Source organism: Leuresthes tenuis, unplaced genomic scaffold (assembly GCF_036924035.1).
Source record: "Leuresthes tenuis unplaced genomic scaffold, fLeuTen1.0.hap1 SCAF_19, whole genome shotgun sequence".
Classification (NCBI taxonomy): domain Eukaryota; kingdom Metazoa; phylum Chordata; class Actinopteri; order Atheriniformes; family Atherinopsidae; genus Leuresthes; species Leuresthes tenuis.
This window is the reverse complement of record NW_027325373.1, coordinates 15,664,899-15,774,127: the sequence shown is the minus strand read 5'-3', so window position 1 is coordinate 15,774,127 and position 109,229 is coordinate 15,664,899. Positions and strand designations below refer to the sequence as shown.

At 38.9% G+C, this 109,229-nt stretch overlaps 6 protein-coding genes across 9 annotated transcripts; 3 read left to right on the top strand and 3 right to left on the bottom strand.

Annotated features, from left to right (window-relative positions):
* Positions 1-3,957: 3,957 nt before the first annotated feature.
* Positions 3,958-6,038, bottom strand: nxnl2 (nucleoredoxin like 2). The gene is made up of 2 exons (XM_072371561.1): positions 5,411-6,038; positions 3,958-4,715 (listed from the first exon to the last, which is right to left on the bottom strand). Exons 1-2 carry the CDS (start codon positions 5,710-5,712, stop codon positions 4,547-4,549), a joined length of 471 nt encoding a protein of 156 aa, XP_072227662.1. The 5' UTR covers positions 5,713-6,038; the 3' UTR covers positions 3,958-4,546.
* An 863-nt stretch (positions 6,039-6,901) lies between these two features.
* Positions 6,902-9,292, top strand: gng10 (guanine nucleotide binding protein (G protein), gamma 10). The gene is made up of 3 exons (XM_072372270.1): positions 6,902-7,105; positions 8,129-8,256; positions 8,361-9,292. Exons 1-2 carry the CDS (start codon positions 7,025-7,027, stop codon positions 8,252-8,254), a joined length of 207 nt encoding a protein of 68 aa, XP_072228371.1. The 5' UTR covers positions 6,902-7,024; the 3' UTR covers positions 8,255-8,256; positions 8,361-9,292.
* A 2,910-nt stretch (positions 9,293-12,202) lies between these two features.
* Positions 12,203-19,678, top strand: btc (betacellulin, epidermal growth factor family member). 2 transcript variants are annotated; one of them, XM_072372323.1, is made up of 5 exons: positions 12,203-12,924; positions 13,533-13,640; positions 16,139-16,241; positions 16,967-17,113; positions 18,031-19,678. In XM_072372323.1, the coding sequence occupies exons 1-5, from the start codon at positions 12,885-12,887 to the stop codon at positions 18,176-18,178; spliced, it is 546 nt and encodes a 181-aa protein (XP_072228424.1). In that variant the 5' UTR covers positions 12,203-12,884; the 3' UTR covers positions 18,179-19,678. The 2 variants fall into 2 exon arrangements, with proteins under 2 accessions (XP_072228424.1, XP_072228423.1); XM_072372322.1 differs by having other exon boundaries at positions 12,204-12,924; positions 16,124-16,241.
* Positions 19,679-30,933: 11,255 nt separating this feature from the next.
* rxfp3 (relaxin family peptide receptor 3) lies at positions 30,934-32,467 on the top strand. Its single transcript, XM_072372032.1, has one exon. The coding sequence runs from the start codon at positions 31,124-31,126 to the stop codon at positions 32,357-32,359; it is 1,236 nt and encodes a 411-aa protein (XP_072228133.1). The 5' UTR covers positions 30,934-31,123; the 3' UTR covers positions 32,360-32,467.
* Positions 32,468-39,196: 6,729 nt separating this feature from the next.
* Positions 39,197-61,074, bottom strand: slc45a2 (solute carrier family 45 member 2). Of its 2 annotated transcripts, none has more exons than XM_072372040.1 (8): positions 60,603-61,074; positions 57,033-57,209; positions 48,242-48,575; positions 48,151-48,211; positions 45,348-45,491; positions 43,323-43,446; positions 42,505-42,710; positions 39,197-39,411 (listed from the first exon to the last, which is right to left on the bottom strand). In XM_072372040.1, the coding sequence occupies exons 1-8, from the start codon at positions 61,072-61,074 to the stop codon at positions 39,199-39,201; spliced, it is 1,731 nt and encodes a 576-aa protein (XP_072228141.1). In that variant the 3' UTR covers positions 39,197-39,198. The 2 variants fall into 2 exon arrangements, with proteins under 2 accessions (XP_072228141.1, XP_072228142.1); XM_072372041.1 differs by having other exon boundaries at positions 48,151-48,217; positions 48,278-48,575.
* Positions 61,075-73,822: 12,748 nt separating this feature from the next.
* On the bottom strand, positions 73,823-90,718 carry amacr (alpha-methylacyl-CoA racemase). Of its 2 annotated transcripts, none has more exons than XM_072371939.1 (6): positions 90,629-90,718; positions 89,555-89,811; positions 88,963-89,106; positions 86,405-86,565; positions 75,838-76,024; positions 73,823-75,338 (listed from the first exon to the last, which is right to left on the bottom strand). In XM_072371939.1, the coding sequence occupies exons 2-6, from the start codon at positions 89,799-89,801 to the stop codon at positions 74,929-74,931; spliced, it is 1,149 nt and encodes a 382-aa protein (XP_072228040.1). In that variant the 5' UTR covers positions 89,802-89,811; positions 90,629-90,718; the 3' UTR covers positions 73,823-74,928. The 2 variants fall into 2 exon arrangements, with proteins under 2 accessions (XP_072228040.1, XP_072228041.1); XM_072371940.1 differs by having other exon boundaries at positions 90,638-90,661.
* Between the last annotated feature and the right edge of the window lie 18,511 nt (positions 90,719-109,229).

The following is a 109,229-nucleotide window of genomic DNA, read 5'->3' as shown; positions in this document are numbered from 1 at the left end:
GTAACCGACTGATGGGGCACCATGAGCTCTGGTTAACTGAAGAGGAGGACGGCATCAGGTAGTTAAGCTCAAACTTTTCCACAGTTAATGAGCTACCTGTGTCCCACAACAGGAGCTGAAACTCTGAGACAAGAATTGGTCATTCTATATAAAAAAAAATGTAAGCAACATAGAATTCATGGTCTGGCTGTTCTCTCTGCCTCGAGCGTCATGGCTCGAATTTATTTGTTACATTGATGATGAAATAAAATTTAAAAAAAATATCATATTGAATGAATGCTTACATTTTTACTAATTTTGCTTTGATTTCATGCTGTAAAAGCCATGGTATGGCTCATACACGATTAGGGACGTATTCGAGTATTATTTTGAAGGCTTTGAGCGGAAGTTCCCTTTTGTAAAAATGCTGAACTTGATGCCGGGACTCTGTCAGTGCAGGTTTGCCGGTCCACCCTGCTCTCCTCGTCCCTCCCTTCTTTCACATAAAGACAGCCTTGTTAGCGGACTAACTAAGACATCGTTGCAGCAGCAGGAAACACTACTGCCTTTCATTTGTAAAAGCCAACAAGAAGTCTAAATGGGAAGGCGACTTCTTAATCTAAAGCGAGCTGCGGGGTTCGCGAGGGGTCCTCGTCAGGCTGCAGGTAGTAGGCAAAACTTCACCTAGATGGAGGAGAGGTGCTCATTTTACTTGTAACCAGGTTCTGCATTCAGAATTTGCAACACACTTTAAGAAGCACGCACATGCAGGCTGGCTTTATTCAGAATACGGTGGAGCCACCCAATCATATCCCAATTGAAGCAGTGGCCACGCCCCTGAGCAATCTCACTTTATTACAGGCTGATCCAACTTCAGTGGAAATTCCTCAAGACAAGTAAAAATGAGGCTCAGTGGTGTGTGTGTGTGTGGGGGGGTGGGTGGGTAGCCTCCACGTGCCTGTATGACCTTCCTACAATACCTGGGCATGCTCCTGATGAGGCGGCGGATGTTCTCCGCCCAGACCTGGATTAAAGCATCAATCAACTCCTGGCAAGTCTGTGGTGCAACATGGCGTTGGTGGATGGAACGAGATATGATGTCCCCGACTGGATTCAAGTCTGGGGAACGGGCAGGCCAGTCCACAGCATCAATGCCTTCATCGTGCAGGAACTGCTGACACTTCAGCCACATGAGGCCTAACATTGTCATGCTTCAGAAGGAACCCAGAGTCCCCTGCACCAGCATATAGTCTCATAGTGGGTCTGAGGATCTCATCCCGGTACCTAATGGCAGTCAGGGTACCTCTGGCTAGCACATGGAGGGCTGTGCGGCCCTCCGAAGAAATGCCTCCCCACACCATTACTGACCCACTGCCAAACCGGTCATCCTTTAGGATGTTGCAGGCAGCTGAACGTTCTCCACAGCATCTCCAGACTCTGTCACATGTGCTCAGTGTGAACCTGCTCTCATCCGTGAAGAGCACAGAGTGCCAATGGCGAATCTCCCAATCTTGGTGTTCTCTGGCAAATGCCAATCGCCCTGCATGGTGTTGGGCTGTAAGCACAAGCCCCATGACGCGGGGCCCTCATACCACCCTCATGGAGGCTGTTGCTGATAGTTGGAGCAGAAACATGCATATTAGTGGCCTGCTGGAGGTCATTTTGCAGGGCAGCGTTTCTCCCGTTCCTCCTTGCACAAAGGCGGAGGTAGAGATCCTGCTGCTGGGTTGTTGCCCTCCTACGGTCCCCCTCCACGTCCCCTGGTATCTCCTCCATGCTCTGGACACTGTGCTGAGAGACACAGCAAACCTTCTTGCCACAGCTCGCAGTGACGTGCCATCCTGGATGAGCTGCACGACCTGAGCAACTTCTGTGGGTTGTAGACACCGCCTCATGCTACCTCTAGGGGGTGAGAGCACTGACAAAATGCAAAAGTGACCAGGTTGATTTCACAGAAGTGCGAGGAGTTACATTGTGTTGTTTAGGTGTCCCCTTTTATTTTTTTGAGCAGTGCATATGTGTGTATGTTCTTTCAAAAGCCTGCTGAACCTGTGGAGTCAGTTAAATGAACACACGCCAATTTGGCTTTGCAGCTAACCGCCACTGCTGGCTCAGAGGCGCATAAACCATTCATCGTTTGTACTTTACAGCGTGAAGAATGGAGAACAATGAAAGCCCAACATTTGAGAAAGGACAGTAAAGGACAGTAAAGCACAGAAATTGGCGGTAAGAGACGGCATGATAGCAAAAGGTGTTGGGGAGAGGACAGTTATAGCTTGCATCATTTTATGTGTTAAAATACTGGCTGACAAGATGACTCCAAGTCTGCAAGTCTGAGGCGTGTCCGTGAAGGAATTACTCCGGCTTGTAAATGATCGAAAGGACACTGCCAAAACCACACAAGAGTTTGAAGAAGTGAAAACTGCATCCGTCAAACACCGAAATTGTCATAGAATATTTAGGTGGACATGCTGACAAAAGAAAGAAAGATTTAAACCACAAAGAATAAAAACATGCTTCTTTTTTTTTTACAATGAGTCCAAACTAAGTTTTTAAGAACAAATACCCACATGTGCCACTTAAAAGTAACTTATTGGAGACTTAATTAGGCAGCAAAACACAGTGGTATGTACTCACTTCTGTTGTGTGATGTATCAAATACCTTTTAAATAATATTTTCACAACATGTTGCAGTGAAGGTACAACATGAGTTGGTGAGCTTGGGGTAGAAGAACAAAGTGCAAGTACTTCAAAACTATATTTTTAGCATAGTATTTGAGCATCACTACCATAAGTTAACACAATATTTGAGCAAATACATCTCATAAATGATTCAGTGTGCATTTTCCTTCTCATCTTATGTCAGAAGTACAACTTGCTCCTACTTTATAACGAGTCAGTGTGCATATTTTGTAAATGAATACACGACTTGCATGTTATGCGTTTGCTGTTATCTCATTGCTCTCTCCCTCACGTGACTATAGCACATCCCAAAGACAATGCAACTGTATCACACTGCTTCCTTTAGTGGTCATCAGCTCTAATAATTCTCTGATGAATCAACTGATGGATACAAGATGCCTTACACTTTATTGAAAAGGTAATGCGCCAGCAGATGCATATGAGAACAAGTGTTTACATACCAGAGTCTGCACAGTGAAAGTAAAATTAGAACACATTTGTGAGGGAAGTTTAGAGCTGATTTACAGCTGATTTCTTTAACTTGACCCTATGAATAGTAAAAAAATTCACACTCTACTCATCTCAAGGGCGATAGTACAAATGAAAGATAATAAACGTTGTTTTCATACATGGCAACACAGTGCCCTCACATGGCAGGCCGCAGAACTGCAACTCCCACAGACTTGCCTCCGAGAAATAATGATGCAAACTGAATAAACTTAATAAGGTTCTACTGGATGCCATAACACCTAACTTCACTTTGAAGTGCAGCAGATGTGTGTGGGTTTGTCTGGTCTCTTTCCAATATGCCAATTTGAGTCTTGCTCTTACTTTACTTCAAGGAGTTTCATCATTTCAGCCAGTAAGATCTGAGAAGGCTGTTTTTACTGCACAGTCCTCAGAGACAGGCACCGTGATGTAGGGCAGCATGAACGCGCTTGGTCCGACTCGTGGATAAGCGCCGTCCTCCTCCAAATATATTTTCCTGAACGAAGCATCAGAGAACTAACGACTGTGAATTCTTTGAAGACTTTCAAAGCGGACAGAGCTGTGCAGAGGCATCATAAAGTCATCACGTCGTTTGGATGTTAATTGTACTAACTGAGAACTGCAGTGTCAGCGCATACAAGGAAAACAGGCAATTAGGGCGATGGATGTGACTGTGCCAGCATGCTGGAAACACATCCTGTGGGATTTCTGCCATTTAATGAGACCAAAAGGGAATCGGTTTGTTTGTTCTTAACATAAAGCTTCTTGACACAAAAACACAAGATAAATCTAGAAGAAATCACAGAAAAATGTTCAGACTTCTTTTTTATTACCAAGTCATAAAAAACAAAAATATAAAAATATACAGGCAGCTTCAAATATAACTACAAGCCTTTTTTTTTTTGGTAATATACAAAAGCAAAAATCTATTTAATATGAGGATGGTGGTGTAGCTGAATGTTCAACTGGTGCACTGGAACAGAAATCAAGGCTCTTTAAAATAACCTGAGAAACTACAGCAGCTGTTGTTCACACTAAACACACACTTTCCCTCATGAATATGCCTGAGTTTTTTTCTTAAATGCATAGGATGTTTAGGAAATGTTTAAAGCAGTTTCTTCGGTGTCTCTTTGCAAGCATGTTGTAGGCCCATGAGTTGTTAGCAGCTGAACCAAAGTTAGACTTTTTTTCCCCCTCATGCTTCATTTGAATGTTTAAGGGGATAAAACATCCAATATCTCAAAAGGAAAAAGAGACAAAATAATGAATTCATGGAAAACAAAGATAAATTATGAATTACTAACTATTCTGCAAGCCTTCAGACTCAAACAGAAGCAAGTATAGAATCATTTTACAGGCTTTGTTCAGCTCTCCTTTGTCGGGTTCATGCTCGTTTTTAGCCCTTGAAGTTCTGAAAGATCTCCGCGGCATCCAGCCAGGATGTGAAGCAGGCCAGGCCTCGGTCTCGGATCTGTTTCCTGCCCTTATCGGTGATCACGTCGCCGTTCTCCTTCACGATCACCAGTTTGGGAACTGCTGTGATTTTGTAGCGCTGTTTCAACTCACTGGAAAAGGAGAAGAGAAGCAGAAATGAGCTTGGCAGGAAAGGGGTCTTCTTATATATTCAAAATATTGAACGACAGAATTAAAATGCTGCATCTGTGTTCAGGTTACAACTTTTTGGATCATCAGCTAATCATTTTAAGCAATCTTCCAAGCGTTTTTAAGCTTTTAGACTGTTGATGATGTTGATTCAAAATTTTTTGACTCAGCATTTTTTTTCGTGGTCATGTTTCTTTAAGAAAACTGTCAACTGAAGAATCTTTCATGACCCATGAAACCCTTGTAATTTGAGTTAAATGAGTACATCATTTCTGAAAAAGCAGGAAAACCTTTCAGAGTCACACTTTAACACGTTTATTTTATTTGCAACAACAATCTGTATGCGATGTCAAACGTTTGCATTCAGTTTTGTCATCAGTAACCAGCAGCACACAAGAGAGAAAAGAGGAAAAGACAACGCGACGTTTAATAAATACTTTGAACTCGGAGGACGGACGTCTGAACCTAATCCCCGACAGGGTGACCCCTTTGGCATCTTACATAAGCTGGAGCCTTCTAAGCTTTGCAGGCTTCAGTGTTTAAACCTAATTGAATGTAAACGCACCTAATTATGCTCCTGTAATGTCGCATTGATTCGAAACTGGTAAAAGTTAAAGAGAAAACTTCGCAAAGCATTTTTTTTCTTCCTGAAACTCACTTTTTATAATCATCCGTCCAGGGCAGAGCGAGCCAGTCTCCGTGCATGTCATGATAATACTCAACCATGTCATCGGCTGATTTATCAGAGGACACAAAAACTATCTCCAACTGAGCGGGAGGGTCGCTCTCCTCGACCAGCTCGGTGTAAAAATCACACAGGATGGGGGTGAAGTCCCGACACGGCGGACACCAGCCTGCAGAAAAGTAGATCCCCACCACTTTGTTCCTCAGCGCCTCCTCGGGGTCGACGAGATCCCCATCTTTATTCAGGAGAGTCCGCCCGGAAAACACTTCCACCATGTCTACTGGTCTCTCACGCACGCCTCAAGATAAGAGGTGTGAACGTTCAAAGTCTAGCTTTAGCTCATAGTTGTTCAGTTTGAATACCTCAACGACGGTCCGAGGAGCTGCTGTGCCTAAAATAAATGATAGTTCTCGCACTGTTTACCTTTCCGCAAAAGCTACTTACAGCCAATCCCGATAATCACCTGCGGACCAATAAGAAGGCCAGAATACCGTGTTGTGTTCGAGTTAATTATCCACGTGCGTTAGACAAAGCCGCATTGCTGTTCCCTAATGCTATCAGCGCCTTCCGCATCAGCGGCAACACCTGCACGACTACTGTTAACGGTTTTCGGCAGCCCAACCAACGCATGCGCAATAAAGGATTTATTTATCTATAAAATATTTTATGTATAAAGACGTTGAATCTATTTAAAACACGCTTGGAGGTTCCTAATGGCGCTAAAATATTGAGAAATTCACTTGTAAAACTAAAGGAACAGTAAATGAGTGAACATATTATAATGCTTGCAAATAACAATGATTAAAAAAAAGCTCAATAGGTAAATCTAATGACACAATTAAAACAGTTTATAGGAAAAACATGTCCATAAAAGACAGTGGTATGGGAATTCCATGGAAAAACCACAGCAAAGAAGAAATGTGGGCATTACTCAAAGCTATTTATTAGCATGTCATGTGTTGTCATGGTGTTGCCATTTATGTGTATGTTTACTGTATTTGAAATCATTAACAAGAACATTAACCTCATCAGAGCAGAGATATCTTGTGCTAGATTTAGCCACGAGCTAATTTCCCTTTGTGATCCCAGATAAACATATCGAGCAGTTTCATACAAATGCAACGTTGATTAAATATACCAACAACACCACTCTCCTACTCTATGTACCCAGCTTTGTAAGACAAAAAATAAATACATATATATTTGATTATATATATAAATATATATGTAAATATATATATATATATAATTATTTTATTATGAAAATACATCAAAAAGTATATCAACAAGCCAATTAAGAATTTTTTTTAATTTCTCATATTAACCTCTAACATGAATTATTTTAGTTATTTTTCTCTTTAATTGATTGTAATGTCTACGGAGTGCATGTGGAGGTCAGTGTGCCTCTATCTCTCCTTGTTTCTTCAGTGGAGTGCACTGAGGTCATATGGAAAGAAACCCGGCCATTCTTCTCTTGCCCAGTCTTTGCTGTCCATTGGTGGAGCCGACTGCTTGTGTCTAGAGACTGAAGAGGTTCTTTATTTTTTCAACAAGGGCTTTTTCTCCACTGAAGCAATTCCTGCCGACATGACTTCTAATTCCAGTTTATCCAACATGCGACGCTTGGTAGAGCAACTGAAGCTTGAGGCCAGTGTGGAAAGAATCAAGGTAAAATAGAATCCTTTAAAGCCCGCAACTTTAAAGAATGTAGGAGTTTATTGGTTGTTTTTCATTTTTTTGGTTGTTATGTGTTTACAAAGTGTGACCAATTAATTTGTGCAGTGTTATATTTTGCTTTTATGTTTTAATAGATATCACTAGTGTTGTGTCAGCATGGCTATTCATGTCTCCAAACCAACATATAATTAATATTTTCAAATAATCCCAAGTGTCTCACTTCCAGCTTCTCTAATGTGAACGTTGGCTAGTTTTCCTTTTTCGATGTTTTGATAGTTTCAAGTCAGGTTTTTTTTTTTTACCCCCAACGATTTTACGTTGGAGGCAATTAACTAAACAATCATTGCAAAGTTGCTCCTTTTGGCCATGGGACCCAGCTGTAATATTACTTGCCATGTATCCATCCATATTTCTTACTTTTTAGTGAATTTCTTTTACAAACAAATCAAATGATTAATTAGGGAACTAAGTAAACATTTGATTTGCAAAACCTAATACTTATCTTCAACTATAAAATGCTGTACACACGTCAGTGTATCACTAATAATTATGCAGATCTATAATTTGCAGATGCCTGATTATTTTAGGTAACATTTTCAATTCAGTATGTTTAACGGAGTATCTTTGCATGATGATATCAAGTAGATGAGCTTAATACTTGAGTTTCTTGCAACAGGCTTAGTTAATGAAACATTTCCTCAGTTCTCCAATCAGCTCTCATCAAAACCTCTTCAACCATGTGAAGTTATAATAGTTAGATAGAATATGATCAGCCAAGTCTACTGTCGACCGTAGATGTTGATAAGCTGTTTATAAACGGCCTTTTTGTTGTCAAAAAGTAAGCATCTATATGCAATTTAAAAAAAAAGATCAAGAATGTATTGTGAGCTTTGCACAATTTGGGAGCTCAGCAGCATCAATTAAAGACATTTCAGTTTCTATAAAGTCTTTTTAGTGTATAAATGTATCCGGAAGTTGTGTCGTATAGACGTTTTTTTCTGACTGCGTTGCCAGGTGTCCCAGGCAGCTGCAGAGCTTCAACAGTATTGTCTGCAGAATGCAGGCAAAGACGCCCTGCTGGTTGGAGTCCCTACAGGCAGCAACCCCTTCAGAGAGCCACGCTCCTGCGCTGTGGTATGAAGGTCAGAGTCCACTCTTTTTCCTTTTTTTTTCCTTTTTGTGAGTCGAGACCTGTTACGACAGCTGAGCTTTATATGAAAACTAAAAAGATTTGCACCTTTTGCAGAGTAAGAAGACATGGACACAGTGGCATCTCACTCAGAGAAGAAGAACTTTATTCTGTTTTTTTTTTTCTTCATCAGATATGGAAGCTTAGAGCGGCCTGCTTGTAGTTATGTATTTTGACGTTGTTTTCTCAAGATCACAAGTTGATTATTCTGTTATCTCCAGATAACAAAGGTCTTTTTTTGCTTGGTAGCAAGTTAATTTATGCAGTTTTCTCATGAAATCTGTCTTTTGTTTTCTTGGGAACTCAACATATAACCTGTTATCATAAGAAAGCCAGCTTTGGTTTATCGAGATCACAACTCCATTATGGTGAGTCTAAAAATAGATTTGTGCGTTGATACCAAATTTAATTTAATTTTCATTATTGCTGTCAGGACAATTTAAGAGGATCTATAACATTAAGTCAAGGCAATAATAATAAGTGTAATTCTGTTCGCTGATGTTCGGCAAATGCTCTTGAGCACAAACAGAGATAGCCGTGGGCATAAATGAGAGCTTAACTGGCACTTGAGCCAGTTAGCTGCCTTTCAGCCAATCTCACTGATCGTAGTGACAGGAAAACTTTACTAGACCAAACTCAAAAATTAACCCTATGACACTACGAAACCATTATCTTATGAGATAACTACGTAAATAAGTCCGTCATCATGACAAAACAATCCTTGTTATCTTGAGATAATGCTTCGTCATTGTAGAATAAGGACAGTTAAGTTGTGGTCTTAGGATTATGATATATTAGAAACAGAATGTTTCACACATGGCTGCACTCGACTTCCATATTCCAAATTTATATTTCATCTTCATATTTTCATAAAAAAATTCACCAAAGTTACATTTTTCATACATGTGATTTGAAATTATTGTTGTGTTTGACTACTTTACAGCCATATAAATGTGTTAAGAAAAGATTAAAGGGCATTGTGTAAACCAGTTTCATCTCAGTTTTTGCTTAAATGTGTTACTTAAAGTGGGATCTCTTGTTGTACAGTGGACACTGGCAGAGCTGTGCTGCTATTATCTCTGAAATGTACAAAGCGGATGTTTTTTGCCCAGCACTAAGCGACACTTTGGAATCTAATGGCGTCTGAGTTTCCTGATGTTCAGTCTAACTTAGGAACACAGCCAGAGAGAGGAAACTGAGTCTTCCTGTTCCAAACTGCAAAGACACAGCGCAATATTTCCCTCAGCCTTTGAGCTTTTTTGGCTTATCCATACGCCTAAAGCTATAATGAAATTAAAATTAAAACATGAATCACTGTGGTGTTTAAAGCAGATCACATGTACTGCACGAATCCTGTGATTCATCGTATGTCAAATTCCATAATCATGTAAAACAGTGTCTGTTTATCCAGTTTATTTCTATACATTCATATGAAATGATAATTCTATTTTAGATTTATGTAATAATTATCCCAGAAAGGGTCCACTTTAGCCCAAAACTGTCTAGCCAGTCATAAGACAGCTATCTCAGCTCTCTTCCTTATCACTTCCTTTTCCTTTCAGTGTGTTTTTCAGGGGCGAGTCTCAATAGTTATCTCACTTTGATGCCTCCTTTATGAACAACCTTTGCTCCTAACATACACAACACTGAGGGGATAAGTTGTTCCTCCTTTTCGATAACTCTTTGTTTTATAATTAGCAAAGAATGTATCTATTTAATTTAAAGTTGAACTGAGTGCTGGAAGTAAATCTCTCAACCATCAAGCCGTTAGAATACATGTGAAACAAGGGAACGAAGTGAAGCTGGGTTATATAAGCATATCAGTTCTTTAACCGAGTATAATTAGCACAATTGATAAAGAGCAATATTCAAATACAACTTTGTGTTAAAAGAGCGAAAAAGTTCATTTTCAAAACCTTTTCTTGATAGAAAGCATATTTGTCACCGTAGGTCCCATTTTATATTCTAACTTAAGATGCATCTCAAATTTTATGATATAGATGAAGTTATTGAAACCAGAAACATACAAACCAGAAACAAAACTAAGAGGATTTTATACCATTCAAATCTGTGCCAAGTGTATTTCTACATGAGCATCATGACTGTCATTCATGTCTCTTACTACTTTAAGAGTTGTTCTGTTCTGGGAAGACCCTACATTTCAATATGATGTCTAAATACTATTATACTTTCCATTATACTCTACCCACTTTCAAGGTCCGTGTGCACTGATCAGATCCTGTCTGTCATAAACCTACCAAGAAGGCCACATTCAGTACAAATGCCATCTAGTGGACCTACTGTCTAGTAGGTATTGGGTGTAGTATTGTTGGGCTTAATTTCTGTTGGATCATATTAGGTGGAGTTATAGTTGAGAGTTTGTAGAACAGGTTTAATAAGATTAGTGTCAGTGACTCACCATTATAAGGCTGTTATTGCCTCTACTTCATTTGTTTTGTTTCAGCACAAATGAAAATCTAACTCCATCTCGATGCTGAGGACAAAATGATTATTATATTTTCCAAGAGTCTCTTATCTACAGAACTTGTGGTTGTTCACGTTGCCTTGACATTTGTGGAGCTTGCTTAATTTGGGGAACGTTTTCTGTGGCAGAAATTTGGAAAACCAGATTAGCCTAATTAGTGTACGTTCAGCTAGCCTTTTATGCCCAAGGGACTGAAAAGCCCATGAAATTAAAAACGGACTTAACACCAGCAGTAAAAAGCCCATATTCACTGACTTATCTCATTGAAGTCTGGAGGTTAGATTGTTAACTTATTCTATGGTGATAAGGGAATTATTATTTCTATCCACATGTGATTTTACTCTGGGATATAATGGGCTACTTCTTAAGGGGGAAGCAGGAGCAGTTGCCAGGCAACAAGTGCAGACCACAGAAAACATCCAAGGGATGCTCTGTAAAAACGTTCTCACAATTATTTTAATAATGTAATTGTATTTCATACATGTCTAATTGATTTCACAGCTATCAAATTTTCTTATTTTCTAAGACTTGGACTGGTTAGCCAATTTATCATACATATTTATGGCCATAAAAAGCGTTCAACCTGGGTCTTAGCCTCTGTAAGAAATGAATGCCCTAAACCTCATACCTAAACCTAACCAAACCATAAAGGCAAGAACTGCAAGTCAGTCAGAGACAGACACTGGTTAGTGTGATGCATGGCAATTTATTACATCGATGATAAATGTGCGTATACTCTTCATCAAACCACCAGATGCAATTGAGTTATCGTTTGACAAAATCACATTTTCTCCTGATTGTACTTTGTCATAACTTTGCCACATCATGCAAAAACTCTGCATAATTGCTGCTTTTGGTATGATTACTGTGGACGTAATCAAAGGAAAGGAACAGGAGAAGCTGGTTGAAGAATGAGCAAAATGATAAAACCAACTATAATGTGAGCAACCATACAGAGATATAGTTTAAAACATAACGAGGTGATGTGAAGTTATCAGATCGTAAACATATTATTTGTGGATACAATTCCTATTGTTTATTAGACAAAAATATTGATTTACAAATGCTTTCCATTGTGAGAAGTGTAAAATTGCACCATCTTCTGGCCAAGTTAACAAAGGCACAAACTATTCAGACCATTGTTGCATAAAGTTTCTCTAGTATAACACAACCCTTCAGAAGGCGGTCATTACAACTAGTATAAACAGTCAATTATAGATAAGACATTTGGTAAAGTATAGGCCTATTTGAATGATACATTTCCAAATATAACGTTTTAACAGCATCATCAATGGTCTCATAATTTACAAGCAACATAAAATTGTTGCAATTTGATAAGGTGGAGCTGTAATCTACCATTGCAAAGTGATCTATGTCATAAAATACATGTAGTGGAGACAGAAGTACAACATTTTCATTTATAGCCAACTGAATTTAAACTTTTCTCCACTTTCTTTAAATTCTAAAGGAATCTCTCAATGCCTAGACGATATGTTGACGTCGCAGCAGAGTGTTTTGTCAGTGCTATGTTAGCCCAGTTAGCCTGCAAAACTCCAGACAATACAACAGAAAGTATAAATAGACTCTGAAGTTCTTGGCTGCTAAACTGGTTGCTCTTTATTCTTAATGAATGCTCCACCTGTCATTACATGCTTAAGAAAAAAATAAGCATCAGGTATAAAGGCACGCTTGTTCTTTGAAGAGGAAAAAAACCTGAATACCTTGAATAGAGTTGTCTTCTCCTTTAAAGGTGTGGGCGGAGAGCTGAGATCAGAGTTGGGTTTCAGTGCCACCCCCCTTTGCTAGTCTCACAAACTGCAATCCATCCCAGTCCCAGTCCAGAGAGCTGCTTTGTGCTGCGTGTGTGTATATGCGAGTGCTTTGACTATAGCCTCAAGCTTTCCAGACTGACTATGAACATAGCCGCCATCAATGAAGACCCACAATACGACACACAACTGGGGAACTTCCACAGCTCTTCCACACCTTTCTGCAAGGTTATTGACCTCTGAAAAGGGACTGATCCAGTTTGACGTCTATTTGTCTATGATAGGGAATTTTCATGAAACGGATAAGCATTATAATCAATTGAGGAGATGGCAAAAGTGTACACACTATATACAGGAATATTAACAGGTAAGATTCACTGTTGTTTTACACATTTGCTTGAATCAGCGGTCACCTTTTCTTCTTACTAACATATTTTAGTTTGGAATTCTCAGGCGATGTGGCAGTTACATGTCTAAGTGATGCTAACAAATAATTCTCAGTTCTACCTTAGGTTGCCAGTAAAAGCTTTCTCATAAAATTATGTATAAAGTGTCCAAAGCTAAGTTAACAGTATATCCCTTTGACCTACTGTCATGCATGGCAGCACGGCAGCAGTGTTTTCCCTTCTAAACACGATATGTATAGCAAGTTTCATTGTTGGTTAATGATTGAATGAAGAGCCCAATATATCCTCTGTGATCACAAACAGTTGTCAAAACAGCGTTCACTTTGTATGACACTTAGAAACTCATAGTGATATCATCCTGTCTATAGGGTAGTAAATAATTGCATATTCTAAGACAGATGGGGTAATAATGCCACCTGTGTTTATAGTAGTAAAAGTCTTGTCGTCTTTCATGCAGATCCAATAATTAGAATGAGGCCAAATTTCTTTGGCTAAAATATTTGTGCTCTGCATGTGTACACATATTTATTGTGTTTTATTGGCTTTTTGTTTGTGGTCCTTGCTTCAGCACTGGCCTTATGCAAATACTGCCTGGCGGAATGGAATTCCACTGATGAGTCTGCCAATCGAACTGTGTCCCCGTGTCATCTCCATGGCAACCAAAACAACTGCACAGGTAGATATGGACAGGACGCCAGGGGGTGAATCTCTCATTGGCGCCATAAATTCTTGGTTGCTTTGAGGTTTAATGGATAAAGGCCAGAGAACAGGTGCAGATATACATATGCTAACACACCGTGGGCATGGACAAGTTTATGAAGGGCAAAATGAAAAGTCGTCATGAGATAATGAGAAAGTACATTTTTTAAGGAGTTATCACAAAAATTTAACTCTAAATGTGGAGAAGCTTGCTACTGGCTGACTTTTGTTCCATTCTCTGTCAAGATGATCCCACACAGCGTCAGTAATGTTGCGGCCCGGGCTCTGGAAAGGATTCATCCCTCCATAAGATCTGTTGTCACTGATTTTCAGTCCAGTTCTGGTGTCATTTGGCATACCTCAGCCTTTTCTCCCTGTTTCTCTTCCTCGAGAATGCCTTACTGATAGCAACCCCTCCATGGACACCATTTTTGATGAGACTCCAGTTGATGGATCGACTGAAGATCCAGATGCATCTCTGCAGTCTTCCCATTTCTTAAGGACATCATATTCAGATACTGGTCATCTGCTGGAGATAGTGTTTTAGGCCTGACACTTCTTCTTTTGTCCTCCACTTGCCCAGTTTCCTCAAAACATTTAAGGGCAAAATGTATACCATGCTGAGATATGCCAGGATCCTTTTTTATGCTTGAATGATTCATTGGTCAGGGTTAAATGGCTCAACAAACAGAAAAACACATTCCTTTGAAAATGGTGTGGTACAGGGACTGGACAACAAACAAGTGAAAAAAAAGAGAACGCTCGAAGAAATTCTTTGAAAAACCTTCAGAAAGCCTGGAGGACTACTACTCCAGAATGCTTTACAGAACAGTCCGGTTCCTTGAAAGCTAAGAAAAGATAAATTAATTCAGATAACTAAATATGAAAATGATGTGCTGGTCAGCTTTAGAGGCACTAAAGACATTATTAGGTATCGGATCAAAGCCAGGCTAGCCTGTTCCCCCAGTTTACCCAACAGTCTTTATTTTAGACTAAGCTGCTATTTGTAGCTTCATTGCCAAATAACATAACGTAGATATTCAATTCCTCTAACTGTAGACAAGACTGCAAGTTCTTGCACCTCTCAAACTATCTCATTAAACCTTGTAACTGGAGATCTTACTTTTCAACACTGAGGTCATAGCAGCAAGCTGGTTCTCATGTTTCAGTTAACAAATGCAGAGCCGTCATTGGTGTCACCTGGACAGCAGTATTGTTTTACAAGCTCATTTTGAAAGATAATTTCATTGGAGTAGGCTGTAAAGACAGCGGCAGCTTTGTAAGAAGCACTACGTGAAACTGGTGATCAGAAGTTCAGCAGCTGTTTATGGTGTGCTTTGCGGGTAAGCCAACATAAAAAAGAGCCGAGGACATAAGGGGGAAGGTGGGAATCCCAACTATCTGCCTTTAATTTAGCAAAGAATTGCACTAATTGAGACACGGGATTATTGGGAACTTGATGACGTCAGGCTTTTTCTGGCACTGATCATCAGGCTTCCTCTCTGGCTCATATTGCAAACACTCTATTTTTAAACCAGGTCATGCCAGAGGGTGAGGGTGTACCTTTAAAGAGACAAGTTGACGAAATGTGACAGAGATACAGAAATAGAGATAAGAAGAAAAGTCATGAGAAAACTTTAGTCATTTAGATGGTGACTCTCATGTTTGTAGAATGACTTGAGATTAGTAACCAAAGAGGAGTACAAAATACTTAGCAAAGACCTTAAGACCTTAGTTAGATGAATCTTATCAACAAGACGGAAATCGTGTGACGGTGTCATATGCTATCATATAAGTTGTGATTCTAACAACTAAATATGATGGTCATATAAAAAGCACTAAACTGTCATCGTTTAATGTCATTGTTCTATTGTTCTACACCAACCTCCCACAAAAGTAAAACAGTCTGCCCAGTGATTTGTACCGTGGATTCCTTTCTTTGACCTGTTTTGGAGGTTGGAGGTTGTTGTGTCGAGCACATGAACGTTGAGTCCTATAGGTTGATGTGGGAGGCAGCTATTTGTTCTATGTAAAAGACTTCCAGTTAGCGTTTGATAAGATGAGAATATGGCTATTTGGAACCCAAGATTACAGCTTGGGATCTTTATCTGGCTCCTTGAGCCATTCCTGGGAGTTTTTTTTCTTTTGTTTTTGGTGCAGTAACAGCAAAGACTGTCGTCTGTTACATTTGAGAAATTGAGAAATTGCCTTTAGACCATGTTCATCCAAAATAAATTGTGTCTCAGGACACAAATCGATGGATTAGGGTTTTTGTGCTGATGTTGGTATGAAACGGAACATTCACATGAACCTGAGGGAGAATGATTTCCCAGCAGAATTTAATTGTTTTTGGTGTTTGAATGTGGAGACTGATCAGTGTATTACACAAGATAATATCTAATAAAATGCTGTTCTTTGCTAAAACTAATTTCCGCTCTTTTTATTTGATTTCTATGGGAGACACAACAGACACAGGACAGTGGACTGGCCACTTCTCAAAATGTCCAAAGGAGCTGACGCATTATTGTATCCATGGAGAGTGTCGTTACGTTAAGGAGCAGAAAGCACCAGCCTGCAGGTGAGAGACGGCTACAAAAAGAGGTTGATTTGAGGAGTATGTACAGAAAGATGAACCTGGAAAATTTAGAAGCCTGACTGCAAATAGTGTATTGGAAACAGAACAGATGGGAGATGATCTGTTGAGGTATATCATGTTCCTGCACTACAATGGATTTCCAATGATCAGACAAGATACACCGATCAGCCACAGCATTAAAAAAAACACTGACATGTAAAGTGAGGTAACAGTGCTCCCTTTGCATCCTGGCATTCATAAAGATGTTACTTTGACATTTACCACCTACGTATGGTGGGTACCACATGGCAACGGCACTCCCCTACAACAGCAGTAGGCCCCCACAGAAATGGCTGAATAAGTGCTCAAAGAACATGACAAAGAGCCTTAGTTGTTCATTCAGCTTCATAACTCCAAAGATACAAGTCTGAAGGAGATTAATGACATATCTGGAAAATAAACAACTCAATAACCCACAGAGCCGAAAGGTTCTATTACTAACCTCTTGGTACCAGACACTCCAGGACATCTTCAGATGTTCTTTGTCCATGCCCTTACTGTCAAAGCCTTTTTGATGGAAAAAAAGGGACCTAAATATCAAGTGAGTGATCATAATGTTATTGCTGTTTGGTGTATATTAAGAGAAGAAGACAAGTCAATGGCTGTAGAGAAAACTCTCAATAATGTGAAAACGGAAACTAGGGACACCTTTGTTTTCTTTGTCTCAGGTGCCAGAGCGGTTACATCGGTTCCAGGTGTGAATATGTGGACCTGGGCTGGCAGATACAAAAGAAACAACAAATCCTAATTGGCTGCATCGTTGCAGGGCTTGTACTCTTCATGGTTGTCATTGTTTTCATCTGCATCTGTCCACAGTAAGATGAAAAGTGTTTTGTCAATTTGTAAAATGCATTTAAAGGAACAGTTTGTTATTCTCATGTAGTTCCTCCTGAAACTGTTCAGTTTAGGCTTTGCTGACTTATTATTTTCAATTTTATGTTGCAATCTAGGCAGTTTGTACAGTTGGGTTCTTTTTTTTTAACTTAAGATAGACACTGTTATAATGTTAGAAAGACTTTCCAAAGGAGAGGACTGAATGCAAACTTCTACATTATGCTGGATGGCTTAGACACATACCCGCAGTTACACCACAAATTTTAGAAATGACACTACTTACAGATGAGGATGAATGAAGAATGACGTTCTTCCCCTAACTTGCTTTGGCCTGATTTACCAACTGGACCAGCTGGAATGGATTAGTTCATCAGACTGCTAAGTTTACCCTTTATGAACAGAAACACATTTAGTCCAAAATGCACACACAGTCATATTTTTGGCTACCTTTATGTATGCATAAAGTGGCATTGGCAATTTGTTTATAAAGTGCATTTCTTTACATATAAACCCAATGTACTGAAGATAGACAAATGATGAAAGTAGAAACATACACATTTCAATAACAAAGAAAACGAGCCCATTTACCCTTATTCGAGCTCTTACAATTATAAGTTCACACATAAACACTCAGAGTTATCAATTGTGAGGAATGTTTTGAGTTTAGTTTGGAATGTGTAATATTGCATTTTCTGTCTTGATTTGCCTTTACTGGATATTTGCATGCAGCAAAGGTCTGTCTGCTCTGCAGCCAAGTCGGAGATTCTAATTTTTTTCCCATCTGGTCGAATGGTTGAAACTATTCCTGGAAGATGAAAGTGTAATTAATGAACAGCTGCGATTTGTGGATCTTTGCCATTCATGGCCTCCATTTGAACTGTGGTTGTTTCTCTTTCAGCCGCAGGTGCAGATCATATTGGCGGAGGGGAAGACAAAGGGAAGAACCAAAGAATGGGACAGAGAAACTTAGTATGATGGACACAGGTGCAGCACACACATCTTTAACAGCAGACTCTACTGAAACAACACTTACCAACTCAGTATGAGAACTTTGTGGGAGGACATGAGCATCACAAGTCTGAGAATTATTCATATATGTGGGGAAGTTGCTGGCTTTTGTCTCACAGTGATGCCAAGGAGCTACAGGATGTCTCTGGGCAGCATTGAGGCCTAAAAGGAAAAACAGTCTCTGGCTGTGCTCGGAAGGCAGGAGTTTGCTCCTCTCCTTTTCAAGAAAGGTTTTGTTTGATACTTCAAAGAGGCTTGTGAAAAAGAAGATGCCCTTGTGGATTTATGTCAAACAAGAGTTGGGCAGGAGAGTTCAGCTGCTTGTGTGCTGGCAAGGCTTTTTTTTTTCAAAATCTGAGGAATAACAGATGTATGTGACCTGCTGCTGAGTGCTGCTGACTGCACAGCACTAAATAAATTGTTGCTATGTTGGAAAAAGCTGTGGCACCAGCTGCTAGACAGTGATAACAGTCAATCAGGTTGACCTGTTATTGGTTTGTGCGGGAGATACATTTTACACTGCCAAATAAGAGGAGAGGGAGTGTGTGAAGATGCTACACTCCATGTTCATTTTAGAGGACTGAAGTTATAGAAATATGCAACTTTACAAGAACAAGCAGCAGCTGTATGGTGTCTGTGTCATTCTGTATTGTTTCTATTTTTGTTTACTTCTGGTTTAGCTTCAGTGTCATCTCACAATATTTCATTATCTGCACCACAAAATCAGCAGTTATCATCACTTACACGTCACTCCAAAGCCACGTCTCCATTCAAACTTACACAGAACATTGTTACTCACATACATTGCCAATGCAAGAGGTGCCCTACATAAAACTCAAAGTTGCAGTTAACTGCAGGGTTGGAGCAGAACAAGGAGGACTTATGCTGGAGGCTTTTTTGATCTGTATATTTGGAACCGAGCAGCCTCGGAGCTACAGATTCAGAACAGCTGAGCTTGTGTGTACAGACTGAAAGTGCTCCTCTGTGTGAGACACTTTCTCGGCAGCCAACCATTTACTGGGGTTTTAATGTGTATCTTCATATGTATTAACTCAGAGTCAGTTAATTCTGCTCCGGCTGTTTATATTACCCATCAATAAATATGACTACTGCATTTGTACTGTGTATTTCCATGACTTTTAATTATTTGTATCTATTTGTGGAGCTAGAACAAATTGTCTTGTTGTCTGTTAACAGGATAATGCAAAAACTTCTAAGTTGATTTTCTTGAAACTTGTCAGAGAGCTGGATCAAGGACAAAAAGTCGGAGTTGCATTTGTTTATGTAACTTTTCAACCATGTCACTGATTTTCATAAATGAGGTTTCGTTGGATTCCTTGGATCAAACAGACTTCAATTTTATTTCTGTCAAAAAATGTCAAACTGCCAACTGCAACTCTTTCATCTATCAGTTCCAAAGATGACACATGGACTTGTGACCCCATTTCAGCGCAAGAAAGTGTCGCAATAAGCACAATTGTGATTTGCCTGATAAATATTGATGTGTTTACACTCTATAAATAATTCTTCTGCCTGGTTATGCCCTCACTTCTTATGCCATCAGTGGATTAAGAGCCTTCTCTGAATGCCCTCCTAATTTACAGCTGAATTTGATTCAGTGTAATCAACAAATGTGCTGTCACTCAGTCAGACCCCTCAAACTGTAATGTCCAGTTTACCTTTTAGTTTTAATTTTCAAGATGCATTGTTGACATTGTGAGAGGTTGTGTTTAAGGGCAAACCTCAAAAGTTCCCACAACAGTTCCTCACGATATAATGACGTTGCATAAATCTGTTGGTATTTTTCTCCCTTGCCAATCAGTGAGTGTTCTCCAAAACAAAACTCATATCTCTGATTCTACAACCACCCCTCTACCTCCTTGTGTAGACTTTGTGGGTAATTGATAAAGAGAAATTTGCTTTCCGATATCAAATCTTACAGTGGCCAATGTGTCATTGCACACACAACAGGGGACAACTTGTGCAAACTGTATTTCATTGAAACCACAGACTTGGTTGAATGGAAACAATAAAAGCTTTTCTTGGAAAAGGGAAAGGTGCCCTCAGATTGCAACCAATTACGATTTCACAACTGAGCTGACTTGCAATCCCAGAGATCAATGTCTCAGATTTCCCTCAATGGTCCAAGTCTTTCTGAGTTCTTTGATCCGAGCAGGCTGAAAATATTACTGTACATACAGACTGTGTTCATGATGAAAACAAACAAGTAAGACATATGAAGAGCAAGGTGATTAGACTTTATAGTTTTATTGTGTTGTTATGTTGCTATGCAACAGTAACATCCGCTCGAGTCTGCACTGTATGCCAACAAATGCCTCTGTGACACTGTGCTCATAACACATTATTGTCTGACATATGGGACTTAATCCTTCCAGCCGTAAAGGCTTATCTAGTGTCTGAATCCTTTATACTAACTTTGCTTCCTATGTTGATTTTAAAATTGCACCATATTGTTTGTCTTTGTTTTCCATATGACTCTTCTCAACTGCTGTATTAATGTATGCCATTATTTTCTCTATTTTGATATCGTAGCTTGCATAACACGTCTACTACTTACTACTAAGAAGGTCCAAAATATACATTTTAGCCTTCATTTGACTACACCTTGTCTGCTGGAAATTATGCAAGTCTACTTAATTAGATAATGGCTAATTTGCATTTAAACAGGAGTCTAGAAATACACAAAATACTTGAAATATGTTCAACCCTCTTAGAATATATTAGTACAGAATTATTTAGTCTCCTGCTTATATTTTGTTTAAGTTCAGGTAATTATCTATTCTCGGTTTACACTGACATAGTTTGGAACATTGGCCTGTTTTCAGTTGGTCTGCGTGCCCGGCTGCTCTCCAAAACGTGACAACTGTGGTATGTAGCAGTTTCGATGTGAGGGGCGTGTCTGTGGGAAATTAGACTGATAAGAAAGACAGATACCAGCCAAACTGCTGTGGATCTGCAGTGGAAAAGCAGAGTATCCTCCGCAGAGCAGTTTTGCAATTTTCAACCATCTTACATAGTATGCTTCGGTCTCCCTCTGGTCAGCCTTAGAGCATGGGTGAAACTCACGCAGATTTCACCCTGACTGCAAACAGTTCCATCTGTTCTCCTCCGGCATGTGTGCGAACCGGTGCCTCCGACAGCTGTGTGGTGACTACCAAACAGTTGGGAGATATTACACCGAATGGAGCGCCACATACCGCAGACCAACACTGGAAAAGGACGTAGAAAGTTCTTCAGGAAAATAAATAAATAAACGTCTAATCCCCATTCCAGTCAACTTGTGTTCAGTTTTTGTAGTTTGTACACATGCCACTGGAGGTCAGTAGAACATAAAAGCCTTTCCAAGTACTCAAAAAAAAAAAAAAAAAAGACAAGAAAAGACAAGAAAAGAAAAGAGATTTACTCTTAATTCATGCTGGAATACAAGTACAATTTTAAAATTCTTGCACTCTACATCTTTACTTCATTTCCATCATACACTGCTTTATAGTTGTTCTGGATCACATTTAAGTCCAAAACACTCCTGTCTCAACTCATCTTTCTTTACACTTTTATTGGAGATCCTTATCAGGGGAATGTGACAGATATTAGAATACATAAAGAACAACACAATGTACATTACTAGACAAAAGTCTTAAGCCACCCCTCGTTTTTTTTTTTATATTTTTCTTCCAAGATGCCAGACTTTCTTGGAATCTTTTAAAATGATTTTGAGCAATTTTCCAGCATTTTGAAGGTCTTTAAAGTTTTCCTTGGTCATTGGCTATTTTTCCCCTCATTGTAAGTCCAGAAATTGCCCAAAACTATTTTCAGGGGAATGGGTTTCATATTTGTTAAGTCACTTAGGGTGATATATCCCTTTAACAGCTATATTTAGCAGTTACTTGACTGATTAAACATCTCATTAGGCTAAACTTTTACTGCACTTTTTATTAAGGAAACATTAGGAATGCAGGATTTCAAGTGGATCAAAATATTCCTTCCATTAGAATTTGATAAGTGATATTCTCACATCCTCTTGTTATAAAAACTCAATTGCATGTCCAGTATATCTCAGAGTTATAACTCTTTCAATATATATATCTGTTTATTTGAGGCATTGCTTTTAGTTTAAATGTTATTTTTCCAGAGATAGCCAAAGGATATGCAAATAATAAGCTTCATGTGACCTAAATCCCTCTCTGGAAAAGGGAAGTTTCACAGAGCTCATAAGAGGTTTGGTCCACATTACGTTGAGAAACAGCAGCTATCACTCTTCCTACTCATATTCATTCAGCTGTCATCTGAGGATAACCTACAAAATCTGGAAGATCAGGCAACTATTAGTGTGATGGCAGGTATCTGTGATTGGAGTCAATAGCTGTGATAGCAGAGATTTTTCCTACTGCATAGCTTTCACAGGATTTTCCCTCAGAACTGTTGGGAATCTGACACAGAGCTGCTTGCAGAAGCTTTTGGTTTAGAAGCTAAGGGCAAATGTTGGTTAAAGAACATGACTTGTGCCTGGGTTTTCTTTTCTATGACTTTGATCCCATACGAACATAAAAATGAGCCTACCCTGCTGACTTTATTAATAATAAATGGGATCAGGTTTCCTTCTCAGTCATATATTACCATTGGTGGTACTTAATTTCACCTGCATGACTGAACCAGTCAAATCAAATTAAACTAGAGCAGGATGGCTATTTGAAGACTGCCTCTTCAAACATTATATGTTGACCCAAACCCAAATTTAGTACTGAAGAACTGACATCTACGTTTTACTGAATTATAACTTTAATTATAGATGATGACATGTAAATGTCATCACAGCTCTACCCAATCCACCCACGTAAAAATTTTGTTTTAGATTTTGTTGAAATTCTTCTGAGGACACCTCTGCAGACCACTTTAATAATAATCTCATGGTCAGAATAAAATAATAAAAACTCATGAAACCATAAAAAGGTGCTGTGACTCACTCACTTCCTCCAGCTGTATGAGTTACCTAATGGCACGGGCACTAAAGCTCAGACATCAGTTCAAGCAACACCTACTGATAAGCTCACCAAGCATGTCAACAACTGGTCAGGCAGAGATGAGGACTAGCAAATTTGTAAAGATTTCAAGCCACAAAGAAACTGGTGTAAAATACATAATATAATATATAATATAATATATCCAGCATCTACGACAGAATGCACCAGATAGTTATTCAAATGTATTTTTCTAAGACTCTGTATCCACATCATAGAACCTTTTCAATTAGCTTTTCTGCAGCCTGAAATTCTAAAGCTATGGAGGATCTCATCTGTCTTTTCTCACTCCTCCTCAGCCCAACCTGCTAAAGCCATTGAGACAGAAAACAATGCATTTCTTTGCTATTCTGAGTACAAGCCTAATTAAGAAAAAATAAATAAATTGGGACACTCTAAAATCTAAAATGGTTGGAAATCTTGAGCCACTAATTAATTCACAAGAGAACATCAATGTTGAAAGTGTGATATTTGGCTGTTTCATGAAAAGTGTTAGCTCATCCTAAACATTTGATAGCAGCAAACCATCTGAAAAGTTAGGACGGGGCAACTAAAGGCTGGAAAAATAAAAAGCAACAGCTGGAGGCGCACGTTACAGCTAATTAAATGAATTGATAACAGGTCAGTCACATGAAACAAGCACCTTAGAGAGACAAGAGTCTTTCAGTAGTAGAGATGGACTGAGGTTCAGCATTTAGCAAAAAACTATGTCTAAAAATTGCCGAGCAATATCAAAATTATAGCCCTGAAATTAAAACTACAAACATGTTGAATGTTCCATCACCTGCACTGCATAATATCACAGAGGCAACTCTGTGTGCAAGGGACACAGCCAAAGAAAAATCCATCTCGAATGCCCATGCTCTTCAGGCCCTCAGGCAGCATTGCATGACAAACATTCATGACAAATACGATTCCAACATGGAAATCATCGCATGGGCTCAGAAATACTTCCCGCAATCCTTGTCTGTGAACACAAACACATTTGATGTGCCATCCACAAATGCAGGTGAAAGCTCTTTCATGCAAAAAAAGAAGCCAGAATGTTATCCAGCACTTTATTTTACACCATGTCCCCAACATTTTTAGAACTGGTGTTGCAATATTACATTTAATCAATTTATTTTAATAATGTAAGCCAGCCATGTAGAGAAGTCCACAGCGGCTGATTGTTGGGACCAATTTCAAAGGGTTAGTGCTCATAAAGCTTTAAAATTGACATCATCTGAAAAAGCCACGGTTTAAGAGTCTTTAGGTGGGTTTACAAAGTTCATTTTCACAGTAAAATTGTATAAAACTAAATAAAATAATGAAAACCAAAAAGAATAATCTTGTTTCAACTGATGCGTCTTTTTGTATCATATCGGTTCATGTTCCTCACACTTGATGTTTCACAGCAACAAAAGTATTGACTGAATATGCCTAAATATTTTCATTCCATTGTGATTTCCACACACAACATAAATCATTTAGCTTTTTTTTCCCTTTTTTCCCCCTAATACTCCAAGATTACGATGACAAGAATATCTTTTTGGAGATATATTTTAGTGTTATGTAACCACTTGTATGATTATATCTCCTCGTATAATTTACTGAAAAAAAACATTATTTGCTTGGTAAATCAAATAATGTGCTCTGCTTTTACAGAAAAGGTGTCTCCTCTGAAATTAAAGCATGCAAATATTTTAGATCACTGCCCCATTTAAATCTACAATATCAGTCAGATTAATTTATAACAAGAATCCTTAAATAAATGGGTACAGTCAAGGTTGCCATGTCCAACTGCTTTATTCAGTCGCTGGTCTGAGCTAGCGCTAAAGATAAATGTTTAAAAAAAACTCACTGTGGTTGGATTGGTTTAAATGTCAGATTGGAGCAGTGTGGAATGTCAGTTTCATTGGTCTGGATCTAGGTTTGGATGGGGTGAAATAACACGTGCTGCCAGTTTAAGTTTTTGTGGATTGTTTTTATGTCATGACAGCGAAATTCTAAAAATCGCAATCTTTGTAGGTAACGGCTTTGCAAGGCTCGGTTTAAATCCAAACAGGAGCTGTGTTTTTAACCCGTCAAATGCATATTTTCATTAACTTAGCGAAGTTGCCAAATTAAGACCAACATTCATCTGTTGCATCAGGGTAGAGTGATACATCTGTTAGAGTTTGTGGATTTTAGGACTTCGAATTTGTTTCTTTCTTGTCTTGGTTAGTCTGTGTTTTGTTCCTATTCTGCATTCTTGTTTGTGTTATATAATCATTGGTTTAAATGAGGAATTATTCTGTTTGTATTTGTCTAGTCTTGATTTATCTTTTTGTCCATAGTTACTCTTTTTGGGTTTGGTGTTTCTGGCCTTACTAATTATGGCTCAATTATGTCTTTGTTCACTCTTCTGTGTTCTTAGTTGGTTGTTTCTTTGAACTCCTTGGTTGCTATTTGTTCTATATTCTTAGTTGGTATTTTGCTTGAACTTATATTGCGTAATGTGTTTTAAATTCTTGTTCTGGTCATTACTCCTAGATATCCTCATTTCCTTTCTTAGCTCCACTGCAACGCCTGTCTTCAACTCAGTCAACCTCAGCTGCAGCCACTTCATCATTAGCCCTCGCCCCCGCCCTCAGTCTATATACTCCTTTGTTCAGCTCAGTCTGTCAGCTCTTTGCTGTAACTACCTTGTAGCATTTCCTTTCTAGTCTGTTTATTCGGTTAGTGTTGCCTATTGTTTGATTGCCTATTTGTTCATGTTTTTCCGGCTTTGCCATGTTTTTGGTTAAATTTTCCTGAATAAACTTCAAAGTTCAGTTTCCTTTCTGCCTCCAGTTAGTTGATCTGCATTTGAGCCCTCATTTCTCCACCATCCACAAATTGTAGCAATATTATAGTTGACAGTTCAGAAAATGTATGCGAATGATTAAGAACTTGATGTAACTTTGGAAGAGCAGACAATGTATAAGCTCTGATTTAAAAATCAAGACATGATAGAAAATGTCCTGTATTATTGTCTTGGCAGGCCTAGTATCTAATACTAACATTGCATGCTAAATTGAACTCTTATGATGATAGTTAGATATCCCTGGCATCTTTAGATTTAATCACAACCTTATGTCTATTTATGGCCCTTATCTACCCCTGAGATAAACTGGTACATACTTTTGAATTATTTCCGGTTACACTTTACTGCTCAGAATCTACAGAGATAACTGGTCCATATTTTATTGTTTCCTTATTCATACAACCAAATTACCTTCTCAACTCATCTGCTCCAGAGAGTTAATTTCCATCTGTGTCATTAAGGCGGACCTGGAAAAATTGATGATCCAGCAAGCAACCAGGTATCAGTCAATCTGAAGTGGAATTTTACTTAAATAAAGGCAGTAAAACACAACTGAACCAATTTTTTTTTTTTTCTAAGAAGTGAAAATGTTTTTTTGTGAAATAAGTGAGCGATATCAGTTTATGAAATTTGGAAATCATTGCCCACTGGGTTTTTATTTATCAATTAGATTTTTTACATTTTACACAGCATCACAACTTTTTGGATTTGGGGTTGTATAGGAAGGGTTTCTTTGGTTATACATAAAAGATAACATGCAGTTAGCTTTAAATTTTCATATCTGATTTCATTCTTTGGGTATATGATTTCCCAAAGAAGTTTGGAAGTTTTTAAAATTCCAATCACAGCATGAATCTCATTTGGTGCAAAGGAACTGGTTTTCAGCATCATCATTGACCAACTCCATTGCACTTTTGGGGTATATCATTAAAAAAATTTACAATTTGATGTCAGTAATGGACTCAAAAAAGTTTGGAGAGAACGATGTTTAATATTGTGTTGTATCAGCCGCATTTTGACTATACGTTTTAATGGTTTGGGATCAAAGTTACTGCTTGTTGCAGTTTTTCAGATGAATCTGTGTCCATTCATGCTGGATACAAGATTTCAGCTGCTCAACAGCCCGAGGTTGTCGTTGACTGATTTTATTACTCATAATGCTCCATGCATTTTCAGTAGGAGATAGATCTAGACTGCAAGCTGGCCAGTCAAACACAAACACACACAGACATACTTTGTGTCTATAAGCCATACTGTTCAATGCGCCCTCATACCACCACAGACCTTTGGACCGTTCACTGATAACAGGTTGGATGGTCTTTCACATTTTTGGAGCATTAAATCTGACTTTTGTTTAAAAGCAGCTGAGATGTGGACTAATGTGTTTACAGAACACATGCTCATTGTCTTTCTGTTCAGTGAGTGAGGAGACGCTTTTCCTTTGTACTCATGTCTTTTGAGTAAATGTCCAAACAAATCCATGCAAATAACAGAAGTACGTTTAGTTGAATTTTAGGAAATTTTTCTGGGAATGCATTGGATAATTTCATCATAATATGGCACGTTTGGATTAATAAAGACAGCAATGTTATAAGAAAATGTTAACCGGTGAACACACATCTGTTGATGTACAGGGTGCAACGGAAATAATGTGTTAACCGCTGGACAAGTAAATTCCCCTGGATGGAGAGACTCCACCCATGCTCGTCCTTGCATTTAAGGAATAGGACATACTAAAACAGCCACATCTGAAAGTGGTAAACACAAAGCTTGGAAGACATTTCTCTTTATACGCTAGTACTATTTGCAAATGCTTAAATATATCTCACATATAACAGAAGGACAGATTTAACTCCACTGACTTGTTTATACTTTGTTACCGAATTCCACCTCAGTTGTCAAAGAAATGCAGCGGAATAAAAAGTACAATGTTTCCTTCTGAAATATATTGACGAAAATATTGAAGTAGAGAATAGCATAAAATTGATATAGGCCTCATTTAAAGTACAATCTCCTTAGGCTGTTTGCAGTAACTGAAATTGTTTGCTTCAAACCACTGGTTCAATCAATAAAAAAACACTTCTAAAGTATGGAGGGTGAAGAGTGCCAATAAATAAATAACTCATGAAATATTTCTTTAAATGTGTCATTAATTTAATAAAACTGGAAATAAACACACAAATAATTGATGAAATATAGAATTAATTATATGTGCCTCAAATAAATAGATTGATTTCATTTTAAAAAGCATATATAATTACAATGTGGAGAAATTGCGTGAAGTTTCTATCAGGTTGAAGAGAGATATTTTGACAGATATTTATTTGATATCTTGGTTGGACAATTAGAAGTGGGAAACACTCATCCGGATTATGTGGCTGGAAAAATGTAAGAAATTATAGATGTTCTTGGAGTTATTTCTGCTTTTTTTTTTACCAAGATGTTGAACAGAGAGTAATTACCATGTTGGAAGAGGCTCTCAAGACATCTCTGGTAACATATTAACCAGCAACACACACGGTCCAGGATGGCTGACTTTTGATATTCCGCCTGTTGTTCTGGAGGATTATTTGCTCTCTGGACTTTGGGCTCCCAAAATAGCAGCGAATTTTGGTGTCTCAACGGGGACCATCAGGCGTCGACTGAGGGAAATCGGGCACGAGGTAATTTTCATTCACTGCTCTTTGTTACAGCTGATGACTTTTGTGATTTATTCTGTAAAGTTAATTTGTAAAGTTAATTTGTAAAGTTAATTTGTAAAGTTAATTTGCAAAGTTAATTTGTAAAGTTAATTTGCAAAGTTAATTTGTAAAGTTAATTTGTAAAGTTAATTTGTAAAGTTTTTTATGTCCACATAGAAGGGTGAAGAAAATGCTGATGTGGCAGAATTCATGATATGAAGCAGAGGTACCAACAGGAACTTGCAAATCACTGGCAGAATTGCCCACAATCAGAGGTAAATAGACTTTCTCTGTGCTCCTAATGTATTGTATGCAACACTGGACGTGTTTCATAAAAACAGGCTAAGTAAAACATGAAAGATATCAAACAATTTTTATGCAGTAACCAGGTTTTGATAAACCTTCACAGTATACATCAATTTCAGCAACTACTAGCATTGTTTGTATTCCTAACTAAAAACTTACAGCATGAATGAGCATCTTGTTATGGAGTAATCTCTGATTTGTTTCAGCTACTGCTGGAAGATCCCACGACAAACAAAGTTCAGAGATGGCATCCTTTTGTTCTTGGGAAAGTTCCTCTTGTTCAAGCTAGGATTGAAACATTTTAAGTTAAAAGTTCCCAAAGGAAAAAAAAACAATGATTTATTTCTGTTGCATACAGTTTTTATAATGATCCTAATGTGGTTTGCTCTAAATTAGTTCTCCTGAGGCTGCTGGAACAAAGTGGTCAGGCTGCTGTCAGAAAAAAAATAGAACATGGAATTAAGTCATGCACTAAATTTAAAAAATACATTCTAGAGAACAATGGCATGAGATTATCAAAGTTTAAGCTAAATCCTTATTGCAGTTTGGAAATTATGGTTGTCAAAAAGTACCGCTTCACTCCCTCTCCAAGTGCAACATCACCTGAAGAGAAATGTACAATAGTACATGAAAAAGGAGCATTAATTGAGGACACAGAAGCAGCAGAAGCATTTTTAGAGTCACGTAGACTATTTATTTTTATTTTTTTTTAAATGGCATTTCATTGCATCAAGATAGTGAATTCCAAGGCTGAAAAATGCTTCATCAAATCATTTGCTAACCAGTGCAGACTACTTTTCTATAAAATTAACATCACATCAAAGTCAAATATTATAGACAAAAATATAGTGAATTAGCAAGTGACATGCTTACCATGCTTAACTTATCTTGGACAGGTGTATGGTGTGCAGAAGAAACAGGCACTTACTGTCTCTGATAAACTGGAGGCTGTGGAGCTTTTCTTAAAGCTTCGTTAATCAAATTTGCAGTGGAGTTGGACATGATTTAGAAAGCTCGCTTATTGTGCCCAGGTGGAGTAATAGTAATTATTTTCTCCTAACACTAACAAGGGTGAGATTTTGTTGGTCCTGTTCCTAATTCGAGGTAAAAATCACCACCTACCAAATTAGAGTGTGTTGGCAGGTTCTGTGTCAACCCATCTTCTGGCATGGATGCCTCTGGACTTGTTGTGCAGACCTTAGGGTGTGTTGAAGAGTCACAGTGACAGTTTAAATAAGTTCATGATGGGCCAGAGAACAGGAAACATGAAATAATTGATCAGATTGTGAAATCAATGTTTTTATTTGAGGCACATATAAGTAATTCTGTATTTAATAAATTATTTGTGTATTCACTTCCTGTTTATTAAATTAATGACACATTTAAATAATTATTTAATGAGTTACTTATTTATTGTAATTTGGCACTCTTCACCCTCCATACTAAGTAGGTCTGAGTTCACAGTAAATTTCTAACAAAAGCTTCGGACTGACACATCGTACACATGTAGAATATAACTCAAAGGTTTACAGCCGTATATATGTGTGCGTAGGTCACCGTGAAAGTGTGTGAGTGTAGGTAACTTAAACCAGAGAGAGAGAAAGAGAGGGAGAGAAAATAGAGCGAGCGAGCAGGTGCGTGTCTGGACATATAGTCCAGTTGATTTTCCCTAAAAAAGAAACAGAATAAAAAAATACGACCAGTGTGAAATTGTGAAATAAATGTGCCACCATGATAGCCTTCGATTTTATCACTTTCGTCCGCATGAAATTAGTTTAAGAGGGGATTTTTGTGCCCTCGCGGGATCTAATCAGAACCAAGGACAGCGCCAGATTGCGCCTGAGCGCTGCGTCAGGACGCTTCTCCTACAGCTGGAGAGCTGAGACGCACTGAGAAATTCTCAGAGCAACACGACAACCTGATGATCAGCTCTGTCACCTACCCAGTAATATTTTTGCCAGTTTGGTCATTTAGATTTGCAAACAACGAACACTGTGCGTTCACATTTTTAGATATCTTACCAACATGGAGTCTGGCGCGTGAACCCAGAGTCAAGGATTTTATTTTTCCAAGACGTGGACCAGTTCGACCAGGGTATGACTTTGCTAAACATCCTCGAGGATAAAAGGTAAAATGTCTGGAGAATTTATCAACACTAATGAAGAGGGCTCAGTTGGGATAGTCCATGATGTATCCCTCAACTCCACCTGTATTTTCAACGCGACTAACTGCTCTCAGAGTGACTTCCACATGTCAGACTTTGGCAAAACTGATTTTGTGGGAGATGGCGCTGCTGTTGTAAGGATAACCATTTCTGTAATTTACTCTCTGGTTTGTGCGCTTGGTCTAGTGGGGAACTTATTGGTCTTGTACCTAATGAAGTCCAAACACGTGTGGAGAAAATCTTCCATCAACCTTTTCGTAACAAGTTTGGCAGTGACTGACTTTCAGTTCGTACTGACTCTGCCGTTCTGGGCGGTTGAAAACGCGCTTGACTTCACTTGGCCTTTCGGGAAAGCAATGTGCAAAATAGTTTCCTATGTGACAGCTATGAACATGTACGCCAGTGTGTTTTTCCTGACGGCGATGAGTGTGGCGAGGTACTGGTCCCTAGCCTCTGCACTCAAAGGCAGGCGGCGGCGGACTCACTGCTGCTCTGCGAGGTGCATCACAGTTTTCATCTGGTTTGCAGCGGTCTTTGCTGCTCTGCCACACGCAGTTTTCTCAACGACTGCCACTGTTTCAGGTGAGGACCTTTGCCTCGTTAAATTCCCAGTAACCAATGCAACCGCGCAGTTTTGGTTGGGACTCTATCACTCACAAAAAGTGCTGCTCGGTTTTGTGGTGCCCCTGGGGATAATCTCAGCCTGTTACCTGCTCCTTTTGCGCTTCATCACCTCCAAAAACATCAACACCTCCAGCGCCAAACGACGTGCCAAGGTCACAAGGTCTGTCACCATTGTGGTATTATCGTTTTTCCTCTGCTGGCTGCCCAACCAGGCGCTGACAGCATGGGGCATCCTCGTCAAACTCAACGTGGTTCATTTCAGTTATGAGTATTACACCATGCAAGTGTATGTGTTTCCCGTGTCCGTGTGCCTCGCGCACTCCAACAGCTGTTTGAATCCGATCCTGTATTGCCTGATGCGGAGGGAGTTCAGGAAAGCGCTGAAAAATCTCTTCTGGCGCATGACTTCTCCGGCCCTGACCACCATAAGACCGATCACAGCCTCTACAAAGCCAGAGATGGACGAGCAAGGGAATGTGCTGATGCCGGGCAACGCATCTGCGGCGCCCGCTGTGGTGTTTTTTCCTCCTGGGACTGTGGTTTACAATGACAGGCGAGACCTGCCGCAAAACAGCACGTAGTTCGATGTTACCAGTCAAGTTTTGATCATATATGATTTCTGTATTCACATTTATGTTCATCGCCGCACTTCTAGACCCGCATGTTGCCAGATTGCTTAAGAAGTTCGAGCTGGATCTGCATTTTTTTCCCCAAAGGCGAGTCAAACTCAAACAGGAATGAACCTGTCTGTCGTCATGACTCATACTTTCTCATAGAAACGTCAACTGTGGTCTCACAGTTGTGGCGATTTTTTAGTCCACTTTGTATCACTTGTAGAAGCATTGAGTGCATTCCAATTGTATATAAGAAAGACGAGGACATGTTTTGAATGTACTATGTTTATTCAAAGCTGTCAGAAATGTTTAATGTGCAAGTAAAGTGCTCCATCAAGCTGTGAAACACTTACTGGTCCTTCTCTTTTTTTCCAATGTATATACAATCAAAGTGCACACAGCAACCTCATGTTCAAGTCTATCGGGCAATTGGGTAAATTATCAAAAGTGCATTTTTCTTTGTATGCCAAGATGAGAGTAATGTCATGCTATCAGTCAGTTAAACCACATACAGAAGAAAAATATTTCAAATGTGGGCCTTTTGATTGCAAGATTTAAACCAATGCTAACTGCTTTAAAACAAAAGCCCTGAGAACTATCACTAATGGTGGGAATCAAAGTATATTAAAGGGAAATTAAGAGCGTTTTTACAAAGATTCACAAAGTTGCAGACGGTAGCAACCGATGCAGCACCTATAGTAAATTCTTTCATGTGCCAGGATGGAGAAAATAAAAAGGTGTAATGATTCAAGAAAACAGTTACAAATATATCTGGTATGTTGATCACCTTTATTCTTCAACACAGTCTGAACCTTCTTACTCAAACTTTAGTTCTCAAGGCTTCTTGAAGGACATTTCAAAGCTCCTCTTTGCATGTAGGCTGACTTTTGTTTCATTTGCTGTCAAGATTATCCAACACTGCCTCAATAATAATGAGGTTGGGGCTCTGGGAAGGATTCATCACTACACAAGACCTGTTGCCACTGATTTTCAGTCCAATTCATTTGTCATACTTCATTCTTTATCCGCCTGTTTCACCTCCTTGAGAAACTCTCTTGAGAGCCACCCTTCCGTGAAGACAATTTCTGTTGCGATTACAAGAAACATTACTTGCTCTTTTGTCCTCCACTGGATTATTTTTTTTTTACACATCATGCTGAAATTTGCCAAGTTTTGGGCAAGTAGCTCTTTGGGAATCACCTCATTGGTGCTAAAATACAATTTTATGTCTATTAAACTGCATTATATGACAAATTCTGAAGGTTCAGCTCGAACAATGGGAACAAATAATGTTTCTTTCCAACAACCTGACAATAAGAAAGGGCCTAAATATACCATTTAAAGATAATCCAACTGTGCTTTTCATTAGTTACCTGGCTTTTTAAATTGCTTGAATGGTTCTCAGGTCAGTGTTAAGTGGCTTAATAAAAGATAAAAAAACAAATTGTCAGGTACAGGGAGTGAAGTGAGACAAAGCAGCCAGTGTGCAAAGAAAAACTTTTAAAGACCTTCAGAAAGCCTGGAGTACTATTGTTCAGAATTATTATGATAGATTGCAGTCTGGCAGCTTTGAAAAGAGTTGTGGATCAAGACTTTTGCAGTGGCTTTTGTACCGTAAAAGTCAGTTGCTTCAAACAAGGCAGAGTCAGCTTAATCATCACTTACTAACACAATTTGAATTAGTAAATTTTCAATTTTCTCAGTCAGTGACAAAGCCACACGGAAACATTTATATATTTGAGTTGAGATTAATGGAAGTCCTGCAAATGTACTATAAATAACAAACCCTCCTATTATCTAATTAAGCAGCTAAAAGCAGGACTATTTTCTTTTTTTTTTTGCACATGGAAAAAACGCTTATCTAATTAGAAATAAATGGCTAATGACCATGGGACCTGGCTATTAAATTAGTAAATCTGAGCGATCGGTCATGTGGGTGTATCTGGCACTGTCAATGTACAGACGCATTGTTGTGTCAGCATTTGATCTGTTGGTAAAATCTCCTTTGAGGTCAGAAAAATGACATGAATTGACCTCAGGTTTGGACATTCAGGTACAACAGTGAGTATTCCTCCAGAGATTAGCTAATATTACAATTTACCATTTGATGTGTTGCAATTATCTTAAAACAGACTTTAGAAAATTTCTAGGTATTCAGAAAATGCTCCTTTTTTATTCTTAATTTCTCTTTTCAATCACATTTATTTGAAAAAAGCAGTTGCAGATTAGTGCTGATAAAGCCCTACAACCTGCCATGTCTTGCCATACATACTGTATGATGATTTCAGATGCTGTACTGTCGACACCGCCATTTTACAAGCTGACATGGGTGAACAAGCTTTGAAATGTGAACAAGCCACTGATTAGTCTCCTTACAAAGCCTAGAGGCAGACACAGAGATGCTGTATAATGAGGGGCAAGGAAAGATAACTTCACTGCGATACAGTAAAAAAACTTAAATGGAGAAAATCTTGGACGAACACACACGGGGCCCCACATTTTTCCTTCTGCCTTGTGTATATCCTTTTCTTTCAATAACTAAATTATCTAGCCGACTTTCCAGTCTGCAGAAGTTACTATAGAAGACTATACTTTTTACAAATAAGAAGAAAACCTCCTGATACATGTCAAGTGGAATACACTGCCTTAATATCTTGCATAATAGAGTTTAATTACCCCGTTAGAAATGTTTAAACATGCATACTGATTGACCCTAATGATAAATCTAGATGCAGTAAATCCAGTTGTTTTGTCATTTGAGAAGTTTAACTGTTGAAGTTTAACAATCTCTGAACAACTCCAAAAAGTGTGTCTGTTCTCAATCTCTATGACCCGTAAGATTCCTTCTCTGTTTGGTTTAGTTTAAATAGCCTAGTTTTAGGAAAGGTTAGGGCTTGGGTTGAACTCCAGGAACTTTGCTAGCATTATTACAATTTTTTTTTTAAATAAAGAAAGAAAGAAAGAAAAAAGCTGAAAGTTGATTATATGGAATAATCCTAGCTAGCTGAAATAACAAACTACCAGCAGCTCCTCATGTTATAGCCAAATGTTTGTCGAACACTCTATCCTCTGTCCCAAATTTCTGCAAGTTGTGTGCATACCTGTATATAACGTGTCAAGGAAATTTCTACTTTGCTCCTTTTCTTATTTCTGCCAACACTAGAGGGCACAGTCATAACTGAATGTAACTGGATCCCAAACCAGCTGATGAATATGATCACATAGGTTGTTTGTTTATAACCCTCACTCATGACTCATAACAGCATTCTATAAAGAACTGCCCCCGCAAGCAGCAGGTGAAACTATGGCTGGTGAGCATTTCCACACCTCAGTTGACATTCTCTTTTGTTCAAGAAGCCACAAAGTCCTCATAAGAAAGACGGAGGCAGTGTGGATGGTGCCAAGTATGTCTGGCTGCGCCATGTGGTTCGATCATCTAACTCGGCCCACATCCAGTCTGACTGGTTTTGTGGGCAGAGAGGACTGATTTGTGTTTTTTTTCTAAATGATCTCTTCCTGCCTTGCAGTAGCTGTCTGTATACACAATCATTCAAAATCAGGTCAAAACCCTAGATGATATATGTATTGTATGTGGATGGTCCAGAAGACCCTGAGTGCATCTTAGTGTCCTGTGTGTGCTGTCTTTGGTGCCTAGATGTCTCAGGGACTCCCAGGTTAGGGTTCAGTGACAGAATTAGGGGTTTATAGGCAGAGCTTCTAAAGTGAAATAATAAAGGACTTAGATGTCCCTTATGACATAATGAAGTTAGATGTCCAGTTCCACTTTTCCCGCAGGTAATCCCTGATCAGTTCCCTGATCAGTTCCTGCAGTATACGGTCATGACTTTTGGCATGTGTAATCTACCTGCCACTTTTCAGCATCTTGTTTCTTGTCTTAATGCATTCTTGGATGACCTTATTGTCCGTACCTCCTCATGGGAAGAATATCAAAGAGGCCTAAAACAAGTGTTCACACAGCTTGCTGTCATGTCTCCTACATTAAACCTAGCCAAGTGAAACAATCGTTACTTCTTAGGTAAACAGGTAGATCAGGGACAAGTGCAGCCCATTGTGGCAAATGTTTCTGGCATGGTTAGTAATTACAAAAGATTTTTACCACAACCTCTACTGTTCACCTTCTAATTTGTCTGGTTAGTTCAAAATTGTATTCATTGTGGACTCCAGAGTGTCGTCATGCATTTGGATATGTGAAATTGTTTTTCTGTCCTGGGCCTGTACACTACGCCTCCAAATGGACTAGATACAGAGCTGATCTTTCCACGTGTAACTGTTGCCCTAAACTTAACCAGCAGCAGTTTAATTATTCCACCACTGAGAAAGAAACTCAGGCTTTGGTGTTTGCTCTCTAGCACTTTGAAGTGTACCGTGGGTGTAGTCCTTCACAAATTTGCCGTTTACATTGACCATAACATGCTTGTTTATCTGTCGCCCATCTACATTTATAAGCAGAGACTCATGCACTGGGCTCTGACAGGACAGGATTACCATCTTGATATTATAAACAAAAGGGGTGGAGCTAACCGCCTAGCAGACACTTTGTAATTGTAATAACAGCTTTATTTTCTCCGTACATAATTTCTTAATCATAAACATCATAGTTTATGTCTTAAGGACGGAGGTTCTATTGCATCAGGCTGCTGTCTTTACACGTAAACTGTGTGTGGGACTGCAAACTGCACAGTGCAGAAAAGTTGTCTTGGCTGTGTGGCTCCCCATCCAGGATTGGCTGAATGGTCCAATTTCTCCTTTTTCCCCGAAACCTGGCGCCAGCAGTTAAACTGTTCTTTGCCATGACCCACAGATCCCATCTTAGCAATGTGATACTCTACTACTACTGCTACTTCTCTGCCTCTTTTTGTGATAATCGTACTTGGTAGTCTTTTGAAGCATCAATAGAGCCTGATTTACTATTTTTACTGTTTTTGTGCCGTCAAGCTCTTTGAGGTAACAACGACAATACTTTAATGTAATCCATCAGCTAATATATAGACCAACTCAGTCTCAACCAGACTGTTCAGTGAGATTTTTCCCTTAACAGTCTCATTAGATTTTATCAGTTAATCTTTGACAGGGTACTACAGTCTTTTAAGGGTGCTGAAATTAAACCTTTACTGAAAAGAAAATGTAACCTTGACCCAGAGCTGTTAGCAAATTACAGACTTATGTTCAATATCCTTTTTCTTGAAAAAATGTTGCAGCACAACTTTATGATAATTTTTACTGAGATAATCACTTTGAAGCGCACACCATAGCACTGTTGAAAGTTACAAAATATCACCATTTGGCCCCCGATATGACACTTGTGTCTGTACTTGTCCTGTTGGATTCTCAGTGTTGCATTTGCAGGGTTATCAATGATCGATGCACATGATGTCAACAACGTGTGGCATGGAGGTGTTGAGAGGACCCAGATGCAGATTATAAAGTAAAACTTGAATAATTATAAAGAAACTGTAACAAAAGGCGCGACAAAAGATGGAATTCAAAAAACCTAACAAAACCTGACAAAAGAAAACCTGATATGAACAAGGACAAACCTGAAAACATGAATGACGGTGAATAGACACGAGTGACGGTGAAGATCTAACAATGAACATAAACAAACCTGGAGACAATATACAGAGGAGGGTGATTAGTGAGTGAAGGCAGCTGAGGGAAGAAATTCAGGTGAAGTGAGTGGAGCTGACGACTGGGAAGAAAAGAGACTGAGGACAGGTAGTAAATGGCAAGACTGGAACACAGACGTGACAAAAACATAAGACATGACCAGAAAATGCAAAACATGACACGTTACTAGAAGTAAAGGACTTATCTGTAAGATTCAAAGCATATCTTGAAGATTTGAAGGTCTGAATGACTCTGAATTTGTGCTTCTCAATTCAAACAAAACTGGCGTTATCATCTTTGGCCCCGAGTGCCTCACGTTATCTTGACTTCCAGTACCACCGTTTTACCACAATCTGTTTTTTGACCATCTTCTTTCCATGATTGTAATATCATATCATCAATGTAATATGATTATGCTTATGAGATGTGATTGAAGAGAGCAAGTAAGATGAACTTCTGTTTCGTCCTTCTTGCAGTTACTCACAGTTTAGTAAGTCTGTGTCCTCATCTATGTTCTGCACAGCTACAAAGTATGATTTTATCTGCTGTTCTGCTCACCCACCAGATTGTGTCACATAGCTGCAGGTCTTTTTTTCTTGGTCTCTTTACAATAATTACATTTTGCTGTTGAAGTTTGTTGTTTTCTTGCCCAATCCCAACAGACACTTTTTTTTGCATGTGTAATGGTAATATCCATCCTTTTCTAACTCTTTATTTCTTCCGTCTTTATTCTCAAACGTACAATAGTTGTACAGTGTCATATGTAACAATTTTGTGTGTTATAGGTTTGAGAAGCAGATGTAAGCATTTGAAGATTTGATGAGACAGGAAGTGTTGAGAGACTGCTTCATATTGCACTGTGGCCCAGCATGGCCATTTGACATTCTGGTGTGAGACTGTGTTGATATCACATTTAATTTGATTCATGAGATTTACATAAATAGTACCTGGAAGGGTTATAAAAGAAAGCTAACATGGTATGGCTGTTTGCATACAAACAGCCATACCACCCCAAAGCAATGTTAATATTGACCTATTGGTCTGTAGCACAACATCACCCCCCACTGCTGTGGAAATATAACAAGTAAAAATAGAGAATCAAGGACAGTTAACGGATATAACAAATAATAATTTTTTATTAAAACAACACCATTAGAATTATCTTTAACGCAGCATCATTATCTGATAAAGAGAGCAATGAAGATGCAGCCGATCAGGGACATAGTCGAAGCTGAGAGAACTACCACTATTACACTTCCAGCCAAGTTGACCAGAGCTCCCAGCCCTGCACCCACAAGGATCTGAGCAAGCTGGACCATGCAGGTGAGCGCAGCACAGTCTATCCCGGTGCCACGGGGACTTTTATTGCTTCCTTGCAACTTCAGTTGTTCCTGGAAGCACAACGGACAGTAAGGTGGGTGGTTAGCGAAGAGGAAAAGGGGGAAAAGGGAAAGCAATACCTCAAGTCATCAGTTGTTGTATTACCAGAAATGTCTGTGACCAAAAGCAATCAATAGTTGGGTTAACAGGCTCAGCACTGGAAAATATCAAAAGATCACCACCGGTGGCCACAAATTCATTTTTTCTGCCTCACCTCAGACTTTTAATCTTGGATTTCAACACCTTGTCACCTGGTCCATCTTAATGATGTATTGATTGAGCATGCGGGAAAAAAAGTAACTTTCTGGCAACAAATTATTTTCTGACTATGGGATGACACTGCAGCTCTCCTAGTAACCGCTGCTGCCAAAATCGCAGAATCCTAGAGCAGCCTCCAGTTTTGTGGCAGCAATATTAGGACTTAATAAGGGAACAAACTGATCTGAATTTGGATAAAAATCATGGCTGCCCATGCATTTGGCTTGTTGTACCTTGTACATTTTAATTACCATTTAATTTTTATTATTTTAATTGCTTCACTGATTATTTTGCATCCCCATAGCCAGGGCTAGCTGTAGATGGTGTTTATGCAAAGTGTAGGAAGTGTGTCTAGTTGTAATGAAGTAGACCGAGAGAGTAATTTCTTCGACTAAGCATAATGTCTTTTGAGGCTCTGTATTTCTGTTTTCCAGGAGTCTTCTCTTTATATTGCAACTCTCAGACTGGTTTGTTGCATGTGATTAATTAGAAATAAGAGAGTCTAAAAGGAGCCCTAAAGGCAAACTTCTCCATGTATGTGATAGGCTTGTGAAGTTTTTCTTTAAGGATTTCTGGCAGAGGTATTTTCTAACGCATGTTACTTTATGAAAGAATCTGTTTTAGTTGCAAACCATGATTTTAACCATGATTTCTGAATTAAAAAGTAGTTTTGTTGCCTTTGTCAAACCTATTTTTTATTTTTTATTCAGAAGCAGGGTTGTGGGAATTGTTCACAAGTAGTTAGTTTCTTCTCCGGTTCACAGTTTGGAGAAAAACGCACGATTTCTAACAGCCATGCTAACAGACCGGGAACAAGAGAAGAACAATTTTCACCATCTAAAACAACTAAAACCTAAAAGATTTCCCTGTGGTTCAAGCAAATGCTATAATGTGGATTTTTGCAGCATATCTCTTTGCCTTGGACAGTTCTTTATTTGGTCACTTTTTTGTGTCCACTTTGCAGCATTTAGCTCCTTTATTTGCAGTGTAAAAATGTACAATATAGTCTTAGTTCAGACCACTATGAAAATTATTTAGACTTGAGTTGTTTTAGAACAAAAACTTGCCCTTTTGGTAGTTCTGGTATGAGCAGGGCCAACAAATATGCTTCAATATATATTTTTTCAGAATCGTTTTTCTCCTGTCAAAAAGGAGATGACCATTTAACCAACTTATAATAATTATTATTATAAGTATAAATATTATATAATCATTATTATTTTTTAGAACACAATAGCTTTCCTCATGTTAAGATGCCAAGAGCAGCTTCACCTGCAATTATTTATCTTGATGTTGTTATCTTGACATCACGAGTTGATTATATCATTATTTCAAGATAACAAAGCTTGTTTCTGAGTGATAAGTTATCTTTTTCTTTTCTTGAGAAATCAATCTTTTGTTTTCTCAAGCTCACAACATACCTGTTTTCATGTGAAAACCGGCTTTGGTTTCTTGAGATCACAAGTTAATTATGGTTAGCTTGAAAAATAATTCTTCCTCTTTTAATACCTAATTTCATTGTTCATTATAGTTGTCTTAACAGCTGAGGAAGATTCATAACAAGTTGTGAATGTGTAATTTTGTGTGCTGCCCTGAGTTTGGTAATGACATCCGTGGGAACCAACTCCACCACACCTTAGCCATTAGGTGCCCTTTAGGTGATCCCACTGTTTGTGATCACAGGAAAACAAATTTTTCAACCAACTAAATACATTAACCTGTTATCTAGAGAAAATGGGCTTTTTTTATTTTGAGATAACAACCTAGATTTATCCATTATCAGGACAAAACGATCTTTGTTATCTCAGGATAATGACATAAGTAACCCATTATCACTACAAAACGAGCTTTATTATCTCTAGATCAGGAGATAATTAACTGCTTATCTTGAGATAATGATGTCACACAGCACAGTCTTCCGTAGCTCCCGTACTATACGCTTGGTTTTCCCTTTTTTTTCTGTCTAAAGTGGCTAAATTTTGGAACTTGTAAGTAAATTATTAAATATTGAGCTGTGTGCGCTGAAATAAAATGAAATTTTTTTATATTTTCGTGCATCGCAAGTACAACAACATATCAATATCAGGGTGCACAAGTCATTCAAAATGAGCTCAGTAATACTTCTGCACATTTCTTTGTTTGTGTACTCTATATAGTTATGTATTTATACACTTCTACTTTTGCTGGATAGAGTTGTGGGATTTTTTTTAACACATCAAAGTCCTTTGCATAGCAATGAGCTCATGCGCGAGCTCGCACTAGTAATCGAACAGCAACTCCAGCTCAAATAAGTGTTTCTATTCAGTATTCATGAATAATTGAAAATATGTGAGCACATGGCTTGTTCTGCATAGCAACTTCATCTGGTTTACTAAGATCTGCTGCATGAGTGTACAACTAAAACAGCTGCTGATTAACAGCTGATCACAACACTATTTTCCATTTTTGAATCCATAATATAGCACCTATGAGCAAAACAAAGTGTTGTGATGAGCTTTACAGTCATTCTACAGACCTGGGAATCTGCTAAAAATGATCATGTACAGAGCAAACTTGTTCAGATTTGCTGCTGTGTTGTTTTTTAATTCCCCCCACTGGGGGATGAATAAAGTATTTTTCTATTCTATTTCTATAGACATTTATAGATTAAACTGATTGGAACACTGTTGGTGGTAAATTAAAAGGATTCCTGCACACTTTTCACACACTGCAGAAAAATCCTGAGCTAAAGCATGCAATCTAAGAAACATGTTCTCCGTTCTCTGTCTCTGGTTGGGTACAATATTTTCTTCTTTTAATTAAAAGTATGTCAGCTGTGAAAAACTCATTTGCAGTCAGTCCAGTACCTCTTCTACACGCTGGTACTCTGCTATCAGGTTGAATGGGATTGTGTAGAGCGTGCTGGACATAACGCCGAACACGCTGCAGAGGATGAGCGTGGCAATGACATTTGGGAAGAGGCCAATGAGGCTGGTGCCCATGCCAAACACAAAGTAGCCCATAAAGTATAATCCCTTCAGGCCAATGTATGGTAGGAGGAAGCGCTGCACATCTGAAAACACACAAACACATGCGTCAGGGATAGGCACAATGGCTTGAAAATCAACAAAGCCACAAGAGGTGTGTTGATTATGGGTTAATGGTGGATTACGTGCCTTGGTTTTTATGGTCCACAGTGGGCTATAGATTTGCAACACCTGAGCTGTCATATGATTGAACAGGCCATTTTTAATTTCTGAGCAGCATTGAAAAACAATGAAAAAAGATTTTCCACTGTAATCAAGCTATAAATAGAGACAATTTCACAATTTCATTAGCCTTTATAGTTTGGCTGAACTTTACTTTACATGTAGCACATTATCTCTGCCCTTTTCTGCACTGTTATTTCATACAGAAACCTTCCAAAACAGATCTACTTTTGGACTCACATACACATAATAGCATGGCTCAGCTTGCCTCTGGGAAGATGCTATTGGTGCACAGCCTGCTAATGAGTGGCTGCAATCTGTAGACCTAATTCAGAGGACAGGGAAGCACTGATTGCCTACTCTTATCTATTTTACTGCACAACCTTGTCGGCCTATCTTGTGTCGGGATATCAGAAGATTGAAGATTACACAGTTGCACTTTATCATTATCACAAACAACTAGCAAAGTCACTTACATGAGTAGAGGGCAGAAGACACCGCATTGATGCACAATCCCCAGCAGCCAACTTCTACTCCTCTCTCATATGTGACGTAGGCTGTAGAGTTGTGGTCTGCATAAGGATTTCCCTTATAGACAATCTGCAAAAGAAGCAGGGGGTAAACTTTCCACAGAAAGTAACTCAGGTAGCACAGTTTCATCACTGTAATTACCATAACATGTTGGCTCACCTGTAAAACAAAGGCATTTACCTTGTGTGTTTCATTCTAAAAAGCGGTAGTTTAACCAAGTGTTATTCCTGATAACAATACAACAACGCATCACTGCATCTGTGTGTAATGAACCAAGGCAGAGAATACAGCATCAGGGTGGGAAGGTCATCCTTGAAGAGCAGGCTCGCTGTCACACTGCAAGTATTCATCATTGTTACACACGTCACACAAAGACAGACCACACCCCTCCACTCTGCCCCCACACAAATAAGGGATTAATGAGCTGGAAAGCATCTATACGCTGGAGTGTGCTGTTTTTCACCTTAGCATTATGTTGTTGTTCTCAGTTTGTCATCCCGTCTTGCCTGACCTTGACTTGTATTGACAGCTTAATTTCATTACTGCATAATTGGGTGATTATTTCTTTCACGTGGAAAGAATTTGTTTTTCCAAATGAGGGCCATCCCCTAGAGTCTCGGGTGACATCCTCAAACAGCAAATTTTAAACAACAGAGAAGGGAGAAAAGAAAATGGAAATGGTAGTATTTGTGAGTATCCTTTTATCAAATGTTTGACATTTTGTTAAAAAAAATCATTTAATTTTAATCTTATAGTGTTTTGATATCAGTGTAGTATCTATAATCAGCTCACCTTAGCATAAAAAGTGGAATCAGAGCAACACCTTGCCTGAGTCTCTCCAAAGGAAATTACAGGAAGCTCAACAGGTTAGCTGCTTCCTCCCATCTCCAGTCTTCATATTAAGCTAAGCTAACTGTTTTATTTCTGTTGTGTCAGGTTTAACACTCAGAAATAACAGTGTTGATAATCATTTAATCTAACTCTCTGAAAAAATGTAGATAAACCATATGAAACAGTGAGTTATTTCCTTGTTATACGAACATATATTTTTCCTTACTTATCCAGCCACCTATTTTCTAGACCTGATTAGTCTAATTCGGGGTCACAGGAAGACTTAAGCCTATCCCAGCTGCCATTGGGCAAGAGGTGAGGTACACCCTGGACGGGTCATCAGGCCATCACTGGGCCAACACAGAGACAAATGAGACAACCACATATGTTTACATAGGGTCAATTTAGAATCACAAATGAATCTAACATGCATGTATTTAGGAAGCTGGAGTCCCCAGAGAGAATCCACTGTTGTGCAGTGAGAACATGCAAACTCCACACAGAAAGGCCCTGGTCAAGATCTGAACAAGGAACCCTCTTGCTATAAGGCAACAGTACTAACCAAGACACCACCATGCAGCCCTTTCCCGACTTACAGTATATTTGTATTCATAAATTGGGTAATATATTGGATAATATACTGGTAAGATGCTTTATTTATTTGTTATAAGCTGATTTAATCAGGCAAACTTTTGTTAACATCAATGTCTTTGGTATCAATCCTTATAAAAAAAAAATCTAATTAAAAAAATCCCAAATCAACTCTTCACTGCCTCAATTGACTTTTTAAAATGTCAAATTTGTTCTGAATAGCAGATAATATTTGAAAAAACTACAACAAACAAGGATCAAATATATACAAATAAAATACAGAAATGCAGCAAATCCTCAAATTTGAGAAGCTCGAGAACTTGTGATATTTGTTTAAAACAATTACCCAGATACAATTAATTACTTATTAAAACATTATACTTGAATCTGCTAAACAATTTGAAAATGATCAGAGATGAGGATCTCTCCTCAGTATGGTAATCCCTTTAGTCACAAATGGGTTTGGCCTTAAAAGTCGGAACGCCATTTAATTCTTTTTTGAAATGCAAGGAGTCAAGCCCACATACAGAAAACATACAAATCAATACCTGTCCCATGAAATCAGTAAAGAAGAGCATGTTGCAGAGAAAGGCTGCCCATCCGAGGAGGTGACTGACACACAGGCAGCGGTAATGGTTTGGCATGTTGACGATAGCTTTCATTAGGGACTTGAAAGTCATCCTCTTCTGCTCCTGCAGAGGCACACAGAGACCTAACATAAGTACTAAGCACTCCAACGCTGAGAGGAAAAATGTCCTCATCACATTGATCACCCTCCTGACACCAGTTCAAAAGAGTGGAAAATTAAAATCTAACAATACAAAAAGACCTTAATCACAAGTAATGAGAGAGACAGAGGAGGATGAGAAAGAAACAGAACAAAAAAGAGCCCAGTCAATGACGGTGAGGGAGAAAACTCAATAAGCAAATTCTGCAAAGGTGAGTTTTAAGAAGATGATAATCAAAACTTCTCTGATATAAACAGTGTCGTCCCAAAGTATAAAACCACCTTAAAAAAAAGAAAAAATTCAGATTTTCATGTAAATCTGAAATCTATCAGAAAGTTTTCAAATTTAAAAACATGTTCAGATCTAGGAAGAATATTCTGCCATTTATCTCCTTTGTATAAAGGTTCCTGTGTCACACCTGGATTCCATTGCTGGTTACCTTACTGTTCGTTTATAATCTACGCCTCAATAAATATCCTCCAGGTTTCCCTTTGTTCTGTGCCAGATCATTATGTTGTATGTTGCTGTAGGTTTTATTCTCATCCCTCTGGTAATTCCTTTGTTGTTTTGTGAAACAGTCAGATTGCCCTTCCTTTGTGTCATTTAAGTTTAGTTTGTACCTTTTTATTCCTGCCTTGGCAATGAATTTAGTTTGGTTATCAAGAAAAGCCTTTATCTTTCTTCATTGCCTGTCCTCGCCTCCTCAGTCCAGCATTTGGATCCTCAACCTCCTGCTCCTCCGCAATCCTTGAGAGAAAGATCTTGACAGAACAGTACACAGTGTTCCAGCTCACTGTGGAAGAGTTCAATGTGGTTCTTTAGGATGTAAAAGCTTTCATTGCCACCATAGCTAAGCCTTCTGGGCAAGAGTCACATATGACCTTCTGGAGGTGCTTCGTATGAGACCTCTTGGGATGTGGCTGAACTTGAGAAGGCAGCAAGGTCAGTGTGCAGCCTTGGTGGAGATTCTCAGTGTGGAGCCCATTACAGTCTCCTCACTGCCTGCCTTTTCAGTCTCCTCGCTGCCTGACTCCTCTGTCTTAGTGTGGTCTAGTGTGGCAGCTTCCAGAGAGGTCTGGTTAGACGCCCCTCATTCAGCCTCTGGGCTCAACTGTGACGGTTTCCCTCAGCTGCCACCAAAGGGGAGATTCTCCAGAGGGAGCCTCCAAAAGACCCTACCATCCTTCTCAGTCAGAGCCACCATCTTCACCGGAGTCTTTGTCAGAACCATGGCCTTCATCAGAGCCACAGTCTTCTCCTCAGTCCTTTTCAGAGTCACAACTGTAGGATGACACAGGAGGAGAGATGATAACTCTCTCAGAGTATTTCTCCCGTCTGTTGGCCAAGACGGAGCAGGACAAGCTCTTGAGATCCCAGCTGGAGCTGGCCCCAGCATAGCCCACTGGGAGATGCAACTTCTTCTCACCTCCTCTGCACCATCAAATCCAGAGTCTGCATTTCTGCCCGAGCCAGAGCCAGAGCAAGGCGCTCCTCCAGTTCCTGCCCCAGGTACAGCGCCAGATTCTCCAATCCCCAGTCCAGCTCCTGCTATGCCGGCTCCTGGGCCTTCGCCACAGCTGCTGGCTCAGCCAGATCCTGAGCCTGAACCTTCACCTGTCTGTAACCTGAATCTGCATCAGTGCTCCCGTATTTTGAGCTTCAGTCTCCAGAACTCAGTTTTCAGTGCTCCAGTCTCCAGAGCTTCAGTTTCAGTGTTCCAGTCTTCAGAGCAGTTTTTAGAGTTTTGTGTTGAGTTTTTAGAGCACCAGACAATAGTCCTTTAGTCGTCTTCGCTAGTGTCCCAGCCCTGGCCCACGCTACCTCTGGTCCATGCCGCCTGTGTTGCTCCTCTATCTGTTCCTGCTCCTGTCTCCAAGGGAGGCAGGGTGGGCTCTCCTCCATCAGCTCTTGTCTCTGCCTCTTCGGGGTCTCTGCCTGACATCTTGTCACCTGTCTGGCTGTCTGTCAGAGAGGTTCCAGCTCCTTCGTCTGTGGACATCCACCTTCCCCCAGGTGCCACTCCCCGGTCCTGTCTGCTCATCTGCTGGCCACTGCCTTGCTGGTTCTACCTGCCTGTCAACAGGGGTCTCTGTTTAGTCATTTCCTCTGGGCTCCTGTTCAACCCCCAGAGGAGTATCTGTCTTGCCTGTTACTCTAACCTCCTGTCTGACCCACAGAGGGGACTCTGCTGGGCCACCAAGAGACATTTTCATACCCGACATCCCCAGAAACTCTTTGGAACACTTCTGAATCATGCTGGGATAACACAGATAATCAGATTTTGTCATGCAGGTTGAGTGCATGCTGACATCAAAGCAAATGTGAGGACAGACCAATTGCTAAGAATATCTTAAAACAATGTAGAATTATAAATATAATTTTTTTTTTAATTTTTCAGCTTTGCATGAGTGGTCTGATTGAGTAATTGATATTCAGATTATCAAAAATTAGAACTCATTGATCACCTCAATGTATATTGGAATAATAAAGAAATAGGTTGACACCCTTATGATAGATTAAGCAGCGTCTTCAGCATAATGAAGGGTACTTAATCATAATAACCTTATAAAGGGGCAAACAGCTTCACAGTTAAACTGTTGGCTGCATCCTGCAAATCCCATACCTTGTTTGGCTGCTTGGCACTGGACGTTACTGAATTGGCTTCTCCCAGAGCCGAGAAAGACCTAGGCCTTTCTGCTAGCACTGAAAAAGACCTGGGTCTTTCCCCCAAGGCTGAGAAGGATCTCGGCCTTAGGTCTGCGACGGATGTTGGGACAGCAGGAGAGATGGGCTCCTTACCAAGTGCTCCGTAACCATTGCTGTGAGAGCCTAATAAGCGAAGGGCACTTGAAGATGAGGAGTCAGAAACAGACAGGTCCTTGCCCAGAGGTTTTTCTGGAATACTGAAGAGGTGCACGGTAAGGAAGATACCCCAGGTGAGTGCGGAGAAGAAGTAGATGACTTGGTACTCGGAGCCCAGCAAACGACCCAACACAGAGTGGCCCCAGTCCATTGCTCCCACCAGGTAACCGAAAGCTCCGCCCAATCCTAGAAAACACAGAAATAAGAAAACTGTGTAGATCCTGTTAATTCTGTTTTGAAGGGAAGAGTTACATGTGAGAAATAGGGAATTATTACGCAACACAGCATGTTTTGTATGTTAACAAGTGTGTATTTACTATTTTTTGTATTTTTTCCAAGTAATGCACAGCATTTCTATTTTTTTTAAGGTAATCTTATATGATTTGAAGATAATGTATGAAAAATATTTGCTCAGACTTGTTTCTTTACAATACACAGACAGTTTTGTTTTAATTAAAATGGTATAGTAGCAGACTGTACAGTTAATTTATAAACTGAAACTCACAAAACCTGATAAAACTGAATGAGCTGTCTATTAGTAATGGTTCTCTGTCTATTTATAACACCAGGAGAATCTTATCACATTGTCACATAGTTTTGTTGCTATTTCTTGTTATTCTAAAATGTAGTTGAGAATGAATTGAAAAGCCATTTATAATGTATATATGTAGTGTATGAGGCCATGTGAAGCTATAAACAGACTTCCTAGAAACTGTTGACCTTATCAAGATAATTAATTTTGGAACCATTTATATCCAAATGTCATTGATTGTGAAGTGATGTGTCATTATGCCAAGATCTAATGAGCTTTCAAGAAAAAAAAACCTCTGAGCCCCACAAGGAGTTTGAATAACATCTCACAATAATTTGAAGCTAAAGTTGAATAAATTAATAAGATCAATAACAATCTTCAAACGGGGTAGATTCCAGCATGTAGAGGAAACTTGCAGCTATCTATGTTGAATTTCTGTGTCAGTGTTCAGAAAATATATTTGAAAAGTTTGAGCCTCAGGGTTTGGGGTTGCTTCATATCCTCAGCTACAGGCCAGCCTGCTGTTATTCAGGCAACTAGAGAGTGTGTGACCCGTTGCTGTGTCAAGTCTGCCCTGCAGCCAACAGAGGACAAAGAGGAAGCAGTCATATCAATGCCAATTGCAAACAAACAAATTGTCACCTACAGAGCAAACCTACAGAGCAAACCTACAGAGCAAAGTGACAAAGTGAGAGTAAAAACTTATGTTACTTTTCTTCCCTGGACAGTAAAGAAATGAAGTAAGATGCACAACTTGCAAACAATTCTTCTGTGCCATCTTGCTGTGTGTAATCACACAATGAGTGCTGGTGTGTTTGTGTTTGGTAAGTCTGAGTGACCAAAATGGAATGCCAGCAGGTTAACAAGAATGTATATATTTTTTTCTCTTTGCTATGGATTTTATGTAAAATTCGTAGGCGTCCTCGAGAAATGGGGACAAAATCAAGCAAAGGACCTGAGAGACGCATGAGTCAATTCAGTTGATCCAGTTACAGTTCACTGAAGACTCATTCAAAATGGTCTCCATAGAAGACTGATTGTCTGGAAGCCATTCTTAAGGAAGGAAAACAGTTGAGAAAAGGCTGAGGTATGCCAAATTACACAAGAAGTGGACTGAACAGACCGCTACCTACAGAAATGACAAGAAAGCTTTTCTAAGTAGGTTCAGAGTGACTGTGTTGAAGAATGATATTGACTTTCAAGCTTGTTAGACTGGTACAAACTCTGTTTTTGCTTTATATATATAGTACTTCAGTTTACAGCAGCACATGTTTTAATTAACCCGCTTGCCCACTTCCTTGCTTCCACCATTTTTAAAATGATGTTAAAGTTCTACAAAGCACTTCACATGCCTTTTGAATCCTCAACGGGTACTTCTTATCATTTATATGCATCTATATAGAGTACCCAGCTCTTGTATACAATCACACACTGATTGGGGAAAATGTGGGGTACAGGGTCTTTCTTTTTCTCAAAGACACTTTGACATGTGAACAGACTGAGGATCGATCAGCTGATATTCCAGTTGGAAGATAACCACTCTACCAACTGAGACACTGCTGCTGTGCATTGTAGAGTTGACTTGATTAGGGAATTACCCCAGCTGGATTATTTCAAATCAAATTACAGTGATTGTTTGTTTAAAGAGCCTTTAAAAAAGGTTGAGGCAAAAAACACAACAGGCTTCTTAATTAAAAGATGAACAGCAAACCATCCGTTTCCATGCAGTGTAAGATAACTGAAGGCAGTACAAAGAAAATAATAGTGATCTGATCAGTCAGGAGGGATGTTAACACCAAGTGTGAGCAGACTCTAAATGTCAGAAATGTGTGGCTGTAAATTCAGAATGCTGCAGAAACTCCTAGGTACAAATAATTAGGCTTGAACACATTGAACACACAAATTAATGTACACTCAAAAAAGATATCAAGGCCCAATTTGTAGGTGTTGTGCTTTTTTATTCTTTGTTTTGTAATGTAATGTCTTTTTGGATATAATTTGGATTACGAGTTTTCACATTGAACATACTAATAAAGTTGATGTGATGTCCATCTTTCATTTAAAAAATGACAATTATCGAAAAGTAAGGCAATTCAAACGAATTTTAACCAGGTTTATTTATTTGTATAAAGTGTTGTGTACTTGTTCAAATTGCATATACTTTAAGCAATTAAATCTGGCTTGTTTCACACCATACAATGTTAAAATGAAGTGTTTTTACAACCAGTAGATATATCCTAATTCTAAGCAATCTAGATTGAATAAAAGTGCTAAATAAGATCATTCCAATGCAGTCTAATTGACGTAATTATTGAAAACTATACAATGCCACAACAATTTTTTTCAGTGTAGGCTTCTATTTTAGTTACAGGGGCAAGGTATTCAAAATGTGGATGTTGCTGGATAGCCCAAAGAAATGACATTATCATGAACACCCCTGAGGTTCCGGTAACAGCTTGTTGAGAACATTGCACAATCAATAGCATACATCTCGAACATTTTATGGACTTCCTGGGGACATCCCTTGTTTGCTGGGAAATTTAATCTACTGTTCATAGAAAGCTCTGTACGTTTTGAGCAAACAACATTTGAAAAAAAGGAATTTGTTGGGATTTTATTAAAGAATGAATGATTAAAATAACAATGAATCACAGGCCTTCTTACCTACATATATATCTATATACTGCAATCCGGCAGATGGACTGTTTGGTTAATCAGATTATATCTAATATCTATCTGATTCATTTAGACTTAATTTCTAATCATTCAAATTTATTTGCCAGCTGTTGATTGTGAGATCCTGCGCTCTCTATAACTTCTGGTGCCATGTCTGATGACTTGGTTGGGTAGATCCTTTAAAATGTCTCCAGAGAAATTTATAAATCCACTAACTGAAACATACAAAACACCAAAATCAATGGCCACAGGGTGACAGTGTATTCTCCAAAATTGTTTCAGAGGAGTAGAAATAGGTCATCCAAAATAACTCAACATCTGAGATTATAAACAGAAAATGCAACATGAAAAAAAAGATGAAAAATACAAATATGAATTAAATGAGGGCCACAAAATGAGGGATGTGGAATAGTTTACTTTGATGAAACCATTTTGTATCCGTTAATATGGCAGTGGCACAAGTTTTGACGTAATTGTGCAGCATATGCTTCACTTAGCTTCCTTTTTTAAATATAATTCATCAACTTATCCTAGTCATCCTTGGGCATTCATATTATGGACTGGTCAAATGTCTTTTCCTAACTAATTCTCGCAGTTAACGGACACACCGACTCTGGCCAGTGGCAGTGTCTATTTTCTACTAATCCTGGATGTCAGTGGACACCCATGAGATGGCCTGTCTGAATGCCTTTTCTCAGTGTTATTTGTTGACTAATTCTGGATCAGACTGCTAAACATATGGATGATTACATAACAACAATGTGCTGATCTGTAGTCAGACTTACAGATTCTTTTATCAACTCCGCCAACTGCAGTCCTCTGTACAATCTGCTACAGTCTCTCACATGAAACGAGGCCATTTTTCTACATTCTAGTAACTGGCAGGTTTAGTAATAACCACTTTAGGAAACCTCTGTTCACTTGCAATTCCATGACAGGAAGATTGTTCTCCACTCTAGTTTAAGATCTGTTTGTTTTACTTCATTATCCATATACAGTAAGTTTTGATCTTTTCGCCCTCAGTGGTAACTTTGCTTTTTTACCACAGCATGCTACAACAAAGCAAAGTATAGTGTGGCGCATGATGCTGTTCCAAAAAGTAGAAAGGCAATGGGATGTCCATATATTTATAACCAGCTAAATAAAATTCTATAAATAGACAACCAGTTATATTGGAACAGTTAAGTCTCATATTGCAGCAATGAAAATGCTTTAGTACAATACTGAGTGTTCTTGGTTGCAGGTGGTCTATATATATTATACAATTGCAAGTGTGGCTTTACAGCCCCATTATTAGCTCTGTAAGCCTGCATCATACAAAGCGGTGTGTCCATTAGTGCACGCTATCCATAGCTCATTTCATGGGAGAAAAGAGAGCTCAGCTTTGACACACTATGCCTCTAAGTAACAGTCTTGTTCATTAACAGTCTTGTTGTTAATCTAACAATATATCTAAACCATAATGCAGTACTGTTCAAAAGGAAGCGGGCTCCCAAACAAAGACATATGTTTCAAGATTTCACAAACAGTCTGGAAGCCATTTTGAATACCAATTATACAAACGTCATCACATGATTCTACTCTTCAGCTCTTTTTGTAAAATATATAGATGAAAATAAAAAGCACTTATGAAACAACAGGAAAAGACATCGTCAGTCATTTTCAACGACAAAGTTCCATTTTGATTGTTAAATGTACTTTAATTGTTAGTTAAGTGATGGAAAATAGTCCAAACTAATACAAACAGCACAACTATAAACTTTACTTTTTTCTTTTTTTTTTAAATATTGTGTACCAAACACTTCAAAAACACGACAGTCTTTATGATTTTCTTTTCATCACCGTGACTGAACCTAGACAACTGTGCACTCTTTGAGTCCTCTCTGCAGAGCATTACATCTTCAACACATTTTTTACCTTCATTTTTAAACTTTACTCTTCAAAGAGAAGGGTGAAATTAGCCCTACCATTTGATGTCAGCAAGGATTAATTAGGATTTGAGAAAAACTGCTCCATGAATATCCATTCAACGGAAGCCAAAGACTGCAGCAACACAACACGTTTTGGCGATATTCGTTGTATGCCAGTAAAGACACTCACAAGGACGCTTGAGATTAGCCTATAAATGCAACACAAACAGTTAAGCACTTATATGTGACTAATGTTTGGAAGAAATGTTTGTCTTTGAAATACTATGTGAAGTGCCAATGGGAAACATACTCGCATTTTAATAGATTGATTCATACAGGCTGATCCACACTGATGCAATGCAAGGTCTCAGGGTAATATAATCAGGTCTCAGAAAACAAACTTCTGAAAAAGAGCTCATTCTTGATGTTTCCCATTCTAAACAGAATGAACGTATAACATCTTGACAGTTTCCATTATGTACCTGGAATGACACCCTGGCTTGAACTTTTGCCCAAACCATTTTATTTGTGATTAGAGAATGTAAAATGACACATAAGAACATTAAAACGAGCAAAATTGGCACATTAAATGTTTCTGACGAGCATACACAATGCCATGACATTATACATTATTAGACTGAATGTTCTCCATGGCAACAGATTTTAAGCACATTTAAAACAGCAATTCTTGTTTCATTGCTTACCTTCATACTACATTGTTTTACCACTAAGTATGTTACCTAATCTATTCAGTATAGTGGCTATGAGGTGGAAAAGAACAAGACACAAGATTTTTTTTTAAAATCACAAACAGAATAACAGTTTACCATAAACGTTCTTTAAAATGTTGTATTTTTATATTAAGTTTGTAGTTTTTTGTTGCATTTTGGTGAAAAAGAAGGGAGAAAAGATAACTAAGATTTTTTTTTCTCCAACTGACTCGTATAATAAGATGTGCCATACGTGGTTTTAGAATATACCAAATTACTTCTAATTACATGATAACGATGCAGCACACAGTAACACACGAAAGGTTAAAAGATTGCCATTCATCCTGAGTTTCTTGCCAAATATCTTTGCAATTCGTCCAAACATTATGTGAGTGGGCTCTGCTGGCTCCACTTGTTGTTGTCCCTTATCTGCAGTGATTTATGTGGTTTGTAGAAATCTAATTAAGAAGAAGGTTTCCTACTGTCTCACTGATAACGATGAGTGTCAATTAGAAAGGCTCACAAAAAATAAAGAAATAAATCACAGAGAAACAGGGAATTACTGCCCTTTTCTTTTCAAACCTCACATACCAGAAGAAGCAGGGGCGTCTCGAGAGTCATGTGCCTGGCCTCTGTTTCTCTCAGCTCAGACCCATGACTGCAGCACATGACGAGCTCAGGGCTGGATTATTGCCTGACTAGCATGCTCACACCACTTGGTGCCTGCTGGCAGCAGAACGCGCCGCTGACGTTTGCACAAAGAAATCATCTTATTCCCAAGCAGTGCGTGAAAGACTATTTGCTTGATCCTGTTTATTTTTAGATATTTCTTTAAGGTGTCATTTGGGGTACATTTTTGAGGTTATGATGTTTCCTAGATGCTGCGCACAGTCAGAAATATCCAAAAAAGGTGGTGATAAATCATGACATATTAGATGTTCAGTCGGATCCTATTCATTGGCACATCATACAAAGTGTAATATTATGCATCATATTGATTATATATGTGTCTGTGTGCAAATTATTATGTATTTTTTTAAATGCATTAAGAGAACTTGAGAACTTATGTGTACTTGAATGAAACCAGAAATCTTTTCCAATACAGCACTAAAGAAATGTTGTTACCAAACAATGACAGACTGAGCGTCTTTGACTCAAAGTACATACTTCAGTGTATCATGTATCATGTATCATTAGCCTTCAAGCTCTGAACTCCCCTATTCACAGATGTGCCCACAGCTTGAATATTATCGGGGATGCATTTGGTCATTCAAGCTCGATTGTGTACAATACATACAAAAGTGTGTTCTGACAGCCTCACAGGGAAGGCTGGTAAAAATGTATTTATTACTTATCTTTCTTTTTAATTGACCCACGGATGTGTGGGCCAACCAGGGTTGCCTGGAAATGTGCCGGGTGACCAGAAAACGGGAAGGAAAGGTTAAGAATTAAATTGTGGATGGAACTTTGACCTTAACCTCGCTGTATATTAAACTGAAGTACTGGTGTCCATGACACCGATGGATCTCAAAAAGGTTATCATTGCAATTCGCTCATGAAAGACTTTGAATGTTTGATCTAACCACATCACAGTGAGAGCTTTTGAGGAACAAAGTGTGAAAATATCCAGCTTGTGTAAACAACAACTGTTGTTTGCCAACTGCTGTGTTTATCTCGATGATACTATATTATATTGATGTTTCTGAGAACTTGTTTTTTTATTCCAAGCACATTGCAATATCTCTCCCAGATGATGTGCAATTTTCTCTGTATCTGACAGTACAAATAGAAAAACTATTCACCCAGCCCACCGTGTCCAAGGCCTCTGCGTGAGGTCCAGAACCACAAAGGGAAACCAAAACACTTAAGTGTATTAATGTAACTGAGGAGCACACTAGTTAAAGGTCAACCAAACAAACTCCCAGACAAACACTGACTGCAATGTCAGGTGTTGAATTTACATTGTGACCAGAAAATCACAAAATCCACCCAGCGAAATGAGCAGAAAACACTGAGACAGTCCCACTGCATTAGAATGCATGACACAAGGGAGAACTGCTTTCAGTTCAAAGCATATAAAACCAATAGAGGGATGGTTTTATTTACGGACGTGTTATTAAGATAACCAGAGTTCTACGAACATTCATCAAATGTTTTTTGGGAAATTTAGCTGTAAAAAACAATAAATGTCCTCCTTTTTTCATTACACAATGAAGCCAATAAGACTATTAACCAACTGTGTTAACTTATCGGATACTTATTTAGACTTTGATCGGTAACAGAAAAAGACTTACATTTTGTTTGACACGTTTATATCCACATGTTAATCCAAAGGCATTTCCTGAGGCAAATATCTGTCTCTTTAGCAGCTAAATGTTCCAGTAAGTTCAGCATGTTGTTGCTTATTCATACCGCCTACTGCCTGATGCAAAGCAGGCAGTTTGCAGTGAGTGTATTGGAGTCATTTTTCAGAATACAGCCGCCTGACACTTTCACCAAATGAAGTGAGGGGGAATCAAAACTATTGAAAGTCAGAGTGAATAAGCAAAGAGTTGAAACATTCAGTGTGCAGATACAGTGGTGTTTATCCTCTCATCCATTCTAGTGAGCAAATAAGTATACTTCCCACACTGTCAAATCATCATCAGTACCATGTAAGTTCGAAACAGCCATAACTATAGACTCTCTGACCAAATAAATATCTAATGGTGATCAAAAAAATCCATCAAACATGCACATTTGAAACCGTATACTAACTAAGGTAGTAAGCACTACTGTATCGAGTAACATACAACGGTGCGTTAATGTTACATACCTGTGAACAGAGCATGATAGTGCAGGCCTCTCTCCTTGTCTCGATGCGAGCACACATCAAACAGGTAGGCCTTAATGGGTCCGTCAATGAAATCTGCAGCGAAGTCAAACAGCACGACCCCAAACATCACCACGACGATGGCCCACGTGCTCTTCAATGACCTGTCACTGACAAGTTCTGCAAGACACAGCAAAACATCTCATCACTCAAGATGTCAGCACACAGCATGTGACAATGATAAAAACACTAATCAGATTAACCAGGTAATATTTATTGTCCCCTTTTCTGTGCAAAGGCTGTTTGTCTTTGTTATTCAAGTGCAGATGCCCGCTATCAAACAGTGTTAAAAAAATCAAAAACCTATTTTGAAAAATACCTAATAAGCGCATTCAAAGTTCTTGACAAAACATTTCCAAGTTTATAGACAAAAACAATATACCTACATTTTACCGTCTGTTGCTAAATCGGCCTTTTTATGGTTTGAGAAACCACAGATTGAAAATATCACAACATTTATCAGCCACAGATTTATACAATCTCAACCTTTTTCACAGCTAGAGCAGTGAGGAATATACAGGGTTTTTAAGTACTGTATTTTACACCAAACCATGCTTTTGTTTCAAACCAATAAGAGAATGAAAATGAAACGAAAAAGAAAAGAAAAGAAAAGTTAAGAAAAAAGAAAAGATAAAGGCCTGACTGGAGACTTACAGGCATCCTGAAGTGAAATCGTTTAAACACATGAACAACAGATATCTTTTTGAGAATGTGTGGACATTTCAGTCTTTTCCCCAAAGACAGAGATTTTCTGCCGGTGCTATTTCTGGCTCGATAGGGTTTCTGAAAGGATCTACAATGCTGTCAAGTGAGTGGAAACAGGTCAACTGAAAAAAAGTATGAAGCACAAACTTTCTACGGTACGCACGCCAACTCACAGTAAATGCTCTGGAAGATAAACTATTCCATTCTTTGGTATATTTTCCCTGAGATGCGACCTGAAACACTTTATAAGAAGTATGGAACAAATGCTGGAGACATTCGGGGTTCTCACATGCCACGGCACCGGAACATCTTTGGAAACTTCAGGGCTCCAGTGCATGGGATAAGTTCCGAATTTACTTAGCTGTGCATGTGGATACAGATGACTTTAGCATCCTGCTGAGACATACAGTACATGCTTCTATTTTCATTTCGGCATAGAGGACATTTTCCATTTGATTACCATCTATAAAAAGAGTGATTTAAGTCTTCACACCAGTCTGCATGACAGAATAAATTACTGGGTACACAGTAGCTTGCATAAGCAGACCTCTGCAGATAACATTTTCATAAATCCCTCTCCAGCAGGGCCTAAAACAGCCCTATCCCACTTTTACCTGACATAATCTCAGAGTACCTTTACACTAGTCTGACAGCTTATTTCACCATCACTCATTAAACTTTCCACATTCCATGTCCACATGACTTACATGCTGCATAAAAATCTACTGTGAAACACTGAAAACATAGTAAATTTTGAGATCATACATATTTGTGCTTTCTAGAAAAGCTAAATGACAACATGTCACACTTCTAACTGTTCCATATAGCATTTTGGATGCCAGGCTTATGATACATTATTTTCAACACTTGTGATTCAAACTCATTTTGTCCCACATACACATTAAAGTATGTTTGCATAAAAGCACATTGGAAGCAAGATTAAAAGAGGGGCCAGGTATTTGGACTGGATCTGGGTTACATGAATAATTAAAAAGTGCTCAGTGTTAAAGTAGAAGGATGAATTTAAAGTGTCTGGCCTTAAAGACTAAGATGGGTTTAAGCAAAAGGGGCTTATTGTTTTATTGTTTTTAGGGCATCAGCTGAATTAGGGCAATGATACGGGTTGTCTAACATTTTGCCCATTGATATATTCTGTTTGAAGTAAATTAGTTGACTTCAGAGTCCCCTAGATTTATGTCAAGGAACCTAAAGAGTCAGATTTATTTGATTTTGATTACCTTTGCTCTGTGCTGCCTATCATCCCCCACCTTGCACCACTCTCTCTCAATATTACACAAAGAAAAATGCCCAAAAGAAATCAAAATAAGAACTTGCGCATTGATTCTGCTCTAATACAAATCAGATGGAAGAACCTCAGAGTCAAAGCACACAATGGGAGCTTGTCAGAAGCAACAGTGATGCAAGACTCCAGGCAACAATTACAGTGTAATACCCGTTTGAACATTAAGCTGAATCCTGATCTGTGTTCTTCTCAGAATGAATAAGAGATCAATGCAAATCATGGAAGAAAAAAGGTGTTATTATAATCTCAAGAGGGGATTTTATGTTTAAAATAAGAGCTGGAAGGAACATGACAAGTTTATCAAAACTATTCTCCTGTACTGAGACAAAAGAAAGTGCTGCAGTTTTGTAAAGAAGTCTGAACTGGCCTTTCTCTGACTATTAAACAAAAAAAAAGAAAAGAAATACTGTAGTGCCACTCAAATTGAGGCTTTTCAATCTTAAAGAGTAGACTAACAGTTACAGCAATATAAATATTGTGTCAGACAATTGCTTTGGCAATTACTACAACACGGAGAACCACAGAAACTGTAATCAGCTTATTCAGTAAATGTCAGAACAAAGAAAGATTTATAGTTCATGTGAGGCCTGAGAGAAAAGGCAGGAGCCTTTTTACAATGAAACTCAATCCATAATCACAATGTTAACACACAAGCGTTAAAAATAATTGTGCCCCTATTATCTTGTATCTGCGTATGATTTCATTGCAAAGCAGGCCTTGCAATCTACATTCATTCCCTTCAAATGTTGTGAAAATTTACCAAAAAGTGTTTCAGGCCATCAAAGATAGTTTTTATTGTTTGTCCTCCACAGTGATTACCTTCAGTCATTAGGATGATCATTCAATTTTATATCTAACCCCTTACTGAGCTGTCACTCTGCACATTAGTGAAATTTCCGGTAGAGAGGTTAATGTGGCTGGTCTTTGAAGAAAATGCTCTTTGCTCAACTTATCCAGCCACCAGTTTTAATAGGAGATGCTCTCATGATGCTGCCTGAAGCCTGTTGGATTCTCACAGGAATCTCATGCTTAACTGTTATCTGATGCTTCCCATTTCACACTGAAAGAGATTTTCTTTGTCACGTCTCGTCATCCATTTGTCCCAGTGGGCATCCGATCAGGACCACCCTAAGTTGTGGCACGTTTGACTTCAGTTTAAAATATGAGTCTTCTGGGACATTCTGCTATCACATTGAACAAGTTCAAGTTTTTCCTTGAAAATTCTCCTCAAAAATCTGCCAGCAGACAGAAATTGAGTCTGTGAAAGTCCCTCAGATAGAAAAAAAAGACAAAAAAGGCAAAAAGAAAAAAAAAGAAAAGAAAATGTTATCATCATTGTTTACTGGTAAAATAATCCAAATTTCATAAATCCATAAGGCAGTTCAGAGTTGATTTTCCTAATTAAAGAACAAGTTTAATCTTCACAATTTTTGCTGGTTTGTTATTTTCTGATGTAGCAAGATTACACATGTCACTATACCTGTCCTCCTCCCCCAAAACCTCACCTGAAATGACAGCATCTCCATTGAGGAACATGCTGATTCCCAGCAGCATGAGGATGCCAAGGACCAGGATGTAAGGCCTCCGTCTGCCCCACGGTGAGCGGCAGTAGTCGCTGGCCGAGCCGATAATGGGCTGAAGCAGGAAGCCCAGGATGGGGCTGATCAGCCACACCAGGCTGTACAGGCTGCGGGGGAGACCAACGCTCAGAAGCACAGGCGTGACGAATGCTGCCTCCACGGCATAGCAGAATTCCCTACCGAACATTACCAGGCTGTGGAGGATAAGGCGACCTCGAGAGCGCCTGGGAGGTTCCACAGAACCAAATACAGCAGTCTCACTGCTGTCCATGTAGTCCTCCTTAGAGTCAGTGTAGTCTGTCGTGTGCTGGTGCAAAGACGTCCTGATGTGTTTGCCAGGCTCTGGGAGCAGGCAGGGTTGGGGCCTGGCAGACTGATCCTCTGATAACAGGGTCATAGTTCAGGAGAGAGGGAATTATGAGGAATTTAGATGAAAACAGTCACAGAAGGAGAGTATGGTCTCTCTTTGTCAGCCAGGTGATGAATAGATAGCCAAACGGCAAATCCTTTCTGTAATGCTCGATTAATCCCCTTCTCTATTGTATAGCTGAGAAATGAGTCCAAGTTCTACGCTACATTACCTAAGAAACGAAAGTCTGCTCTGTCCACAGAGCACAGCAAAGAAGAACTCAATGAAGAGGGAGGAGAGAACATAAGTGGGTGTATTTAAGAGATTACAATGTCTCTTCCCCCTTTTCAGTCTGTCAAGTTGTAAATGCCAGGGAGCGAGTAGGTCACGGGAGCGTAAGCCAGGAATTGCCATCATGTGACTGCATGTGTAATAGTGTACAACAATAATGATTCAACAAGTACGAAGCCATGGAAGACTGAAAAGCAAAGAAACACCAACTAGCTGTGGATATTCTCCCATTATTTTAGAGTCTATGCTGTATTCTGTAAAGGGATAGTTCGTCAAACTTGAGTCAGAAACAACCAACACTATTTATTACACATGCAACAGGATGGGTCACTCAGATGGTGGAAAGCTGGACTGAAGAACTGAAATTAGTGGAAAGAATAGTGGCACTAAAATGTTACACATGTATGAAACCTGAAAACCTTCAGAAATACATTAAATATATTTAAATTTTAAGAACTCATCATGTACTGGTGAAGCACAGAAGCAACATTAACATAGTCATTTCCTCCTTCAAGGGATGACATATATGGACCCACAGAAATACTAAACTTGGTTGAAGGAGATGGTGGCAGGGTGAGAAAAATGCAACGCTTTTTACTGAGAGATGTTTGTTCATTTTCTGAAATGAAACCTTTCACATTGGTTACTGTTTTGTTAGGATTATGCATTCACTCTGTTTGGTTGGGTTTAAGGATAGTAACATTCAAAACTTAATAATACATAGTAAAAGTTAAATAGTAAAAAGTAAAAGATAAATATGTATGTATATAAATATTGTATGCCAGGTCTCAGCCAGGTCTGAAAAACATAAGCGCAACCTCTTAAACTGTATAGTGAGTAGATGAGGTGATTTGAATCTTTATGTGGTACTGGTATATCATTTAAACAAAACTTGACATAATGTACAGCAGTGTTAAGAAGTCACATATCCAGATTAGACTAGACTGTAGAGAAATCTCGCTCAGATATTCTGCTGTTTCTAACTTTCTCTTTGGGAGCTCAGTGTACGTACATTTAAGTACAGCTGAATTCGCCTCACAGACGTTGTCTTTAAGTAACTAGACTGGTGATTTTGTCTGATGATGCTGTGGGTATTACAATAGGATTTTAACATGTATGGTTTGGTTTTTCAGATCTCGCTTTGGGACAATTTTGGTCTGACTAACATGTTTACATACATTTTGAATGTACGGTTTTGGTCAAACTAACACAAAGATTTGTTGATCTATTTTTATGCGTGTGTGCCACATAAACATGCTTTTTATTAGCAATGTAATAATACCACAGGATGCAAAAGAGTCTGTTGATCATTTCACAAGACTTGATTTATTGTTTTCTGTCCTAAATTCCCTTTTTTTTTTATTCACATCGACAAAAAAAAGCACAGTTTAGAGTATGGTCTAACTGCCTTTATCAAAACAGTCACAAAAGAAGAAATTATTAGAATTAACAGTCATAGGCAACAAAAGTTAGCAGATATGACGGTCAATGGTCACAGTGACCACATTAACTTGGCTTTAAAGAATCCATTTTTGTTTATGGTTGCTGTTTACTAAGAACTTAAGTGACTGTTTGGTTATGTTTAGTCATTTAATGTAAGTTTTACATTTTACACTTTAACCAGATTGCATTGTAAGAGTCCGACCATTTCACATCATAAAGTTGGTGGTAATACTTTTGCACTTTTACTTATAGCAAAGTGGGTAGGTACAGGTGTGAAATATAGCAACAACAGTGAAAATAATCATTTTGCACTAAGAGGAAAATCCAGACTCATATGCAGAGCAGTGAAACTGACTCATTCATCCATCCATCCATTTTCTATACCCGCTTAATCTGTTGGTCGGGTCACAAGGGGGCTGGAGCCTATCCCAGCGGTCATCAGACGAGAGGCGGGTTACACCCTGGACTGCTCGCCAGTCCATCACAGGGCCACACAGAGACAAACGAGACAAACAACCACACACACGCTCACACTCACTCCTAAGGACAATTTATAGTCACCAGTTAACCTAACATGCATGTTTTTGGACGGTGGGAGCCACCACACCACCGTGCCGCCCCACCAAGCAGAGCCATTTCTGTAAATAAACAAAGAAGAGGTGTTATGGAAGTTTTCAATCGCTTCCTTCCTAATACCTCTGATGAGCAATGAAATAGAGAACCTTACTTTTTCTGCCGGCCGGCTAAGTTTTTATTCTTCGTTGCAAGGAAAAAGATCAGTCCACACCATTCAGCGGCAATGGTATGAAAAGATACAAACAAAAGGAACACAGAGGATTTATACCTGAGGAGGGGGCTTTGTTCTTTAGGTGTGTAACCACACCTAAAGGGGGAGGGGGGCAGGATGCAGTCTTGATGATTAAGAAACAGGAGGTTAAAACAATTATCTTGTCTAAGTGTTAATTAAGAGGTAGATAGTTTAAAACAATTAGCGTGTCTGGGTGATGCAAATGGTTAATGTGGATTGGAGAGTCTGTCAGTCCTGAGACATAAAATTTACCATCACAGAGGACAGCAGGGAAATGAGAGAAAAATAGAGACAGACAGCAGGTCAAGCAGGAAAGCTCAGAGGCAGAGACTGTGTCAAATACTAAAGTCATATTACAACCACATAATAATGGCAGAACTAGCAGAAAAAGGACAATTTTTAAGCACATTTTTTCTGGCTAATATATTTTCTCTCTTCCTCAAAGGATGGTTTCATTTAAAGGCGTGTAACTGAGTTCAAAACAAAAGCAGAATACGAAAATGGTGTGATCCATTCAAGGATAACAGAGGTTCCCACTGCACACCCCTCGGTCACTTTTTTTTAACCTCATATTTACTTTGCGACTCCTTGTATGAGTTATCAATATCTGGTATTTAAACATGTTTTCCTCAGTCGGTGTCATCCCACAACTCACTGTAGTTGCTTCTGGCCACATGACAAGATGGCCTTTGGTTTTGTTATTATCTGTTAATCTCATGAAGAGTCTTCTGTTGCAAGTAACTGGTCCAACTCACAGTGTTTGTTTATAAAGTCAGACTACTTGGGACATGAACTCTGTAATTGAATTTCTGTTAATTCTCCACACACCGTCTGGCTGCAGTAAATTCTAAGTTTTGCATGACAGCTCAAACCAGACCCTTCCCAATCTATTCCCGTTTATTATGTCATTTTAATCCAAATTAACCATGCCCAAGAGCTACCGAAACTCATTTAGCCTTATATAAAGTTGTAAAACTTTGGATTTGCGATCCATGTATGAGATTATATATCAGACATAAAAAATGTTGACTGTCAGGCCTGAGAGTTACAGACAATTCCTAAGTACTGTGAAATAGAGGAACATATTGCAGTTTTTTTACCTTTCTGGTAAAATTGAAATGAGTTTAGTTTAACTGAACTGAACTGAACTGAACTGAACTGAACTGAACTGAACTGAACTGAACTGAATTGAATTGTACTTAACTGAATTGAGCTGAATGTTTGTTAAATGCTATATCAATCCCAAGCAGCAAAATGATGGCTGCAGCATAGAGAATCAATAATAGTAATTAGTCATTCGTCATTATAAAACAGTCAATGTGCAGTTTTATTGCTGAGGGTAGGAATGACCTCCTGTTTTGTTCTTTGTTGCAGCGGAGGTGAGGAAGCCTCTGACTGAACATACTTTGTTGTTTGATCCCTGTGTTGTGGAAAAGACTCACATCTTACACCATGGAATTATGTTTAACAGTCTAAGCACTTATTCCTAGAGGCTTCCTGAAGATCGGGAGCTCATCGTCAACTCATCAGCTCACAATGTCTGTTTTGTCCAACCAACAGAGAAAAACCTCTTTTATGTACCTGTTTTATTCCAAAGCGATGAAGGGGCGAAAGCCGCATCTATCTAATAGCCAGCCAACTGTTTCGACAACATCCAATGAAGTTATTCACAATTAGGACTGGATGACTGGTCAGGGTGTAAACCACTGAAACCACTGAAAAAATCATCATCACACATGATTAGGTGAACTTTGTGTATACTTCAGCTCAAACAGCTAAGGAGAGGTTCTTGCCAAAGCAGAGGTTTTGTAGGTATAAACTGTGACAAATCAGATAATTAAGCTATTTCTACACATTAGAGTTGTATGGACTATCTTTTCAAATAACAGACATAATATAAAGGTAATCTAATTTGTGCTTAAAATATCTGAAGCTTTGGGACGGTTGTTGGATCTTTCTAGATTTGTTTCCGTCATTTATGAATTTTCTTACTCGAAGGCAGGGTTTTGGTTGGTTTGGTGGTTAAGTCGTGAGAGTTCTAACAAAATGTGAAGTTATCCCAACTCCTCCTGAGCAGAGTGTGAGCGTTAAAAAATTTAAATGTTCGAGTTGTGGAGATATTTCTGCTTTGGTCATGCTGATGGTGTGGCAAAAACTGTGAAAGCATGTTTTCTTAAACTGTTCTGAAAGTCAGAAGCCTTCTCAACCTTCACCCTGGGCGAGAATTTTCATATTTTTCTTTATCAATGCTTAAAACACAGAAAATCCCACATTCTCCATCAATTTCAGCTCATAAGGCAGCTGGTTGTATTTCAAGCTGTTAAAGGTTATCACAGCGTCATCGCTGCTGGAAGCAAAAGCCAAAACAACGTATTGACATTCTCATATTTGACTAATGAAGTAATTTAAGTGTGTCTGTCCATTCATCTTTCAGATGAGACACTTTGTCAGGCCTCATTAAAAAAATTATCAGTTCGAGCCCACTAATCACACCAACAAAAACTCTGCAAACTGTAGACTTTAAATAAACACTAAGCATTCATGAGTAATAATGACAATTTTGCGAACTGTCAGTCAGGCTGTGAAGCTGACTTCAATACAAAAACATCCAAACATTTAAAGTCATAGCCTCAAAGGAAAAATTATTCATGCTGACAACAAAGTTGTTGTTTGATTCACTCACTCACAAAGAAAAAGACGGTGTAGTATGTATCATACATTATTTACATGTTACATAAAACACAATGCAACATATTCACGGTACATAAAACAAGATCAATAACCCACATGATTTTTTTTCTGTTTCAACATTAAGAGCTAAAGTCTAAAAGGACATCTATCTATCTGTCTATCTATATAGATTTTTCATTCATACTTTAAAGGGGAACTCCGATATTTTTAAACCTAGACCTTATTTCTGGCATGAAATACGTTCATCTACTCACCGAGAACAGTTTGGCGAAAGACTGCGTCCTTCGGAAGCTACTTAGATAACTCGCAACTCATATAACAGAGTGAACGGGGCTAAGACGATGCAGCCTCTAAATAAGGAATTATCTGTTTTTATTTCACCAATACTTTAAGACGAATGAATGAACGAACGCGTACTATTGCTCTGTTCGCACATAGCTACTGTTATGTGGCTACTTGCAGCGATAGGAGAGCTAATGGAGGGAATTCTACACACACCTCTACTGGGACGACTTCATCGACACGCATGGCTGCAGCACAGCTCATTCACTCCGGTAAGAATGTCCATCTTACTCAAAGTCATCGTTCACATTGTCAAAATTTGATAAATATCCTGCCATGTTGCACAAACCTAGCAGTGGCAAAATGTGAAGTTAGTTGACTGTCACAGAGCAAGTAGTAAATAAACTGTGCTCCAGGGGGGCGTGTGGATGAAGTGGTCCCAGTAGAGTGCCTGTGTAGAAATCCCTCCGTTAGCTCTCAAGTAGCCACATAACAGCACATATGAGCTAACAGAGCTATAGTACACATTTGTTCGTTCATTCGTCTTAAAAGTATTGGTGAAATAAAGACAGATAATGCCTTATTTAGAGGCTGCATCATCATTGCCCCGTTCACTCCGTTATATGGATATACGCCGATCGCGAGTTTTCTAAATAGCTTCCGAAGGGCGTCGACTTTCGCCACACTATTCTCGGTGAGGAGATAAACGTATTTCATGCCAGAAATAAGGTCTAGGTTTAAAAATACCAGAGTTCCCCTTTAAGATTATGAACAGTGTTTTCAACCATGAGAAAGAAAACTCATATTTTTTTTATGAAGGGCATGATTAAGGAGGCAGAGCTTCAATAATAAGGAGCTTTGTTGTGACTAAAGAAAATCTTGAGGCAGTTCTGAATCTTCCGCCAGACAGTAAGTAATTTGGAGAGCGGATTGAGCGGGTGATAAGTGTCATGAACTGTGGTAAGCATGCGATGGGTGTGTTGTCGCAGTGTGCGAGGTAAAAGTAAAGGGAGACCAATGATGATATTGGTAGTGTGTTGGTCAGAGCTGTCCTTAATATCTACAGTGAGTTAAAGATGCCTGAGACTGTCAACTTTCACAGCAGATGAAAGTGAGGTTCAGATCATATTAGTGTCTGTTTGGTGTGCCAATCATAAGTTATTTTGTTCTTGAGGATGAGAGAAGAGAGGAAATAAAGTTTAAAAAGACTATAAGTACTGTCAATATGCAGTGTAGTTACGGCAGTATGTGATTGACAGATACAGTCATTTGGGTTGAGGATGAAAGGAAGAGGACAAATGATCTTGGTAGATCCAATCTTGGTAGATGATGGTAGTGTGCCTATTTTGACAATGCATGGTCTATTATTACAATTCCCATGAAACAGCTTGCAGAATGATTAAAGCTTTCACATATTGTTTCCAATTTCCTTCTCAAAAAGCCGAGTATGCTATGCCCTCTTATCATTTCATATTTGAAAAAAGAAAAAAAGGAGATGGATGCAAAAAACCCAGAGACTTTGAGAATGCCTTCAAAACTACTGTTTTGCTATAGCAAGATCAGACACTGGTGTGTAGGTGAAGTATAGTTCTAAACATGTCATAAAAATATCGAATTTGATTACATGGATTGGGAACCTAAAGCAACACGTAGGCCCACTGAATGAGTGGAAAGGTGAGGTGGGGTGGCGAAGTCACATGTTGCCTGGTTCAAGCCATTAGTATCGGTCACGATTTGACAATTCTGTCTGACATCAGGTTAGGTTAGAGAATGATGTGGCAAAGGCAGGAAACCGCATCCTCTCAATTAGGCAGGAGTCCAGCTGTGGCCTAACAGATGTCGGGACTGAATTTTCCAGACAAGTCATGAAGACTGATCTTCAAAAGCTGGGCTCAAACCCACTGTTTCTCAAAGGGCCACTAGTTCTTATTGAGGTTTTTACCTGAGAAGGCAACTAACAGGTAGTGTAAGAGTTACCATTTTTATATATTTTCAAATAGGCAAACACCTACAATAACCCCTCAGATGACTAAAAACACTACAGATAAAATAAATAAAGGCCCTTTCATCTGAAAATCCTAAGCAATTTTTAAAATATCCAAAGCTGGAGACCAAAAGCGCAACATCTTCAGGGCCATGATAAACAACCTTGTGATCTATTGAATTTGGGGAAATGTTACAAATTCAAATTCAAAGCATTTGACATTGAATAAAGTCCTTTATATTACCAAAGACAATAAAAAAAAAAGAATAATGCAACAGAAATAGCATGCAGAGGAGGTTGGTTAAATCATAGCACGACTACAGAGCCTGTGTTGTTTTCTGTGCATCTGTCGAGAAAACTGAAAGCAAAGAATCAATGGATCTGGAGTGACCTGGGATGTACTTCAGGTTATAAAAGGTCAAAAAGTTGCAATAAGCCTGTTTGGCCCATTCTCAACAGCAACAAACCTGATGCAACAGCGATTAGGCATAAAATATGCTACCACCCTAAACATGCCCTGTAAGTTGTTAACAGGCCTCCTCAGATGATGATACTATTGAGTAATAATGCAAGGACCTCCTCACCACCCAAATCTCTCTTCCCAGCAAATAAATGCCTTGCCAACCGTGAGATCACAAGGGTTGTTTCTTCTCTTTTGCGTATGTGTGCACGTGTGTGTTAAGCTCTCTGAGTTAATCAAGTGATGATGCATGTGATCCCTGAGGGAGGAATACTGATCAGGAAAAAGAGAGAAGCAAGGAGGGAGGACACGGGGATAGAAAGGTTGTTTTAATTCTTCTTCGTGATAACTCTGAAAACCTCATAGTTGACAGAAGCATGTGATATCACCTGCTTACACTGATAAACGCAGGCATTCACATCACATGTAAGTGCATATTTATATCTAATCCACATGCGCATCCACGTGCCGCCGTCTGCCAGATAGTGTGTCTCTGATTTTTCCTTTGTCGTTGTGTTACTGAGCTGAGTAAAGCAGACGCAGAGTAAAGCAGACGCAGGACAATGTGTTTAAGTAGTCTATTTTGGTGACATAATTTAATCTTTAAAACAGACGTGTCAATTAACGCCATTAAATACCTGTGAAAATTGAAAATGAAATAATCAGATGAAAAAGGTAGGGCTCTGTAACATATCTCACAGTACATGGTGTGAAATAACAAAAACAAGAGGGGGGGGGGGGGGGGGGGGGGTGATAACGAGCTACCAGGCCTCTTTTTTATTTTTATTTTTGCTGTGTCATGAGTCCAGGCTGCTTTTCAAACTGATATGCAAATCTTGCACGTTCCTCTTGTAATCCAAATGTTTCCCTATGCAGTAAATGCAATATAAGAAGTCAGAAGTCTCTCAGCTCTATTCAAAGGTGGTCTTACATAGAAAAACACAAGACCAGGGGGGTGGAAAATGGCAGCTGGTGTTCTAAAATAATCAATCAAAGTTGAACTGGGCAGTTTGTTTGCATTCGAGCTGGAGTGTGTAACAAAAATGAGAGTCTGCGAGCAACAGACAAGCATGGTGGAGATTTCTTGCATTCGTGATGCATTTCAGCGAGTGGATTTGAGGATTTTAGTGGCGATTAATGCCCTTCCCAACGCTGGGAGGTACTGGATGATCTTTAGTGAATATCACAGAACCATCAGGAAGGCATTTAATCAGTCAGAAACCATACCTTTGCATGATGGTGACCGCAAACATAAAGCCATAGTCTTCAGCAACAAGAACAGCAATTAACAGACGGCATGTTGATCGCAGAACCCTGCTCTCATAAATAAGACAGAAAGGCAGACTGGTGGTCTTCACCCACTGAAAAACAGGGGCAGTTCAAAGGTTGAGTATTCTTTATACTTCCCTAGGTTTACTGCATTTTTTAGGTCAAGTGATAATTAACTGTGGCATTGCTACTGAAAGCATCATCCCCTTCATCTCAAAAACATTTGCACACTCCTCTTTACTGGACCCATTTGAGGTGCTATATACAAAATGTCAGCTATCCTGTGAAAGGCTTGGGTGGTGAAAGCCACATGTCTGAAATCCTCAAACACATAACTCACATGTGAGCTTGAAGGTCTTGCAGTGTAGTGAATGTGTAATGGTACATTCTCCTTCCTGAAAAAGACAGGCGCTCAAACAAAGCTGATGAATTCAGTAAGCTTGGTTGGACAGGGTACATAATAAACTGAAAGCTTCTTCAGTTGGACGTGGGAAACATGCAGACATGTAAAACCCATTATAAACATTGTTGAGTCAATGGGTTGCTTAGTGACAAGAAGATCACCCATGATAATCCTTGGAATATTAAAGGCATACTTGGCCCGGGGGATAGCGATTAGTTAGCCCATGCAGAAACAATTTTCTCTTTTTTCTTCAAGAGAAACATGCTTTAATGGCCACACTGCCCTTAAAAAGTGAATTTTTTAGGTTCCATTTCTTCTAATATGAGCTCTACAAATTGCATTCTTTCATCTCAGAGACAGACGTCTCAAATTCTTGGAAAGGAAAACTAAAAGTATTTCTCTGGCTGGTTGACCATCAATGGCATGTGAGAACATGTATTTTTCTTTTCCCGTTCTCTGTTTCTGTGTGTGAGTTTTGAATGAAATGACCCATCTGTCATGTACTCTTCTTCATTCACATGGCAGCCGTTATTCCAAATCTTTGAAATAAAAAAAAGAAAAGGTTGACATTTTTTAGGCAACATTTGAGATTTCTGATGAGGCAGCTTCTTGGCAAGAAATCCTTGATGCCAGACTCATGAGGATTGAAACAAACTGTCTCATCGTGGTGGAATGTACCTTTAAACTTCACAGTATTCTATTACGCTCGCTGTCGAGCCACAAAGCTCCTCACTCCATCTGAAAGTTTCTTTCGTGCTCTTTAAAGAGTCACGGTGCGGTTTGTCATTACTTTAAATGCACCATATTTGCATTTTTAAAATAGATTTTTCAAACCAGAAAAATGACACAAGTCCCTATAATTCGTGTTCAGTCATTTGAACCTTCAGTCGCACTGATGGGCGTTACTGAAGAGTAACTGCACAGTAAAACCAGCTGAAGAACATATGAGTTACATGAATTTTATTGGAAGTATGGCTGTATAATTATATTTTAAATTTCCTTGATCTCTTTATGGAATTTCTTCCTCAACTGTAATTGAGTTTAGTAGAATAGAATAGAAATAGGACAGAAAAATACCCCGTGGGGGAAATTCAAATTGTCATATATTTACAATGATTGTATATTAGAACAAAAATAATAATAAATGTGAGACGAACATGTCAGCAGTCACTGTTAGAAAGCTTTATGTTAAAGTTGAATAAGTAAATACTGTTCTTATCAATGACTGCCTGCAACATATACAAGTGTTTATACAGAAGACAACATAAAAGGCCAAACTGATCCATTGTTTGCACTAGTCTTTTGTGTCTTTCTTTGGCAGATCACGTCTCTGAAGAATAGAAATCATAGAAGCATAGAAATGTATTTCTGTACTTAACAATCATAAGAAGACTTTTAATGATCCCCAAAGGGTACATTTTTGTTACAAGTGTGAAAGCTGTTACAACCAAAATGAAATGAAAAGCTTAAAAGAAGTTTTAAGGTAGATTAGCAGGAGGAGGAGTTAAGTAACTGGAAGGGCAAAGAGACAGATAACCTTCTGGATGCCTTCATGAATCTGTACTTTTTGTTTTTTCCTTAGTTTTGTGACTTAGTTTTTGTGTTCATTAGACCAGCGAGATTACAGTGCTCATCAGGATGAGACCAATCTGTACCGAAGACTAAAACTAAGGAAAAACCTATACAAGGATTAATATAATGAATGTCTGCAACCAAGATTAATGTATCAAAAGGCTGTGGCCTACACAAAGGTAAGGTGTTGATGGCAACCGGGTGGCCAAAAGGGAGCCACGAAGTGCAGATCCTATTATTATCTACTCATGAGCCATGATTGGCTGGAATGGATCAGAGCAGGAAGAGGAGGAGGTTCCCCAGGTCACACACCTGAAGCAGCCATGAGCACTGGAACCAGCCTTGTTCCATACAGGAATCAGAGAGAAGTTTCCCAAATACAGACCTGTTGATGTAGGACGATCCATCCATCGAACTTGATTCACACTTGCAGATCATAATATTTTGGTTGACCGGCTCAGAGAGTGGGTTGTTCTTTATTTTCTGTCGTCTTTAGTGAAACCGTCTTTGCGTAATCTGGGTGTTTCTATGAACCAGGGTTTGAGCCTAGATCAGTGTGTAAATAGTTCAGTACAATCTTGCTTTTAAATAAGGAATCTTGCTAAAATCAGGTCTGTTGTATCCCTTGTGAAGACGAAAATAACTGTCCATGTTTTCGTTTCATCTGGTCTGCATTATTGTAATTCCATTTTCTCGTGCCTGAGTAATTAATCTCTGCACCGCCCACACTTGGTCCAGAATGCAGCTGACAGGCTGCAGATAAAGTCATCCTGGAGCTCCTATATAACACTTGTCTTCATTTATTTTCATCGGCTCTCCGTCAGGTTTAGCATCCAGTTCAGAGCTCATGGCCCATTTATTTGTTAGTCTTCCTGGAGCCCCTGAAACAACAAGACCCTGAGGTCCTCTGATCAACAATAGACAAAAGACTTTTTACTTTTGAACACTGTGGACACTTTAAAAAAGCAACTTAAGACCCGCTTCTGTAAACTGGCTTTTGTTTAACAGTCTCATATATCTTGTTTGTTTTTTTTTATCATTGATTTTTATCACTATATTGCTTCCTTTTTTTTAATCTTTGTGAACATATACATTTTACTCACTTTTACTACTTACAGGGATCTCTTATAAGTTCATGTTAATTGAGGGCGTATGCCATACAACCAGGGTTACACATCTTGAGCATCACTCTTTTTTTTAGGTTGATTTTACTTTATATCTTTCTCACCGTTTTAGCAGAATTGGTTGCATTTTGCAAATGTTATTGTGTCATTGTCAATGATCCCTGATACAGTTGCAGGGCTTACACATTTATCCATTCCTTTTACAAGTATTCCTGTCCTTGGCGCTCTCAGCCTGCTACCAAGTTTGTTTTGTTTTTGCATCTTTGTGGCTTTACTGCAGAGCACGAGTGTGGAATTTGCAGCTACTCAATGTAAGTTCAGGTTATTTTCCCAATAAATCAAAATCTTATCAAAACGAATTGACACAAACAGGGGAAGACGGTGCTTCCTCTGTTATCTGTGACACAGTTTTATCACAGCTAATTTCACATCTTTCTTTCACATCATTTCAGGTTACTCTCAGCAGAAATCAAATTTGAAAATGTATTGCAGCTCATAAATACTAATAGTGACAAAAGCCATTACATAGCAAAGATCGTCAGTCAAAAATGAACAAAGACCGGGGTAATAATGACAGCTACTGGCGATCCAGAGATTTAAAATGAGTGATTACAGAGATAGTCTGAGGGCACAGAAAGTTCGATTTTAATACAAAGATGGACATGAACTGAGGTTACCATGACCTTTTAAAAGCATGTAGAAATGGATCAAAATCATTTATTTCTTATGTCATTTTTCTTCCCAGCAGTATTTAACATTAATAAAGTAATACTTTCTGACCCAGAGAACAAACACACCTGGATTAACTAAATTAATTTGAATGATTCCTTGTTAAAGCACATTTAAAAGTGTTTGCTTCCAAACGTCAGAGAACTAACTGTAGCGATAGTGTGTGCTACAGTTCTGATGGTGCTTACTGGATCTATACAAAAAGTAAAAAATAAAAAAAATCACAAACAGCCTCTTCTCAGCACAACCTATTGTTGCAATGATCCCAAACTCAGCTTCCATTCATAGCATCTCCTACCTCTGGAGGGTTTTTCTGTGGACAATGATAAGCAACAGAGCTGTGACTGAAAGCACAGCACAGCTGGATCTAGTGAACATGAGAAATAAAAGAGGAGAAAATTAGAGGCACCGTAGGAAGAGCCGGAAAAAAAACTAAAAAACGGTCTGTTTACTTCCTCTTTTGGTGCTGATTGGAGATCTTTCAGGCTGCGCACAGACATCTTTTCTGACATGTCTTGACCCTGAGCTGGGTAATCTAGCACCCATCAGGACAGTGATTTAAAGAGTAGTTTGCTTCCAAAGACTCTTTCAAACCAAGAGGCACTGAAGACAGCAGCGTAGCTGTTGAAATAAGCAGCTTTGATAAACTGACAAACCCAAAATGCAGCCATGTACCCTGAAAGAGTTCAGAGCACGGCCCTTAGCCCCAGATTTGACACGTCTTCGTGTCTCCTGTTTTTGAGTTTGAATTCTGACGTCAACAAAACAACTTTTCTTTCCTAGCTTTCCTTTGTAATTAGATTCTTAAATTCATTAAAGTTAATTTATCCTTGCCAAAAACATCATTTAAAGCTTTGCCTTCACAGCCTTACTCTCTATGACCCCTGCTGCTAACATCTTGTCTATCTCCGCTGAAGTAAAGCCGTACTCCTGCAGGACCTCGGCTGTGTGTTCCCCGACTGCGAGGTCGGAAGTGAGGCAAGGCTCGGCAGGAGTCCGAGACAGAACCGGGGCTGGCCGGGGCCACTCTTCCCCGCTGGAGTCCTTCATGAAAGAGCCTCTTTCCTGGCTATGAGGGTGTGAGCTCACCTGGTCAAAAGACAACACAGGTGTCACACAGGCATCAGTGCCCTCAAAAATCCTCGACCACTCCGCCTGAGTTTTTGATGCGAAACGCTCTGTGAAGATCCTTCTCAGCTCTGGCCAGTCATTGAAGCTCATCTGGGAAGGCAACTCTTCAGCGTCCAACTCTAAGCCTGTGGAGAAAAAAAAAAAGAAAAAAAAACACAAAAAAATGATGAAAACAAAAAAGAAACAATGTTAACAGTGAAATGATGTAAAACCCAGAAATATAAACATCAGTGAATATCTAAAGAGCTGTTCTTATCTCTTGTTTTTTTGTGAATTTGTGATATTCTATCATATAATGCAGAGTGAGGTGCTTTGTTTTCTTATTGAGATTCTCATGGAAGTTCAGATTTTTGGATCATTTCAAATTAATCTGAAATTTTCTTGAAGCGAAACGAGTGCCGTCACAGTTACGATGGTGCAATATGAGGTACTTGGTACTCTGTCTGTTTTCTATCTGAAAGCTGGGGATCATTTTGTGTATATATATTTTTGAGCCAAGACGTATTTTGGATATATCTACAGATATCACCTCATATTTCATTACTGCGCTCAGTACAAACAATCAGGACCTTGGAAGTCTGCTTAACATAGAGAAGAAGGTCTAAATCTGCTTTTGAAACAAACCCTTAAGCAGCTGTGTGTAGAACTGCGGTTCCAGAGCACCCACAGCCATGAACCTTCCATCCATAGTCCTGTAGGTATCGTAGAAAGGCGCTCCGCTGTCCAACATGTTCTCTCCTCTAGCACGGTCCCACATGCCAATACTACGAGATTTCCACACAAATGAGCCTGTGTAGGCTGCTCCCTCCACCTAAGCGTAGTTAAACAGGAGGAGAGAGGTAGAACATAAGTCAGGGACAGTCTCTATTTCAGTGGACACATAGACTTAACTTGTGTAAATAATGGGAAACTATTAAGCAAAAAACAATGGCATCTATTTGTTATTTGTTAAAACTGCAAACAACCTTGCAAAGCTCGTGCAATGATAATAATGAGGACATGATTATGGAGGTAGGACTCGTTCAGCAAATTCTGTAAAAAGACAAAACGGATGGCATTTGCTTTATAAACAGCCGGCTGCCTATTCAAAGTGTTTACTGCAGCTGCTCCATGAATATGAATACCATGATCAAATAGTAACTGTGAGGAATCTGATAAACTTCCTCTGCTCGCATATAATCAGTCAGCTTTAAAAACCTCTGCAGCAGCAAGGATTTTTGTCACTAAAATTGGAGTTGGTTAAGCAACCTCTGATGAAACGCAAAAGTTCTGATAAGAACCTGAACATGAAAAAAAAAGAAAAGGGAAGAAGCACAATGTTCGGCGTGCACACTATTCCAAAGGCTTCTTTTCTTTTCAATAAGCAAACAAAACAAGGTAATATGAACAAAAATCAGTTACTGCTCTGTTGTTGTGAAGAATTGCCTGTATTAAAAAAAGAAGAAGTGTTACAAAAACCCATCCCAATCCATTTCAAGAGAGCTGAAAAGTTGGAAAAAAAAAAACATTTACATACTTCTGAATACAATGCATTTTCTGTCGAACTGCGGCTTTGTTGAAAGACGAATCACAGACAAGAAGGAGGATGTTCTGTCACTGGCCAACGCGTCAACAATTATTCTGCACCGAAACTCAAGACTCATGCATGAAATATTGGGCCTGTGCAAAAGCTGGGATAACACTTTGAACGGGCCTTCTTCTTCTTCTTTTGATGGTTTTCGGTCATGAAAAATGCAGCTCTGAATAACAAAGACATAAGCGGCTGCATACATGTGTGCGGGCTTTCCAAAAAGAGAATTAATTCTCTTTGCATTAATGACTTCTCCATGCCGCCTCGTGCAAGCGCCTAACAGCTGACCACCCATTGAAACACAGTCGATTATCAAGGTTGCAACCGGCATAAAAGCATCATTTCAAACTAATGACCAAACGATGAATGATGATTCTCACTGCCCCCCTTTTTATTCTGAGTGCAAGCTAAACCCAGTTGCATACCGCTGGCTACATTACAGTCACTTTAATTCACTGTCTATATTTTCAGTCCCCACTTTGACAGATCTGTGAGCAAAAGACGAGTGTTGTAGATGGGGTAGTCTTGTCAGTGTCCACACATGAAAACATTTAAACCGTATGATTGACTATTGTCGCCACATGCCTGCAGCAAAAAAAAAAAAATGCTGCAAGCCCCAACACTCTAACATGGTGACATTTTTAAGTCATTTCATTGACATAACGCCATTGCAGCTTCTTATTTCAGTCACTATTTGCCAAATATGAAGTCAAACATTTTTTTTTTTTTTTTTAGCCGTAAGAGAGGGAAATGCCAATCTCATTAAATGCTAAATCTACCCTACCTTCGGTAGTGAACTATGCAGTGGTTTTACATCAATATGGAGCGAGCATTGCGGGGGGGTCGGACAGCTAAGTGAAAAGAAAAATAGCTGCAGAATGAGCCAATCAATTCGTTACGTTATTATTGTTAGAAATATTGTTTACAGCTCAGGTCAGAGCTCGATAACGTGACCTTTAAGTCACATCTTGCATCTCTTTTTTGTAGTAGCAATAGTGCTACATTTTACAACTGGGCACAACGGTGTGATTTTAAAGACTCTTATCTTTAAAATCTGATGAAACAGCCAGAGAGAAGAAGAACTGTCGTGTGTGGGTTAGCGTCTTGTGTAAATGAGTGCTGGGTTGGGTCAAAACTGTGCAGATTGCCGTGTACCTGAAGAAAAGAGCTATACTCCTAAAAGAAAACATTTGAATAGCTAAAGCTTAGTTTTCCCTCTCTAACAGCCTGATGTCGACAGGGTGCACTGATTGAAATGTAGTGCGTCTGCCAACTGCATTTTCAAAACAGGAATCAACTGATCAATCAACGTCGGCACCTTTAATCACGCTGGAAAGCGCTGCCATTCCATACCCATGAATATGGGTCACATCTATCGTTTGCACACAAAGGGTTCAGTTGACTGACTGTACCGGTCATTTGCGACACTGATTTGTCAACCAGCTAGCCAAACAAGCTGGCAAGCAACTCCACAGAACGACATCTATAACTGCTCAATTATTTGGTTATGACCTAACAACTGAAGCAATATCATCAGAATCAGAATCAGAAATGTCTCAGTTCACAGGATGTCATCGTGATAGAAATTACAATTACAGGCCGATTACAGTTTTACTTCAACGAAATCAGTTTAAGGCATTCGTGTAAAAAAAAAAATGCTATGCTCATCTTACCCTGCAGATTTTTCCCACCCTCATAAAGCCCAACTTCATTCTGAGACATTTAGAATTTAGCGTGGTCATTTCTATAAATTGTGGAAAAGTAGATTTATGTAGAGGTTCTACATTGTTCATATTGGGAGTGCAGCTGGAAAAAGTAAGTCTGGAGCTATGCATATCAACTGCGTCTCAACTCCCCACGGGTGTATTTTTTCATTAGGAAAAAGTCATATCTACAGCCCTTAACACCCCCTGTGTCAAAATGCATCTCCACATGTTCTGTTTCGACTCTCTCTTCAGATCCCTTTTTATTATGTTGACCATCGCACTGAAGTCTCATCCTTCTCTTTGGGGGAGGCTTTTAGGCCGAAAAAAAGCTGGAAACTACTGCAAATTAAATACTCGCACCACCAGACTGGCAGCCACAACACAGAACTGAACAGCTTTGATAAAAACACTCACAGAGGGAGAGCGAGAGCACACACTGGTAAGAACGGCATACCAATATATATCCCTGCATAACAAATAGCCCCTGCTGTATTAAATCTAAGGGTGCTCGGATTGTTATCAATAGTTATCTGCTGATATTAATTGGTGGTCAATAAGTGAGAGTGAATCATACGAACAAGAACTCTCGACTCAAATCAAAACCTCAGCACAACAATTCCATAATAATTCCAGATTATGATCTGTAAAGGGGAAAACAGTCCCGTGTCATTTTCACCAGGTGCGTTTACACGTTTGAGCACAGTGTGCGAAGATGTTGGGTGACCATAACATTACAAGGGCTGATGATCACTCGTTGTCTTGCAATAAATTAGTTCGGCTGAAGCAAGCGACGGGCAGAAATCTCAAATAATATCGGTTCATCTGATGAAGTTCTGCATCACACGTCAGTCCTTTCATTTTCTGTGCTTCTTTTACTCTTATATCACTTCTATTTAAAACCGGGCTAATTAGAGTGCCTGTCAAAGTGCAGCTACCAAAGTGGCTGTGGCAGACGTGAAACACGCTGCTGTCAGAATCTGTCTGGGTACAGAAAATGGAAGGATAGATAAGTAATGTCATGTTTGTCGTCCATCAGAGCCAACAGTGTGCGAAAAAGCCTACGTGCTTTTTTCTATAAATGGCACGGAAGTGTCCTCGTTAGTATAATGGTCAGTATCTCACGCGGAAAATCGGGGTTCGATTCCCCGACGAGGAGAAGATATTTATTTGATGGGGACAGCCGAGAGTGGGTCGTCCAATAACCTAAAGGTTGGCGGTTCGATCCCCAAAAGGAATTGGTTGAACTAACAGCTGAAGGTGGCAGTTCACCTCCTTGTCTTATACCAAGGCACCTTTTAATGGCTGCCCACCGCTCCAGTGTATGGCATCTGTCTCTATGAGTGTGTGACCATGTGTGTGTCAACAGGTGCCAACCTGGATGGGTTAAAAGCAGAGGTGTGTATGCATGACAAATAAACCTGATCTTAATCTCTTAATCAGATGAAGATACAGTCACTGAAAATGTACTTCAACACCAGTTATCAAAGGACATATTTAAGCCAGCCTTTCATTGTAATTGAAACCAAAATAATGACCAAGGATCCTCATCTTGATCTGAACTCAATTTACCAAGCCTCAGCCTGACAGGCCCAGACCTCAAAACCCAAACATTCCCATTGGTGTTCTTTTCTAGACTCTTTGAGCCATTTTCACAGAGGGATGTGTGCATCCCATCAGGGAAAAATGAAATCTTGAGGGAAAAAAATATATATTGATGGAAAAATATGGGCATTTAGTATATATAAGTAGTCAGCTGAGCTTACCATCTGAAGCAATCCCAGATTATATGCTCAGTAAAATCCAGGTGGTTATTTTTTTCCCCTGCCAAGCAGTTTATGTTCTCAGTTTAACTATACTTAAATGTCCTTGGTGATCATCAAATCACTCGAAAAACGTTCAGTCAAGTCCTGTCACATTTATCTGCATAGCGCAGCATGAAATTCTCCAAATTATACACAATATGTACACAAGAATGCATAAAATAAGAAAAACATGACAGGAAGACACCAAATCATAAAACACAATGACCACATAACAATAATGAGCCATAATACAGCATAGGAAAAAAAAAATATGATTAATGTATGCATGAAAGACAGTGATGGGAAATAGACAAAAACAAGATCACTGGATGAAAACACAATGAAACTATATAAAAGATTAACTGAACTTCATTAAAAAAACCACGAGTGAGCCTGAGGCTGAACTACAATCAAAAGAAGACGAAAGGGTCTTTAAAGTTGATCTGATTTCGAAATTAGCATTGCTGTGACAGGATTAATCTGGGATGAGACGCTGTTCCAGAGCCTGGAGGAGAGCCAGTTTAGGGAGTACCGCCAGGCCAGGTCAGTGCATGCTGGGACTGGCAGCGGCCCAAACACCCGTCAAAGGAATGAGTGGCGAGAACTGGACAGCCGAATGGAAAGTAATATGACTGAAATCATCTCGCTGGATCATGCTGGCGATATTGGCCATTTTGAAGAATTGGATGTCAGAGGAAAAATGTTCAACCCTCGTGTGTCAAAGTTGACAGTTCTGAGGTAGACGGTGTGTGCACTGTTATTTTCCGCGGCCAAATGAGGCAGCGCCAGGTGTTTTTGCAACCCATCGATGAAGATCCGCCTCCACTGAAAAGCTATGAATATGTTTGATGCCTTGCCATCTTTCGTGATGTTTTTTTTTCACTATTTTTCTTTGGCGTTACAGATTATCTGGGCAACGCAGTCGACAGTAAAGCCCCAACACTCAGGAGTATGCAGTTCATTCACAGGTTAATAATCAGATGAAGTTTTTTCAGCCTTTGAGTGGATTTACAAGCACAGACACTGGACACGTTTCTGAACTATGCTGCAACAAAGTGAAGCTATTTCTCCAACATTTAAGGTCAGCCTAAGGTGTACAAAACTGAAAGCTTTATGCCTCTGTACCACTTTCTGTTTTGTTATGTTTTACAAACCTAACAGCCATCCCAACTTATGTTGCACCCCAATTCCTTTTCAGCTGGATTTTCATCTGTCCTCTAACCTGAAGCATTTTAGTTTTAGATTTGGCTACTCCTGTCTAAACACATCTCATTTAGTGAGCTACATCTTTATCTACACCCACAACCTCACACCAGGCTGTATTCACGGGAACTCAGAAGTGGGAAGTCGGACATCTTTTGCTTTGCTATAAAGAAGCCTTATACATCAAGCCAAAAAAAAACCAGTGATACAAGACTGAGTCGTCTCTGTTTAGCATGTGTGAATTACAAAGAGGAACTGCAGCAGGTTAACAAGGATGTCTTCCTTTCACCTATAAGGTGCATCTGAAACATGAAAGAGGCTTTTGATAAAGACAGTTAGGGCAGGCCCAGGTGATCCTGTACCTTTCTTTAGTGATGCACCTCTCAAGAAGATGCACTTTTCTCCCCCCTGCTCTCTTGAGCTTTTACTCTCTGTAAATCCACATTTATTTTTGTTGTCATAAATGCTTCTGATAGGTTTGTTGGTGTTTCTGTTCTATCCTTTTAACCTTAACCAGTCAAGGCAGATGGCAGCCTTCCAGTATCTGGTTCTGATGGAAATCTCCTTAAGGTAAAGAGGAGTTTGCCTTTTTTCCAGGTGCAATTTGTGTCCAAATGTATGTTTGCACAGCAGCTCAAAGATCTCTAAAGGTTCCTACACTACATAGGCTGACCCGTCAATTACGACCAGATAATGACACATAACAATTAACATAAATCTGCTCTTACAGGCACAGCTAATGGAAAACAGGGTTGGAGTGGACTGAGTGGTTGAGAGGAGTGCAGTGGTACTGTTTCTCTAATGTAAGACTTCAGAAAATTGTATGAACTGGTCAAAAAAAAAAAAAGAAAAAAAGTCTGTTCTATATTAGGCAGATCATAAGAGCAGTCAGTGCATCTCGACTGAAAACACTTTAATCAGGATAAACAGAAGCAGGAAAACCATACATACAACTTTAAGCAAAGCTGAAAAGAAACAGCGCATCACACACACACACACACACACACACACACACACACAGAGACCATCCGTACAATCTAATCCAACACAGCCGATCAACTGGGCTCCATTAGAGGGGCTTTCTTATATCACGACTCTAAATAAAAAGTTCTGCAACAGTATACCGTAATTCATGCATTTGCATAATGGTAAAACATTTCAACAGCAGCAGAGCTGTTTTTCCAGCCTTAACCCAAATAAAATGATCAGCGAGTTCAACTTTAAGGTCTCAGGAGCAAATCTCTGCATCCATATGAAAATTCTCATCATCCACTCCTTCACACAGAGCTTTAGGTGAGTTAACAGATAGAGCCACTTAGGATAATGCACCAGTCCGTGACAGGGACTACAGGGGGCCTCTGCAGATCCTTCGCACTCCCCTGCGTTTTTCTTTCAGGACTGTAATAAAATGTATTACTGTGGCAGAAATGTTTTCTGCCTTGAGAGCAGTAATGCGTTTAATTATCTGCCGACTGGTTCCAAACCTTAAAAAGGCATCCACTCACTCCCCCCTGAGCAGTAAATCAGAAATAAATGTCAACAGTGAGTGACAGCAAAAGTTTGCACAAAAGTTTGGACAAAAACAAAAAACCCCAGCCAAAACGTCTGCACACGTGAAAGGTTAACGGCGAAGGTGTCAGGACGTTTAAATGCCTGTTTAAATGTTGTGGGTGAAAAATAACTGGAATGTTTTAGGATTTGGATCTTTAAAGTAGTTTAAAATACACACAAAAAAAGGGGAAAATAACCCAAAGAAAAAGGCTTGGGCACTCTGTGTTTACCCCCATTTGATAATGATCACAGTTTGCAAGCAATTTACGCTGCCTGCAAAGAGCCTCTCAGATCTTTGTGAGGGGGGATTTTTGGCTCCGAAAAGCTTCTAGTTCTGTGTCTATCTGGCACGCACTGCTCTTTTGTGACCTTAATATTTGATGATGTTTTGGTCAGGGGACTGTGAAGGCCAGGGCGAAACCTTCCATCTTATGCATCTTGAAATTCGGCAGTCCATCTGGAATTTGTAGGCGGCATTATTATCCAGTTGCAGAGCCCATCATTTTTTCATCAGCTTCAGTTTCTTTTTTTAATTTTTGATTTGCTTTGGTGTTGGCTGGTGTTTGCTTGCGCCAGACATGCTTAACTGGTCATTTGGACACTCATGATGCTGAACTACGCGTCGAAAGGTCTTCTTTGGTCAACGCGTCCACTAAGATCACTAATTTAGTCCTTTACTGTTGATAAAATCATTTGTTATGTGGCTGGTGACTTACTTTATTGTTTTAATGGATAAACCAAGTCTGTATGAGTAATATTAATATTCATTTAGATAATAATAATATATTCATATGATTGATATCAATATTTATATCGATATGCATCCATAATTAATAATATACATAATCCTTCACATTCTTTTTTTCCATTTGATATCAATTTTTAACGTGAAAGGCAGATTCTTAGCAGCGCCAGTGGCTTTTGACTGTTGGAACATGGAGTTTTAATAAAGCTTTGAATTTTGCATCACATATAATTTACTGATTGTGTCTGAATGAGCTCACCTCACCATAAACAGTGAGACAGCTTCCCACTGAACTTATTCATGGTGCAGTTTGCCTATGATGTCTTTATGCAGCTCATTTTCCTTGCCAGTCTTCTGTATTAATGACAGAAGCCAGAAGCTTTGCAATGTGAGCAATGTGTTTGATTTCTAAAGAAAACACCAACCACTCTCTATATTAACCCGCCTAATTTCATTCAGGAAACCGGCCTGAGCCAAACGCTTGCCTGAAGAGTGAAATAATAAAGAAGAAAAATAATAAGCCCGTACAGCATGTTCTTTTCCCTCGTCACAGGGTACGCCATCATTTAGCACATCTCACTGACTCAGCCTCTGAAAACAAACGGATGATGTCTCCTGTGCCCGGAAGCGCTTTCTGAAGTCTGAGAAAATATCGCTGATGGGGCTGCTCGCATATCGACATCCATTTAGATCATCAGCTGACAAACCTCTGAGCTTAATCTCGTCTTGTCAACTGCATCCATCCGTGTGATTGCATAAAGGAAACTGTACGACAGCAGCGTGACGGGCTTTACAAACTCAAGCTCATCTTAAAATTACCTGACAGAAACGTACTCCAGTTGAATACGGAACAACAGTTTCTAACATTTCTATCAGTCACTTTTGAACGAGCAAAGGGGAAACCCTCTGACCGCTGTGCTGCTGAATGTTGTGACCGCCTCTTAAGTCTAATTTAAAGCAAAGAAACTTTTTCAGCATTCACAAGACTACTCATTTGTGAAGGAGTCTACAGAAGAGGAGCTGCTTGAGTCGAATCAGCAGGGGGAAGGTGTTTGTTAGGGGAAAAAATAAAATGAATCTCCACTCTGTGAGCAGCAGTTTGGGGGGCAAAGTGCATTGTACCGACAAAAGCGTTCACATCCATTTATAGCACAGCAAGCCACAACGCCAGAGCGTCCCCCAAAAGTAATGCGATTTCATATTTCTGTGGCTACGATTTGGAAACACAGTCATACAAAGCACCGCTTGCTTTTGGAAAGCTGTGCTTTGAATTCCAACTGTGTAATGTCTCTACAGTCTTCATAGGCCAGCCGCCTCTGCTCTCATTTACTTGTAGACTGCTGCCTTCCAACAACAACAACTCACCAGCCACAGCAGAGATCCTCTCCCTAATGCGGTCGGACAAATACAAGCCCTGCTTTTTGTGTTCGTTTTCGGCTGTTTAGCAGTTGTAAAATCTTGGTTTTCTCGGTCTTTACCAATCCAAATGCTTTTGTAACTATCGATATCTGACACCCAAATGCAAAGTAAAGCTGGGAAGAAGTGAAAAAGTCCCAGATTTTCCCTTTAAAATCACTCAACTCCCAGACACCTCCATCTTTTCTACAATCTTTTGTGTAATATTAGCTGGCTTCCAAGCTGCTATCTGTTTCTTTCAAATCAACTCTTCATCATATAACATTTACATTCTTAAACATTGACACTATAGGTGGGCATTTTAGGTGACTTTTCAGCTCGACTAATCAAGCCAGCTAAAGTCGATTAAACTAACATTAATAACCAAAGCAGTTATTTACTGTCACACGAGCGTTTAGCTACAGCAAAACCAGTTCTCTTTCCTTGTTTTTTTTGGTTTGGTTTTAGTAAGCGAGTCCTTGTCGCGCTCCATTAGTTGTGTGCATCCCTGGAAGACACTCGGTGTAACTTGATGAGTATCAAGAGAGAATAAAGACTACAATGTGTGACTGCATTTTTTTCAAAGTACTGCCCAGATTGAAAAAAATATCTGTAAAAAAGAAAAAAAAAAGTTTCTCAACTTGATTGAAATAAAAGACAGAAGTGTCGCCTAACCCCTAACCTTTAACGAGGTCATTGCAGTTGTTCCGCCTTGAAACCTTTCAGCTACACAACGAGCAGTGGAGGACAAACGCAGCAGGATTCAGAGACCTTGATGCGCTTTTCAAGCAACTCTGCCATGAGCAATCCGACTTATCCCACTATGGCGCAGAGTTTGCCTCAGTGCTCAGAAGCTGTCATCTGACAGTGGACACAGCAGTGCAGAATATATTGTGGTCCGTCAACTGATTCAACTGTTGACAACACAAACACCGGGACGAAAGAGGAAAATTTGCTCCGCCGCCTTTTCTGAGCTCTAAAATGCCTCCAAGGGGCGTGCATTGCTTTGTTGTGTCTGATGAGTCTCCTGCCTGGACTACCTGGTTTGTATTTCGTTACCTGCAGCAACACACCCCCACTAAGGAAGCCCTAATGCAGGGCCTCAGGGATGCTGGCAGCGGGACAGTTTACCAACTCCAGTCAACAAAGCCGTTGGGCTGCAGTTTAGTAACATTATTGAAAAAAAAAATGCTAATAAAATGAAAGAAGTCAACCTTACCATGCTGGCATCAATGATCTGTCCTTTTCCTGACTTTGTCCGTTCCAGCAGCGCCAGGACTATCCCCAGAGCACAGGTCAGACCACCGCCAGCGAAGTCTGCTAAAAGATTCAGCGGAGCGTAGGGCCTCTCTCCGCTGCGACCCAGGCGGGATAAAAGGCCTGCGGTGCCATTAAAAGACAAATACTGCTATTTAGTTTAGAAACTAAACAAAACATCAAACTGGAAAAGTGAACCAGATAGCATGGACGCGCACACAACTCCTTTGAGGGTTTACTCTGACGAATTTATTGCTAATGCCGTTAAGCAAACACTTCACCTTTGGACAGAGACTTTTCTCCTTTTGCCACACTGTTATCTCACAGATATTACAAAGGATCTTCAAGGGGAGGCCTGTCTGGCATCAGAAAGATTGTCAGAAGTTTCTTTTTATCTTTCGCTGCTGCTTGGGGTGCCAATTAAAGAGACAAACACACACACACCGTGGGAGCTGTCTCCACTTTGGTCTGTGGGGGCCCTAACACCATGTTACACTTCCTGAAAAAAAACAAAAAAACATATAGGTTTCACATATAGGTTTTGCTCTGGAATTTCTCAGATGTAACGGATGCCAAACGGTCGCTCTCTGCAACAAAGTATTACCTTGTTTGATCAAAAATGGATCTCACTCGCTGTGTCTGGCCTCCCACTTCGATTTTAGATTAGATTAGATTCAACTTTATTGTCATTCCACATGTACAGAGCAACAAAATGCATCTTACCACAAGTGCAATAGGCAGTGAGTGCATGCAGCATAAATAGTGTGGTATATAGAGGTATGTACAGGTTGTTTTTATAGCATATGGACAGTATTTGCAGATGAAAATCTAGGTACAGGTGAGACCGTAAAATAGACACAGTGACTGAACGATTCAATGTGTGCTGAAGTAAACTACTTTAGGAAAGATTGCAGTCACGTTTTAAAAACGGCACTTATCTCGACTTGCACTGATGTCTTACCCTTTAATGCCGCTTTGGATATGGTGAGGTTCACTTTGTGAAAAACAGACTGGGCAGAGTGCCTGTCATTCTGGAAATGGTACATGCTGTTTCAGTACTCTTAAATCTCTTAAATATCAACCAACACAACTCTGACAATTTGTCACACACTATTACTGGCTGGATTAATAATGGGTTGCAAAAGACATATATATATAATTTTTTTTTTTTAATGGAAAAAAAATGAGTTAGTGCTGAGTGCATATAATAAAGTGGAGTGTACACATGAATTGGACTTTTATGTCCGAAGGCATATCTGTGAGTTACAAGCAATTACTTTCCCTGTTCATCTTTCTGTTTTCCTGCTGTGGACCTTTCTCAGTACTGGAAGAGAAAGTTCTTCTATAAAGATTTGAACTTTCTCAAAGCCACACCGATATGTTGTGTAATGTGCACCCGTTAAAGACGCGTTGGACAATGAAACCATAGAAATGTTTTCCTGATGTCTAGTAAACCCATAAATATGAGCGAGGGAGCACGAAATAATAGAAACACTGCACCTAATTCAACGGCTACAGAGTTGAATGACAGGCACAAGCAATTATTTTCCATTGTTCATCTTTCTGTGGACCTTCTGCAGGTTATATTGAAATCTTATTATTAAGCTTGAACTGTATGGTCCTTTTTTTTTCCCCACAGTTCTCAAGGCCACTAAATTCTTATGTATCGAAGACCTGCTTAAGATGTGCTGAACTGCTATTTGTAACATGAAAGATTTCCAACATAAAGGGACTGTACTTATATAGAGCTTTTCTAGCTTAGTTTACCAGGCAAAGTGCTTTTACACAACAATCCCCACTCACACTCATCGTAGTCTATACAGTGTAACACACTCTGCGATGCCTTTTCTTCCTATCACACTTATTCACATGCCGATGGACATCAGAGGCAATGTGGGGTTCATCGTCTTGCCCAAGGACACTTCACACTTTCCAACCTTCCAATTGGCAGACGACTGCTCTTCCTCCAGAGCTGCTGCCGCCCCAACAAAACTAAATGCAGTTGGAATGCACTAATGTGTTGTTGGGATATTCAGAATTTTTTTTCATTCAAATTCACCATCAAGCTTGAACCACCAAGGAAATTCAGTTCTCCGTTGTCCCCGTTGTTGATATCACAAGCAGAAACAAGGCCTGTCATTTCATTGATGTTACAAATGCACATATTTTATAGCACATCATATGTTTCCTCGTGCATTGAAGTAAACAGGAAGGAGATTTTTATGCAGAGCGACCTTGATTTGTTTGAAACATTTACTAGCAGTATAGCTGATAACTAGAAATTTTTTTCTAGTTATTTGACCGCATTGGGAAGTAGACTTTTACTTCTCTTGTAGAATCCATGTTGTTTTCTCATTCTGACACGAATGCATGAGAGTCAGAGGAGGGACAAAAAGGAACCAGTCTACCTGCCTCTCACAACACCAGTGAATTGCCTCCTAACATCATTATAAATTCTTGATGAAGCTCCTTCAATTTCCAGTGCAAGGTGTACACTTATCTGACGTATCATTACAGTACCTGACATGGCCAGGAAGTTGATATCATGCCCAGCTGCAGTGGCGTAGGACCCACTCTGGCCGTAGCCCGTCAAACGAGCGTAGATCAGGCGAGGATTTTCTGTTAGCAGCTCGCGTGGACCGAGGCCCAGCTTTTCCATCACACCTGAACAGTAAGTAGGTCAGTGATCAGAAAGACTCCAGTCGGGGGCCTGCTTATGTCGCAGGTTTAAGATCCGTTGACAGGAGATTTGATAAAGCACTTTTGAGCCTGGAACCTTTTTGAAGTTTGACATAGCTTATCGTGTAAAAACTCCAACTAAGCTTCAAGCTCATCAAAGGTTAATTCAAGGTTTATACTCAAAAAGTACATCTACATTGTTCTTATCTAATCACAATGAGTTTGTTTTCAATAGCTTATATATTCCAACATTAACACAGTTGTAAGTACTGGAAAGAACTGTGATCACAAACACACTCCAGTGATGTACTCAAATACAGTTCTGAGGTAGCCAATTAGTGCTTTCCACTCGCGACTTGCTTCTAGAGACACTGATTTTGCCCATCCTGTACTAAATTGCACTTTTAAGAGCCCCTTGTAGTGTAGGTCTGACCTTTACGATAAGGCTCCAGCACCACGTCAGACTGAACGCAGAGCCTCCTGAGCAAGGCTATGCCCTCTGTTGTCTTCAGGTTGATGGCCACGGACCTCTTCCCCCGCCCTAGCGTGTCCAAAGACGTGGCTGCCGTGGTGCGGTCCACGCGGATCACCCTGGCTCCAAAGTCTGCGAGGATCATGCCACAAAAGGGTGCAGGAGCCAGACCTGCCAACTCAATAACTCTCACCCCTGCCAGTGCCATGATTAAAGGACTGTAGGGTCAAATGAAAAAGGGAAAGCTCTCAGTATAATGCACAGGTGTAACGTTATTTTAGTAGCAGTGTCAGGTGTTAACACTTTTTAGACTTATTCAAGTTACTGTCAGGTTTACAATTCACCCAATTACATGCGAGAGATCCACCAGGTATTTTAGAAGCATTTCTTAGCTTTTTTAAAACAATCTACAGACGTCAATGTGCCAAATTCAGCTGAATATAGGTTTAAGACGTTTGACATTATTGACAAACATACAGTAAACTACTAAATTAACCCGGTTTATGCTTATTTTTATATGCCTGCCGAATTAGTGATCAGCTATTTGTTGTAAACGACTATCAGCGATCAATTCTATAGCGAAAACCTAAAAATAAAAACCTGATGATTCCCAGTTAATGACTGACTCAATCTAAAAAAAGCTGCATTTAAAAGTAGATCTAAGCCAGAAAAGAGAAGACACCTCGGACTAACCTGCAGTATCAAGGATCTCTGAACTTTAGACTTCACACTGGGACAAAGTACGCTTGTTGATTCGAGGTTTAATGTTGCACACTTCATGAAGAAGGCTCGTAAAGCTTACTACAACACAAATATAGTAAGTCCTGCAAACGTGAGCACAATGCGCGTGTGTTACTACGTCTGAAATAACTTTAATGTTAACATGAGAACAACTGAACCCTCCACAGGCAAATAAAAAAAACAAAAACAAACAGCCACCTTCATGTGTACTTATCAGCGATAAACCATCGAGTGGCTGCAGCACGAACAATACACACCTCTTTACAAATGTAAATGCCCCTAACAGTGGCTTACCTTGGTTACCTTAGCTGAGGGAAAGACAACCTGTGTACAAACCGCCTGAGCTTCTTGTTGGCAGAAATGAGCTGTTCGAAGTGTTGACCGCACACAGCGGCGGGTCACAAGCTAGCTACACGATAACCACCCTCACATTAATATATCTATTCTAGCCTTTAAAACTCTACGGTCAAGTTAACATAGAATCAAGTGAGGTGTAAAATCTTTATTTTTTTGTCAGGAAACAGGAAAAAATACAGCTTTTGTTTTAGTACACAAACGTCATTCAAGCATGAACAGAAGTAACCGACAGCACCCCGGGCTCTAACCTGCTGCGCTGTTTTGCCCTTTCACCGAGTTGAAGTGGGAGACACCAGAGGACGCAGCAGCTCACCCCACGTTTTAAGCGTGGACAGCTCACCGCCGAGTCGGGCGGCTTTCGGTGTACGCCGGTCAACCGAAAAACGGATTCGATTTCCTGGTGACTTTGTCACGTGGTCTTCAAGATTTCTGGGAAATGAAGTTCGCAAACACTAGATAGATAGATAGATAGATAGATAGATAGATAGATAGATAGATAGATAGATAGATAGATAGATAGATAGATAGATAGATAGATAGATAGATAGATAGATAGATAGATAGATAGATAGATAGATAGATAGATAGATAGATAGATAGATGTACAGAATAAACAAAAGTGGAAAACACCCAACATCAGCACCCTTATAGAGATAAAGATATTAATAATAATATAATATAATAGTATACCAGTAATAGTGATGAAAATAGTAGTAATAATAATAATAATAATAATAATAATGATGATGATTATAATAGTGGTGCTAATAAATAATAATACGCATATAAATTTAAATTACATAGTCTATTCTATAGTTTATAATCTGAAGCTCTTCAGGCTGACTACAGGAATGACAGACGAACAAATGGTGTGTGCCTCAATGCACACAGCCTAAAAACTTCAAGTTTAGATGGCAACTCTATGGCTTTTGGTCGCAACTCCTTCAGGATATAAGCAGCAGTGTTGTTGGTAGCTCTTTCAAACTGACACTAATAAAAAGAAACTGCTATTTGTGCAGTTGTTTTTACTGTGAGCAACAAAGCTCTTGGGATTACATCTGCTTCAGGTTTTACTACAATTATCCCTGTTTTTTTTTAAATGAATACAAGGCTATTAGGAAAAGTACTAACATCTTCCTGAAGAAAATTAAAGGTAAAGCTGAAGGTATATGGTGTCGTATGATGCACCTTACAGTGTCAGTTTGTTTTTCCTCTTACACGTTTGTTCATGTTGATGAGCAAGCATTGTACCAATGAATCATCACTGAAATCACTGAAACCTTCTCTATCATTTAGCATTATTCCTAAACTGTCATATATAGTCTTCTTCAATCAGACTCAGCTCCAAACCAAACCTCTGCATAATTCTGGACTCTCCCTACATCTTTTCTGCACACCAGTACTGTGCATAAATCAAAAAAGGAGTGGGTACAAAGCTGAGTTAAATTACCTTTATTTTTAGCTGGAAATTTCACCTCTAGAAATGTAAATTAAAGTGATTAAAAATAACTTTTGATCCAGGAAATAAAGCCATATATATGCTTTTTCAAAACGCAATAATAAAAAAGTAATCTCACAAGACTCTCAGATAAAAATGTATGCTTTTGTTGGCTTTGTGTTGCAGTTCAGATGGTGCAAACTTGGAATTTCTTTGTTGTTAAGTATGTTATTCAGTGAGAACAGAGAAAAAAGGGGTGGCTGGATTTGGTCCCAGGCCACTTGGAACCTTGAAATAATAAAGAGGAGCAGCTTGCAGGGAAAAGACTAACACTGCTCACATCCTACTTGTCTGAGCTGCTCCATCTTCACACCTCAGTGAGCACTCTGAGGTCAACCAACCAGATGCTCTCAGACATCCAAAAAACTAAAATACAACGGCGAAGTGATCGAGCATTTGCAGTGGCTGCTTCTGATCTGTGACCATTTGTGTCATTGATATGCAACTTTAAATAAAAGGGTTGCAGAGTGCAGGGTGATACCACATACATTCTTACCCTGTTATAACAGATCAGGGCCTCAACATGCAAACATTTGTCACACAGAAAGCAGAAGTGGGGCTGATTAAAATGTCATTAGTAGTGCAAAATGCAGTTTGCGATTCCACTTGTCGTGTCGTGCATCTCACTAAGTTAGTGCCAGAGTAACAGGGGGGCATACAGGATGTGAATGTGTAATGCGTGGCTTACTTATTGGTATGTTATCATAATCCCTTTATGTAGTATAGCTACCATGTTCGTTGTAGCTGCATAATGTTGTTTAACACCTAAATGCAACTCTTTTAAATCAACTCTGTGTCACGTTTTACGCTCTGTTTCATGTCTTGTCTCGTCATTTCCTGTTTTATTTTGAAAAATCACTGACTTTCCCCATCTCGTTTCAGGTATCTTGCCCTTCTTCCCGTGTCAGGCGTCTGATTGTCTTCCCTGATTCCCAAAGTGTTTCCACCTGTTCCCCTTGGCCCCTCATGTGTTCAAATAGTCTGCGTTTCCCTTGTCTTGTGCCAGTATGTTGTCTCCTCTCATGAGCCGCATTACCAGCCTTACCTTGAGCCATAGGGTCCACGAGGTAAAGAGCCACCTTGTTTTGGGATTTATTCTTGTTCAAAGTCCTAGTTTATTTATTCAATGCGGTAAATTTCATAACCTTGTTTGTTCCTCCGTTTTCAGGGAGAGATTTTTCGTTGCATCCTTTCACAGTCGCCTCCATTAAAGGAGAGCTCTAAGTTTATAGTTAAAGTTTCATAGTGCCTCGGTTTTTTGAGTGCGTCCTTTGTTTACATCCGCCTCCTTAGGAGAGCGTGTCTTTGTTTTGATAAATTGTTCATTGCGTTTCTGTTTTCCTCCCAGCGTGGAGAGGTTTTTTTTTTTTGTAACTTTCATAGCTGCGCTCGTCCTCTGCCTTAGTTACTGAGGCCACAGTTTCCACAGCCTGTTATTTTGCTCTGCTTGGAGATCCTATCCTGCCTTGCTGTTTGTTTATTTAAATAAACCCTTTCGAATCTGAAAAGACCCTGCATTTGTGTCCTGAATCCCGAGGTCCCTGACACTCTGCTCAATTGGTAACAAGCAGTGGGCACTCTAAAAAAGGAATTTCGACCTGTATTGTATTGAATCTAAAAGGAAAAAAAAACCTTTGACCTTCATAATGTCACTAAATGTCCAACCCTTTTTTTTTAAATTGGTTTCCTGGACTGTATTGCTCACATATGGCTAGTTGTTGCTGGACTCATGGTCAGCAAAAGGAGAAGAGGAAGGAAAAAAAAAAAAAAACCCTGAGCTTGACGACAACAGCCTTTTCAATAGAGGAGCAAATATCCGGGGTATAATAGAAAATATATATCTAACTGAAATGTCAGCTTTTATGTGATCTAGGGAGGATGCGAATATAGATGGTTTATGCCAGATTTGTGTGGATCAGATCATAAAGGTTGGGGTGTGTGGGTTTTTATTTTTATATATAAATATACAGGTATTGACGGCCAGATTGGGTGTGAACAAAGATGCAAGTTTTTGATGTAACACTTTTTTTTAAGGAAAAAGAGAGGAATAATTTTCCAGGGATAATCTTTACTTCTGAAGGCAAATCATTTATCCACTTTCACCAACCACATAATAGCTAAATACAGCTGGGCGCTGAGCTGCCTCTCATCAGTCACTACATTTATACCATGCAAACATCTCACTCGAGTGATGTTATCGGTGACGTGAACAATAAGCTGCTGATGAGCAAACACGGAAAAGAAAATTATTTCAATCTCATGTTGAATATTGTCCAGGTGCAGCACTATTAGTGATCAAAGATCATAGTGATGTGGCCTTTACAAGATTAGTCAAAGCATCTTTCTAAATAAGAATTTGAGCAATATAGATTTGCAACATCTCAATCCAGGCACACGATTGAGAATAGATTACTTTGCTGTTAAAGTGTGTGTTCATGAGCAGAGCTACAGCAATTCTGTTGTGTACAATACATTTAAAATTTTTCTAAACTTTAAATCATAGTATCTTTATGCAGTACAGTGGTGCACTGGATAGCATTATAAGGAGTTTGCATGTGCACCCTGTATCTGCGAGGTTTTTTTCCAGGTGCTCCAGTTTCCTCCCACAGAAACAAATGCATGTTGTTGTTTTTTTAGGTCAATTAGTTTTACTAAACTGTCTGTAGATATGACTGAACGTGGATGATCGTTCTGTGTTAGCCCTGTGATGGACTAACAACCTGCTTCTGATATATCCTGCCTCTCGTCCAATGGCAGGAGGCATAAAGTCCAGTCCTTGAGACCCTTAGTGGATTAGAAACAGATAAAGATTAGTTGTTATTTTCGTTTTATGTATAAACTCTGGCTGTCATCATATTTCATATGGGCATATTGTTTTGTTTTTTTCTTTTGAGTCTTGGACCACTCTAATTCTTTCAGATTTAGCCTCCAGGCAGCCAAGACATTCTTGAAATCCTATATAGTGACCTTGAGTCTTTGAAAGGTTCTGTGGCTCTTGAATGCTTTTTTTCCCTTCATTTTCAGTCCAATCCTTGTACCTGATCATTTTCAGATCAACATGTTTTCTTTAGTTTGCTACAACACTTAAACTTGACCTATGAATCATTCAAGCAACAAAGGTACTTAATTTAAGGTGAAAGAAGCAAAGTTGTTTCTGCACATAACAGGCAGCTTAACAAGAAAATTGTATCTGCAGGCACTTTTTTTACCAACTGCCTGTCATGAAGACACATCATTTGTTCCTATTTCTTTAGATGGATTTACTGAAAATGGCAGAGATATTACAACTTGACAGACATAAGATAATAGTTTTGCACTTAGAAATGGATTAGCATATCTCAGCATGGTCTGAAGTGTGTCCTTAAAATTTTTAAGAATACTAGACAAGTGGAAGACATTTAGATGCTCAAGGCCTAATGTTTGTTAGAGTTTAAAAACTGTATTGTATATGTTTGTTGGCACTAAATTACTGTAAATATTGCATATTGAGCATGTTCACGTGCTCAGTTTGTCACATCCTGTTTTGGCTCATGCATCATTCATCACTGGATTCCTTTAATTATAATGTGTAATTGGTTGAAGGAAAAATACCAAAATGAAGGACACACAATGAGACAGGCCAGTAGAATGAACAAAGATTGATTCTTAAAACCAGCTGGAGGTGCAATAATCAGAATCAGAAGCATTTATTGTCAATCAAGCATTACAACATTACATTGCACGCAGGTTGAAATGGCGTTTATCCAACTCCAGTGTGTGAAGAAACATACAGGAGTTAGAACGGTCGCAGCCATCGAGGGCACCACCTGTCAATAAAGGCTGGTATAGAAGCCAACAAAAACAAAAGGACTGCAGATTTCAGGCACTTAGATTCCAAGAAAAGTCAGAGTACAATCAGAGTCAATCAAGTAGAAACCAAGAACTGAAACCAAAATTCACAAGGAGTAACTGCAGGAACACAATTAGCTGCTCAGATAGACAACTGTATAAAGAGGACAGGTAGGTGAATGACACACAGGTGCTTATAAAATATGGAAAACACACAGCGCAAAGAAGCATAACACCAGAGACTATAAAATGACTTCAAATTTAGATAAAAGTGACAAAAAGATCAATCACAAACCAAGGGAGACAGACAAGGAAGCAAATTAAACACAACAGAGAGATAAAAAAAACATTTGGATTCAGCACCAGCCATGAAATAATAACTATAATGACACGTTTAATCTGAAAAGCTCTGTTTAACGATTCAGTCTATGCACCAAGTATCAGGTCCAAGGGAGTAGCATTCTGTATCAATTTTACTTAATCTTTTTGCTCCTTTTATGTCAGTCCCTGAACTGACTGTTGCGGCAGCGTGTTGTATAATGGACTCCCAGTGGTCAAAGCTTTGTCTAAAACTGGGATGCACCGATGCTGCATGTCAGTCTCACAGGAAAATATCAGGTTATGTCTATCTGTTAAGTATCTTGCTCTAACTTTGCAAAAAGTTAAAACTTTTGGATGAAAAACTCATTTGAACACATTCCATGTACAGTCAAAAGCGATCAATTACAGAAGAAGAGATATTGATTTCTCTGAAGGGAGCCTGTAATGCCACAGAGGAGAACGTTTTCAAAAACGCGGCTGCATTGTCCTCGAGAACTCCAGTGTCACCGAATGCTGGAGACTGTCTGGAAGAAGGTCCCTGTGACAAAATCAAGTTTTTTTTCGTGTTTCGCTTGTAGACTGCATATGTTAAGTGGTGAATTCAATAATTGTTCATAACGTTGCAGGCAAAGTAAAGACTCAGTGCACCTCAGAATTTACTAGAAATTTATAGAAGCCATTGTAAAGGATTGTTAATAGCGGTAAAGGGGTTAGGTTTCAAGAGACCCTAAACTCATAAAAGAACAACAACGCTGCCACAGGAATTAAACCAAAGCACTATTACTATATTATGTGTTTCTACATTATTCAGCAGTGTGTTTGCTTACCCGTAACTAGTTCGTCATACTTGAGAAATGAAGAGACATTTTTCAACCCATCAACACGCTATTTTTAAAGATAGATACATGTCTGTGAATCACTGGATGAAAATGTCACAACACACACTCAGCAATAGCAATTCTTTCTCCTCGCACACTTTCTCATGTTGGGTTAGACGCAGTCAGAGTTCAGACACTGTTACACTACAAAGTCAGGGTAAAGCTCACAGTCAGGTTGGAACAAGCCAGATCAGTAAATAGATAGTCTGCTTATAACAGAACCGGTGCAAAGTTCGACTGCGAGGCAAATAGAAACTATTTCAGCAGAACGCAAAGCGGGCAACGCTAATGGACAAAACGAAACATTATATAATGATCATGCAGTGCCTCTTCACAAATTTTCACAAATTTTCTGCAATTTTTGTCAAGAAAACGACAACAAGGAATCCACAACAAGATCATCTACAAAAGCAAAACGTCTACAATAAGCAAATGCAATACAAAAAGGACTGCGTTGGACTGGTGACCTCTCCAGGCTAACCGTGCCTCATGCACCCCACCCCACTTTCACCCCTACCCATCCATCCTAAACAGAGTAAATCTAAGGTCACTCTGTGGTCCGGCAAACATCACTGTTCACAACCACTCTGTGAAACTCAGTCTTACTTAAAACCATTGGATACCTCAAAACTTTCTTTTAAAATATTCATTACACATCCGGAGTGATGAAAGTGTGTGTGGTGTTGCCCGCCTCTGCATCCTCTTTGGGTGGTCTGTGGGCTTATTTGTTCTAATTATGACAGGGAGGTTATCACCACTTGCTGATTTTTGCCCCAGTCCTGGTTCTGCTTCGCTGTTTCTTTCTACATTGCTTTATGCATTTGGACTTCATTATACAAATAATTGGGTTGCCTTTTGAAAGTGTGAAATGGGGTCAGCTTGTGGTTGGCTGGTCGACATTGGGGTGTAGAGATTGAGAAAACACATCTAGTTCCCTCACGTCTGGAAACAGTTGAATAATTTAATCTTTTACTGTTATTAGTTTTTTTCTTTGTCAACTTGGAACTTGTACAACTTAAGTGGAGAAGGTTCTTTGTCGGAGAAAAGACCAACTTTAAAACGTGTAGAAAAAATATTCATATTCAAAAGCAATATTCTTGTCTGTCATTCACTCAGTTCAGCGCAAGTAATTATTATATAATATTATATATATATATATATAACTATTATTATCCTTGGATGCAAATAAAAAAGAAAGTTCTGTGGTTGTTTTACAAACTTCTTCAAGGATGCGCTGACTTATTGAGGTTTGAACTGTGGAAGTGCTTTTTAAATGAAAGGTAAAGCCTTATCAAATACAATCAATTTATTTTTGAGCTTATTTTTGAATTTGGCTACAAGTTTAACAAATTCAATATGTTCTTTAATCTCATTTAGATATGAAAAAGGTAAGTTCCATATCCAGCTTTATTGCTTGGGGTTACCATCTGTTTTTTACAAGGCTTAAACTTTCAAACCTTTAAATGATGAAAGAACACTTTTCATTCAGTTGGTTAGAGAAGCCTTTCGGAAATGAAAGAGATACTTTCAGAGGAAAAAAGAAAGATATTATATGATCCTCAAGGTTACATTTCCAGTTATTAAGCTATTTAAAAACTTTGTTAGATTTGTGACCTCACCTGTGAAGCTAAATTTCAGAGTAGAATCAATCATGGTTGTTGAAATGGTTTAAATAGTAATAAAATATAGTTCAGTCGTCCCCGACACAAATAGCTATTCTGATGGTACCTGGCTTATGACAGCTCAACTTTTTCTTAGATAGTAAAGGGAAATCTGAATTTTAAATGACCCAAAGATATGACAAATGCTGTGTCTGTGAAACTAGTCCTTCACACAGTGATTTAAAATGTTATGCAGCTGATGTTATGCTGTGCTCACAGTAAGACCTTGTCTGTCACAGTTTATGTTTTGATAATCTTGTTTCAGGTCTTTTTTCATGTTATCATGTTTTTTTCCCCCTGTCACTTATTCTCACTCATGTCACCTCATTCACTAATCACCTTCCTCAGTATTTAGTTTCCTGGTTCACTCATGTTCATGGCAGAATCCTCACTAACCCTTCATGCCACTGTCATGAAAAGCCTGGTTTCCTGCCTCATAGTCATTGTCTTTTGTTCAAGTTATTTATTCACAGTCTTGTCTCGTTTTCATAGTCTTGTTTATTGCTAATTCACAGTTTAAGCATTTTTGATTATCCGGCTTTCTGTTTTTGCCTTTTTCCGTTTGGAATAAACCTTTTTATTTTGAAATACTGCATCTGGGTCCTACCTCTCACCACCGTCCCTGACATTGTCACTTAGAGCTTTTGTGATAAAGTCCTCTGTTTGGATTTGAAAAGAATTACTGAATGGCATAGAGTCTGGTTGACTGAATATCATTTCCTGAGCAATGTTCATCCAATCATATACACAACACCGTACACGGAGAGATAAATAGGGGGCTTGTTGCTTTAGCCGGATAGAATGTTTTAGAGTTATCACATTTTCTTGTTTTTGCTCCTTGGCAGCAACAAATGGAGCTGGGACTAAAAGGTCCTTCTAGTAATTACACCTGTTTAAGGAATGGAGGCCAAAAACAACACACTGTCAGTCATCCTGCAAGTCAGGAGATGAAGGTGAACTTCAACTGCTGGGATAATAGAATGAAAGGATCCTGCAGAGCTCTGCTGCCCCCTGTTGGCTTAGCTTTCAAAACTATGATTTATTTTAGGATCATATGTTGGAACAGCGTTGTAATGTAAGAGAAGACCTGCAGGCATATAATTGTTTATTTCTTAGAGAAGATGTTGCAGTAACCACTGAGCTATAGCTGTCAGAAATGATTTCGGCTGTAACGGCTCCTGCTGAGCGGGCGAACTTCAAAGCTCTCTCTGCAAATGTGGCTGTGATGTGGTACTAAGTAGATTTTTAATGCTTGGATGGAACTTGGATTAAATGTATTTTCCTGCAGAAAAGAAGCATGGGGTGTCTTTATTTGTATCTTATCTTGAGAATAAGGAGAAATTGAACCGGCACTGTGTATATTCTCTCATTCTAATCTTCGTCCAAATTAATTGAATTTTTTCTTTCACTCCAAAATAGTTTTAAAAAAAGAAAAGGTTAACTATTACAATGCTTTATCTTGAGGATTACTTGCAATGTGGCTCTGCTCATTAATTGTAGGTCCAAAGCCAATAAGCTCTCACAAGGGCGTAAACCATTAAACCATTAAGTTTTGCTTTAGCATGCACAAGAAACAACAAGAAACAACAGATAACAATACAGTATTAACAAGTTAGTATTTAGGGTTACTATACATCTATTTTGTGTAAGTCACATAATCACAGTCACATAATCCCTTGTCAGTGAAGTGATCAGCAGCAGATTGCATTTGCATTTGGCATTGAAATTAGGCATCATTTGCTACATTTTTTTCAAACAATTTACATTCAAGAGGGTGGTAGGATGAGATCGGAAGAGGAAGCCTGTGCTTGCACACACTGTCTGGTGGCTTTTGTCCTGTGAATCCAGTGCTGTTAAAAGGATCTGCATGTGCACACAAAGCAAAAGAAAATGATCCCTCTCACACCCTGCAGAGATAAAGAGATAAGAGTAATGAATTTCTCATTCTAAAGACAGAGAAACGAGTCAGACAGGAGGCACATCTGTCTGAATCTAGGAACACAAAAGCTTTGGTGCACTGTGAAATCTGCATTAAAGACATATAAACACAAACATTTCATGATTTTGCTCTCAGAGTACGTGCAAATAATACATGAATAAATAAGATCTTGATTAATCACACATTGCTTTAGTTTAAAACTCATTGACAAACATACCGCGCTGTGCTCTCCAACGAATGCAAACAATAGATACGATCGTCATTTTAGTCATTAAATGTGCAAATTGGCAAATCCGATAGTCATCAAACGTATAACAGGTAAAAGACAAAAGTCATTATTGTGCAAATTACTGAACTCAGAGATGGAGAATCAAATGGATGACTTATCAGAGTACTCACAGATTTGTGCATACATATATATTTGGAGAATTTGTACACAGTTAGGGCTGTTTTTGTCTCCAAGCTGCAAAGCAGAAGTGTTCATACCAGTTCTGAATATGTGTTTTTATGGTTTGTCTAACACATCCTTGTGATCCCGGACAGTATATAAGTTATTATTGTGGCTAAATAGTAGGCCGCTGACCCTGATGAGCTTAAAAAATAACATACTCAAAAATAACAGCATTCCAGGGTTTAACATGGAAAGTGCTGCATCCTCAAACACTAAATAAGGTCATCAGTCTAAAAATACATTTTTCTTGTGAAGTGCTGGAAATCCTGGGTTTTCGACGTACAAGCATTTACAGTTAGTAAGCATTTACAGTTCCACTTAAATTCCAGCTGCCTCGCTGTCAGTCTGTTTTGATTGGATTTAAAGTTGCACTTTGACATTTTTTCTAGTATTCACGCTACTGTATCCTGTTATCTTAGTGTAATATCGCATAACTGCATGAGCATTGCAGAGGGAAACAGCTACTTCAGGTAAAGACTGAATGTGTGGAAACACAAAAATGCAATTACTGCTGCATCATGGCCCCTGTCAACATGGACTTTGGACTAGGGAGGAAGAAAAGAAAATCAACACACCCAATAAATAAATCTAATATTAGCCTGTTTTTTTCTACATCAAGTGAAGGAATTCACAGAAAATAAATACTGTTGGAATATATAACTTAATGTATGTTGTATCATGACTGAGTTTTCTCGAGTGCCTTTAACTCTTTCCCCTAATTTAAATAAGATGTGGATATTGTTTAGTTAACCATTTACAAAGACTTCCTCATAAACTGTTCATTGCCCTCCTAACGATAAAAAGTCATCTTAAATTAGGCAAGGGCCATGAGAGGGGTGTGCTGTGCTCTTTTTCTCTGTTTGTCAGTCAACAAAACCTCACCAAACTTGCCCAAACTTCATTAAACTGGGGGAGAGTTGGAGCATGGCAAAGGAGGCGCGTGTTGTAATTTTATGTAGATTTGAAGCATCACTTTCCTTAAAGGTGTGATGTTTGGCATTTGCCCAGGTGAAGCACTGCTGACTGTTGTAGAGATTTTTAAAGGACAAATAAAACTGGAGAAGACAAAGTTTTTTTTGTTTTTTTTACAGAAATAGTTGTTAGTTCACAAAAGTATATCACCATTAGCTTGAAAAGTAGAGCAGTCTCTTCTCTGCAGTTTTCAGAGGCAACACACAGGCATCTACATATGGCAACATTATCTGTCCAAATATCCAAAAAACTGAAAATAACTTGTACAGCTATGTTTAAACCCATATCAGATGTCAACACACTCATAAATGATGATCGACAAGATAAAACAAAAACACAATGTATTTAGGCTGAACAATGGGACCAAATTTCTTTCATTCACAGCAACAACCCATATGCCTGTCTGCCATGAAACTACCATAAAAAAAACAATTCCAGGATGTCAGCTCATATCTGATTTTTCTCTATCCAGAAAGTTCTCGAGTTCTAGGGATCTGCTTTGGCTCTGAAGGAATAGATACTTTGCAGCTGTTGTGACCTTTGGACAAAGTGTCATCATCACTCCACACTATTCATTGTGGACAATACCAACAATGGATGACGCACAAATGACTCAATTAAGTAAAAGCACACATCAACATCAAAAGTGGCAATCATTTCTAAAATGAACAAAATGGCCTTGGGATATCATATTTAGCAGATGGTTAATACTATTGATGCTGAAGTTGAAATTATGTTTTTTAGCTGGTCAAAGTGGAGCGACATGCCAGTGAACAGGATGTTGTGAAAACTTCTCCTATCCTGCTGTGTCCCGGTTAGCCAGAGGAGCACATTCAGACAGATTATTGCTACACTGAACACCAAGGGAGGTCCTTCCTTCCGCTGACATCTTTGAGAACAATTCATCCTTGCTCTGTTAGAATACATATATAGAGAGATATCCAGTATATATCTGTATCACTGGCAGTTTCTGTAAAGGTATTTACTGTCTGTACATTGCCATCATCTCCCTACTAAAATGAAATTGTTACTACCGCTATTGACATTCAAAATATTTTTTATAAAGTTATTCTTTGGACATGATGATCAATTCCCACATACCTATGGGTTCTTTGCTATTTCAAGTATCCTTATAATTTCCACATTGAACAAAGAAAAAGAATGGTCTGATTATAATTCTATATTTTTTAAATCTTTTTTGTTAACCAAATTAATTTTCTGTCCTTTTTGTTTCTCTTTTTGGACCAATACATCGCATTTAATTTATCTATAAAGCTTTTTCTTTTCTTTCTTTTTTCTTCTAACCCCTCAGCTGTTTCTTGACATCCACTGCCACAACAATAGGACAAAAAATAGATTAAAAAAATCATGTTGACACGTGTAAGAATGATGAATTATATCAAATCTTTTTAGTTTTTTACTGTGCCAGAGTGACACTTGAAAAACACATTAAATTACTGCTGCTAAGTCAAAATAGTCATTTAAAGAGTAAACAACATCTCTGTAACTATGATAAAAATATTTTTCTCATATCCTTTAATACTACTTCCTGCAAGAAAAGGAACTAAATATTAAATGCTGTGTCGACTCCTTCTACTCAGCAGACTAACCCATTCTGACCCACTCAAAACATTTTAGTGCTGATTTGCAGCGACCATTCTCTCTGAGGCAAGTGGCCCAATGCTCTATGGTCCAGTCTATGTTAAGGAATATACTGTTTTTCATGTGTTTTGTCAACGTCAAAGTAAATCCTCTTGGACAGCCTCGAGTTCTGGATGTGCGATACTTTGTTGGTGGTGGTTCACACAAATCTGCTCCTATGCCTTCCAGGAAAACAGCCTACAACATGCTAAGCATTAAATATATTTTCTACAAATTTTGCATTATTATTTAGGCTTTGTTTATACAACTGACACGTCAAAATTCAGTAAGAAAGCCCCCCCTCTCACATAAACCCTGCAGACAATTTAGCAACCAGCTGGTATGGATATATATAATCAGCATCCATTTTCTAAATGATTAAAATTCAAATAAATTCAATAAAAAGTATATTTACAAAAACAAAGGGGAAAAAATGTTGGTTATGTCGAGTTATTGTTTTAAAAAGCAGAAAAACAATTGGCCATACATAGAAAAAGAGCACACCTTTGAATACATCTAAGTGGAAATATAGACAGCCTTTTACAATGGGACAGCTGTTTGGGGCGTTTCAGTGATGTGTAAACTATGGTGAAACATCTGGAGAAAACATCAGTAACAAAGTACAGTATGAAAAAATAGCAAAACACATACCCAGCTTAATTTAACTGCTAACACAGACATAAATGCATGCATTGTAGTAATTATCTAAAAAGTTCACAAATTGAAAAAAAAAATCCTTGGTTCCATCCAATGGTCAAATAGCATTAACTAGTGTTATCTTTGTTTGGCATGGGTGGGGTGTTCTGTAGTCGCCTTCAATGTTTCCTGCCCTATATCCTCAAACTGTGTGGATAAATGTTTTGGAAGTGAGATAAACAAATGTGACCAGGCCAAGGTCATGATACATCCGGTATCATGAACGTTAAGGATGTCAATGCTGAGTTCTTGCATGTCAGAGACAATTGATTATTTTAGAGCTGAAGCTATCGGGCACACCTGATGACGCGCGTGATGACTATCCAATAAATAAGGCATCTCCATGAATATCTGCAAAATTACTGATTTGCGTTTTGTCGCTTTTCGACGGTCTGTCTGGCAGGTTCTTGGACAACACTTTGGAAAATGCACGCTAGTAGTTTGATTGTTGGAGATAAACAATGTTAATATAAACTATGAATGACTGCAACTACACGGCCACATTCAAAGACAGCCTCCTTTGGTTTTTCCTTGGGAGGTTTTTTTTCCGTACTGCTCCAGGCTGATAATGAATCGAGACGGATGGATTTGTGCCTGAATCAATGAAAATGGGGTGAGACCACCAAGTCCCTTTCTAAGGCAGATAAAGACTGATTTGAAGTGTTTCTTTTGACATTCCCGAGATAGATGTATCCCCATAGTTAAAACACGAATCGTGCCAGTAATGATAAGTGAAAGAAAGCAGCTGCCTTCAGAATCAACTATCTCACTACTTTTTCTCATCAGTGTCACTTTACAAATAAACTCAATGCCATGTGCTTTTTAGTTCTTGTAACATTCCTGAATTTATTGTCTTCTAGTAATGGAATGCTTCAAACTTTAAATCTTTAATTACATAAGACAGAACCAACGTGGAATAAGGTGAGCTTTCTTAGTTTGTTAGTAATGATTTTTTTAATATAGGCTTATTGCTTTATTTCAGCAATCTCAGACTGTCAGTTGGTCCTGTGATTTGGTCCAGGCCGAAAAACCTTTATAATCCAATTGTTTTTCATGAGTGTTTGTATGCATTGTCTTGTCCCCCAGATGATGAAACTGTAGGGATAATCTGACTTTTCGTCAGACTCCACTTGAATGTCAAATGTTTTGCATACAGTACCGTGAGATAACTTAACATTTACTAGTTGGACAAACAAAATATTTCATAAAGGCCATGACGTTTTTCTTAAGTGCCAGTGATGTTCACATTTTTGTCCTAATCCTTGGTTGAATGATCATAATTAGAATTGAGTTTTATGTCTCACATATATTAGATATTTTTTGATGTGCCAATTTGGATGTTTTCATTCTGGAGTCAACAACCCAGTTTACACTGTGAGCTGAGGCTCTGAAACTGGACAGGGACCCACAAAAGCTTGTTACAAAGTAGGGGAACATATATTCATGGGATTCTCTTTCCAGACTTCATTGATGTCCCACATTCAAAAGTAAATGTTAAAAGAGAGTCTACTCTCAAGCACTGGAGACGCTTCCATGTCACACTTTAAACTGAGACTGAGACTAAAGATGAGCACAGAGAGACTGTCTCCCCCCCCCCAGAGAACAGAAACAAACATACAGGTCTTTCTGTGCAGAAGAAAAATAGTTTTTTAATCTTCAAGAAGACAAAGCCATTTTATTATTTCCACTACAAAAGTACTTTGTTGGCCCTGAAAGCATGAAAATGTCTGAATCTAAGCATTAGCAGTAGCAGCCCGTGATAAAGTTTATTTAAACATCATGTCATTCTTATTACAATTGTAGTCTAAAAGTTGACTTTTCATCGACAGTGTGTCCTTATCAAACAAGCTGCAACGATATGTTTTGGATTTTTTTTTGGGGGGGGGGGGCGTCTAATAGTTAGGAAAAAGCATTTTGCGTATAAGAAACTACAGAAATGATGTACCTATAATGAAAATGACTCATTCAAGGGGAACTTTTCTAAATATAACAACGACACTAACTTCTAACTAAGTTACAAATAACTCACTGACATTTAACACAAAAAGGGGAGAATCCCTTGCATGAGCATGAATAGTAACATGAAACTAATTGCTTCCCTTATTCATCATTAGTATAGGCTGTATTAGATAGTTTCTCAAATTTTTTTTTGAAAACATTTGACCTATATATGGCAGTGGAGCAGGTAAGCTTCCCTTATGTTTTAAACATATTTTTATCAAACCCTTACCCATGAGTACGCTCTTCTAACCTTGGCTTTGCGTGCAAATGTTCACTTGTCCCGTGAGCTTAAATTAGCAGGTTCAGCCCCTGCGAGAGTCAGGCCAGGAACTCTGTGTACTTAACCTTGACATAAGATACAATAAGTGACAATAAATCAGAGCACACAAACAGCCCTGAAGCAACAAAACACATTAGTTGGAATATGTAAAAATGTGGCATACTCCTTTATTTTTGCATTACTCAGTATTATCCACCTACAAGGAATCATTTCCTCCTCTTTATAATGTCCTTTGGGAGTTTTTTTTTTGTTGTGTCTGATTATCAGGACTTTGACTTCAAAGAATGTTAATGAGAAAAAAATTACCTGCCCTGCAAAAGAGGCCAAGCTCACTTAACAGGGAAGCCACATCTTTCTTGGCAATCACAGGGCTTGTGTTGTAACTGCCTGCGTTTCAGAATTTTAAGAAATGATCAGCGTGAGCAAGCAGTCAGCAGTTTATGACACTGTTGTAATGATAAGAACAAACAGTGACCAACTTATTCTTATTTATATGCTTATTAGATTGAGCACGTGCAGAGAGGTGTGTAGGCTATAAAGTGCACTCATACAGGTTGTGTCTCCTGTAGGCATGCAATTAACCAGCTTTATATAAAGAACCAGCCTTTTCAGAGTTACACTACAGTGCAATGATTGCAAAAGTCCTGTTCTGAAATTGACCTTCCCTTCAAGAAGCCATTGCTTGCTGATTTCCATGCTGTAAACAAACGGTTGTTGTGAGTTGTCTGCAGAAACTCTGAAAAATCCATTGGACAGCTTTAAATGCTGGTTAATCACTGTGTGGTATTGTATGTATGAGAGACTGAAAAAAAATGTTGTAGTTGGCCACATCATAGCTAGCATGTAAAACATTAGTGTCCGTTGTTTATATTATATGAACCCATGTGAGTTATACCCACATATACACATACGATGCTCTGTTTGGAGTGTGCCACTGAAAAACCTCAGTTTTCCGAACACGTAGCTTTATAACTTTACCCAGCCTCTCTACCCTAAAAAGAATTGGGACATATTGGAAAACGGGCTGGAGTAGGACCAAGTAGGACTCCACTGCCATCCTGGTACAAACTCTGGCCACATCCCGCCTGGATTATTGCAACTCCCTGCTCTTTGGTCTCCCTCTCAAATACATCCATAAGCTCCAATTGGTCCAGAAATCATCACCAGAAATCCATCCATCAATCACATTACACCTGTTCTCCAATGTGTGTAATGTCAGTGCCTTTCAAACTTCCCACATCAGGTCACACCATGTTCAGTGTGGATGTAGGAAGGTCACAAAGTAAGAACAAGGGGAAAAACTAGGTTTCTTTCATCTTTATCTTAGTCAACCCTCAACACGTAAATGAACTTATTGCTCTTTGTTGTTGGTCCCTAGTGATCCCGTCTGAACCACTATGAACCTTCCAGACCCCTCAGGTCATCTGGATCCGGTTTTTTATCAGTTCCCAGAGTCAGAACCAGACATGGAGAAGCTGCATTCAGCTTCTATGCTCCACATGTCTGGAACAAACTGCCAGAAAGCCTCAGATCAGCTGAAACACTCAGTGTATTTAAGTCCAGGTTGAAGACACACCTATTTTCAGCTGCATTTGAATAAGCTTGAGTTTCAAAACGGAATCATGTTTTAACTATTGATTTTATCTTTCATATATATAATTTTTTCTGATTTTATCTATTGTTCTTATTTCCTTCTTTTGTTTAAATTTTAAATCATGCTTTTTATTTCTTCTGTTTTAATGTCTCTGTGAAGCACTTTGAATCACCTTGTTGTTGAATGCTATACAAATAAACTTGCCTTGCCTTGCCTTGCCTAGTGATAGCTAATTGATATTCTTTATTGGGAAGTGTCCCTATGCCCAACTTCTGAAATTAATCTATCATCTCTCTTATTGTTATTTTAGGCTGCATTGAGTGAACCAGCTAATTTGTATTCAATTGAGTTTTTAAATTGATGAAAAGGAAAAATTTGTCTTTGGTTAGAAAAAAATAATAATGATAATAAAATAAAATAAAAAGTAAGACAAGACTGAAACAGGACATTTTTGCTTTCATCTAGACTGGATGAAATTTTCTTGCTGGTTGGATGTACAATTTAAGATCCATTTTCTGTGTCATGAAATGTTCTGTGTCAATAGAATCGTTATTACCATTGCATTATCCACCATGCATGTGTTGAACTCTGCATGAGCAGTAAATCAAAGATGTGAAAACAAATCGTTAAAGGCAGAATATTTAATATTGCGTGGCTAATTTAGACCTTTTGCCCCCTTTTAGTTAAATGATAGAAAGTTAAAATTTTTAATATCACCTTTACTGCAGCTGCACGAGACACCTGAGCTACATATATATGTCTGATTTTCTTTGTCTGC

What these genes read in the sequence shown, in the direction of transcription:
- gng10 (XM_072372270.1), top strand. Translation starts at nt 7,025, where the DNA reads ATGACTTCTAATTCCAGTTTATCCAACATGCGACGCTTGGTAGAGCAA. An exon ending in CCAGTGTGGAAAGAATCAAG is followed by an intron (nt 7,106 to 8,128) that starts GTAAAATAGAAT and finishes CTGCGTTGCCAG; the next exon opens with GTGTCCCAGGCAGCTGCAGA.
- slc45a2 (XM_072372040.1), bottom strand. Translation starts at nt 61,074, where the DNA reads ATGACCCTGTTATCAGAGGATCAGTCTGCCAGGCCCCAACCCTGCCTG. An exon ending in GCCTTGGGGGAAAGACCCAG is followed by an intron (nt 48,212 to 48,241) that starts GTCTTTTTCAGT and finishes AGAAAGGCCTAG; the next exon opens with GTCTTTCTCGGCTCTGGGAG. An exon ending in GTGCCAAGCAGCCAAACAAG is followed by an intron (nt 45,492 to 48,150) that starts GTATGGGATTTG and finishes GTGCCTCTGCAG; the next exon opens with GAGCAGAAGAGGATGACTTT.
- nxnl2 (XM_072371561.1), bottom strand. Translation starts at nt 5,712, where the DNA reads ATGGTGGAAGTGTTTTCCGGGCGGACTCTCCTGAATAAAGATGGGGAT. An exon ending in TGGACGGATGATTATAAAAA is followed by an intron (nt 4,716 to 5,410) that starts GTGAGTTTCAGG and finishes CTCCTTTTCCAG; the next exon opens with TGAGTTGAAACAGCGCTACA.
- btc (XM_072372322.1), top strand. Translation starts at nt 12,885, where the DNA reads ATGGCAAAAGTGTACACACTATATACAGGAATATTAACAG. An exon ending in ATATACAGGAATATTAACAG is followed by an intron (nt 12,925 to 13,532) that starts GTAAGATTCACT and finishes TCCTTGCTTCAG; the next exon opens with CACTGGCCTTATGCAAATAC. An exon ending in TTCATCTGCATCTGTCCACA is followed by an intron (nt 17,114 to 18,030) that starts GTAAGATGAAAA and finishes TTTCTCTTTCAG; the next exon opens with CCGCAGGTGCAGATCATATT.
- amacr (XM_072371939.1), bottom strand. Translation starts at nt 89,801, where the DNA reads ATGGCACTGGCAGGGGTGAGAGTTATTGAGTTGGCAGGTCTGGCTCCT. An exon ending in GCTGGAGCCTTATCGTAAAG is followed by an intron (nt 89,107 to 89,554) that starts GTCAGACCTACA and finishes CTTACTGTTCAG; the next exon opens with GTGTGATGGAAAAGCTGGGC. An exon ending in CTACACACAGCTGCTTAAGG is followed by an intron (nt 75,339 to 75,837) that starts GTTTGTTTCAAA and finishes TTTTCTCCACAG; the next exon opens with GCTTAGAGTTGGACGCTGAA.
- rxfp3 (XM_072372032.1), top strand. Translation starts at nt 31,124, where the DNA reads ATGTCTGGAGAATTTATCAACACTAATGAAGAGGGCTCAGTTGGGATA.